General features: G+C 36.8%; 9 protein-coding genes and 1 long non-coding RNA gene across 15 annotated transcripts; 5 read left to right on the forward strand and 5 right to left on the reverse strand.

Moving 5' to 3' along the window:
• Positions 1-13,083: 13,083 nt before the first annotated feature.
• LOC126606367 (probable membrane-associated kinase regulator 1) lies at positions 13,084-14,536 on the reverse strand. Its single transcript, XM_050273742.1, has one exon. It carries the CDS (start codon positions 14,356-14,358, stop codon positions 13,174-13,176), a length of 1,185 nt encoding a protein of 394 aa, XP_050129699.1. The 5' UTR covers positions 14,359-14,536; the 3' UTR covers positions 13,084-13,173.
• A 2,236-nt stretch (positions 14,537-16,772) lies between these two features.
• LOC126606661 (uncharacterized) lies at positions 16,773-17,541 on the forward strand. Its single transcript, XR_007617289.1, has 2 exons — positions 16,773-17,129; positions 17,223-17,541. It is a non-coding gene; the product is annotated as an uncharacterized LOC126606661 (long non-coding RNA).
• A 31,669-nt stretch (positions 17,542-49,210) lies between these two features.
• Positions 49,211-55,461, forward strand: LOC126608016 (cyclin-T1-4-like). Of its 5 annotated transcripts, XM_050275761.1 has the most exons (8): positions 49,231-49,407; positions 50,008-50,350; positions 50,411-50,638; positions 50,837-50,918; positions 51,232-51,366; positions 51,702-51,877; positions 54,922-55,067; positions 55,165-55,461. In XM_050275761.1, the coding sequence occupies exons 2-8, from the start codon at positions 50,013-50,015 to the stop codon at positions 55,194-55,196; spliced, it is 1,137 nt and encodes a 378-aa protein (XP_050131718.1). In that variant the 5' UTR covers positions 49,231-49,407; positions 50,008-50,012; the 3' UTR covers positions 55,197-55,461. The 5 variants fall into 5 exon arrangements, with proteins under 5 accessions (XP_050131716.1, XP_050131713.1, XP_050131717.1 ...); XM_050275759.1 differs by having other exon boundaries at positions 49,211-49,345; positions 50,008-50,638; XM_050275756.1 differs by having other exon boundaries at positions 49,228-49,407; positions 50,008-50,638.
• A 3,857-nt stretch (positions 55,462-59,318) lies between these two features.
• On the forward strand, positions 59,319-73,087 carry LOC126606632 (long chain acyl-CoA synthetase 6, peroxisomal-like). 2 transcript variants are annotated; one of them, XM_050274014.1, is made up of 23 exons: positions 59,319-59,645; positions 65,562-65,622; positions 65,723-65,800; positions 65,952-66,023; positions 66,134-66,215; positions 66,379-66,484; positions 66,564-66,640; positions 67,306-67,350; positions 67,477-67,563; positions 67,996-68,085; positions 68,373-68,452; positions 68,546-68,639; positions 69,161-69,249; positions 69,344-69,432; positions 69,967-70,096; positions 70,231-70,340; positions 71,019-71,142; positions 71,232-71,318; positions 71,853-71,956; positions 72,037-72,122; positions 72,353-72,439; positions 72,542-72,628; positions 72,718-73,087. In XM_050274014.1, exons 1-23 carry the CDS (start codon positions 59,447-59,449, stop codon positions 72,805-72,807), a joined length of 2,154 nt encoding a protein of 717 aa, XP_050129971.1. In that variant the 5' UTR covers positions 59,319-59,446; the 3' UTR covers positions 72,808-73,087. The 2 variants fall into 2 exon arrangements, with proteins under 2 accessions (XP_050129971.1, XP_050129970.1); XM_050274013.1 differs by having other exon boundaries at positions 59,321-59,645; positions 70,222-70,340.
• A 9,507-nt stretch (positions 73,088-82,594) lies between these two features.
• On the forward strand, positions 82,595-89,239 carry LOC126606636 (chloride channel protein CLC-d-like). The gene is made up of 22 exons (XM_050274017.1): positions 82,595-82,976; positions 83,059-83,131; positions 83,272-83,493; positions 83,581-83,627; positions 83,717-83,831; positions 84,094-84,149; positions 84,670-84,758; positions 84,986-85,126; positions 85,233-85,303; positions 85,407-85,486; positions 85,598-85,747; positions 86,299-86,358; positions 86,466-86,540; positions 87,013-87,164; positions 87,275-87,410; positions 87,478-87,606; positions 88,233-88,310; positions 88,433-88,488; positions 88,590-88,664; positions 88,755-88,911; positions 89,005-89,106; positions 89,183-89,239. Exons 1-22 carry the CDS (start codon positions 82,797-82,799, stop codon positions 89,237-89,239), a joined length of 2,301 nt encoding a protein of 766 aa, XP_050129974.1. The 5' UTR covers positions 82,595-82,796.
• Positions 89,240-91,765: 2,526 nt separating this feature from the next.
• LOC126606635 (mavicyanin-like) lies at positions 91,766-94,028 on the reverse strand. Its single transcript, XM_050274016.1, has 2 exons — positions 93,653-94,028; positions 91,766-92,369 (listed from the first exon to the last, which is right to left on the reverse strand). Exons 1-2 carry the CDS (start codon positions 93,822-93,824, stop codon positions 91,990-91,992), a joined length of 552 nt encoding a protein of 183 aa, XP_050129973.1. The 5' UTR covers positions 93,825-94,028; the 3' UTR covers positions 91,766-91,989.
• A 574-nt stretch (positions 94,029-94,602) lies between these two features.
• On the reverse strand, positions 94,603-95,465 carry LOC126609146 (uncharacterized). Its single transcript, XM_050277142.1, has 2 exons — positions 95,437-95,465; positions 94,603-95,338 (listed from the first exon to the last, which is right to left on the reverse strand). The coding sequence occupies exons 1-2, from the start codon at positions 95,463-95,465 to the stop codon at positions 94,735-94,737; spliced, it is 633 nt and encodes a 210-aa protein (XP_050133099.1). The 3' UTR covers positions 94,603-94,734.
• Positions 95,466-112,300: 16,835 nt separating this feature from the next.
• LOC126606633 (sugar transport protein 13-like) lies at positions 112,301-118,051 on the reverse strand. The gene is made up of 5 exons (XM_050274015.1): positions 117,819-118,051; positions 116,689-117,011; positions 114,562-114,686; positions 113,368-113,659; positions 112,301-113,266 (listed from the first exon to the last, which is right to left on the reverse strand). Exons 1-5 carry the CDS (start codon positions 117,949-117,951, stop codon positions 112,553-112,555), a joined length of 1,587 nt encoding a protein of 528 aa, XP_050129972.1. The 5' UTR covers positions 117,952-118,051; the 3' UTR covers positions 112,301-112,552.
• Positions 118,052-133,993: 15,942 nt separating this feature from the next.
• On the forward strand, positions 133,994-136,382 carry LOC126607454 (sugar transport protein 13-like). Its single transcript, XM_050275035.1, has 4 exons — positions 133,994-134,265; positions 134,402-134,724; positions 134,888-135,012; positions 135,137-136,382. Exons 1-4 carry the CDS (start codon positions 134,133-134,135, stop codon positions 136,083-136,085), a joined length of 1,530 nt encoding a protein of 509 aa, XP_050130992.1. The 5' UTR covers positions 133,994-134,132; the 3' UTR covers positions 136,086-136,382.
• Positions 136,383-139,556: 3,174 nt separating this feature from the next.
• Positions 139,557-143,292, reverse strand: LOC126607452 (sugar transport protein 13-like). Its single transcript, XM_050275032.1, has 5 exons — positions 142,901-143,292; positions 142,462-142,784; positions 142,254-142,378; positions 141,688-141,979; positions 139,557-140,396 (listed from the first exon to the last, which is right to left on the reverse strand). The coding sequence occupies exons 1-5, from the start codon at positions 143,028-143,030 to the stop codon at positions 139,734-139,736; spliced, it is 1,533 nt and encodes a 510-aa protein (XP_050130989.1). The 5' UTR covers positions 143,031-143,292; the 3' UTR covers positions 139,557-139,733.
• Positions 143,293-144,179: the final 887 nt, after the last annotated feature.

Raw genomic sequence — 144,179 nt, forward strand, 5'->3', positions numbered from 1 at the left:
CTAAAGCCAATCATGTGATGATACTTTACGGACATTTCACATGTTAAACTAATCTAGTTTTACATATAAAGGGCAAAGATTATTGTTTAAGCCGTCTCATATAAATGTTATATGCTTAAACGATAAAGTCCAAGGAATATGTGATTGGGAGAATGTAATCTAATGAAGTTAGATTCATGAGACCATTCTTTCGTAGACACATCCTAAACGTTCCTGATCATAGGATTGCCAATTGGGCGTTGACAGTCCGTGAAGATCAGTACGTACTATGTCTTCTCTCAGGGAGAGTGATTAGTCTCGAGTCATTGGTGTGTGTGACATCAAGACAAGTACGGTAGGTGCTCAATAGAGAATGAGTTCACTGAACGCGATCAACGAAGAGTTCTCATATTCCATGTCACATGAGAACTCATGGTTGGGATAATGCAAAGTAGTCCTTTGACCTGAGGCATCATAGTTGTCTTGTGGTTAAGACCTTGATCTTTGATTATGTCAAAGTCACTCCATCAGGAGGGTGTCCACGGCATCGTTGGGGTCAAGCCGCTTAGCTATGGAGACAAGTGAATGCGCAACAAGGGATCTCTAACCTTCAAACCGTTTGAGGGAGAATACTCTATGATATGATTTGAATCTCTGGCCAGAGTATGAATGAGATTAGGGAATGCGTTCCTAATCACATTCAAGGTAATCATATAAGCACAAGACACACATTGGATAGTAGACATGAGAAAATAAACTATCAAACCAAACAATGTGGTCAAGAGTATTAGATTAGAGAATGACCGTATTGCATTTGTAATCTCGAACTGAATAGGTTCTCTAACCTCTTCTGATTAGCTTGGGTAACCATGATATGCTGCTAGGTGTCACTCATGGTTTGTGGAAGCCCTAAACGTGTATAATCACTAAAGGGAGAATTGAAAATAGTTTCAATTCACAATCGATGTAGAATGGTTTTAATCGCCCACTACCTCGCTAAAAGGAACCTAATGGATCGCACACCGTGAAAGGTAGAGATTGGAGATTAAACGGAAATGAGTAAGAATGATTAAATGGTTTAATCATTTATTTATGGCAAGGATTAATTAATATGTTAATTAATCAAACGAATAAGTTCGTTAAATGACTTCGGGATAGTTTTGGACCTTAAGGCCCAATGGGCTTCGAACGTCAAGCCCATTAACTTAAGTTGTATGACAATTTAATGAATAAAGATTCATTAAAGCCCAAAAGCCCAAATCTCTCTATATGGCTGGCCATGAAGATGAATTAGGGTTTTTTGGTTGTTTAGGTCACTTAAAGAAGTGACTATATAAATGACTTTATAGCCAAATATTCATTAAGTGAAAAATGGGTTTATTTTTGGGGAAAATAGGTGAGAATTGTCTCTCCATTTTCTCTCTAAAGAGGCCAACACCTTGGAGGGTACATCTAGCAATCCTACTACTCCAAGGTCACTCATTTCTTCTACAATCGAACCTTGGTGTCGAGAATTAGAGGTTCTCAATTTTGGGAACTTGGAGAACCTATTCTTCCATACAAATCCATGGATCTAAGAAGCAAGGAATGAAGGCCCCTATCTCTTTGGGTGATTAGCCTTTGCTTATGCAAAGAGGAATCTACAAAGGTAAATTTCAACTCACTTTGTTTTTGAGTTGATTATTGGTTCACCAATCTACTAGGCTTTGAATTTCATGGGTTAATGTTTTGTATTTGAGTGCATGTAAGCATGATTCCGCCTTTAATTGTTAATTGCATGCTATATGATGTTGCTCAAATGAACATGTTTTTCAAAATAATTCCTTCACAAATCTCTCTTTCTCCTCTCTCGGTCAGTCATACACAGAAACCAAAACAAAAAGAAAACCTCAAAAAGTCTCTCAAACTCTCTCAATTAGTTCCCTAGACGACAAGAGAGTACGCCCAGTAGCTTAACACTCTAAAAAAGTCTCTCAAACTATATTTGATCTCTCCGACTTGTGCAGCTATCTCTCTACTGCTACCTATCTGTGAGACTGTGACCCTCTTCCCTTCCGCTAGACTGCACCCTCCCGCCAAACTCCATCAAGGAAGCCTTCCTCAAAGCAGCAACGGCCGTCAAGTCGCGCGCCACCCCGACCTTCACCTCAGACGAAGACGAAGGAGCCAGATCTGAAGGAGATCGTGAGCAGCTTCTTGTCAGCAGCTTCAGACAGAGACCTCTCTCTCTCAATCCTCGGTCTTGAATCTTCAGGGGAGTTGGTTGTTTTTCAGTCGGTGCTAAATGCGCCGGCGGGGGGTCCATCAACCATCATCAGCGGTAAGTAAACAGGCACCGTGGGTGTTTTTGCACATGAGATGTCGACGGGGTTCTCGATAATACCAGCGACGTTGGTTATAAGAATCCCGTGGTACAAGAAGTCGGTTTAGTACCCAGAAAAACAAGTGAAAAAGATTCGATCTCTCACTCGAACCAGATCGACGACACCCACCAAGATATCGCCCATCTCCATGCCAGGACTCTGGAGCTGGAGAAAACCCAGGATAATTCCATTATCTCACTCTCAACCAAATCGATGATGCCCACCAAGATGCCGTTTTGCAAGGTCGCGTCGCTGCAGAATGCTGCCACGGACGCCAAGCTCAATGCCGGAATATTCTACAGAACGTACGGCCGCGGACCAACCAAGGTCCTCCTCATCATAGGATTGGCAGGGACGCACGACTCGTGGGGTCCACAGATACATAGCCTGACGGGGACCGTTATCCTCAATGATGGCCAGAGAGCGGCAGCCGCCGATTGCTTCGACAATAAGGCTGGTTTCTAGCTTTCTAGCGGAACCACTGCTGCCTCCGTTGACATTTGGGATATGGGTTTTTTGCATAAGACATGGAGAGTTCGAACGAGGAGGTGGTTGCTGTGATCATGGTGGGTGGACCTACTAAAGGAACTAAATGTCGACCATTGTCACTGAATATACCGAAGCCGCTTCTTGATCACGTATATTCTATGATCCATCCCCTTAAAGTTTTCTTTGGAAGATCTACAATGGAACATCCAAAAAGTTTTCTCTCGCGCGCAACAAAATCTGCTCCAAGTGCAAGGGTAAATGGTCAAAGTCAGTGCTTCAATGAAATGTCCTGGCTGCCAAGGTTCTGAAATGAAAGTCTCTATTAAACATCTTGGCCCCTCAATGATCCAGTAAATGCAACATCCTTGCACTGCTAGGTCCCGCAATCGTCGAACCCTTCCAAGCCCAACCTCCTCTTCATCCTCAACTTCGGCGTCAACTCAACATGGCAGTTCGTTGACCTCCTCCGCCATGTCACCCCTCACTACGACGTCTAAGTGCCGGATATCATCGTCTTTGGCGGCTCCTACACGGATGGTGTTTTGTTCTTCAAGCCACCTCCAGTTAGGTTGTCGCCATCCTGCTAGCTCATTACTGGCAGCACTGATCAGACCACCCACATGGATGACTTTTGACCACCCACAAAAAAGCTATGGATATGTTTGCTGTAAAGCAAGTCTGCCAGAGAGGGTGGAGGTGGAAAGACAGAGAGGGAGACGTAGTGGAAAAAGAAAAGAAAGAATTATGCTTTCTTTAGTTGAAAGCTGAAGCAATTCGATAATAGCGGTTAGAGCTTTCTTTATTTTGTCGACCATCCACAGAAAAGCTACAGATAGCAGGCACGCAAATCTACAAAAGCAAGGAATAAAGGGAGCAGATCATACCTGCTGACCAAACCCCACGATGTAAATCTATAATGGGAAGAAAAGGAATATAAAAAAAAAAGAAAAAGATGTCTGGGGAGAAACCACTGGAAGAAGATAAAGAACTCTATTATCTTTATCAGGCAAAATTATGTAATTTATTTTTATTATCTTTCAGAAACATCTGTATAATCCCCATCAGAGGGTAATAATAATAATAATAATAATAATAATAATAATAATAATAAAAAGGCAAGCCCAAAATAATGGGCTACAATGTCATGTGGAGGGCGAAAGCCCATAAGCCCAAAATAGCACCAACCAAGTGACCAAAACTATGTCCAGTACTACAAAACTTATTCGGCACCCTGTCGCTATTATCACCAACCAGGTGATCAAAAGTACGCCGAGTACTTCAAATTATACATGAGCATTACTCATACCAATCATACATAAACATTCATGAGCATTACTCATATCAATCATACATAAACATTCATGAGCATCACTCATGTCAACATTCATGAGCATCACTCATGTCAACATTCATGAGCATCACTCATGTCAACATTCATGAGCATCACTTATGTCAACATCCATGAGCATCACTCATGTCAATCAACATAAACATTCATGAGCATCACTCATGTCAATCAGCTTTAAAAGCTTCATTTACAAAAGCTCTAGCTTCAAAAGCTTCATCTACATAGCTCTAGCTTCAAAAGCTTCATTTACAAAAAACTCTTCAAAAGCTTCATTTACAAAAAAACTCTAGCTTTAAAAGCTTCATTTACAGAGCTTCAGTTTCAAAAGCTTTATTTACAAAAGCTCTAGCTTCAAAAGTTTCATCTACAGAGTTTCAGCTTCAAAAGCTTCATTTACAAAAGCTCTAACTTCAAAAGCTTCATCTACATAGCTCTAGCTTCAAAAGCTTCATTTATAGAGCTCTAGCTTCAAAAGCTTCATTTACAAGAGCTCTAGCTTCAAAAGCTTCATTTACAGAGCTCCAGCTTCAAAAGCTTCATTTACAGAGCTCCAGCTTCAAAGCTTCACTTGCAAAGCTTCACCTACAAAGCTTCAGTGTAGGGTATACAAATACCGCCTCCGAACAACTGCCACTTCGGCCTATACATGAATTCAATTTGAAGTCTCCAGCCAACAGACTTTATTGACTGAAGACTTGGGGGACTACATTATGTACCACATATTGGGCCTCAACTGGGCCTCATGAAAAACACTTGGGGGACTTAGCCCATTATTTATGTATTGAGGAGTGAGCCATTATTCTATAAAAGGGACTCCTTCACTTTTATTAGAGAACACCCATTATTCATGTATTGATGAGCGATCCCTTATTTTATAAAAGGGACTCCCTCACCATCATTAGAGAGTATCGCCACCTGCTGAGCAACCACCTCACCGCAAGCATCAACTCTAACCCATCACTTATGTATTGAGGAATGAGCCCTTATTCTATAAAAGGGACTCCCTCACCTTCAAAGCCAAGCCAACCAAGATAACATAAGCCACAAGCAGAGCAGCCTCGCAACATGTGCTACTTCGAGTTGAACATCATTTCAGATTGGGCACCGCCTCATATCGAGTATCAGTTCAAGACAACATCTAGTTACTTCGGCCCACACATGGACTTAATTTCAAGTCTCCAGCCAAAAGACTCTATTGACTGAAGACTTGGGGGACTACTATTTGTACCATACTTAGGGCCTCCGTATCAATACTCGGGGGACTCAAATGTAATTATGTAATAAAGGAAGAGGCAAATATGTAAAAAGAGGATGAGTCCTTATTCTATAAAAGGGCATCCTCACCCTCACAAACAAAAAGGCTCACAAGCCTCCTCACATCCCCTAATCTCAAAGCTCTCTCAAAGCTCTCACTCTCATATTCAGAGCTCTCTCTCCCCCTCAGAAATACAATATCAGTGTGGACGTAGCCCAAACCTTGGGATGAACCACGATACATCTTGTGTTATTTACTTTCTTGCAGATTTACGGTCGGATTTACGTTGTTCCAAGACCTCTGGTTTTGTGCATCAACAAGTATAAAATAAGATTTTGTGGTATCCACTAGTGTAAATATTTTAAATTGAAGATCAAATTCATTCAATGCATTCTTATAGGGTCGAGGAGTGTAGCTGTAAAAAATCATTAAAATCGGAGCTAAAATAACCATTAAATTGTGATTTTTCGTTTATAACTGTCGAAAACTTTTGTTTTGTTACGTAATCTATGAATGCTTGTTTTTTGTGATTTTTTACGTATGCAATCTCGAAGTGTGTACAAATAAGTTTGACGGTTGGATCATTGAAAAAAGTTTCGTTGGATGCATATCGCGTCAAAACGGTAGATTAAACAAACACTTAAAATTAATATTACAATTCCATTAAGTATAAAATAAGATTTTGTGGTATCCACTAGTGTAAATATTTTAATTTGAAGATTAAATTTATTCATTGCATTCTTATAAGGTTGAGAAGTGTTGCTGTAAAAAAATAATTAAAATCAGAGCTAAAATAACCGTTAAACTGTGATTTTTCATTCGTAACTGTCGAAAACTTTTGTTTTGTTACCTAATCTCTAAATGTTTTTTTTTTTGCGATTTTTTACGTATGCGATCTTGTAGTATCTACAAACAAGTTTGAAGGTTAGATCATGGAAACTAGTTTCGTAGAATGCATATCTCCGTTAAATTTGCCTAAATTTTGAAGTGGGAAAAGTAATTTGTGCTAAATTTTTATTTATATTTTTCAAGTATTGATTGAACAATATTTAGTTTGTGTGATGTCATTTTCATTGTACAATTCTCTTTTTGTTTCTTTATCGCATATTTTACATGGGTTAGTATCTATTAAACCAAAAGTGTAAAAATGATCTATTAAACCAAACAATTATTTATTTAATTTAAAAAAAAATATTCTATTTAAATACATATTATTTATTTATTTATTAAACCAAACAATTATTATTTTATTTTTTAAAACCGTAACAAAATTTTGGGGGGGAATTTTGGAGGGATTTTTGCCGCCATTTTGTTTTTGTCGGTTATAACCGACAATAATGAAACTTTTATGTTCATTTTTATTTTAAAAAAATTTTTATGTCGGTTTTAACCGACAATAATGACAATATTCCAAAATAAACCCCTCCATCTCTTTCCTTGCGCCGGTGCTTCTCCCTTCCCCCTTTTCTCTTCTCCTCATTTCCTTCTCCTTCTCGCTTCAATCACCATGGATGAACAAGGCAGAAGCTATGCAAGCTCTTGAGCACAGAGACAAACAAAGCGCTGTAAGTCCTTTCACATGCTTCCACCTATGATTTAATTCATGTTTTGCATGTTGGTAATGTTATTTCCCCCCCCCCCCCCCACCCTTCACCCACCCACACACACACACACACACACACACACACACACATACGCGCATTTGTAAATTTGTTTGAGTTGGGTTTTCATCCATTGTCCATATATGAAAGAACAAGTTGAAGAAATGAGAATTTCCCCATCTGTTCAAATGCCCAATCAGTGTGGACTTATTCAAAGATCCAGTCACTCTCTGCACATGCCAAACATACGACAAGTCGATTATCGAAAAATGGCTTTCCTCAGGTAATCTCTCATGTCCTGTCATAATGCAGAAGCTTCATGATCCATACATGGTGCCAAATCATACTCTTCGCCATTTCATCAATCAGTGGTCGGAGATGGTTAACCAATTTGATCCTCATTGCTTTGTATTTTTAGGATGAACTGTAGGAAGTGAAGAATATGGTGTACCTTATTAGCTCATTGCTGCAGAATCTGGTTCAAGCATGTTGGGTCATTCCGAGCAGAAGAAGAATGACGAGAAGAAGGAGAATGGATAATGTTGTCATGTCCTTTTTATATATATATTTTTTATTATTCATCTATTTGCTGTCGGTTTTATCCGACAGAGAATGGTCTTATTTATTATTAATATATTCCCTGTCGGTTATAACTGACACAAGTTCTGTCGGTTTTTATATTTTCTGTCGGTTTTATCCGACAGAAAATGGTCTTATTTATTATTAATATATTCCTTGTCGGTTATAACCGACATAAGTTTTGTCGGTTTTTATATTTTCTGTCAGTTTTATCCGACAGAAAATGCTATTATTTATTAATTATTAATTTATTATCTGTCGGTTATATCCGACACAATTTATGTCGGTTTTAGAGTATTTTCTGTCGAAAAATTCATTTCCTGACGCAGGCAATTCTGTCGCTTATTTTATCTGCCACTGCATCCACTTTCTGTCGGATTTTGCTTAAAATCCGACAGTAATATACGTTTTTTGTCGGTTTTTAAACCGCCAGTTATAGATAATTTTGTAGTAGTGAATTGTGACGAGAACACAAGTGGTACACCACGTGGAATAGGAGTGGTGGGAAATTTTATTTTTTAAGTTATTAACTTTTTAGCACACATCCCACCATTAGCATAATGACACGTGGTGTACCACTATGTGTACCGGTCACACTGAAAAATCTCTCATACTTGAGGGAGCCACTTCTTTTGTTCTTTCGATGGAGATAATCGAACTCTGGACGTAATCCAATCTACATCCACATTTACCAACGAGGAAAGATTGGCTCTTTAAATTAAGGAAGGAGTTCTTCCTCAAGACACTTTGTAATCGATTTATGAAACTTTGTGTTTATGACCAGAACCGTTCATATTATAAATCACTCTGTAAGATCATTTCCGCGAAAAAAAAAAAAAATTATAATAAGGTTGTTTAGTCAATCAACTGTAGCAAATAGATAATGGTTTATAATGGTTTTACGATATCCGACTATTTATTTTTATATAGTTTGATAACTAAACGATCTCCTATTTTATTGACTTTTTGCAGAGATGATCATTACATAATGATTTATAATATGAACTAATCTGATCACAAACACAAAGCTTGTGAATCAGTAACATCTTGAGGAGGAACTATTTCTCATCCATTGAGGAGTCAAGTTAATTCTTGTTTTGCCACCTAAGCTATCTCCACTCTCATTTTTAGTAACTTCTGAGTATGGATTTACCGATTGTACGGGGCTTCTAACTCAAGTAATTAAGAACATTTATTTTCGGTTTTTTTTTACTTGAAATTCAATATTTGATTCCCCCCCTAACTATCGATTGTTATAAGAAAAAAAAGGCTTATTAGTTGAAATGTTCTCTGAACTTGCCATTGAGTCTCAGTTTAGCCCCTGAAACTGGTTTTGTCTTACTTTACCCTCTGAAACTGATATTTTCAACTCTTTTGTCTCACTTTACCCAGTTCTGTAATGAAATGTTAAATTTAAGCATATTTTAGACATTTCAGTTTTTACACATTTATTTACCTCTAGCCTACACACTAAAAGGTCTTAATTTTATTTTTGACAACTCTAATTCAAACGCATAAATTTTGGGCATTTTTAAAAATAAATTATTCAATCAATAGAAAAATTCCGAGCAACCAAATCATTGTATCAACCAGAATAATGGTTACATTTGTTCGTAGAGTCATTTCACTTGCAAAACATCCATGTATTGGCTCGAAACTTCGCAATTGAAAAATATTCATTACAACAAAATCATAATACCATTAAGCTATCTGATCCAAAATATTTCCCAAACCAAAAAAAAATCATTTAAAGCAAATGTGCATAGTTTGAACAAGCTTATGCCTAGTGGAATCAGTGCTCAAAATTTTTTTGTTTCAAAGTGTGCACATTTGCTTTAAATGATTTTTTTTTGTTGTAGGTGAAATTACTCTACAAACAAATATAACTCTTATTTTGGTTGATACAATGATTTTGTTGCTTGGAATTTTTCTATTGATTGAATAATTTATTTTAAAAAAATGCCCAAAATATATGCGTTTGAATTAGAGTTGTCAAAAATAAAATTGAGACTTGTTTAGTGTGGAATAAACGTGTAAAAACTGAATTGTCTAAAATACCCTTAAATTTAACAGTCCATTAACGGAAGTCGGTGAAATGAGACAAAAGAGTTGAAAATGTCAGTTTCAAGGGGCAAAGTGAGACAAAACCAGCTCCAGGGGTGAAGTGGTAGTTTCAGGGGGTATTTCGACTAATAAGCCAAAAAAATATGGTATTGATTCACTTATATTATAACATATTATTAACTGATATTATAGCCTAAAGTATAAACTCGTCACTAGCATATAATATAATTTGAGAAAATTAGTAACACAATGTTGGCACGCCATGTGATGCTATGTGCGGTGTTAACCGTTAACAGTCAATTAATACTAAGTTTTGTTGTGACTATCAATCCTACATCAAGGGAAATGATGGACCTTGCATATACTAATGATAAAAGTGTAGGTGTAACAAGAGAGTATGAAGATCACTTCCCTTACTAATCTAGATTGCCTCACTCATCTCTTTCTTTTAATTAAGTATTTTACAAATGCATTCGCACGCAAGATAGGGATATGGTTAACTCAAATGGTGGTGATATATATATATATATATATATATGATCTATTAATTTGTGCATGTCGATTGCAATGTGATTATGTGGTAAACTAATTTAGGCGGTAGTTTAATTTTTATTGTTGTTTTTCTTTTCTACTGTTGAATTAGATCGATTGGTGAATGACTATATTTTTCTTAAATCATGAGTACAGGAGAACGATATTGATATATCGATCTAACTGCATGTGCATGTGCATGCAGCAAGCAACCCCCACAGAACTAGTTATCGTCGTCCTTGGGAGGCTGCTAGCACAACCACTCAAATGCGAGAGCAATGCCGAGGAGCATAATCATGCCAAATTAAGCTGTCCCTCCTGCTTAGCTTTACTGTTCAAGACTACTAGAGTTGTTCAGACATGGCGTTTTCCAATTAGTTCAAGTATCCTATCATTGCATGTAACAAAGTGAAACAACTAGGATATATAAACTATTTATCCTTTTAAACATAAATCATGTTTGCATGGCATTCTCGTCGTTTACCGTAACTAGGATATATAAACTATTTGTCCTTCCAAACATAAACCCTATTGCAATCAAAATATGTGCATATCAGTTTTTTTCTCCTTCATAAAGCTCAACATTTTTACTCAATTTTTTTAACACTCGTCAAATATAAACTCTATATAGTCGAGTGAAATGGTGTGAGTGGCCTTGAAAAAGGTATTGTTTTTGTCTGTACCATTATTTGACGGAAGGGTGAATGGAAGTGGACATATTTGCCAAATTGTAAGATAAATTGAACTCTGGGTGGTTAATGGTGAAGTTGTTTAGTTTGGGATGTTGGACTAAATTGAAAAACTTCATATGTCATTTGTTGAAAGTTTCCTTTCAAAGTTATTGTAAACCACATGTAATTACTCCTCTCTCTATATACATACATATACTTTAGGGCCTCTTAAAATATGGTTTTCCACTTGTCCTGCCAATGAGGCAATCGCACTTTAAGTTCACTATGCACTATGCATTATAACTCTCTCATGTTACAACGTGTGATTAGTTTAAGATACCGATACAAGTGACTTCCTATAAAAAACTTTTGCAACGGTTGATAGATACTATTCAAACTTTACATATATGGCCCCAACCCCCAAATACTGTACTAGTAGTAGTACGTGGTGTGAAAGGGGTGGCTATTGTTCATTGAGGAGGCCATGTATTATTTGCTTAAGGTCCACATGAAACAAGTTAGATTCAGAAGAGTGTCATCGATCTGACAAAAGACAATCTACCAGGTCCGAATTAATGTGATTTTGTCCACCTCCATGATTTTGTTTCTGAAATATTTGCCATAATAATCTATAAACTTGATTTAACTGTAAATGTGTGACATATACAAGCATAGTAATTAATTAAAATGTTGTTCTTGTTCCATATTCGTTTTGAAGAACCTCACCACACAACGAATGAATAAAAAACAAACAAATTTTTTTCTTCTTGTGCTGTTAGTATAAAGAGTTAAGATTTTGATAGGTTCAAATCTTTCATCCTACCGCTAAACAAATTCGCGGAATATCAAAACGCTGGAAAACAAACACAACTTAAAGGAAACGGTAACCTTACCCATCCAATTCCAACAAACATCTAGGGGCCTACTCTGTTATCTGAATTTTTTGTACTACTTAGATTTGAAAAAATGTCCATAAAATTGGAGGCTTGGCAGCTGCTTCCTGTATTAAAATATCCACCGTCTTTATCCAATCACGACCTCTGAAGCTTTACGCACATGGCTGACCTCAAGTCAAGCCTCAACAAACTGAAATGACCATGTGCCTAACTTTCTCCCATTTAATTTAATTTTCTAATTTTTCTTTTAATTATTTTAAAGCCAGAACTTACAAAATATTTTATGTGTACCGGAACACAAAGTATTACATAACGTATTATAATATAAGTAAACGATATAATTGATATGTTATATTTTAGAATATGCTTTCCATGTTACTGTAGTTATATTATGACATATGTTATATCGACTTATATAAACTTGATTCATACAAATAACTTCCAAAGGATTTTTAGCTAAAAATGGTTCCTGAGAATATTTTGGTTATTTCGTGAAATATTTCAGTTAAAATAAGAATAAAATGACAAAAATAACTTAATTTTTGTCTAAACATTTATTAAATTGAAAATATTTTGTCATTTTATTCCTTATTTAACAAAGATTTTTCATGGAAGAGTCAAAATAATTGATGGTGAACAAATTCAAAGTATCTATCATAGAAGAGTTAAAATGATTAACAGTAAACAAATTCAAAGTATCTATCAATTGACGGTGAACAAATTTAAAATTAAAATATAAAATATTATTTTGACTAAAAAGTCAATTTCCAAAATATATAAAAGTTAGAAACAGTCATACACATTTCCAGAAAAAAAGCTGATCCATAAAAGGTTATGACAACTGAAATAATCATCACAAACAAACACGGAAAAAGCAAAAGCCAAAAGCATAACTTCATGCTATAATAATTTACGTTTAAGTACAGTTTTAGTTTTTTGCGGTCAAATAATCGAAAAACCAAAAGCCAACAAACCAAACACAACCCTAGAAAAACAAGATTCAAGTTCCAAGGGCTAACATAACCAATTTTGATCGATTCCTTAATATTTGAGACCAAATCCAAATGAGTGTTTCCAAAATACCACCCATCACATGCATCATCTGAAAGCAACTTGCATGTAAAAATTCACTATTATATGGTGTTTTGATTAAATAATGTAATGATACATGAAGATTAATTTATATATGTTATTATATTATTAAATCAAAGCGTTATGATAAATAAATTTGTTCTCTGTAAGTTTTTTTGAAACCGTCATGTATGCAGCTAATTAGATGACCTCGCTCTCTCTTGGTAACAAACACAGAGATAAAAATACTTATAATTAACTTGGGATCTAATTAGTCATACAAATTAATTAATTAATTATTTTACATTTAATAATTAACTTGGATCTCAAATCTCATGACTGACCATGGTTGTAGTGCTCTTGCCATGAACCAAGGAGTTCTTGCAATGAGCAATTGCGCCTTGAATTGCACTCTGAAGCTCCTCCATCGACGATCTGTCCCCGTACGATGAAGTGCCACTACTAGGGCCACCACCACCCGAGCCCGTTAGACCCCCAGTGCGGGAAAGAATCCCCGAGTGGCTCGGAGATCCCCGCATTGAAGAAGGGCAGCTAGAAACGCACCCTCTCTTTCTAGGGTACCTCAGGTTACCGGAGAAGGAATGGGAAAATAATCCATGATTATTAGAGCCATAATCTTTATTAGTATTCCTTGCCGCCGTCGCCGTGCATTTGTCGGGTGTTTTCGTTGTTGTGGTCGTGACCCCCAGTCCTCCTCCTCCTCCCCCCATTTTTTGTTGTTGTTGTTGTTTTTGGGAGAATTTTTCATACAAGGGCTTCACCTTCTTCAAGTACTTACTAATAACCTCCTTGGCAGTAGTGCTCATGCGTTTAGGTTTCACTGCATTGTTAGATCCGAGCCCCGCCGTGGCGGCGTTGTTGTGAGGATCTAGAGTGTTGTCTTTCTGCACTTTCGGCTCCTTCTTGAACACGGAGGAGAATCTCGATAACGAGAAGTACTTCTTCTTCGAAACGCCGTCGTTGGAGTGGACGCTCACGTACTTATTGTTGTTGTTATAGTTGAAGGCGCGCTTGAACAACGACTCTTCGTTGTTTTCCTCCGTGACGGAGCTGGGGCGGCGGGAGGAGTCGCATGATTGGTCTGCCAAGAGCACGAGGTCGCTGGCAAAAGAGGAGGTAGAATCTCGTGACTCGTTGGAGGAGCTGCCGGTGGAGTCGCGCGACGTGGTGGTGTCGGAGGAGGAAGAGTAGGACGTGGAGGAGGGGAGGAGGAGGGTCCGGACCATGGAGAGGCGAGGGGAGAGGTGGAGAGGGAGGATCTGTCCTTTGTAGAAGAGCTCGTCGGCGGGGCAGACGGCGTTGGAGGATTTGCGAGGGGAGAGAGAGATGGTGAACTCGAAGTCGGAGGAAGAGGAGGAGGAGGAATGGAAGGAGTGGGTGGGTGAGGGCGGTAAGGTTTGAGATTTTTGGTGGAGGTGACGGCGGTGAGGGTGAGGATTGGGCTTGGTCATATTATTGGTCGGATCTTTTGCCGTGCTCAACGTCTCCATTTTTGGTGTGTTGAGCAAATCAAGTTACATGGTAATGATTTTTGTGAGTTTGATGAGGGTTTTTGTGGTCCGTCAATTTTTGGAGAGGTGGTGGGTGGTGTTTTGTACGTTAAAATTTGCGTGGATCTGGGTTTTGAAGCTCACATGGGATGATGGGTCTCCAAGTTTGAATTCTTATTTTTCTCTTCATCTCTTTATGGTTATGAGTAACACAAGTAACATTTTTTTTTCACCCCTTAATTGAATCATATTTTGTAGATTGCATGATACGACGATTAATGATTGTATTTTTTATTTAAATAATTAAATAAAAAATTTAACCATCAACAACTATATCATAAGATTACAAATAGGAGTTAAAAACATAATCTCCCCACTATTTTCCTAATAAGAATTAACAACTTGATTAAAACGTCCCACTTACATCAATAAAAAAAACATATATATATATATATATATATTATAATTTAAGAAAAATAATAAGATGATACAATGGTGTCCTGAATGAATGAAGATCCTCTACATATCCTCTTTGTGAGGATCTCAGGGATTCTTCAATCATGTTCGTTTATCGTAAATTATGCAGTCAATTTTCGTTATATACTATTTATATTCAATTTTAAATAAAAAATTTATAATAATTCCTGACCGTACAATATACAATTAATTGATATGATTGAATGATTCTTGATATCCTTAAAAAAAAAAAAAATCGATAGAGGATCTTATTCGTCCTAAATAAACCGAAAAAATTACTGCCCTTTCTTTTGGCTGACTGCTGTGTATGACGATAGCAGTGGGTACTGATTAGATTGTAAGGTATCACGTGTCTGAAACGTGAAAGGTGGGGTTTACTTCATGTATTTAGGTAAGGTATCTTTGAGTTAATTAGTGCATTAATCGAAGAAGCCAGGGTGCTGAAGGGCGAGCACCACCTACTTAAATAAGGCACGATATGTTTCAAGTTTATTTAAATAAGAAATAGTACGGTCATTCAGTACTACGATTTAGTTGTATTACTTTTTTATTTGTAAATGAGACGTCTTAAATTCGAATCTTGTAGATGATTAATTCGATACCAAATTAGATTGTTTATTGTATAATTTAAGTAAAATTTATCATTGTACTAAAAAAAAAATTAACCCAATAAGTCGTGACAGGATTTGTAAAAAATGGGTGGACCGAGCCTAAGGTATAGACATAATGGACTGACCAGTTCACGGCCCATTGGCCCGTCATAGGCCGAGCACAGCGTGCGGCCCTAACCCATTATGGAAAATCTCATTTATTCATTATTTTTTTCAATTACAAACATACATTTTAAGGTTAGTAAAACTTAATACTAGTTATATTTAGCTTAGTAATATGTCCAGATAATTTTTTAAAATTTTTTAAATAATTAAAAATTTAGTTTTGCTGAAGTCGACCTGTTTAATGACTCAGACAACACGATATAGGTCCTAAAAGGCCAGGATTCGAGGGCTAGGCAGGGTTAAATATTTTATTAATTGATTCGGCCCAAGTACAAATTTTTTATTAAATGAGCCGACTCAAACGCGACCTAAGGTACCGTTTGGTACGGATCGGGATGGAACGGGACGGGACGGAACATGATGGAACGGATGATATAATATTGAAAAAAATAAGGAGAAATTTTGTCATAAAATGTTATAAATTTGTGTTCCACGGATGTGGAACGAGTCGGTCTAGGGGAAGAGGTGGAACGAAAAATCAACCAAATTTCGTCCCATGGGACAACCCATTCCACAGTTTTTAGGCACACCAAACGTGGAACGGAACGGCTAGTCTCTTTCCGTCCCGTCTCGTCCCACGTACCAAACGGTACCTAAGTCCACGTGAGACGACCTTAAATGGGCCTAACCGCGTTTGCACCTCTAACCTGTATTAGTGAGAGCATTGCCACTGTATCAGTATGTTGGACGACGGCAGGCTTGTGTGATCACTATAATCGCTACAATAATACAGTTAATGTGGTTGTGTGTGTGTGTGATTTTAAAACGATTAAAAATGCCAAGTAGGTCGTGTTTGATCCAACAGAATCTTCTCCGGATCATTTTGGTAAGGATCTTTGGAATCCATGAATCGTGTTCGTTCATCATACATCGTGTAATCAATTTTTTTCATGTACTGTTTGTGTTTAATTTTAAATAAAAATATTTAAAATAATTTTTGACCGTACTATATACGATAAACGGACATGATTTATGAATCTTCAGGATCCTCATAAAGAAGATCTGGATTCGTGTTTAACAATAATGGGTTTAAAATGATTAATGCGAGGATCTGGATTCGTGTTTAACAATAATGGGTTTAAAATGATTAATGCGTTTACAAATAACCAAAAGGGTTTATAGCAGCTTTTGACGTGAAAAATTGAAAGTGATTATATCACAAATGCACTTTTCAGGAAGCTTCTTCAAATGATTTAAAAAAGAAAAAAATTGAATGAGTACTGCGACATCATCATATATACTAAAACTGAGTTTCCCCGGCACTGTTTATCATCAGTGTCCGGACAGATTTGCCCTCGGTTTTTCCTGTGCTGAGAGTGTTCTTTCGACTTTTCTACAGTAGAAAGTGTGTTTCGCCCCTTTTCTTAAATTTGCAATTGGCAAGCCAAAACCTCATAGTGTTCGTTTATTTTGCCGTTTGGGGTTTTGCCGTTGTCGTTTGATTTCTACCCAATTTGTGAGTCTGTGTGGGAGCGGCCTATCTTCAAATCATGGTGAAACAAATTTGATCGAACTCAGGTAGATTTTATAATAGTTTTATTTGAGTTTTAATTTTCGATTTTTGTTACTTTAGACCAAACCCTAACCGTTTGGTTTTGGGATCAATTGCAGTTTTTGTTATCTCAATTCATAAATCTCTAATTGAGAGAGGATTGGAACGCTGTTGATAATCTTTTGGGTGTGTTATCTCTGCTTCTATTTATCCCAATTTTAATATGTAATTTTTGGGTGTGTTATCTCTGCTTATGTTTATCCCAATTTTAATATGTATTTGGAAATATTGGATTAAAAGGGGTTTGTGATTTGTGAAAACAGATGAGTCAAATGACTCCAATTTTGTAAAGTTTTCTGGTTTTGGTTTCTATATAGAAAACAGGAAAACTGAGAGGGAAATTATGATATAAAGTATTAAGTTTAATTGTGATTTAAATTTTTTTATGCTGTTGGTGGATGAACCCATGTGTTGGTCGAATTGATGGATGTAAAAAATGAATATGGAAAGGTGTAAATAATTGGAGGTTTATGGTATTTTGCAAGTTTTCTGTTGGTTTGTCAATGTTTGTGTTGTTGTAATTAAGAACTTAAGCAAATAAATCATTTTCGGTTTCTGAATAAATGATAGTTTACAAAATAATCGAATATGCTTAGCAAAACTAATTGCTTACAATAGAGAATCACTATAGATGTTATTGTAATAGGTTAGTATTGCTTTTTGTCGTTAAATCATATTGCTGCCTTGAGCTGTGGTATATTTTTGTTTTTCAAATTTAATTTTTTGTGATTGTCTTTTGATGGATATTTCAGGATTTGAGAGAGTGGGTCTGCTTTTATGAATTATTTCATTGCTTCGTATGATTTTGTTTACATGGATATCTTAGAGCTTAATTAGAAATGTATCTGATTGAAATTTTTTGTTAAAATGGAGAATTCTTAAGGAGGTTTGTGAACTGATTAAATTGGATAAGAAACTATGTTTTTTTTTACATTGTTGTCATAGGTTAGAATATAAATATGTATCTAAATACTTTAAGAAGAGCATAAACAAGAGTTTAAGGTTTCCCTAATGCCAGATGTTAAAAATTGGTTTCATGAGGATCTAGGTCTGAGTGTATTAGAGTGAATGAATGACAGTTGTTTGTAATTGGTTTTATGTTAATGGTTAGGGTCATGTGGTATCTAATTAGATTCAGATTTGAGGATGTAAAATTAAACAGTTTATGAACATTAGAAATCAATTTTTTAAGGCACAGAAAATTAAAGCTATGGATTTTGTGTTTTTTTTTGCTGTTTTTATTACTCTGGGATGTTGATTATTCTTTTTCGATTGGTCAAATTTTTTTTTCGGGTTTTTTGCATTAGGGAATTATAGATGTGTGAAGTGGGATGTTATCATGGTTGACATGAGTTTGCTGAGTTTGTTCATTTTTATGAGTTTCCTCAGTTTTATACAATTTACTCAGTTGATGACAGTTAGTGATATTTTTTTTTACAGGATTTGGAAAACCTTAGTAATTTTGGTTTTCAAAGTATTTTTTTACTAGCTTTGGCCGTGTTTTGTCCTCAAGGTAACTAACTTAAACTTCTGCATTTATTTATTAAAGCTTTAATTGTACTGTTTTGTTTTCGTTTTCTATTATTTGAGTTAATTTAGTTTTATTCTTTGCATTATGTTAAATTAGAATGCAGTTTTAAATTTAAAATTGTGTTTCTGTTTGGTCTTAATGGCATCTGAGTTATTTGTGCATTGATTTTTTTTTCCTTTTTCACAAATTTGTTTTGCAGTTCATTGTTTTCCAAATAGCTAAAATTGTTTGTTTTCATGATGTCTAAAAAATCTCTAAATGATCAAATAAGTGATAGTACAAAATGAAAGCAATGCGTTGATAACAGCCAGTCTAATATAGTTCTCGAATGTGATCACCGATCCAAAAGAATGTGTAGAGCGCATGGTTTGCAAAATTTTGAAGACGTTTTATCCGCACCTAACATGTTTATTTCTCAAAATTTATTGGTTGAACATGTGTTTTTCTCAAGCAGAGTTTCTGTTGATCATTGTGTTGCTAGATCCGTCAACTATAATGAAATTGTGGATTCCACCGTGTTTAGAAAACAAATGTACACGTGTGATCAAAAAGAGAAAAATATTGTTAATTTGTCAAATAATATTGAAAACAGTATTTGAAAAATCTCAAATGGAGAAAACGGTGCACTCATGAACAAGGGCCAAGCCTTTTTTAAAAAAAAAAAAAAATAGAAACGGCATGTTTCTAATTTTGTATAATTATTTTTTATTCTATGTTCTAACATTAGTATTTAGGTAATTGCATATTGTCACTAACTTTTTCTTTTTCTTTTATTTGTTTTTTGTTTTTTTTTCCCTTTGCTCGATGTGATTTTTTACAGGAGTTGCAAAAGATTACATGGACTTGGGTGTTAAAAATTATAAATGTGTCCACTATGGTGCATATTTTTGGTTAAAAGAGTCTCTCAAACAAAGTTGGAAAAAAAAATGAACCCATTTTTACTCTTTGTTGTCAACAAGGAAAAATTATATTTCCACATCTAAAACCAAAACCAACCAACACCAACTTTTTAAAATTGCTTGCTTGATCCAAATGGGGGTCAAAAGAGTTTATCATTTCGAGAAAATATTTGAGCTTATAACTCTATATTTTCGTTTACTTCAATGGGAGCAAAAGTTGATCACTCAATTAATGACATATTAAGTCCTTACATTTTCAAAATTAGTGGTCAAGTTTGTCATTTAATGGGATCTCTTTTACTTGCTGATAACGAGCCTCCAAAGTTTGCTTAGTTATATGTTTATGATACATATAATGAAGTACAAAATCGCCTGAGTGCTTTTAATTTTGAAGGAAACAATCAAAACCTTGATCCAGCAATTGTTCAAGAGTTGATCAGAATGTTTGATGAATGCAATCAGTTGGTTAAACTTTTCCGAACAGTCAAAGATAAATTTGAAACCGATGGTCTAATAAACTTAACAATGACTTTATTAGGTAGACAACTAAATGATAGCAATGATCAACAAACAAGTGATGAAATAGGTGGTTTGATAGTTGATGATATAGGTTTGTCTGACTCTAATAGATACATCATTATAGACTTAAAAACGAAGGATTAAGGCGTGTAACAAAATTGAATCCAAAATTTATGGCTCTTCAGTATCCTATTCTCTTTCCGTGCGGTAAAGATGTGTATATGTCAGATTTAAAATGGAATGAAAATTAAAAAGGCCTCAAAACAAAAAGACAAAGAATACCTTTGAGAGCTTATATAGCATATCAAATTCAAGAAAGAGAAATGTGTTCAACTACATTGTTAAAAGGAGGTAGACTTTTTCAACAATATTTGGTTGATTCTTATGCAACGATTGAAGAAGATAGATTGTATTACATTAGACAAAATTAAAAAAAAATTGAGAAGTGAAATATCCAAAGGAATTTCTGATGCAATGTCAAGAGGTGATAACGATGCCAACAATTTAGGACAAAAAATTGTGTTGCCTGTTTTGTATACAGGAAGTCCTAGATATATGATTAACAATTATTAAGATGCTATGGCAATTTGTAGGGAATATGGTCATTTGATTTGTTCTTAACATTTACCTACAATGTAAAGTGACCAGAAATTATTAGAGAATTTGAAAAAAAAAACCGAGTTTCAAGCCTGAGGACATGTCTGATATAATTTCTAAAATATTTAAAATGAAACTTAATGATATGCTTGATTTCATCAAGTTTGGAGCGCTTTTTGGACAAGTTGAAGCAAATGAGTTCTAAAAACTTATTTTCATTGTTATCTTTATCTTATTCACATTTTTTTTCTACATGAACCTAACTTTTTTTTTGTTCTTTTTTGTTTTGTTTTAATTCTTTTTACAAATAAATGTTTGTACAATTGAATTTCAAAAACAAGGTTTACCTCATTCTCATATGTTAATATGGCTGAACTCAAATTTTAAATGCTATGCCGCATCAAATATAGATTTTATCATTTCAGTCGAGTTGCTAGACAAATTTGTGAATCCTCAGCCTTATGAAATTGTTAATCAATTTATGATTCATGGTCCGTGTGGTTATCTCAATCAAAATTCTTCTTGCATGCGGGAAAATAAATGTTCCAAAAACTTTTCTAAGTCATATAAAAATGAAACTGTTTTTGAACCAAGTGGTTTTCGGGTTTATAGGCGCCGTGATGATGACACAAAATTTGTTATAAAAAATGGAGTCAAAATTGATAACAGTTTTGTGGTTCCTTATAATCTTGAATTGTTTTTTTAGATATAATGCTCATATAAACGTTGAAATTTATTGTCAATCAACGCTTATAAAATATTTGTTCAAATATGTAAATAAAGGTCCAGATAGAGCATGGTTAGTTTTACAACAAAATCCAATGATGAAATATTAACTTACCTAAATTGTAGATATATATCACCTTGTGAAGCTGTTTGGAGATTGTTTCAGTATTCCATACATCATAGAGAACCCTCTGTTGAGCGATTACCAGTGCATTTACCATTAGAGCAAAATATTGTTTTCAGTGTTATCAATCACTGCAATAAATTATCAATCAAAATGCTTCTGACCATACAATGTTAACAAGTTGGTTTGAAACTATCAAAATTTATAACGAAGCATGTTCACTAACTTATGCACAGCTTCCATTAAATTTTTTATATGATACACAGAAAAAAAAAATTTGGAAACCAAGGAAACATAAATGTTCAATAGGTACAATATCATATGTACATCCTACATCTGATGAACTATATTATTTAAGAATACTTTTAAATTTGAAAAAAATGAGCTTTTAACTTTGACGATATCAAAACTATTAATGGTATTGTACATGTTTCATACTAATCTGCGTGTCAATCATCAGGATTGTTAGGTGATGATAAAGAATGGATTGAAGTTTTATCAAATGTTGTCAATGTAACATCATCTGCTTAATTGAGACAATTATTTGTTATAATAATTTTGTTCTGTGATGTAGCAAATCCTCAAATTCTTTTTTATAATTATTGGCAAAACATGTATGATAATATTTTATACAAATTACGAAAAACTTTTGCGATTCCTGATATGATTATACCACAAGATTAATTAAAAAATTATGTCTTGTTTGAACTAGAATTGCTTTTTAACAATGCATCTACTTCTTTGGACAAATATCATTTACCCATGTCTAATGCAAATAGAATGCTATAAATTAAAAATAAACTTTTAAGAGAAGAGTTAAATTGTGATTGTGAAGAATTGTAAAAAAAACACGCCGTTTTAAAATTGCAACTTAATCGAGATCAAAAACATATCTACGATTCTATTATAGACACAATAAATAAAATAAAAACAAGGCCTATTTTTTGTCTATGGCCACAGAGGTACAGGAAAAACCTTTTTATTGGATAGGCTTAGATCTGAAGGAAAAATAGGATCGCTGTTATTAACAGGTGGTAGAACAGCTCATTCCAGATTTAAAATACCTTTGGTTATTACTGATTCTTCAATTTGTCCAATAAAAAAACAAAACACACACATTTTGCAAGATTAATTGAAAAAAAAAAGATTTAATTATATGGGATGAAGCACCTATGAATCATAAACATTGCTTTGAAGCTTTGGATAAATCACCTTTTGATCTTTTATCACATTTACATGGTACAAAAAATAATATCTCCTTTGGTGTCAAACCTCTTTTATTGGGTGGTGATTTTCGACAAATATCACATGTTATACCTGAAAGAACCAAAGAAGATATAATAAATGTTTCTTTAAATAGTTCTTATTTGTGGTCACATTTAAATTTTTTTTTTCATTTAATAGAGAATATGAGATTATCAAGAAATGGAATAAGCATTGAAAAAAAGAAAAAAATCAGTGATTTCGCAAATTGGATTTTACAAATAGGAGATGGAAAAATTAGTGATATAAGTAATGAAATAATTTGAATGATAAAGACACATCTTTGGTTGAAATATCAGAAGATTTAATGATTCATTCTTCTGAAAATCCAATTTCTTCAACTTTTTTCGCAACTTATCCCAATTTTGAATTTTTTTTTTAACAATTGTGATTATTTAAGGGAGCGTGCTATCATAACACCTCGAAACACAACTATTACAGACATAAACAATTATATAATTGATTTGTTACTTGGAGAATAACATGTGTTTCTCAGTTATGATTCTTTATGTTCTTCTAGCGTGAATATTGAAAATTTAGAGACATCATATCATGTTGAATTTTTGAATAAACTAGATTTCAATGGTTTACATGCACATAACTTGATTTTGAAAATAGGAATGTCAGTTATGTTATTATGACATTTGAACCAATCTTTGGGTTTGTGTAATGGAATTAGATGAATTATTACTCAATTATTTCATAGAATTATTGAAGCCAAAATACTTGTTGGACATAATACTGGTTACAAAGTTTTTATACCAAGAATCATTCAGCAACTGAGAGCAAGTGACTTTTTGTTTTTAAAAAGAGACAATTCCCAATTAGACCATGTTATGCAATGATTATTAACAAAAGATAGGGTCAATATTTGAAATAGGTTGGTTTATATCTTCCCGAATTGGTTTTTATTCAAGGTTAGTTATATGTTGTATTATCTAGAGTGACATCGAAAGAAGGTCTCAAAATTTTAATAACGGATGGAGAAAACAATGTAAAAAATTATACTACTAATATAGTATTTAAAGATGTTCTCCAAAATTTGGAATCAAATTGTTAATTTAATTTTTCCATATCCAAAATGGCTATATATTTATTCAGTGCATTCAAACAACTATATAATGATGTTTGACTTTGGTTTTTAAATCACTCTTAACAGTTGTACTTATATGTCTTTTGTACATGCAGGATAAACAACGTCAACAGTAGAAAGACAAAATAGAAAACATCCTTTAACTCAGGTTACTTTTATTGCTACTCTCCATTTTATTTTGCCGATGTTAAAAATTGTTCTGTTTATTCCAATCTGATAAACAAATTCTATTTTGTCTGGTGCAAATATTGTCTTTCTTATTCTTTTAAACAATTTTCATGTTTGTTTTCGTATCATTCAATAAGTTTATTTGTCAATAACACTATAGAACAAAACATTTCTTAGAAAATCATTCAATCCATACTTAAAAAACACTTATACATTTTAAATATTTACAATACTTTTCTGCGTTTATACAACTCATGCATGATAAAAAGTACTGATTTTACCTAATATGTCTCTAACCATTATGTTATAATTTATAAAACACATATATTGATGCACTGTATTTACTGAAAAAATATATTTACCAATTTTCTTTTTTGTGCAAATCAGGTAATCAATCTCTTCAAACATCAATTTTATTTCCTCTTTCCTTTCTTTTACCTTCCCAGCACTCTGGCTCTTCATGCCTCGCTTACCTCCTCAGTCAACCTTCTACTTTGTTTTTTACGGAGGTACATTTGTCTTGACAACCAATGGTATGTTAAAAATTTATAATTTATTGATTTTTTCCATTAATGTTTTACACTTAAATAAAATTTTGACTAACCTTTCTGTTCAGGGGAATTGGTCGTTACCGATATATATATATATATGCACTAATGGGTTAAGCCTGACATCCAAAAGTATTGTCAAAGACGTTATAACCAAAAATGTACCCAAGTCACTAACCTTGATTGAACCAAAGAATAACACAGCAATAAGGAAATTGTTAAATTTGTCTATCTAAACTTCTTATTATTCATTGGATAGATTAAACAATTTTGTTGTTCATATCCTATTCTTTTGTTTGATTAAGGAATGAGGAGACAATGTATCTATGGTTAAAATATCTAGATTCAGACTTCTGGATGTCCATCTTAAACCACTCAGTGAATAATCAAACAATTAATCACATGTTTCCAGTAGGTCAAAAGAAGACAATGTTTGTCTATAAATTGGTAATAATCAATTCCTCTGAAGATGAGTGATGGAAATGATGATAATATTTGAAAGAATGCAAGCTCAAATGATTTAGCAAATTATATATCTGTCTTACACAAAGACACTAAATTATCCTTATCTGATCCATCTTTGCATATCATTTATTGCCATTCTTACAATAAAAACAACACAAAATTATCTTCCACATCTTTTTGCACCATATTGTCACATTTTTATTTCACTATAAATTATAGTATTTAGTTTGCTTCAATTTATCCACAACTTTTCCAAATCATGCACGTTACTACAATAACTTTACTAATGTTTACCCACCAATTCTTACTAATGTTGTGTTTTTTAAAATCTTTTTCCTGTGTTGACACAATCTTCTACCAACATCAAACAAGCTCCAGTCCTCCAAAAAGCAACTTATTGCTCTGTTTTATCAAGCTTGGTATGAACATCTCTCCATTTTTTGCTAGTTTTAGATACACACACATGGTTCAACATAGACAAAATAGTTTTTAGTAAAATACTTTACATTATATAAAATTAAGATGCAAAATAGTAACCACGAAATACAAATAGAACGCACATTGCATAATTAATAAGCTTTTGTGAAAACTTAATGTGCTCACCTTCCTTTTTCCAATTCTTATTCTTTATTGTTTTCTATCGTGTAATTACGCTATCAACTAATTACAAATATTAATATGATTTTTCCAATGTCTTGCCAGAAATTATGTCATTGTTGATATTGCGAGTATCCAATTTGTACAAATTACAAGGTATGTTACCACTCTCCTTAATCTACATATATTCAATGTGCAAAATTACATACGTTCTCAAGCATGAACCTGTTTTGTTCCATCCTTCTGTTATACTCCTATATAAACAAATTAACATAATTCATCCTAGGGCTATATAAATTAGGTTACTAATTTGTGTATGCATTTCTTTGTTGATGGTTTCTATTTTCACCAATTTTCCATCCTTGCCAAGTAGGTTTTTGTGAAGAGTTACTATGATCAACTTCCTTTTTACAATTTCTGTCTTCTATCATTTTCTATTATGTAATTAAAATGTCATATCCTACTGAAAAAATGATGTCACTGTTGATGACCCATAGCATCACGGGGCATTAGTGCTAGTGTATTCACTAAAATCATTGCTGTGGATATGTGTGGAAATCATGGTTTTTGATTAACCTACATATTGCATTATTTTATTAGTAAAGGCCATATACTTTGTGGGAGAAATATATTCTTCTATTTTTTATGAGAGTAATGTTTTTTTAATGTATGTAGATATGTGAGCTGAGTCAACCGGTTCTAGTCGAAGCCTTTAGTAAATCTCATCATTCTTATTTTTTTTTTCAAAGTGGTGTTATCCACACTCTTTTTTGCCTTTTAAACATATTTTTAATTTTTATCCGTCATATTGAATAAATTGAAGAAGATAAAAAGAAGTGTATGAATAGTGCCACCCTTTATTAATAGAGAAACAAACAATTACAAGAAGAAACCTCCTTAGAGCACACAATCGAAACTTCTTGGATACTTCAAATGTTTTAACGAATAGATCTTTATTTAAAAATACAAAATTTAAAATTACTGTTAAAAAGTCTAAAATACACAGGTGCTTCGGAGTCTCAAGAATTTTTTCACACAACCATCTCATTATTTGTATGTTTTCCTTCGTAAATTTGTTATTTATTTATTATCTAGTGACATATGGCCCCTGGTATTAAGTGTAAAATTTGATAATTGCCAGATAGGTAGATTTGACCATTTTAGATCAGTCCGGCAAGTATCAAGGTTTTAACGGGAAATGAGAGTTCATGTATTTAGTGGCAGATCTATCACTCTAACCTTGTGGGGTCTCGTTATAAAAGATTCATGTGCGATGTGCTCCAAAATTGCTTTTTCTTCAATTTTTTTTCACTGAGGCATTTAGTGGAGCACTTGGTGAGCCAGTCGTTATGCCTAAATCTGTCGACAGCTTCACAGGTCTAATGTTAAGGCCTGTCAAGCATCACTTGCCAATGCATGCCAAATTCTGCTAAATAAATATTTCATAGAACTGTTTGTGGGCATTTTCAGGTTCTATATCAGATGGTCATAGGGTCTTTTGGTGACATTTTCCCCATATTTTCCGACTTGCCACATGGTCCCAAAACCTAGGGGACCCCTTGGATCCACCCTATATGTATCAATTTCTGAAAGCTTGCCCGACATAATTTTAACGAGGCCATACTAGTGCATTCTATCCTCTTATACGTATTATTTTTGTTATCAATACAGACAGAGAAATAGAGACTCCAATAAGAAGTACATTATGGTTCTCATATGGTAGTTATATTTCGTAAAAGGTGTAACCTATTTGTACCATATTTAGGGTCTCCGTATTTAGACCTCGTATGAATACTCGAGGGACTCAAATGTAATTATGTAATAAATGAAAAGGCAAATATGTAATAAGTGAGGATTCCTTATTCTATAAAAGGACTCCTCACTCTCCTCATTAGAGGAGGTCAAGGTTTAGGCCATGGGAAGAGAGAAAACATCTCAGAGAGGGTAAACATAGAAAATAGGCTAGAGAGCACACTATCTCTAGCCTTCTTGTTTATTCACCATTCAGAGTGAAACAATATTAACATCAGTGTGGACGTAGCCCAAACATTGGGGTAAATCACGATACATCTTGTGTTCTTTACTTTCTTGTAGATTCACGGTCAGATTTATGTTGTTCCAAGACCCCTTCGATTTTGTGCATCAACATTTGGCACCGTCTGTGGGAAACGACATGAAACGTTATGTCAGTTCTTTCCCATTTTTTCATCATAACCACTGTCCACCGTGGATCCGTAAAAAATCCAAAACACCTACGGATCTCCATTTTCATCTACCAAACAAATCAAAACACTCAAATCTCATTTCAGATATATCACAGTTTTCCAATCACTTCCTAGAAAAATCCAAACAAACGGTTACAAAAACCCAGAAAATACCCCCAAATATCTGCACACTCATTTTCCTTCTGGCGACCCCCGTCTCCACCTACGGATCCATTAGCATGAACTGGGGTATGACGGCGTCACACCCACTACCGCCGACCAAGGTGATGAAGCAGCAGATGCAACCTCTTCCACTGTAGAGACATTCATGAAGGTCCATTTCCTATCCCATTTTCACGCCACTGTTGAACCCAAGCTTGGCCCATAACCCGGCCCAGCACCGCCCGCCATTGGAGATCCGACACACTTAGCACAACGCCCACCATGAGCTACCACCATCTGGGTTGCTTAAAGTTGAAAGACACCATAGCAGGAAACACCGAAGCTCTCTGAGATCATCTACCTTCTCTTCTACTCTTGTCAAGCCCAAAAGCTCGGTCTCAAATGGCCTCAGATGAAGTGCCGGGGGTCGTCACCAAGTTGTGGACCAAACCAAAACTCTCTCTCTATGCAGTTGGTCACTGTATATCCACCAATCTATCCATGGCTAATTCAGATTTGTCCACAGTTTTGCCTTGGGTTCTTATCGTCTCCCGACGAACTGTCCGCAAGAACAAGTTTGTAGATTTCATGGGAGAATATCATCTATACCTAATAGTAAGCTGTTGAGCAGTACCTGTCATCATCCCAAGAGTCATTGGAGTCCACATGCTACTCCAAAACTTCGAGCTAATCCACGGAGTCCTTCTTTGCGAAGGCGAAGACATCGATCCGTCCCATTATGATGTGCAGCTCTCCGGTTTCTCTCCCGGAAAACTAGAAGAGATCGGAAAGCTCCATGCAAACGCTGCTATCCACCCACAGAGCCGCTGCCGTGTCCACAGTTTCCCCGCCACCTCTAACTCGGCAGACGGTCCACTCACTGCCGCCTGAAGAAGTTGAGTTTGAATTTTTCAGTGGTGAAGATCAGAGCTGGGGTCGTGCAGAAACCAATGACTTGCAGAAACTATGAAGGAACCAAACAACTGTCTCCCCCGACTCATCCCGCCACCACATCTACAGAACCGCTAGCGAGTGCACCCCTGGTTGTCAGAAAGGTCTTCTTCTCTGCCATTTTGATCTTTCTCATTTGAAGCTCAAGGCCATGGCAATTCCTCACGACCGTCGTTGTCGTGTCACTGCCCGTGACATATCGCCAGACCCTCCCTTCGCCAAGTTCGATCCCGACACTTTCTTCGACTGCAATCTCACCCCAGTAAAGGACGTAGTCTTCGCCATGATCATCTCGACCCGACCCTTGCTGTAAAGATATTTGAAAACCAAGCATAATGGAGAAAATGATGAGGTTTGTTATAGGGGAGGCCATAGTCCACCACTATCAAGTCTGCCACACTCAATCATTCATTCGCACTCATGGAAAACAACCACAAAGATAAGACTCTTATCTTTACAGCCCATACCCACTGTCATTGATGAATATTTTATTAAGTTGTTTTTTGCAAACTGGAGCAATTATTATATAGTTATACTGATGTGTAAAGCTGGGGTATGACATCGACATTTGGCACAATGCTAATAATGATGACAGCTTACAGGACCTAAAATGGCTCACTCAAGTAAAAAATATGCGTTTGTGGTGGGGACTACCTTCTCAAGGTCGGTCCTTGCTTCAGGCAATCGACTGATCGGCCACAAGAAATGGATTACTGGAATCTCTTGGGAACCAGTCCATCTTAGCTCTCCGTGTCGACGCTTTGTAAGTGCTAGCGAAGATGGTGATGCACGTATATGGGATGTTACATTGAGGAAATTTGTTATATGTCTTAGTGGCCACACACTTACAGTAACTTGTGTAAAATGGGGTGGAAATGGTGTCATATATATAGGCTCCCAGGATTGTACTATCAAAGTGTGCCTGCTGACCAAACCTGCCTCCACGTGAAAGTTTCCTCCAACAGCTGGACCATTGAGGTTGATGTGAATGGAGAAATCTTGTTGTTGCCAACTCCCAGCAGCTTTTTTGAATGATGTGATTTACTTTTCTTATCTTTTGGAGACATATGTATAACCCCACCAGAAGGTAATCATAAATAAAGAAAGAAGGCAGCATGCCAAAAAAAAAGGGCAAAATGTCGGCAAGCCCAAAATAGTGGGCTAGAATGTGATGTGGAGGGCGAAGGCCCATATGCCCAAAAGAGCCAGGCCCTATGGCTTCAAACTCCAACCTCCATCCCTCCACTTAAGGTTCACCCTCTATTATCACCAACCAAGTGATCAAAAGTACATCTAGTACTCTAAAATTATTCGGCAGCCTGCCGCTATTATCACCAACTAGGTGATCAAAAGTACGTCCAGTACTCCAAAATTATTCAGCAGCCTGCCGCTATTATCACAAACCAGGTGATCAAAAGTACAACCCGTCCTTCAAAAAATCATACATGAGCATCACTCATGACAATCACCATCATACATAAGCATCACTCATGTCAATCATACATAAACATTCATGAGCATCACTCATGTCAACATCCATGAGCATCACTCATGTCAATTAACATAAACATTCATGAGCATCACTCATGTCAATCAGCTTCGAAAACTTCATTTACAGAGCTCCATCTTTGAAAGCTTCATTTATAGAGCTCTAGCTTTGAAAGTTTCATTTACATAGCTCTAGCTTCGAAAGCTTTATTTATAAAGCTCCATCTTTGAAAGCTTCATTTACAGAGCTCTAGCTTTGAAAACTTCATTTACAGAGCTCAAGCTTCGAAAACTTCATTTACAGAGCTCCAGCTTCGAAAGCTTCATTTATAATAACTCCAGCTTCGAAAGCTTCATTTACAGAGCTCCAGCTTCGAAAGCTTCATTTACAAAAGCTCCAGCTTCGAAAGCTTCATTTACAAAGCTCCGACTTCAAAGCTTCATTTACAAAAGCTTCAGCTTCAAAGCTTCACTTTCAAAGCCTCACCTATAAAACTTCACTTTCAAAGCTTCACCTACAAAGCTTCAGTGCATAGTATACAAAGACCGCCTCCGAACAACCGCCGCTTCGGCCCATACATGGATTGAATTTGAAGTTTCTAGCCAACAGACTCTATTGACTGAAGACTTGGGGGACTACACTATGTACCATATATTGGGCTTTCGCAACTGGGCCTCATGAAAAATACTTGGGGGACTTAACCCATTATTTATGTACTGAGAAGCAAACCCTTATTCTATAAAAGGGACTCCCTCACTTTCATTAGAAAGCACCTATTATTCATGTATTGAGGAGCGAACCCTTATTTCATAAAAGGGACTCTCTCACCTTCATTAGAGAGAGACTTTTAGCCCATCACTTATGTATTGAGGAATGAACCCTTATTTTATAAAAGGGACTCCCTCACCTTCATTAGAGAGCATTGCCGCCAGCTGAGCAACCACCTCGCCGTGAGCATCACTCCTAACCCATCACTTATGTATTGAGGAGCGAGCCCTTATTCTATAAAAGGACTCCCTCACCATCATTAGAGAGCATCGCCGCCTGCTGAGCAACCGCCTCACCGAAGCATCAACTCTAGCCCATCATTTATGTATTGAGGAGCGAGCCCTTATTCTATAAAAGGGACTCCCTCACCTTTAACGCCACAATCTGAGCCAACCAAGGCAACATAAGCCACAAGTCGAGCAGCCTCGCAACATGTGCTAGTTCTAGTTAAGCATCATTTCACATTGAGCACCGCCTCATATCGAGTATCAGTTCTAGACGACATCTAGTTACTTCGGCCCACACATGGACTGAATTTCAAGTCTCCAACCAAAAGACTCTCTTGACTGAAGACTTGGGGGACTACTGTTTGTACCATATTTAGGGCCTCCGTATTTAGACCTCGTATAAATACTTGAGGGACTAAAATGTAATTATGTAATAAATGAAGGGGTAAATATGTAATAAGTGAGGAGCCCTTATTCTATAAAAGGACTCATCACTCTTCTCATTAGAAGAGGTCAAGGTTTAGGCCATGGGAAGAGAGAAAACATCTCAGAGAGGGCAAACACAGAAAATAGGCTAGAGAGCACACTGCCTCTAGCCTTCTTGTATATTCACCATTCAGAGTGAAACAATATCAACATTAGTGTGAATGTAGCCCAAACATTGAGGTGACCCACGATACATCTTGTGTTCTTTACTTTCTTGCAGATTTACGGTCGGATTTATGTTGTTCTAAGATCCCTCCGATTTTGTGCATCAACATAACTCTTGAGGAAAACTAGTAGGTGTTATTGATATAGAGAAAGTCGTAGCTCCTTAAACACAGTTTATCAACTGTGGAAGAGTACAGTAATAGAGGTGCAAGTGCAAACTAGATTCGATCAAGATAATGCATGCTGCATGCATAATAGAGAGAGCTTTCCGAGGCATGAAAAGGCATGTTAAACCAAAAACAAATTAATTTACAAGTAAATTAACTTGCCAGCTATAAGTAAACTAAACCCACTTATAATATTCAAAAGGAAAAAAATATTAACGAAGATTAGAGCCATGAATTCGATACGAAACAATTGATATGTACCTTACCAGACATACATACATATATATATATATGTATGTATATCTCAACATCATCATTGATTCATTGAATACTTGTCACGTGTTAAAAAATGATCTTATTATCCAATATATGTTTGTCATGTGACATCATCGTTTACATGAGAGCATCTCTCTATCTAAACAAGATTCAAGAAGCTTAGGATATAACAAGTTGTTGATATGTAATTTTATATTTAAAGACAGAGCCATAAATTTTCTTTAGCGGATAATAAGAAGATAAAATGCAGTTTGAAGAATAAAGTGAAACCAAAAAGAAAGAGTAAGGTTACGTGGACTATGTTTATACCATATTTAGATCTCGTACAAATACTCGGAGGACTTAAATGTAATTATGTGATAAAGGAATGGGTAAATATGTAATAAGTGAGGAGTCCTTATTCTATAAAAGGACCCCTCACCCTCACAATTAGAGGATGCCAATTCCTAGGCCCTCTCACTCCCCTTGACCTCGTCAAGTGCAATATGCAGATTGATCCCGCAAAGGGATGGATGCCTACCCTCATTGGTTACAGTGCTCAGGGTGCCTGCAAGTTTGGATTCTATCGGCAGGGAAGGAGAATGGTGAGTGACGAATGTTGGGGCGGGGAAGAAGAAGCTGCAGGCAGGTATAGACGGCGGACTGCCATCAGATCCAGCCAGGGTCTGTGTGTTACGACCCTAACACCTTCGAGGCCCACGCCTCATACAGCTTCAACAGTCACTACCAGAAGAAGGCACGTTGGGTCGGTCTACGTGGTCTCTCAACCACCCATCCAGATATCCAGAAGGCATACCTTTGGTTACTACATCTGTTCACCCCTCAATGATTAAGATGTTTGATGCTGCTATAAAAGATGCTCTCGAACATGATAGGTGGAGCCATTCAGAAAGGCATCAAGTTCTGAAAAAAAAAGATAAGGACTCTCATCATGAAGGAATGCATGTTCCCACTCTTCGCAGACGACACCATGATGTAAAGGGAAAAGAGAAAGCAAAAACAAAAGCAGAAAGCAAAAGTGAGGAATAAACATCCCACCAGAATGATGTAATTTATTTTATCTTTCGGAAACATCTGTATAAATCCCATCAGAGGGTAATATGTATAAACACCATCAGAGGGTAATGAAAAAAAAAACGGCAAAGCCCAAAATAAATGGGCTGGCATGTTGTGTGGAGGGCGAAGGCCCATAAGCCCAAAATAGCACCAACAAAGTGATCAAAAGTAAGCCCAGTACTTCCAAAATTATTCGACAACCCGCCGCTATTATCACCAACCAGGTGACCAAAAGTACGCCCAGTACTCCAAAATTATTCGGCAACCTACCGCCATTACCACCAACCAGGTGATGAAATGTACAACCTGTACTCTAATATCATTTGGCAACTAGCCATTCATGCCACCAACCAGATGATGAAATGTACAACCCGTACTCTCATTCATGCCACCAACCAGGTGATCAAAAGTACGCCAGTACTCCAAATTATACATGAGCATTACTCATGTCATTCATACATAAACATTCATAAGCATCACTTATGACAATCATACATAAACATTCATAACCATCATTCATGTCAACATTCATGAGCATAACTCATGTTAACATTCATGAGCATCACTCATGACAACATCTATAAGCATCACTCATGTCAATCAACATAAACATTCATGAGCATCACTCATGTCAATCAGCTTCAAAAGCTTCATTTACAGAACTCTAGCTTCAAAAGCTTCATTTACAAAAGCTCCAGCTTCGAAAGCTTCATTTACAGAGCTCTAGCTTCAAAGCTTCACTTGCAAAGCTTCACCTACAAAGCTTCAGTGCAGGGTATACAAATACTGCCTTCGAACAACTGCCACTTCAGCCCATACATAGATTCAATTTGAAGTCTTCAGCCAACAAACTCTATTGACCGAAGACTTGGGGGACTACATTATGTACCATATATTGGGCCTCAAGTGGGCCTCATAAAAAATACTTGGGGGACTTAGCCCATTATTTATGTACTGAGGAGCGAGCCCTTATTCTATAAAAGGGACTCCCTCACTTTCATTAGAGAGCACCCATTATTCATGTATTGAGGAGCGAGCCCTTATTTTATAAAAGGGACTCCCTCACCTTCATTAGAGAGCAACATCGCCAGCTAAGCAACCGCCTCGCTGCGAACATCACTCCTAGCCCATCACTTATGTATTGAAGAGTGAGCCCTTATTCTATAAAAGGGACTCCATCACCACCATTAGAGAGCATCGCTGCCTACTGAGCAACAGCCTCGCTGCGAGCATCAACTCTAGCCCATCATTTATGTATTGAGGAGCAAGCCCTTATTCTATAAAAGGGACTCCCTCACACCGTTAAAGAGCATTGCCGCTTACTGAGCAACCGCCTCGCCGCGAGCATCAACTCTAGCCCATCATTTATGTATTGAGGAGCGAGCCCTTATTCTATAAAATGGACTCCCTCACCTTCAACGCCACAAGCTGAGCCAACCAAGGAAACATAAGCCACGAGCCTCGCAGCCTCGCAACATGTGCTACTTCTAGTTGAGCATCATTTCAGATTGAGCACCGCCTCATATCGAACATTATTTCAAGACAACATCTAGTTACTTCGGCCCACACATGGACTGAATTTCAAGTTTTCAGCCAAAAGACTCTCTTGACTGAAGACTTGGGGGACTACTATTTATGCCATATTTAGGGCCTCGTATTTAGATCTCGTACAAATACTCGGGGGACTTAAATGTAATTATGTGATAAATGAAGGGGCAAATATGTAATAAGTGAGGAATCCTTATTCTATAAAATGACCCCTCACCTTCACAATCAGAGGAAGCCAATTCCTAGACCCTTTCACCCCCTCTCAAAGCTCTCACTCTCAGAGCTCTCTCTCCCTTAGAAATACAATATCAGTGTGGACGTAGCCCAAACCTTGGGGTGAACCACGATACATCTTCTGTTATTTACATTTCTTGCAGATTCACGGTCGGATTTACGTTGTTCCAAGACCTCCGGTTTTGTGCATCAACAGATTACATACCAACAATGACCCCATTATGGCAAGTATAGTATGCACATGACGCAGAATTGGTCAAGAAATTGGTTTCTATATTTTTGTTTTGGAAATAAGAAAATTCAGTTTTTAACTCCTCTCTTTCTCTCTCTCTAATTCTACACACATATTAAATAAACTATTGAGAAGCATTTACATAGTTACAGAAATAAGGTTGATTGATATATACTAGTTTCTACACATGCGCTCTCTTGAAATTAAAGAGAAGTATTTTCTGGAACTTGCCTCCTCTTGAAATTAAGTAAGTTAAAAGCCACACACGCATCCTTAAGCATTATGTGCATGATCCAATTCAGAAAACCCCAATAAGGTGAGGAAGAAAAGTGATGTTGCGTATGGTTCAATGGGATAAGAAAACTAAAAAGCAAAATGAATTTCTCTGATGACTAAACGCAAAATGAATTTGCTAAGCAATCATGGAGTTAGTGTCCCTATTGTTAACGCTCAAAATTTACAGGTTTACAAATTAAAATACTAAACTCCTGGTAGGCTTGAAATATGGGCTACAATGAAATGGACACAAAGATTCAAGTGGTTCATTCCCTAAAATTAGGCTACATCCATTGTGTTACTCGGATTTTATTAATTGCAAGACTAAAAACAGAGCTCAACTAATACATGAATTCTTTCTCCTCAGTCGTCCAACCCTAATACAGGAGGTTCTCACCCCTTTATATAGGCTTTCAATGAACCCCTCAACCTTGGGTCTTCCCCACTTGACAATGATTGGGTCACCTATGTAGACTAGCATAATGACACTTTTTCACTTATCAACCAGACATTCAGCAATGATGTGACATGTGGTCAGCCGAAATGGCACGTTCTGTCAGAATGATGTGGGCCGAGTGTTTACTCAGCCTTGGTTATCCAACCTTACATCTTCGAGCACCGTTTTGACTACCTTTATGCCTTATCCTAGGTTTCTACCACTGATTGGGGGTTGCCATGTGGCCTGATTGACATTTGGGTAGGCCTGTTCTGGAAGACTTGTGCTTCAAAAATGTCAGTCTGCCTACATTCCCCTAACGGTCGGAAAGTTCTTTACATATACCAGTCGAACTAAGCTCATAGGCTGTCGGCCATAGCGCTTGGGAGTGTTCTTTTTAGTTCCCTCCTTTGTTATTTGAACCTTGCTTTGATTGTTGATTCAGATACGCTTGCCTTCACTTCATTGTTCAAAGTGTATGTAATCGAATATTGAATATCATTTGAACATGTGGTTGATTTAGTTCTTATGAATCATAGTATTTGCTTTGTTTCAGAAGAGTCAAGGCCTCTTATCAGTTAGTAATAAGGCCCATGTAACCATAATGGGAATAAGGCCTCATTTGAGTTACTAATGAGGATACCGAAGCTATTTGTATTATTTTTTATTTATCGAGTTCTTGAGTTTGAATGTATTACATCTCTTGAATTCAACACCTCTGAATATGCATTCGTTTCAGTTCATTATAGATATTGTTGCTTAGTGAGCCTTGTAGCCTACGTTTTTTCTCTTCTCTATCAGATCAGCTTGGGTGAGAAGTTAACTTGTTTTAGATGTATTTGAAGAGCTATTACGTTTTGGAAGACCTTAGATGTTTTGTAGTTGTTTTGTTAACATTGTAGTTCATATTTTGATGTTTATACTTGAAATGGTAATGATTTTGTTTATGTTCAGATTTGAGATTTTTGGTAGTTACTTTTTGGTCCTAAAAGGGACGTGAAAATTCACATGCCCGAGTTTAGTTGGGGCCAAATCCGTGGTGTGACATGAGTCCTCTACAACAAGTCCCACAACGAACAAATTAACGAAAACATCCTGCAAAGTCGTCACAATTTGGAGTGAATCATACTCAAGAATCAAGTTGTGTAAACCTGTTTCCACCGTATGTCCCACAGTGGCCATATCTTTTTCACCATACGAAAGAGAGATACCACATACTAAACTAAGAACCAGTTGATTCCGAAGTAGTAGGTTATAAATGGCATTATTGTCACCGAACTATGGACATCCACTCACTAGCTAAACTTGCTAGAGTATTGTTAGTTCCATTTATGCATTCACTAACTAGTTAGGGCTCATTTGAAAAGTATTTTTAAATGACTGAAATCACTTTTAAAAAATATTTTAAAAAATATTTTTTAAACTAATTGTCATGCCCTAACTCAAGAATTAACGTAAGCCTTGATTTAGAATGTGATTCAACTATAAAGCTTAGCTAATATAAATAAATGCGAAATGAAATAGAAAATAAGAACATGAATAATTCACTTAGAATAAATTCAATGGAGCTACATATCATTCATTGTAAATTACAACCAACTTACAACTTAGAAACTACTCAAATTTCACGCATGAGTAGCTCTTTATTCAAACAAGAGAGCAAAAACTAGAAAGCTCATTTTTTTTTTGGTATAATTAAGACATCAAATCAAGGAAACTTCTAGTTTTTTTTGTTCCATACCTGCAAAAGGTGAGCTCGAAAAGCTCAGTAGGAACCTATACCTTCATCATAAAATAATAAACTTTTATTAATATAGCAGAAACAAAACCATATTTAAAATGATTTGTAAGGAAGCAATGCAAACACCTTAACTATATCCGTTAAATTATATAACTAAACACCCTAACCTCGTACTTCCCATTCCGTATTTATACCAATTGATCATGAACACTTAATTATATGAACTAGTCCCCAGCCAAAACATCTCTAATATTTCAACACCTTGAAAATCATTCACATTAAGAAATAACAAAACACAGTCTAGTCACTTTTTATATGTTTCTCTCTTTCTAGCAAATTACTTTTTCTTTCTTAAGTAAATTTGTAATATCATAAATAACTTACACCCTCACACCCCACAATTCCATCACATTGTGGTTGTTTCTACGAAGATAGGCTCTTTTATCCAAATTTGCTCTTCTAGGGTTGTCATGGATAAAGCCTCACTTTTTTAAGTTTGTAAAATAAAATTCCAATGTTAAAATTGAAAAAAAAAAAAACCAACTATAGAAAAAAAAATAGTGTTTGTATGTAATTTATTTAAGTTTGTAAGTGAAAGTCTCATGTTTGACTATATGAATGATGATGACGCATTATATTTGTTTTGATTTGATACCTATTTAGTGACTAACTCATTGTGCGGCCTAACTCATTTTCGCTTCCTTTATAGTAGAATATCCCCTTCCTTAGAGTTCAATTGTATCAAGAAATTTGGTTTGGGCTTGTTGTCAAATGAGATTTTTTATTTGTTTATAAAGACTGGGTTGTAAAGTCTTTAAAAAAATTGTATAAATATGAAGGGCATAATTATGAATATCTTATATTATTACATATTTTGGTATAAACTACTATTAAAATGTGTTGCAACTCGCAAGTTGCTAATTTTACTACAAGAGCAAACGTACGTATCATGGTAAATTGCCTGAAACAACTTGAGTAAAGTATGGAGTTTCAATTTTTCAAACTTGCTCAAGTTCGGCTCGTATAAAAAGCAAGAGTACTCAATCACTTCTTCTTTGGTTATTCCATTCCTTCCCCCATAACGCTTTCTCTAAATTTTTTCATTTTCTTTAACTTTATTTCTACATTTGAGTAAAAGGACTCCATTGCAATATACTCATGTGCTTCTGACCAACATTGTATGATGACGACGACTCTTATTAGTTATCATGCGACTTTATTTGCTTTTATACCTACTTGGATCATTGGAGATGAATTCTTCTTAGATTAACTCACTTGTGTGGATGCAAATGTTTGCCTTCTCCTTGGATAATGTTGTCGCGGGATAGCCGTCGGGGTGGTGCGGCACGTTAGCTTGGCATGGGCCGATGAGTGTTGTGGCATGGACCACTGCTTGGGCTGCTCAGCTTGGCTAAAGCCAAGGGCAGCTGTACGGCTGGGGCCACGGATTAAAGCACTGGGGCGCAGTGCTAAGCGAGCCACATGGCCCATGTCCTTTGGGCTCTTGGACCTGATGCGGGCCAGGCTGGCGATTGAGAGAAATGAAGAGGTCATGGACCTCATGGGCTGCTGAAATGTTGGGTATGCAGACATTCTACCTGCTGGTTTGAGAGAAAAAATGAGGGAAAAGCCAGCATGTGTTGAGCTTCCCTGTTGAGTACCGTGAAATGACATTGACTGCTTAGTCCTCTTTGCTGGGAGAAATGTGGGCTGCTCCCGAGAGAGGAGATAAAGAGGATCAAGACGGATGCTTTGGCTCGTCTGATCGCTGTCGTGGAGCCTACTATGAATGAAGGTGGAAAGAAAAGATCTTCCCTGCCTGTTCAAGAGAAGCCGGTTGAGAAAAAACTGAAGATTTCCTCTGCTGTTCGTGAGGGTCTACCTGCTGCCATGAGGCTTGTGATTGACTTGACTTCTTCCAATGTGAAGAAAAATAAGGCTACTAGATTTAAGTCTGTGACGCCTGGCATGCCAAAAATGGCTAGTACGATTACTGATAAGATTGCTTAGCACAGAGGTTCTGTCATGCCCCAGTGCCGAAGTCTGTACCAAGATGTTCATTGGAAGCTAAGTCCAGTTCACATTTAAAGAGGCCTGCTATTATGAAGAGCGATAAGGTGGACTTTTCTGCTAAAGTGGCGCCAAAGCTTATTTCTCTTACTGCTCAGACTGGATCGCTTGCTGAGAAATATGAGACTGCTTACATGGGCAATTACGAGAAATCCACCAAGCCTGTTTCTAGAGAGGTTGTTGAGATCTGTGCACTTTTGAAACCAATCTGCTTAAAGACATGGACGCTTATGCCAAGCTTATTGATCGCGTTAGAGAGGTTATTTTCCCAAGTTCCTTTGCGAAGCGTACGACCCAATATAAAAGGATTGCTCTGCTTGCTATGATGCAAAAAATAGCGATTTTGGCCACCGAGTCTATACTCTTTGACCAAGAGGATACCAAGGATGCCAAAGAGGTAGCCAAGACTATGGCAGCTGAAGCTTATTCCTCTGCTGAGAAGATCAAGAGGTTGGATTCTAAGCTTGTTGCTTTGAAGGGGTCTAATATCTCTGCCCCCACTTTTCTGCAGCTTGAGACCACTGGCCAAGAGATCATTGACTTGAAGGCTAGGCTTGACACAATCCAAGTTAAGTATGAAAGTGTAGAAAAGGAGATTGAATGTTATATACCTCATATTCAAGCTCTTGAGCGTGACGTTTTTTAGCTTCGTTTCGCTGTTTACGTAAAGGATGAAGAGCTGATTGCTGCTTATAATCAAGTGATCCACTTCAAGAAGATCATTGATAAGCTTGAACCTTAAGTTTTGGAACTCCAAGGTACACTCAAAATCAACGAAAGTCTAAAGAAAGAAGTGGATGAGCTGTAACGCGTCCGTGTTGGTCTACTCGAGGAAAACGAGCAACTGAAGGGCTTGAGGCTGGGCTCGAGGCTTTGCTTGTTTCGAGTCAGGCTGATTTCTATAAGCTGGGTTATGTATATCATCTATTTGGTAGGCCGTCTGACTTTGAGTTCGTTGGGAAAGGCTTCGAAACCTTTTCTATTTCTCTGGAAGACTTACTTGTCTTTACTTTTGAGGCTTTCATTGGTGAAGTAGTTAGAGAAGTTGGTGCTCAAGTTGGGGCAGCTGGGAGTGAAACGGTGAATGATGCTGCTGCTGAAGGTGTGGCAACCAAGTAGTTATGGGATGTCCGAGCTACTGAAGAGTAGTCTTCTAGGTAGCCTTTAGGATTTTCTTTGTTTTCCTTGTTGCTTTTTGCTTTTCTTGAACTCCTTCGGCCTTTGCTATTTGTTTATTAATTTTTCTAGAAAATCTAATAAACTTGCTTCATTCGCTTTTCTTAATCTTCACTTCTTTTGGTTATGCCTAACCTTTGACCTTTAGGCCAGTGGTATATGTGTTGCTTTTCTATAAGTAAACAGGCTCGCGTAGCCTATGCAGTCATAGGTGTTGGTATAGAACTTTTGCAAAGTTGTTAGCCATAGGGTCAACAGCCGGACACCTTACTTATAGAAGCAGACGAGTCTGTGTGACTACTTGGCTGTTAAATTTGGCTTTCTTCAATCCTTTAAGCTGTGTGGCCTGCATCACAACATTTGGGTCATGAAATTCACTAACCCTTGTTATCAAAAGTGCACAGTTGTATGGAATTTTGTAACCAAAGGTCCTAGAGAACTCTTTGCTTTTATGTAACCAATTTTGTGGGTTGCATAGCAAGTATCACAACACTTTAGGAATTAGTGTAGATCTAAACGATCATTCCATGCTTGGCAGAGGTGAAGCTTATCAACTGCGTAGCATGTTGGCAGTGGATAAAGCTTAGTATATGCACGCTAACTTGTTTAACCTTTCATAAAAAATGTGTGGTTGTATAAGTTTAGCGCGGCATATTGTTCAAAGGGCAAGCCGTAGGCAATTTTCTGGAAACCGTAGGCTACCTTAGTGCACACGGTAGCAGCTTTAGGGTTCGAAGGCAGCCGTCCATAAGGCGTACTGTATAATGTGCCTCATCTATCTCTGAGGCCCGATTCCCCATAAATTAGTCCAAGAGACCCAAAATCCTTTAGTTAGTTAAGCCTTGAAAAAAACCATTGTGGCTATTTCTAAGAATCCCGACACAAGTTATAATGCACCTAGTTATACCAGGGTAGCCCAACTTATCGACGTCTGGATATTCGGAGTGTAAAGTTTATCCTCCCACATTGGAGAGCAAACCTATGTGGGTGTTGGGGAATTAGTTTACCCTTTCACACTAGAGAACATTGTGGGTCCCTAGGGGGCACAATTCATACGATAAGTCCTTATGAAGGGTGCGATCTTCTTTTGAATTGCATGAGTGATTAGTTGTTGTAAGTATGCAGCAGAGCCAAGTTGTAGATTACTTCTAAATTCCTCATTGAAAAATGAGTAAAACGAACGAAACTTAGTTGTAAGGTAGGGATTGCATAACAACTGGATAGTCATCGGCTTGCAAGGTGGTGCCTGTCGAGCTGCTTGAGTCTTCGTACTTTGATGTAGCAGGATGTCACGCATGGTACTTCTTCATATTGTAGGTGTTCCATATTTTTGGAGCCTTCTCTGCGGGCAATGATGAAGGTTTTTCTTAGGACTATATCTTCAGGCTGGAACTACTGGATCTTAGCCCTTTTATTGTAATTGAAGATGAGTTGCTACTGGTAGGCTACAATGTGGTGATGACCTTCTCGTATTTTTCCTCTACTAGATCTAAGTTAGTGGCCATCTCATTTCTGTTCTGCTCAATGCTTGGCAATAGAGTGTTGATACTTGACACGATGACATTGAGATGAATGATTGCTTCAGAACCAAATGTCAAAAAGAAAGGTGCTTCACCGGTTGCTCATCGTTTGGTTGTGTGATACGCTTATAGAGATCTTGGAAGTTGTCTGGCCATTTTCCTTTATTGTCAGATAGGGATTTCTTGAGTCAGTTGAGAATCGTGTTGTTGGATGCTTTAGTTTGCCCATTGCTACCATATTTCTGGAAAAACTTTGCCAAATCTTTGCTTATGAATTGTGAGCTGTTGTCTGGGACAATTGATTGAAGGATGCCAAATCGACAAATGATGTTCTTCCCTACGAAACGCTCTATGTTCGTCTAAGTTGTGGTTGTTATGGGTTCTACTTCCACCTACTTGGTGAAATAGCGAGTTGCCACGATCATCATGCATCTGCCCCCAGTAGCGAATGACATTGGCCCTACCAAATTGATTGTCCACTGCATGAATGGCCAATGACTCGTCTGTGGGTGTAGTTTACTTGCAAGCAGTGCTAGTACCAACTTATAGTGTTGGCAGTGGTCACACTTTTATACTAACTCCTTAGAGTCTTGATGCATAATATGCTAATAGTAGCCTACGTTTAGAGCTTTCTATGCTAAGGATCAGCCTTCAAAATGATTTCCATAAAAGTCTTCGTAGATTGAGCTTAAAACCTTTAAGTTGTCGGGAGACGCTAGGCAGTGGAGATGTGGTCCAATGTAAGATCTTCACACGAGAATGTCGTTTCATATGTAGCAGCGTGTTGCCTTTGTTTGTAGATTTCTAGACTCCAATCTTTCCATAGGGAGTGTGCCATTGACCAAGTAATCTATAATGAAATCTTGCCAGTTTGGAGTTGTACTGACCTGTGACACCTCGGCTGCTAGCTCCGTCTCTATACTTGGTTTGTCTATATACTCCACCAAAATAAAGCATTTGAGTTGGTGGTCGACGACGAAGCCTAGGCCAGCTAGCACGTCTGCGTGGGTGTTGTCTGCCTGCAGAACTTGAGTGAAAGTGTAAGTCTGAAACGCCTCAAGTTGTTTTCGTACATTCTCTCGGTACTACGCCATTAGATGTTTTACCGTGTACTCCCAAGTAGTATTGGCTGGTGATTAGCTAGGAATCAGAATGAATTGCAAGTTTTTTTATCGCCAAGTTTTTTGCCATTTGGAGGCCTGTTAGTAGGGTTTCGTACTCTACTTCGTTGTTGGATGCTTTCAAGCCTAGAGTGATTGCTAGCTCGAGCATGGAACCGTCTAAGGTGACAAGGACTATGCCTGCTCCTGAGCCCTTGTAGTTGGGTGCGCCGTTGATGTGCAAATGCTAGAAGTCTCTATCGGGTGAAGCAGACGTGGCTAGGGCATGCTCGATTGCCTTCGAGTCATCGTTTGGTCACTCTGTTGTGTCGCCTAGGCTAAGCGTGAAGAGCCGTGAGGCTAGGGCTACGTTACATGTAGCAGGAGATGATTAACTGTCGGTACTGGGCCACTCTAGAGCTAAATTATGGAGCAAGGGCCGGCTGGGGCCATGTGACGCGCAACAGGAGGTGGTGCTCAAATGTCGGTACATGTTGCTCATATGTAGAATCTTTTAGGGCGACGATGATAAAATTTGCTTCCAAGTATGTCCTTCTAGTGTTTGTCTGCCCTTGGCATGCCTTTTGGGCTAAGTTGTTACGTTCGTCAGAAAACTTTGCATCCGCCAGTGTTTGCGCCTTTATCGTCCCGCGTCTGGATTAAGCGGAATAATGCATCATGAGGATGACTGCTTAAGTTTGAAGGTATAACTTGAGCTTCTAAGTTGCAACAACTGTCACCAAAGTTAGCTTTTGAATTTCTGGTAGCTGGTTTCCACATCGAGAAGAGCTTTTGAACTATAGAATATAGGTAGTCGAGCCCCTAGCTCTTCTAGTATGAGGGGTAAAGCTTATTGCTGCTTCAGATACCGTCAAACATATAAATAAGTCCTCTACTGCTTATGGTTTGGATAGTAGGGATGTGATGTCAGGTACTTCTTTAGGTCTTTGAATGCTTTCTCACACTTGTCGTTCTATTCGTCTTGTTACTCTTTTTTGATTGAGTTGAAAAATGGCTTACGTTGATCGGTGGACCGCAATGGTAAACGGTTGAGTACGGCTGCTCGTCTGATCAAACCTTGAATCTTCTTCAGAGTAATGGGGGACTTCATATTCAAGATCACACAGATTTGCCTTTAATGTGGATCGGCGAGCCTCACCCCAAAGTGCATGTTTTTTTGCCAGAGCGAAAGAGTATGTTAGAGTTAGATCTTCTTTTTTGATCAATTCCCCGAACAACGGGTAGTCTGCTGTGAGTCCTTTTTGGAAGGCTGCACTAGCTATCAAGTCATTGTATCCGACTATCTTTGCCTTCTCTGCTTTGAACATCTTCACATAGTCACTGAGCGACTTCTTTGGGTTCTTCTTCATGTTAAACAAATGGTCGAATTTCTTTTTAATCCAGCGATAGAATGAATACTCCTTGGTGAAAACCAAACAAAGCTAATTAAAACTCCTAATGGATTGTGGTGGCATGGTGTGGAACCAATCTTACGCCTCGCCTTGTAAAGTGGGGGTGAATATTTTGCACATGAGAGCATCATTCCAATAAAGGATCATTGCACTATGGTAGTGCTTTAGGTGACTCTCCAGGTTTCCATTTCCTTTGAAAGATGTGAAATGTGGCATGCTGAACTTGTGTGAAGGCTCTGCCTACTCGATCTCGTCTGTGAAAGGTGACCTGTTTATGTTGGTCATGTCCCGTCGTAGTGCCTCATCAATGATCTCGTTTCGTTGGAAATCGCACAATTTCTCGATCATGAGCCTTTTTACTTCTTCCTGAATATGCCTTTGTTGGGAGTAGTGGAGCTCTTAGCTGCCCTCTAGTCATGACCTACTGGTCTAGGTTGTTCTTCCATGTGTTCGACTCGTCTATGCGGCAGCTGCTGTGCATGTGGTACATTCATAGCAGGGGGGCGAATTACTCGTAGGCTGTTGCTTGAACTTGAGCCGGCTTGTGTGACTGTTTATCTCCCTTCATCGTGCTATCTACTTAAATGTGAGGTGGATGATTCTCTTTGTGGGCCTAGCCGCGAATGAACACTTCGCTTAGAAGGTTGCTCATGTTGATTATCGGAGTGTGGCCCCAACCGTAAATGTATCCTCGTTTGTAAGCCTAACCGAGAATGCACGTTCATTCACGCACTAAGACAGAAGTATATGCTATCTTGAAGGCCTAATCGGGAGTGTACCTACCCGAACGATCGGTTCATGGCTGGTCAAGGGGCTGCTTGCTGGGATGCTGTTGGAGAGATTCGTCGGCTACCCTTGTCCTACTTCAGGACACCTCGTTTAGGGCACGCTGCATCTCGGTTCGCTACAAGAGTTGATTCACTAAGGTCGTCTACTGCGCGAGGGCGATTGTCAACTCTATGACTTGTCGAGATAAGTGTTGTTCGTCATTTGGGTTGGAATGGCTTGGACGGTATGCGTCTCCTTGTGTAATGGAAGTGTAATGGACTTTGGGCGTGAGATTTAAGTTGGGATATATCAAATCTGTGAAAAAATGAAGTGAAAATACCCAGGTTCAATCATCGGTCCAGAAATCTGAAGCTGGGACGGTTAAATCGATCTTATATCAGTTTGGATTGCTTGAAAGGCCAAGGAAGTAGGCCGAACCTCGAGTTGAACCACATGAGCGGGTCAAGTAGCAAACACAAGCTGGGCCGCTGGAGCGCATGGGCACTAGGTTCTCCTTGGCGAGGCTTGGGCATGCAACTCTTGGGCTTGGCTTTGGAGCGTGCTAGGCTCGTGCTGGCCTTGAGCCCCCGAGCGTTGGGCTGTTTCTCTTATTGCAGTTGCTTGGGCTTGCGCTGTTGAGGTAGTGACTCGGGCCGACTTGCGCTGGGCTTGGCTCAGCTGCCTTGCATCATGGGCTACAGATTGGGTCGTGCGCCAAGTGGACGAGACTTGGGCCTGCGCTACTCAAGCAACGGTTTGGGCTGCTTCTAGCGCCTGGGCTTGCTATTGCAAAGTGGCGTAGGCCTAGGCTATTTGCTGCCTCGCTGCTCCCTGTTCACTATGGGCTTGCTGCCATAGAGTCGGCCCACTCTCCACTTCCACGGTGGCCCCTGTGGCTGCCATGGTGGTGGTGCTCCTTGGTGACAAAGTTGCTCCTCTTGCCATCGTATTGAGCCTCGTGGATCGTCGTGGTGGGGCTACATCTCATTCTCCATCATTTGATCCGGATCTTTGAACGTAAGAAGTTCTGTTCGTCGTGGTTTCCGAATTTCTCGTCACTATATTTTTTCCTCACCTCTATTCAAAGAATTAAAAAAAATTTAGGAATAAGAAAGTATGAAAAATTCATGAACGAACGAGAAACGAGAAACTTTGAATGCGAAAGTCTTCTTCAAGTGTGTGAATCAAGACTTTCAATGAAAGCACCAATTTATGGATACAAATTTCCACCGTCTTCTTATTTAACAACAATGCACCTGCAAAATAATAACACCTAAGATCAAGGCCAAGCACCTCACGCACCCACGATTAATAGGGGGTTTGGCCGAAGAATCTCCAATGCCAAAGTTAGAATTTGAGAGAGAATGTGTTTGGGAATTTTTGGGAGAGAATGAACTTAGCATTTTGGTGTGAGAATGAGGCTATATATAGGGGTGTGGTTGATCCTATTTGGAGAATAGAGACCGGCCACTTATACTGGTATTATAATATCTTACAATTAATTTAGTAATTAATCCTAAATTGAATAGGAAAATTGAGAGTTACTTTTTTAGTGAGGATTTGATGAGAAATGATGAGAGAGATTTGAATAAATACCATTTTGATCACCTTTGACTCTTCCTTGATTGAGCCGTCATTGTCCGTTTGCATGAGCGTGTGAATCCCGGTGTGCCTTGAGGGTAATTTTGTCATTTTAACCCAAAAGTCTATGTGCCGCCTCCATAATTTTCTTGAATATTTTTGGCTCTACGATTTGCTCTACAAGTTTCCTCTAGTTAGAACTTAGAAGTCGTGAGTTTTATGGCGACGCGGCTTCAGTTTATGGTGTTAGTTATGATTTTGGTTGTTCTGAGCTATATGTGAGATTGAAATGGGTTACACTGGAGTTTTATGTTGTGGATTTTTACTACCCGTTCAGATTTTTTTTAATTTATAATTACATATTAAAAATATTGTTTTTATAATTACATATTAAAATTCATGTCTTATGCACATTTTTAATGTACGGTTTAATTTTTTTCAATGAATATTGTTGTTTCTTAAGGTACCGTTTGGTACGCAGACGGGACGGAACGGGACGGGACGGGACGGAACAAAGATTTCGTGTCATGTTTGGTACTAGCAAGATGGAACGGAACAGAACATGATTAAATGACTAACTTGCCCTTTTTATTTGACTCTCCCTCTCTCTCCCGTTTTTCTGCTTTCTCTTCTTCAATCCGTTTCGTGTTCTTCGCATGCCCAGATTGATCCCAGTAAAAATCAATCTCAGTAAATCAAACTCATACTTTCTCTTCATTTCATTTTCTTTCTCTTCAATTCAAACCCATTTTCGTTCCGTGGGACAGGCGTTCCACACAATTTAAGCGCACCAAACGTGGGACGGAACGCGTCCGTCCCACTCTGTTCCGTCCCGTCCCACGTACCAAACGCACCCTAAAGGTTGGTATAAGATGAAAGTTGTTAAAAAAATGGTAATAAAATGAAATTAAAATTAAGGAAGTTTTAAGGAAACACTCCTGATATTGTTTACTTTTAACGAAAAACCACTTCTTTACCTTTTCTTGGTACTGTTCACTACACATTTATTTATCATTTTTCATTAAAACTAAAGGTTTTGTGGACTTTTCGTTACTTTTTCTTAAAATTAAATCTGATCACTTAGTACTACGATCTAGTGATATTCCTCTTCACTTGTAAGGGAAATGTCTTAAGTTCAATTCTCGTCAAAGAAGAATTTGAACCACATTATTACTAACCAATTAGTATAAATAATATTGTTTGTAGTTAAAAAAAAAAAATTAAATCTAGAGAGATACAAGTTTCCTAAGCGGGTTACAGCATGGATTGGATTGTTTGTTGCTGACCTTGCATTACCTCACCAAATTACAAAATATAAAAAGGAAAACTAATGAAAATGACTTGAAAACTTTGAGTTTTAATGATAAGGACAAAATAAAGGGTAAAATGAATAGTACTATGATTGACTTTTTAGTGTAAAAAATGTGGTTTTTCGTTAAAGTGAACAGTACGGGTGGTTTCGTTAAAGTTCCAATATAAAATGCTCCTTGCTTTCGGTTTGGGGTTAAACTTGGCATCCTCCTTACGCTTTCTTCCTCCCAAACCCTAATCACCTCGCGTACGATCGCATCCAACCGTGTGATCAGATCGCCATCGCTGCCGATCAGGTAATCGCTCTTATATTTCACGATTGCGATTGTTCTTGACGTCGCCGTTTTGTAGTTGTAAGGTTTTCATCGTTTCAATCTGCCAATTTCTGTGCAATCGGACATCCATAGACTATAGTTGGTCAATTATTCGGTTTTAGGTTCAAATTACTTTACTTTCTGCAATGATCTGCTTTCATTTATCGTTTTTTTTTTTAAATTGAATTTGTTTAATTTTAAGGGCAGAGCCATAGGAGGATCTGAAATTTATAGGTTATTCAATTTTGTATTTATTTCACGTATCTATGGTTACATGCATGTGTGAAAGATAATTTGGAAGTAGGCGAATCGTAAATTCTGTTTGCTGGATGTCAGAGATTTAATTGAGGTTTCAAAATTTGAAATTGGTTGAATTTAGAAGCAGGTTGGTTCTTGTGATAATTTAGAGGTTCTTATGTTTTTGAGTTGTTGATTATATGAATTTAGATCGAGTAGAACCATCGAAAATGCATTACGATAACATACTTTTCCTTGTGATTTTGTTAAAGAAATGTTTAACCAGTGTATATTTTTCGTAATCTTCCATGCGTTGTTTGGTTTTTGTTAAATTTAGTTTTGCAGTTTCTCAGGACTTTTCTCTGTTGGTTTGTTCACTTTTTTATTTGTTGTTTTTAACTTGGCAGGAGTAATGTCTTTTGCACGTAACTATCGCTCACAAGGGGGCACCACTGGTGAAGAGTATTGGCCCACCCTTGGTAGAAATGACTTCAAAAACTTCCACAACTTCAACCACAGGAACAACAACAACTGGAACAGGAGCCGGACCAGTAGCTTTGCTAAGAATTATAACAATTTCCCCAATTTCCAGAATTACATGGGTGGTTATAAGGAGCATGCTGATAATTCTAATTATTTCAAGCCTGACAGTGCACCATCGTTTAAGAGGAGAAAATTTTCAGATTCTACTTGGGGTGATGGTGGGAGACATTATCTGCCACCCAACACATATGAGTTTGTCTCGTCTACCTGCAATAATTATCTTCCTTATGCAAGATCACCCAACACATATGAGTTTGTCTCGTCTACCTGCAATAATTATCTTCCTTATGCAAGATCCAACGGTGATGCCTCTGCATCTACTACTGGTAAACGTGACCGCTCAAAATTAGATGAGGATGAACTGCCCTTTATGTCAAGGGATGAGATAGAGAGATGCTCCCCGTCTAGAAAAGATGGTATAGATTCAGTACGTGAAGCACACTTGCGCTACTCATATTGTTCTTACCTTCAGAATCTTGGATTGCGGCTTGACTTGTAAGCTTCTTTCTTTTCTAGGTGTATCTTTGTTATGTTTTCATTTTACATTTGTTTCCTTGCATTGTTGAACTGGTTTTGTCCAGAACTAGTTGTTATGGTATTTTTAACACTTTGCTAGTTGACTTTCAGTTTCAATGTTTTCTTCTCTTTTTTTAAGAATTATGTAATTTATGAACTGAATCATGTCTCTTCCAGGCCCCAGACTACTATCGCTACAGCAATGGTTCTCTGCCATCGGTTTTTTTCCCGGCGATCACACGCTTGCCATGATAGATTTGTGAGTATTGTACTTATTTTTAAATTCATAGCATCTTTTGATGTTATTAAGGTGTCCTTTATCTTAGATACCATAAATTATATTTCTCATATGATCAGTATTTTAGCATTTAAGGTAATCAATCATTTGTTGTGTTCAAAGTCTTTTCCCTTTTATTTTTATGTTTTCTTAATATAACTCATTAACCTATGTTTCTTTTCTCCATAACGTGCTGTTTTAAATTTCCTACAGCTTTATGTATTATGTGTGTTGTTGGTTTACTGTGTCACTCCATCTGGTAATAATATTTATGACTATTTCGTTTCTTTTCCAGTTGATTGCTACTGCCGCTCTTTTCCTAGCTGCAAAGTCCGAGGAGACACCACGCCCTTTGAATACTGTGTTGAGAATGTCTTCTGAGATTTCCCATAAGCAGGATATCAGTTTCTTGTCCTATATGCTCCCCATTGTGAGTGTCTTTGCTGTTCTTCTGACCCTCTATGATATGATCTGTTCTCTTGAAAACATTCAGAATTAAAACAATCTTCATACAGTTTATCTGTCAATATAAACATTATTACATAAACAAATGCCATAACATTTTTCTTTTCGTTTACATGAAAAAAACCATTGCTTGGCTTTTCCTTTTTTTTTTTTTAAATTCAGATGACTTTTCCTGCATCCGATATTTTTTCCTATTTCATGCTATTCAGTACATCATGTAGAGCATGAAACAAACTTTTTAAGATTTTTCCATTCACTGGACACTTTCTAGCATTCTGACATCTGTTGGTTGTTAAACAGGACTGGTTTGAGCAGTATCGGGAACGGGTGACTGAGGCTGAGCAAATGATACTGACCACTCTAAATTTTGAACTTGGTGTGCAGCATCCATATGCACCACTTACGTCTATTCTTAACAAATTAGGTCTCTCACAAACTGTTCTGGTGAATCTGTCCTTAAGCTTGGTCAGTGAAGGGTAAGCTCATCAATCAGAGGGTTCAGCATTTTGCCTACATTTCACTGAATGTTTGTACTTGATCATTATTGACATGTTTGTCTTGCTTTTTTCTACTCAGTTTACCTTGCATGCCTTCCTGAAAATTGTGTTATTAAGATTCACTGTGGTTGTTAAAGGGAAGGGAGGGGGGGGGGGGGGGGGGGGTATCATCAGAATTTCAGATTTTGTTGATGTTTGGGCGTGGCTATGGCTGCGGCAGAGGATAAACACTGGTTTTCTTCCTCTTCTCCAAAACTCTGATGCTTGATGCCTGTCTTTGTAATTTTCTTGTTTACAGCATCTACTCTAGTAGTATTTTGAAATATTAATTCTTTTGGCATGCATATAATTGCAGGATCTACACAAGATTAGAGTTGATCGCCTGTATGATATTCTTAGCTGGCGGATTGATTTGCTGTTCATGGAACTTTTGTTTTACTTCTGAAGTTGAACTGCCGATATTTTGTGGATGAATTTACCATAATATTCCTCCATCATCTTGGTCATTGGCTATTGAATATAGCCAATTAGCCTCCATAGCCATTTTCACATCTTCAACTTACTGGTGGGGAATTTATTAAGAAAGAGTCATGTCTTGCTTGCAAAAATACAGTTTGTAAGACAGGCTTTTTGTGTGCTTGGTTTTGGAGGAAAACCATTGACTAGGCTAGGATTTTCATATTGTGATTGGTAGTCCTTCCCGTCCCCATTGCCGTTTTATGAATCCTCCAATTACTTTTTCTAGTTCCTGATAACAACGAGGGGTTAACCTGATATCTAGGGGTTGCTTTAGGTTTAAAAGTATGATATATCAGTTTTGAGTATCAGGGCTTGCAGTCTGATTTCAGTTTCTACCAAACTCTTTCTGATGGAAGTTTAAACCCTGGCCCAAAAAGTTGCAAATTGTCATAGAACTGTGGTCACTGATGCATGAGTCTCAGGAACTTGTGTAGGTATTTGCCTGACGTAGATGTCTTGAAAGTTTTCAATGTTGTATCCGTTTTTCCATCACAGAATGGAATGGGCGACATTAGCATTTTGTATAGTACCTGCCATTCATCTACCCCGTCTCCCTAAAGAATAAAAGGAGAGAGATTTAATGCAACACGTGTGAAATGAAAATGAGGGAAATTGGCACTGACAGTTTTCCTCATTAATTGGCATTGAGATGCAACTTATTTTCCAAGATTGGGAATAGGAGCTCAGGAAATATAACAAAATTTTGAAAGTCATTTGAATGCCATATCATTTTACATGATTTTCGTATCATAATCTTTTTGGTTTAACATATATTTCTCAGGTAATGATTTGTCTGGATCTGGAACCTGCCCAGATATTTATCTGGGTCAAAACCTTGACTCAGAACTATTTGCTTCCATATACTTGGTATCAGATAATGTCAATTTTCTAGTCCCAACTCCCGTGTAATTGTTTTTACAGTTTTTAATAAATTTGAGGCCACTTCACAGTTAGTGTGCGCTATTTTTGCTTTAAAAATGTATTTTATCTTCTTTGAGTTTTCTCAATTTTAAACTTTGTTTGAACGTTTGTTCAAGCGATGGATTTTGTTAGTTATTTGTTCTGGAAAAAAAAGGAAAAAAAGGTTTTCTTGAATATTCTTTGTCAAAATTTGTTATTTTTGTGAAATATGTTTTATATATTGTAACCGTATCTTCATTTATTTGTAAAGATCAGTTTGATCTTAATGCCACTATTGTTGTTATTTGTGATGAATAATTTATTATTTTTATTACTGGCACTATGGACTCCTGGTCCTTCTGTTAGACGACTTTGTTTTACACAGAAGTACACAGCGGAATATTGCCTCACCAGCTAATTGAAAAAAAATCATATATTAGTGAAGAAGATATTGGCATAGACTTTTTATATCTCTCTTGGTTACATCCAGGGATGTTTTTGGTGTGGGGGAAAGGCTACCCAAATCATGGTACAAGTGTTGTAAGATTATGTTGCTAACTACAACCCGGAAATCTTTTGAAAAGAGTAGAGGAGTCCTAATAACTTAAGATACATGTACTTATGTTTTGAACGTGCTTTTCTGTTCTCCGTCTCATTATTTATTTATTCTGAAACCTTAATGTTGATATAACTTCCTGCTAGGTGATTAAAAAGGTAAAATCACAGTGAGACTAGACTCTGGAGGAAACATCTTTTTCTCTATAAAGTACCCCAGAAGAATTGATGGCATCCATCCCTGTAGTTGCTTGAAAATTCCTACCATTGTTAGAATCCCGAGTTGTTGTAGGGGGCATTCACCATTTTTTGTATTCCAAGGTCTCACCAAAGTTTTGCTTCAGTAGTTGATGATATGAGAAAAGTATACGTATTATAACTCAGATGTACATATGTATACTATCTGGAACAGACTATAGATGGCAATTCAGCTTCATATCATGCCTGCAACATGGGTGTGGTCGATGATTCTCGTCGGGAACTTAGTAGTTGGGTTATTGTGCATGCTCAATGAGCATCAATGCATGTGTTGGCAAGTCTGTCCAGATCCAGCCATTGATCAGAAGATTGTGGATTTGCTTTCAGAAGTTTAATTGTTTGCAATGTCCTGCTTTTGCTTTCTAATATGAATCATGTATTCGAGTAAAATAGCCGTGCAGCAGATTGGGGCCTGGGAATTTTGGTGTCTCTAGATGGGGTGTATCATATTTGCTATAGTTTTGGTACTCTTATCAGCCATCCTGCAGACATTGTGGAAAATATTCTACCTGACTTGCTGCTTTTGTAGTTGGTAAGAAATTGACTTGTTATTTCATGCCTGATTTGATGTCGTTTTGCTACCAATTTTTTATGCTATATGTTGCTGACGTACGTTCTATCAATGTGATGTGAAAAATATGCTACATTGCACTGAGAATTGCCTGGTCTTTCTACTGTTGCCCCAGATGGTTTGGTTTGATGATGTGCCTTTCTGCCTCTCCTATCCCATGGTGGTGGCTCGGTCTCATACTTTCAGGAACTGATTTTGTTTTTTTCATTTTATTTTTCAGGCTTCGGAGTTCTCTGTGGCTCCAGTTCAAACCGCATCATATTGCGGCAGGAGCTGCCTACCTTGCTGCAAAGTTTCTAAATTTGGATCTTGATTCTTATAAAAATATATGGCAGGAATTCCAAGCTACACCAGATATTCTTCAAGGTACGCATACATGCTTTTGTCATCGCAGCCGAGGCCTACCGAGCTGCATTTTCAATTGCGTATATATAGTTTTAATTTGTGTTAATTGTTGATGCAGCCGTTGCTCAGCAGTTGATGGAACTCTTCTAGATGGATGGAGCATGTTGCTACGCTAGTTTCTGTGTATAAAATTCGGATCGGGGAAAACATACACGACTTTTACAGAGGTATGGTGTGAGGAGACGAGGAGAAGCGCCAAGATATGATACTTATCGTGTCTCGCGACTGCTATCCTCTTGAACCTCTTGAAGGCTTAAAAATATTAGTTTTGAATGTTTTGTAACTTAACTAGGAGTACGCATTTCGGAGTGGTAACGTACATATTAATGACAAAATGGCTACAACGTTTTTCTTATATCCTGTGCTCTATGTTCGTATTTTATCTGTCTATTGTTGAAGGAGATTTTAGACAACATAATGATATAACGGTTTGGGCCTCCTAATCCATCGGCCTCGCACAATGGTGAATGGAGAGATGCTCTCTTGTCACAATTTCAGTCCGTGGACACGAGAATATTTCCAAGCATGACAAGAGTTACCCACCGACTACATGTGGTGAAAACGTGAATGTTGGTAGGTTAGGGGATGCTAGGATCTTGCTTTCAAGCACTCTCCATATTCTTTTCATTTATTATGCTCCATCGTTTGACATGTACCGAATGAATAAAACTCAAAACGTGCCACGAAGAATTTAGCTTGCCAAAAATATCAGCGCACACTAAACACTGATGCGTACTATATCATTTTGTATCGGTCTCTCTTTTAAAATACATGCTACACAAGAATTCATATAGTGTAGTTGAAGCATACTAAAATTCAGAAGGAATCCAACTTTAAATTTGTGGGGTCCCAACATATGACCGCTATCATGAAGCCATCCGGCAACGTAGAAGGCATAAAAAATCAGAACGGCCGACGGCCGGCGCAAAATAAAAAGACATTTCAAAATTCGTATTTTTTCAACACAAAATTCAACATATTATTTAGACTTGGCATTCGTGTCGTGTTTTTCGTGTTTGTGTCATTTTTGTGACATACTCGATATCGTAACGGGTTGTGTCATGTAACATCCATTAAAGTCAAAGAGTAATATGACCCGACCCGAAATCGACTCCGTTAATATTATCAGGTAATATGACCCGACCGCTTACCTGTTAAAGAAAATATATTTTAAATCAATAAATAATGAAAATGAAAAATATAATTTGACCCAAAAAATTTGAAAAACATAATACTAAATTTGTATATGTATAAGACATTGTCACATAAATATTACTTCAAAAGTTAAAAACAACATTTATCTTTTAAGTATTACATACCCCAAAATAAGAGTCTAATAAAAAAACGTTGGTACATTACTACAAAATACAAATGTTCAAGGATATGCAAAATGAAAGGAGTTGCGTTTTAAGGTTGAGGAAACCTTGCACTTTTTTTTAAAGTAAAACCCTTCAAATTTCATCAATCAGAAAGAGAAATGATATTAGTTTATTTTGAACTCTCTTAAAAAGACTATTCATGAGGGTTTGTATGGTTCTAAAAAGGCTAAATAGCCAAAATAGTCTCTGAGATTTGCATAACTCATCACTTTAGTCCTTAACATTTCAAATCGATAAAAGTGGTCTTTGAGATTGTCCATCATCCATCATTTTGGTCTTTCCGTTAAAAACTCCGTTAAGTGTCCCGGAGCTCTTGGCCGGAAGTTTGGGTAATTTTCAAAGCTTCATAACTCAATCGTTTCTTAACCAAATTCGACCTATAATATATCAAAATGAAGATAGAAAAGTTTAGAATAAGATTATACAACTTGGAAGCACAATGGATGCCGGAGATGGTTAGAAAATAGCCTCAAAGTTGACTGGTCGAAGGGAAAACTAGAAAACTCGCCGGAAACTGGTAAACTTTAAATGTTCATAACTTCTTCAATACTCAACGAAATCAAGTGATTCAAAAACAAAAATCATACTTCTCGATGAGATGAAGAGAATGGTATCTTTGTAAAAGGCTAAATTGACATGGTTTGGCTGGAAAATGGCTAACTTGAGACTAAGATAGTCACTTTCGAGCCATTTTCCAGTCAAACCACGGCGAGTTAGCCATCTAAAAAGGTACCATTCTCTTTATTTCGTCGAGAAGTATGATTTTCATTTTGAATCACTTGATTTCGTTGAGTATTGAAGAAGTTATGAACGTTTAAAGTTTACTTAGTTTCCGGCAAGTTTTCCAGTTTTCCTTCGGAGCAGTCAACTTTAAGACTATTTTCCGGCTATCTCTGGCAGCCATTGGGCTTCTAAATAGGAATAATCTTATTCTACACTTTCCTATCTTCATTTTGATATATTATGGGTCGAATTTAGTTAAGAAATGATTGAGTTACGAAGTTTTGAAAATTGTCTAAACTTCAGGCCAAGAACTCCAGAGTTTTTAACGGAATGACCAAAATGATGGATGGGGGACAATCTCAAGGACCATTTTATCGATTTGAAATGTTAGGGACCAAAGTGATGAGTTATGCAAATCTCAGGGACCATTTTGGCTATTTAGCCTTCTAAAAATTCAAACGAAGATGTACCCATCCTCAAAGTGTACAAAATGTAATCACGAGCACTTGCATATTTTTTCATATTTTTACACTTGTAAGTTAATTATTATATTTTTAATGTGTTTGGTATTTTTAAATTACTTGATAATTTTTTTGACGTGTTTTATAATTTTTTTAATCTCACTGTTTGCCTATATATAGTATACTATAAAAATAAATAAAACTTAAAATTTATAAATTTATAAAGAATAATAATATGATAATACATATTTTAATATACTATATGGCTATTGTATTTTATAGTATTTTTTTAAGTAGTTTAAAAAAATTAAAATCATCAAAATAATATTTTTCTTAACATGTTGAAATAGTTTACTCGCATGTCATTCTCGTGTAAATTTGTTAAGGACTCTTTATTAACGGGTTATTATCATGTGACTTGATAACTATTCGATTAGTTATCGGTCGATCCGAAACCAGTAATTTTTGTGTCGTTTACGTGTCAAGTATGAAATTGCTAGGTTTAATATTAGAGGTATTCATCAATTTCCCCCCTGAACTTGTGACTATTGGCTAATTTCCCCCATCAACTTTAATTTTGGCCAATTTCCCCCCTCAACTCTCATAATTAGTCAATTTCCCCCCTCAACTTTAATTTGGCCAATTTTCTCCCTCAACTCTCATAATTAGTCAATTTGCACCCTATTGTTAATTTTTTAATTTGATCATAATTAAACAAGTGTGTGTAAGAAACTAAATAAGATGTATGTTAATCATTTTCCTATGTCTTTATCCTATTACAGACAGATTAAAATTTAGAATTTTATAATTTATCATAGATAGTATTATTAGTCATAATAAATCAGTATGGAGTAATTTTATTTGATTTTTTACTATACAAAATTGATAACGAAAAGGATTGATGTGTACATTTTTGTATGTGAATACAATTTTCTTTATAAAAGTGAAAGCTAAGTTCAAGTAAATTGCGGAGAATCGAACTTTAGTACAAAAATGACTAGTCAATTCATAACTTTCGACTCCTTATTAAGAATAACCCATTTGATTGAAATAGGTCTGATCCATGAGTTTATGATTATTATTTCTTCTTCTACATGCTTTAAACCCGATTCATAACTTGTTCTTATAATCAACCCATATCACATACTAATTGTATTATGTTTTTGTACATTTTACCCTATATTATGCAGGTGAGTTTATGTTAATTTTAGTACTTTGTTGGAAGTTATTAGAAAGATTGAAAGAAAAAAAAAAAGAATAGATGGAAAATTAAAAAAAAATTAACAGTAGGGTGCAAATTGACTAATTATGAGAGTTGATGAGGGAAATTGGCCAAATTAAAGTTGAGGGGGGAAATTGACTAATTATGAAAGTTGATGAGGGAAATTGGCCAAAATTAAAGTTGAGGGGGGAAATTGGCCAATGGTCACAAGTTCAAGGAGGGAATTGATGAATACCTCATCTCATTTTGTACTATAAACTTTCTATAATTAGAAATAAAATTACACTTGTAAGGAGTGTAGAATAAAAAATTTGAAATGCTAATAACAATTGCCTTTATTATTAATCATTTTCCTTGCATTATTTCTAATTTCTGTCCGTACTCATGTCATTGTCACTCGCACACCTCGATCTCTTCCTGATCGCGATGGTTGGGAGCCGTGCCCTTGTTGTTTCGAATCCCGGGGTAATATTCTCGAGAAACAAATAGAAAGTTAAGTGCTCACGAAAAGCTGACCTCACTGGATAAAAACACAAGAAGCAGCTAAAAGATTTAATGGCTCACGACGCCAATCCACTTTCTTCTGCTCTGATCTGCTCATTGGAAGCTAAGACGAACGTCCCAACGCTCCTTCCGATGGATCCAGCGGCAGCTCAGCGTCGCCTTAAAGCAATCAACCGCCACCTCGCCACCGGCGTCGACTCCGAGTCCCCTCTCCGGCCCAATCCCACCACCGCCGGCGAGTTCTTTTCCGGTGCGCCCTCTCTCTGGGCTTATTATTTTTCCAGCTCAATTTTGGTTTTGAATTTTGATCGCGTAGTATGCACGCGAAGCTCGAAGCTTTGTTGTGAAGGAAGTTATTGCAAAGGAAAAAGCTATGGAATAATTTAAGGTGGCATTAATGCCCCTAGATTTTGTGGTGTCTTGATTTTGGGGGACTTTTGAGCTTCCAAGAGCTGGATACAGTTAAAGAAAAGAAGCAAAATTACATATTTCGGGCATTGAGAATCAGATAAGAGTTTTGATACCTCTGGTTTTAGATTGTTTGATCATACGTTTCGACTTCAGTTGAGGATCATACAGTTTCGAATTGTTTTTTCAGTAAAGGGTGATTCTTTGTATGATTTCAGCAGTTCCAATTCATTGATTTAGAAACCCGTTAGACAGTTAATGTTGCGTCTCGATTTAGAGATTTGGATTTGAATTCTTTTTTGTTAATGGGTTTCTTTGTTTTTAAAAGTACTAGTTTTTGTGCTCTTAAGGTCTTATGTTTCTTTTCCTTTCTGTCGAAATTTGCATGTGAAATTGATCATTTTGAAACGGGGTGCAATTCAAATGCTCAAGAATCCCTCTTTCAAATCATAAATGTCAAATGCAAGTGTGCTGCTGGATTGCAATTCGTGTTTTTTGTTCGCTAATAATTTTTGGACTTTGAAGGTTACTTTTTGTCATAAGGATTCGACGTAACTGTGGAGTGCCGGCTGTCGACTACCTGACGCCCTCCCCCTCCTCCTTTATCCGGGCTTGGGACCGGCAATGTAAGATAAACTTGAAACAAAACTTATTTATTGATATCTCTAAGAAGTTACAAATATGTACATATACACGAGTCAAAATAAACAAACATGAGGAAGCCTTCACAAAGGTTGCTTAGGAGCAGTCTCAGCAGTCGGCAGAGCCCCAGAAAGACAACGCACCGGAGGGGGATCATTCGGAGCCTCAGTACTGGACATCACCCTAGAAGGAGGAGGCATCGGAGGTTGATCATTTGGAGCTTCATTACGCGGTACAGCCCCAGAAGACGAAGGCAATAAATGCCTTTGGAACAAACCCACAAACCTCTGATGATCATGTAAAATCTGACCATCAGATTTCTTCATCTGGTCAAGCTTCCTCTTCATGTTTGTAGCATAGTCATGAGCGAGCCGGTGCAACTGTTTATTCTCATGCTTGAGCCCTCTAATCTCCTGTTTAAGACTCATCACTTCAGCCGCCAATGATTCAACTTGGCGGGTTCGAGCAAATAGGCGTTGGGCCATATTAGACACAGAACCTGCACACTGAACACTAAGAGCCAGAGAATCCTTAACAGCCAACTCATCAGACCGTTTGAAAAGTAGTCTGTTATCTTTGGGAGTGAGAAGGTTCCTGGCCACCACCGCAGCGGTCATATCATTCTTTATCACGGAATCCCCAACGGTAAGAGGACCAGTAGGGGATAAGAAGGATGGGTGCCATATGTTGTCTGGAGAAGGCGTGACTGCCTCTTCAACAAGGTTCAAGTCAAAACGACGGTCGGAGGGGCCAGACATTTTCAAAGGTGTTGAAGAGAAAAAAGGTCGGACAAATCAAGATCTTAGAAATGCAAGAAGTGAGCTTCTACTGGTGGAGATTCAAGTGTGCTTTGGAACTTAATACCAGCCTCTATAAAAATCCGCACTCGATAGAGCTTCAGAAATCGAAGAGGCGCCTACTCAGAAATCGAAAAGGCGTTTGCTTTCTCAAAAGCTGGGCTGCTCAGAGACCACGAGGGCTGATCTCAGGAATCGAAGAGGCGTTTACTTTCTCAAAAGCTGGGTTGCTCAAAGACCACGAAGGTCGATCGCAGAAATCGAAGAGGCGCTTGCTTTCTCAAAAGCTGGGCTGCTCAGAGACCATGAGGGCCGATATCAGAAATCGAAGAGGCACCTGCTTTTTCAGCCTTGTCAGCACCTGTCACATGCACACTTAACTTTGCGGAAATTACGGGCATTCTGTCGAAGAGTTCTAGTGAAGTAGAAAGCACGTGAATGTTACTGTTCAATCATTCACTTTGCACACGCAACATCAGCTCACGGGTACCACAGATAACTTTGCCAAAAATCTTTGACAAACTTTAGACACGCGAAGCTTGCAGCTCCCATTACATCGCTATGACCAAGAAGGGTAAAAAAATAGCAAAGAAATAGCACTAACAAAGTTTAGACACATAAATTTTGAAGGTCTAGCTACCATATTATTACCCACAAGGGTAAAGGAACAGGACCATTGCTGGATAATTGGAAAGTCCCTGTGGATCAACCTCTGTGCTCCGTGACAAGGTACACTAGCAAACAGGCCTAACCTTTACTCACATTCGAGAAAACACTCCCAACAAGATTGCTTGCTTCAAGATCGAAGAGGCACCGTCCTCCGAATCTCGAGAGCCAGACTCCCAACATGATTACTTTCTCAAAAAGCGACGAGACACCGCTCTTCGAATCTCGAGAGCCAGACTCCTAGCAGGATTGCTTTCTCAAAAATCGAAGAGGCACCGTTCTCCGAATCTCGAGAGACAAATCCACGACAGGATTGCTTGTTCGAAAACCGAAGAGGCACCGCTTTCTCAACTTCGAGAGCCCCTTAGATAAAGCTTGTCTGTAATCCTCACACCGCTTTCTCAACTTCGAGAGCCAGATCTCCTTGGATAAAGCTTGTCTGTAATCTTCACACGTAACATCAGCTTTCCAGATACCACAGACCACTTTTTCAAAGTGCTCTGACAGAGTTAAAACACGTGAAGCTGGCAGCTCCCACTACCGTGCTATAACCAAGCAGGGTAAAAGAATAGTATTACTCCTTGTTAGGGAGACTCCTATATATGTCGACCTCCATCCTCAACGGACAGGCAGACCTGCAAAAATGCTCAACCCTTCCTCATATCTGAGAGGGCACTCCCAACGAAGCCTCTCGAAATACTCAGCTTTCTTTCCTCCCGAGAATACCTCTGCAAACAAGCTACACTAGAGCAAGAATATCTCATATCATCAGGGTTAAAAGCAAGAGTATCCCATATCATGCTTTTTCCTGTCTTTTCCTTTGGCCTTGTTCTTACCTGCAAGACAAAGAGAAAGAGAGCAATCAGTCAGCACTTGGAATCAAGCTTCCAGTCCGGAACTGACTGCCTGGAACCCCATTGCTCTCGAGTACTCATCTTCAACATCTTATGCTTCCCGAGAATATACCACATCTGCCTGAGGAACAAATAGGGCAAGTGAGAAGGATACAAGGAAGCATGTGGAGACAAGCGCAACAGAACACGTGCCGATACATCCACTACTTTGTCAACAGCAAAAGTATCCCATATCAGCAGGGTCGAACGTACTCTAGATTTGATGGACTTGTTTTGACCCTCAAATTCTTCAGTCGGCCTTATACTCTGGCGGAAACAAGAAAACCCTCCAGCCCAGTTCAAGAATAAGCCTGTGGAAAGTTACTTCTTCAAAAGCAAAAATATCTCATATCACATTTTCTCCTTTTCTTCTCTTTATCCTTCATGCTACCTGCAAGATAAGGAGAAGGATAACAATTAGCCGGAACTCGAAATCAAACTTCTGATCTGGGACTGATTGCTTGGAGCTCTGATTGCTTACCTTGTCTGTCACCTTTTTCAGCACATCCCCTAGCTCGGCGACTTGGGGGACTCCTACTACATGGTTTGTATCGCGCTTGACCAAGCCTGAAACTACAAGCGTCAAGTGAAAATTGATACATTACCTTGTGCATCTCCACCAGTTAAAGATACCACCCCTGGAGGGAGGAAGAGTACTTCCAAAGAAGATGCCACATCTACCTATGAGACAGATAAGGCAAGTGAAGACGATACCACACTTCGGTACTTAAAAGTTTCGTGATTATGAGATCATTCTTCCATAATATTTCCTAATGTCATTTGTACTAAATCATTCACTTGTACTTACTAAAGGAGAGCTTGAACCTATATACTGTGTAAACCCTTCACAATTAATGAGAACTCCTTTACTCCGTGGACGTAGCCAATCTGGGTGAACCACGTACATCTTGTGTTTGCTTCCTGTCTCTATCCATTTACATACTTATCCACACTAATGACCGGAGCAATCTAGCGAAGATCACAAACTTAATATTTAAGATGATATTCTTTGGTGTATGCTTTTCGCAAACGATATAGTGTTGATAGATGAAACGCAGGAAGGGGTAAACGCGAAGCTTAACCTTTGGAGAGAAGTGTTGGAATCTAAAGGTCCTCGCCTAAGCCGACCAAAGACAGAATATATGGAGTGCAAGTTCAGTGCAAACGGAGGCCAAAATGAGTTAGGGGTGAGGATCGGAGATCAGGAAATACCAAAGAGCAACCGTTTTCGCTACCTAGGATCTATCTTGCAAAAGAACGGAGAATTTGATGGAGATCTCACCCATAGAATACAAGCTGGATGGATGAAGTGGAAGAGTGCATCCGGCGTGTTGTGTGACCGTCGTAGGCCACTGAAGCTCAAGGGAAAATTTTATAGGACGGCAATAAGGCCGGCAATGCTATATGGCATAGAATGTTGGGCGGTGAAGCATCAACACATAGGTGTAGTGGAGATGAGGATGCTTCGTTGGATGTGTGGGCACACAAGAAAGGATAAGATTAGGAATGAGGATATCCGAGGTAAAGTAGGAGTAGCCGAAATTGAAGGAAAGAGGAGAGAAAATCGGTTACGGTGGTTTGGACATGTGCAAAGAAGGCCTACTGACGCTCCGGTTCGAAGATGTGACCACGGGACAGAGGTTCAGGGCCGAAGGGGTAGAGGAAGACCTAGGAAAACTTTGGAAGAGACCCTAAGAAAAGACTTAGAGTACTTGGATCTAACGAAGGACATGACACAAAACCGAGCGCAATGGCGTTCTAGGATTCATATAGCCAACCCCACTTAGTGGGAAAAGGCTTTGTTGTTGTTGTTGTTGTTGTTGTTGAAGGTTACTTTTGCTTTTCTTTTGTCCTTTTCAGTTAGACATTAATACTTGTTCAGATGTCGTCATGTTTTGTTTTTGTGGGGATTTTGGTCCATGGGATCCAGGAGACCATTTTGAGTGGACTTTTGATTCGAGGGAGGTATGGCAGTGCTTTATGGGAAATATTGAAAGGACCGTTGTATGACAGTTAGGAAAATATACTTGGGAGTTCATCATTTTGTCCTTCCATTGGTCTGATTTCTGTGAAACTTCACTTTCTATCTCCCACATCCAAGCACATATAGGCATTTGACAATGATCTTTGTTCTCTCTCTAATGGGAAAAATGGACTGATCTAGCTGATGAAGAGCACTGAAGATTTGGATACGAACTTATATAAAAACTTGGATCAGTAAAATGAAGAGGACTACCATGACAAAGAAGCTGGACTATATGAAAAATAGGAGTTTGACTTAGTACTTACAGGGCAAATCCTTTCTACAATTGGTAGCATTGTTTTCTCTTCGATTGATTACCTTATGTTTTGTTTTGTATCTCTTGCTTTTTTTTTTATTTTTTTTATTTTTTTTATCTTAGTTCTCTTGTTTAGTTCTTTTGCATTATGTGTTTCATAATGAAAAACTTTGGCCGTTTACATTAGCATGTATGGGATATGTCACTGCATAAATCTTGCTTTGTGGGATATTGTGAAAGCGATAATGGATAAGTTTGTTGCTCAAAAGATAAATTTCTGAGGGGTATCGAGGGCTTTCAAGTGGGATTGGAAATGAAAATTTGATTCTTTGAAAGGTTTGGTTTCTTTGTTTTGTGGTGGACTATAGAATAAGTGGGAACAGGCTGGTAAAGGTGGTTAGCAATTTGTTCTGGAAACGTGTCTAGGATGTTTAACTTATTGGCTCAAATACATATATTAATATCATTAAATTCTTAACAGAGCATGGGTACAGTGTGGTGCTTCCAGAGAAATTAGACACAGGAAAGTGGAATGTATACAGGTGGGCATATTCCCTTTTTTCGTTTGTGCTGCCCCAACAAGGTCCTTGGCTTTTCATGTCATGTGAGAACAATATTTTTGTTTTGTTGTTGTGGTGACAGATCTGCACGCTCCCCAATGAAGCTTGTTAGTAGATTCCCCGATCATCCTGAAATTGGTACACTGCATGATAATTTTGTGTGAGTCAGCTACTTTTTGCCAAATTACACAAGTACATTTAAGCTCAATAATTTCCTACAATTATCTGCCCTATATTTGTATGTCTAACCACTGTTATTTAGTTCCCTTGGAATTTGCTAAATGACTTCATCTAACTTTTGTCAATATTAGGCATTCAGTTGAAACTTTCCGAGATTACAAATATTTGGGCACACGAATTCGCGTTGATGGAACAGTTGGAGAGTGAGTGTCTTTTTATATAATTAACGTCTCAGTTCCTGTGAATTACAATTGTTTGGGCTCATGCATCCAGTGAAGCCTCACCCATTTTCATTTGTTTTTCTGCCTTCAAGTTACAAGTGGATGACATACGGAGAAGCAGGTACTGCTCGGTCAGGAATAGGTTCTGGCCTAATTTATAATGGAATACCAAAGGTGTAATTTCATTAATAATTCCATGGTTCCAATATACTTTCGTTTATTGGTCATTGAACTTTATCTCTGTAATTAGTTCCTTGAAACATGAAACTACTGAGTGGATTTCCCTGATGTTACATTACATCAAATCCTCTTTAAACTTTTATGTCTTTAACTACAGGGATCTTCAATTGGATTGTATTTTATTAACAGACCTGAGTGGCTCATTGTTGATCATGCCTGCTCTGCGTATTCGTATATATCAGTTCCTTTGTATGACACTCTAGGTTTGTGCTACTTTGCTTGTATTTTTCCAATCTTGGTCTATGGTTCAGATGTTACAATTGAATATGATATTCTTTGCAGGTCCAGATGCTGTCAAGTACATTGTAAATCATGCTGTTATGCAAGTTATCTTTTGTGTGCCTCAAACATTGAATAGTGTGAGTTTAAGTTATTATCACCCTCTATAACTTCACAATATTTTCATGAGTTGTAAAAACTTTATCTTGTTACCTTCTTTCTTCCTCAGTTTTATATATTTAGGTATTAAATGACAACTAAATGTTTGTTTTTATATTTTTGGAAGTGTCCATATGATAGTATATACATCTTTGTGTAAATGCCATCACAAAATGTTTTGAGCAAGTGTTTATCAGGTTGAATTGCTGTATGGAATATAGACCAGATACTAATTTAGATATCATCGTAAGTATCCAAAAAAGAAAAAGAATAGATAACAAGAGCAGGAAAAGCTCAACAAAAGGCGAAAATCCTTAACAGTCACAATATAAACCTAGCTTGGAAACTGTTTCTTCTGAACTATGTGGTGTCGACTTCTTTCACCTTGGCATTTAACTCATGTTTGGCCAAAATTACTGTCAAAGTATGGTTTAGTGTCATTTCTCACTGTTTCAATTTTATCTTAAGGCGTATTTTTCCTTGCAGTGTATACAATCTATATAACTTGTAGACTGAAATTGTTCATGTTGTTAGTAATAAATCATAAATGAGTGCATAATTATTGGAAAATTGCGGATTAGATTCCATATTGTTATATTACATGGCTCTGAATTTCTCAATTGATTCTTGTCATTTGGAACTGCAGTTATTGAGCTTCTTGGCGGATATTCCAACCGTACGCCTGATTGTGGTATGAGAATACAACTCATAGTATTAAATTAATCTTTGTACTAGTGAAAGTTGAATGTGATGTTGACTTTGCACAGTTTATATATCTTTTAAAATAATGTCTTCATTTGCCCTCGATATTATTCAGGTTGTTGGGGGGATGGATGATCAAATGCCATCTCTTCCGTCATCGGCTGGAGTGAAGGTTGTAACATATTCAAAATTGCTGTCTCAGGTAATTCCTTTATTCCCTATGAATCCACCAAATCATTGAAACGTCTGAGGATATCTGTCAAAGATCTTCTCATGGATGCATAAATGATATACATCCAAGCATTATATGCGTTTTTCTGTGTAAACATTAGCACAAAGAATGCGTTGAGCAGTGCTAAAATCAACTCACAGACATAAACCCGTAGCATAAACACTCCTGAAATAGCCATTTCGTCATAGCTGCATATTGGATATTTTCTGTGTCCTAAACCACACATTGTCTTCTTCTCACATATTTTAATGCATAGTCTGTTCACACACTTAATGAACATTAGGTGTTTTTTATCTGCTCATGTTGCCACTTGGATATTATGACTCTTATCATAGTTAAACTCCTTAGTAACTGATGATATAACTTTGATTGATGTGCTTCTTATCCATTGTATTATTTCAGGGCTCTAGTAGTCTTCAGCCTTTTTGCCCACCAAAACCAGAGGATGTTGCAACAATATGCTACACAAGTGGTACAACAGGCACTCCGAAGGTACGATTGAAAGAACTATTAACTTTTAGCTTTTTTCGATAAAAAATGTATATTACAACTTTTAGCTTTCTGATGAAGTAAGTGTGTTCCGCAATAAATGGTTTAGCTACTATGTTTTCATATATTGTTCTGAGTTCTCCTTTTATAACTGTTGGATATTGTGGAAGAAACAAGAATTCTAGGGCTGCCTCCTCCTCAAATACGACTATGTTAAATACTTTCCATATCTTATTTATACCCCATATATTGTAAGAATTGCACTATAACCAACAATAACATTTGGCCAGGGAGCTGTATTGACTCATGGAAACTTGATTGCAAATGTTGCTGGGACCACGATTGCTATCAAATTCTACCCGTCCGACATGTGAGTATCTGTAGTTTTGTGTGCTTCTTAGAAAACAGTAGTGTTTTTTTTATCAGATTTTTTATTTCATACACATTACCTTGTACTTTACAGCTACATATCATATCTTCCTTTGGCACACATTTATGAGCGGGTTAACCAGGTCATGACGGCATACTTTGGAGTTGCTGTTGGATTCTACCAAGGGGTATGAAACTTGTTTAAACATTTCCCTTTTTAATAGTTTCCCATCATATCTTGAATCTGCGGTATTGTCTCCCCACCAAAACAAAAACCTGTCCATTTGTCATAGAGGTTTACTTCTTCGTAAAGGCTTTTTCTATATCTGTTTTCTTGAAATGCAATAAAAACTGTGCCAGAATCAATCTGCCTGTTAAAAATTAGTCTGCATTTTACTGAAGGGTAGATGCATGTTGCCGTATTAAATTATTCTCAATTATACTGGATTCAAGCATGTAAGACTTTACTAGAAGTGATGAATTTCCTAAAGCAATCTGATGCAATTGTAATATTGATTTATAAACATCAACATCTATCTAAACCTATTGGAACCTATTGACAAATCGCTGACCAACACGTTGTAATATGTGCTATATGTTAGAGTCGTTAGGCTAGCTGGTTTATTTATATTTTTGTATTTTTTATTTTGGTTTAATTACGTATCTTTAGAGACAAGCCTTACAGCGTTTATTTAACTGTCCTATGCAGGATAATTTAAAATTAATGGACGATATGGCAGCTCTAAGACCTACCATCTTCAGCAGTGTTCCTAGGCTGTATAACAGAATATATGCGGGGTAAAAAAAAAAATTCAATTGCTTATGTGATTGTTCACCAATAAGAAACTAATACAGTTAAACAGTCATTAACTCGGATCTTCTAGTTGTTCAGTATTACAAATGCGGTCAAGACATCCGGTGTACTGAGGGAGAGACTATTTAATGCTGCTTACAATGCCAAGAAGCAGGCACTATTAAGTGGTAAAGCATATTGCCACTAAATTTTTTTTGCACTATAACATGAGAATCTACGTCTCACACAATTGTTTATGCTTAAACTGTTAAACTTCTTTTTGCAGACGTAATAAAATGTATGATCTTATGGAAATGGTTTAAGGTGTAAAATCTAGGTGCCAACGTTCAAGTAGAAAATATATCATGTTTAACTTTGAAATAATAGAAAACTAGAATTGTGGAAATATAGAAACAAAACTACAAGTGAATCAGGTGATATTCTTTACTTAAAGTAGAAATGTAGCAGCTTTAAGGAACTAGTTGTGGAAAATTAGAAACAAAACTACAAGTGAATCAGGTGATATTCTATAAATGTAGAAATATAGCAGCTTGAAAATGAGATTGACAAAAAATGTTTTCTTGACCCTGCCTCGTGGTTTTCTTGAACATTCTGTTAGCCACAGCTGACAAGTGATGAGTCTAAACTGTTTTGGTGCCAATTATTTCCTTGTATTGTGTACTTTTCGCTATTTCTTATTGTATCACGATGTCATGTTATAGGAAAAAATCCATCCCCCATGTGGGATAGATTGGTATTCAATAAGATAAAGGCTAAGCTAGGAGGACGAGTTCGTTTTATGACGTCAGGTGCTTCACCCTTGTCACCTGATGTAATGCAGTTTTTGAAGATGTAAGTCTTTTACATTTCTAGGCATATCGAATGCCAAAAGGAGTCACATGTGGTTGGTTTTTATTTCATAGTTTTTATTCTTTTGCATTTACCGGGCTTATAAACTAATGATGATTTATTCCCAGATGCTTTAGTGGTGAAGTGGCTGAAGGGTATGGAATGACTGAGACTTCTTGTGTTATTAGTGCTATGGATGGGGATGACAAAGTATGTGGGCATGTTGGCTCTCCTAATCCAGCTTGTGGTGAGTTATTGTCCACTGACTCTGAGTTTAACGCACCTAATTGATGGCATCATTTAGGTTCTTTTCGAATAATGCGGACCAAAAATTTGAACTTTTTATTCTTTGACCCTTCTACTGTCCTGAGAGTCGGACTTAAGTTAGCTGGCAAAAATGTGATTGTGGAAACTTGTGCTATTCAAGCGTCAATTTCTTCTCCTCCAATGATTGTTAAGCACTCGCATGATCTCATACTTCTCGATAGCATATATCTTCACAGATGGAGGGATTATGCCTGAACCAGTTCAATGATGTATAATTTTCGTCACAGTTATTCAGATGTGATAAGCTGGTTGTGCAGAACTATTGGAATGATTGGTTCCATTATATGTTCGCATGTAGGCTGTTGACAAAACAAACTAGTGCAGTCCAACCTAAGTTGGCTTGGTCAGGTTATTGTAACATTAATCTGGCAAAGGGGACCTGATCTGACCTTTTAATAATGCATTAATAATCATATTTCCCCTAATGGTGTGTTGAACATGTAGTTTCGATTGCATGCATTCCTATCCACATGTTTGATTCAATATGAATGCATGCAATAAATGAGCTATACATCTGAAGATGGTGCTTGAATTCGTGGTGAAATCTGTGTCAGATTAATAATGCCTTAAAAATTTGTTTTCATATTTTTGATTCCAGAAATAAAGCTTGTTGATGTTCCAGAAATGAACTATACATCTGATGATCAACCATATCCTCGTGGTGAAATCTGTGTGAGGGGTCCTATTATATTCCAAGGATATCACAAAGATGAAGTGCAGACGTACTCAACTTACCTGTTATCACTTGTTTTAAATGTTATTCATTCAGTCAGATATTAAATTAGTCTGATAATATAATTGTACTGGATAGGAGGGAAGTGGTCGACGAAGATGGATGGCTTCATACTGGAGACATTGGGTTGTGGTTACCTGGAGGTCGTCTGAAAATTATTGATAGGTGAGAGCATGCCATCCTAAATGATAGCTTCTAATATATTTACACTGATTTTGCTCAAATCAGGACAGTGTCATGCTTTATATTTTGAAACTGTGCTACGCATATGGTAACCTTGTCAAATTCAAATTGGTAATAGTGTGAAGTAATATATATGCTAGGGCTCATAAGATTTCCCAGGCAATTGCTGACAATCATATAAAGCAAAAGACGCACAGCATACTTTGGACAATTAGAATCAGACATGCCCTAGCATGGGTTTATAATGCATGGTCTACGAATGATGTTCACTGAGCATTTGCAATTAAAATGCCTATATGTTGGATGCTAAGGGTTAAACGAACTGTGATGGTTCTACTTTCCCCATCCCCCGCCCCCAAATCCTGCCTATTTTTCTTGAGAAAGTTAATTTGACCGACACCACGTATGGAGAGAATCTATTGAAATGAAATGACAGGATTTATTGTGCTTAGAGCATATTGGTCCTCTTTTAGCATGCGGACAGCTTATAACTGGAGGTTTTGTATACCCTTGTAGGAAGAAGAACATTTTCAAGTTGGCACAGGGAGAGTATATAGCTCCAGAGAAAATCGAGAATGTCTATGCCAAGTGCAAGTTTATTGCCCAGTGCTTTGTTTATGGTATGAATTTAGAATCTGCTAAGTCTCTCTCTCTCTCTCATATGATGGGTTGCTGACTGCTTATTTGCTGCTATTCGTAGGCGACAGCTTTAATTCTTCTTTGGTAGCGATTGTCGCAGTCGACCCGGATGCATTGAAAGCATGGGCTGATTCTGAAGGCATTAAGGTGAAAGTATCACAATTCAGTTGTACAACAAAATGAAGATGATAAGTATCATGCTTGAGGAGCTAGTAACGTTTGGTTGACCTTTTTGCTCATGCACATAAATAAGTGTTTGGCCTTTCAATATTTCCTACAACTAATTGATAATCTTCATTCAGTTACTTCTCAAAAAGTCAGAACAATTGGAAACAGTTTAACTTCTGAATAACTTCTCTGGTGATGTTTGGGTGCAGTTTGAAGATGTAGGGAAACTATGCAATGACCCAAGAGCAAGAGCAGCTGTATTGGCCGATATGGATGCTGCTGGCAGGGAAGCTCAGGCAAGTTATTTAATAAAATTACCCAAATGCTATCTGTTTCTTGCACGCTGTTCAAAATAAATGTTGGATGTTTTCATAAATAATTCGATAATATTTCTCCAGTTGAGAGGTTTCGAATTTGTAAAAGCCGTGACACTGGTGCTTGAACCGTTCACAATGGAGAATGGATTGCTCACTCCGACATTTAAGGCAAGTATTCAGTTTCAAACAATTGATAGCAAATGGATGGACGAATTAACGTGACTCACATTCTCTCATTGCATACTTGACCTCTTCAGATCAAGAGACCTCAAGCAAAGGAGTACTATGCAAAAGCAATATCGGCCATGTATTCAGAGCTCGTCGCTTCTGAATCCTCCCCTCGATAGCTTTAAGTGATGCAATGAGGAGCAGCCAAATTGATGCTCTCAACCAGCCACGGAAAAACCGAAAAAAAAAAGGAAAAAGGGAGTAGCATGCTGCTCACTGTGTAATAGAATTAAAAATGTAGTCAATACTGTTACCAGTATTACCCAAATTATATATATAGAATTTTATATATGTATTTGTCAATAAGGTATAAGCATTGACAGATAAAATAAAATTAAGATTTTGTAAAAGAAGTGATCATACTAATTGAAATTAATCGCAATGTTTGACAACAACAAACTAGACAATTTTATAGAATGATGAGTTGTGAAATATTTTGCACAAAATAATATAATGAAAGAATCAGATGATTGTAAAATTTAAATTTATATGTACATGCGAAGAAAATTTCACAAAAGCACAAATATACAATTTCATTTGTATGTAATGAATGTAAAAATTCACAAAAGCACAAGTATACAATTGCATTTGTATTTCATAAATGCATAATGCATTGATAAAGCTAAGCACTTGATTTTAAATTTTGTAGCACATCTTTGAATAATATGTTTATAGTATAGTTATTTAAATTATTTTCTCCGTTTTCTAGCAAAATTTTTCGACCTTCTCCAGGTGTGATTCTAGATAACGCAACATACAATTGACCATGAGTAAAAACTAGTTCAGGAAGATATAACCCAACTTGCTTCATAGATTGTCTTCGGCTTTTATTAATTGTCATTGCATAACATGGTTTCACTGGAAATTGACATCTTTTAAAAATAAAAGGCCATTTATTTTCAATTGCTGCAAGAGAGATTTTTGGTATGAAATTTTTTTGACCAATATTGGTTCCAGCAAGTATTTTAGCTTCTATAATTCTTTTGAATAATTGTGTAACAACTAATCTAGTCCCATTACACAAACCAAAAGATCGATTCAAATTTCGTAATAACATAATTGGCATTCCTATTTTTAAATTGAGGTTATGTGCAGGCAAACCATTGAAGTCAAGTTTATTTAAAAACTCTGTAGGATACATTGTTTAAAGATTTTCAACATTTCCATTTGAAGAACACAAAGAATCATAACTTAAAAACGAATGTTGTTCTCCAAGTAGCAAATTAATTATATAATTATTCACATCTGTTACAATTGTGTTTTGAGGGGTGACAATAACTCCTTCTCTCAAATATACAAAATTGTCAAAAGAATTTTCAAAATCAGGGTAAGTGACAAAAAAATTGAAGCAATTAGATTTCCAGAAAAACGAATTATTAAATCTTCAGGTATTTGAATTAAAAATGTGTCTGTATCATTTGAATCATTTAGATCATCCCTATCATGAATTTATCCATCACCAACTTGTAAAATTTTCTCTTAATGATAAACTTTTATAACCATTATTTGGATCAAGCAAAGATTCTAAAAAAGGTGGTGTTGGCTTTGGAGTTGGCAATTCAATTTTTCCTTGTTGACAACAAAGAGTAAAATATGTTCATTTTTCTTTGATCTTTGTTTGAGAGACTCTTTTAACAAAAATAAGCACCATAGAAAGTGCATTTATAATTTTTATCCCCAAAGTCCATATAATCTTCGACAATTCCTGGATAAAAAGACACACAAAAAACGAAAGAAAATAAAACTTAAGCACAACATACGATTAAGCAAATGCAAAGGATATATATCAACAAAACAAAAAATTACATAAAATAAAAAACATACCACTTCTATTCTTTTGGAAAAATGCTTGACCCTTACTTATAAGATTGCGATTCTCACGATCAAAGATTTTTTCAGTTGTGTTATCAAGATTATTTGAGAAGTCAACCACCTTTTTTCCCTTTTCATCAGAGTCGTGAACAATTTTTTCAATAGGTGTAATATGCTGTGGTTTATCATAATTAACATCTTTGATAGGACATTGCAAAACAGTTGGTTTGCTACTACTACACTGATGTTTAAATTGTGAAGTTCGATAAAGATATTATATTCATTGTCGTAATTGTTTTTCCTGCTCTACAGGATCGCTTGTTGATGCGTTTATACATCTTTTAGACATATTGAAAACAAATTGTTATAGCCAATTTAACGATAAACAACTGCAAAAAAGGATTGGGAAAAAAAAATCAATAAAAACATAACAGGTAAATCAATATACATAACATTAAATATAAACAAAGCATCAAAAATTTGAAACTAACAATTCCAAAAGTTTAAATTGTCACATCCCGCCCTTGACTCCAACGTAGCACGATGTTGTCCGCTTTGGGCCCCGACCACGCCCTCACGGTTTTGTTTCTGGGAACTCACACGAGAACTTCCCTGCGGATCACCCATCCTGAGATTACTCTCGCACGAAATCGCTTAACTTCGGAATTCCGATGGAACCCGAAGCTAGTGTGCTTCCAAAAAGCCTCGTACTAGGAAGAGGTGGGCATGTACATATAAGGTACACCACCCCCTCTCAGTTGGTCGATGTGGAATGATGTTACAATCCACCCCCTTAGGAGCCCGACATCCTCGTCGTCACACTCGCACCACATGACATAGTGGCTTTGATACCAAATTGTCACATCCCGACCCGGGCTCCACCACATTCTAGTTTCGACTCCGTTGTAGAACGATATTGTCCGATTTGGACCTCGACCACGCCCTGACGGTTTTGTTTCTGGGAACTCACACAAGAACTTCCCAGTAGGTCACCCATCTTGGGATTGCTCTCGCACGAACTCGCTTAACTTCGGAGTTCCGATGGAACCCGAAGTCAGTAAGCTCCCCAAAGGCCTTGTGCCAGGAAGAGGTGGGCATGTACATATAAGGCACATCACCCTTTCTCCGTTGATCAATGTGAGATGTTACATAAACTGCTTACCTTAGTGTACAGAGCCTTGCAACACAAATACAACCAACTTAAAATAAAAAAACACCAGTTTCTTAAACCCTGCAAAAAATCAATCTAAATATTATTCAGAAGCAAAATTATTAAACTATGAAATAACAAAATTGTTAACCATCATCAAATATGCCTTCATCTTTGTTTCTAATTTCTGATCTCCATTCAATTCAAAAATTGATACAATCACATATAAGAAGTTTGCTTGACAATATTGCAGAATTATAATTACATAAACTCAATTAATTTTGTACCTAATTAGAATAATTTATAAACCAACCGATACATAAAGAATTACAAAAGGTGATAAAAGCCCATAAACACAAAAACAAAAAAAGTTTCAAGTAGGTAACCTAATGGAACATACAATGATATAATCTAAGTAATTTATATCGTTTCACAAAAAGAAACCACATCATAAAACACATAAATGCAAATATAGCTGTAACATGCAATGAGACTTTATCTGCGAGAAAATTTTAAACGATGACACAAATACCAGCACATATGTGCAAAAAAAATTATTATTACGATTAACAAAGATTTGTAAATTAAAAATTTCAAACTATTTAACAGTCTAACTCACCCTTGTTTTTTTTTCCTCTCTTTCAACAACAGTACTTCGTAGCTTATATAAACTGCTTTGACAATAATCTGTAGCAGAAAATGAAGTTAGAAATTAAATATACAAAATAGTGAAGCTCAATATTTTTTTTTTCATTCAAAGCAATGCATAATTTAAAAAAGCACAACTCTAAGAAAGGTTAAAGCATTTTTACAAAGCATACTCTGCATTTTTTGTTCAAATTTTGTTTGCTTTACGCACTTAAATTTAATTTAATTTTTTCCTCTGTTTTTTAAAGCTTGACAAAATTATCAACACACAGACAACAACATTGAACTGTTTTTTCAACCCTGTAACCATTTACATAAATACGAATGTAGCATTTCTATTCAGGGCTATAACTCTCGTCCCCCCTTGATTCTCCCATTCCTCTGTGTCATTGAATAAAAACCCCAAATTTGTGTACTGCAAAAACTTAACTGAAAACACCATGTACCAAAATGTACAAAAAAACCTATACAAAATTTATGAAAGCAAAGAAATAGAAACGAAAACTGTTCTGTTAGCTTCTTCCCATTAGATTTTCAATTTGTTCGGATATACTACTCTCTCTCAAAAAAAAGTGTTGGTAGCTTTCCAAATGAATTCAAAAAAAAAAATATTAGAACAAAAGAACCCCAAACCTAAACAAAATCTCAAACCAGTTAAAAAAAAAATTAGGCCAAAACAGGCCAACCCATGTCTCTCACATCTTTCCCTTCATCCCAAATCAATCCATAAAAAAAATTTAGGGCAAAATAGCCCAACTTGTGTCTCTCATATTTTATCTTCCTTTACTCTGTCTTCCCACCACTTGGTCTCAGTGTATGCTCCCTATGTCTGTCGAATTCAAAATTGCCAAAACCAATTGAATCCCTCATGAAAACCATAAGATTATGTAATTAAATATTTTACCAAAAAAACTAAAATCTAATGATACAAACAAAATACCTAAAATTATAAAAGCAAAATTAATATACAAAAACCATCCAAAATTCATATACAAAAGCCATCTAAACATCGAAAACAACCAAAACAAATTTAAAACAGCCATACCAACGAAGTAAAAAAAACTCATGGAGAAACCGTAGACTTCACTACGAAGTGGGTTCCAAGGCTACAAACAAACCCCCAAAATCACAATAATAAAATTAGAACTGAAAACCCATTTATAAATCCAAATACTGAAAACCCATTTATAAATCCAAATTCACACTTCTAAACACATAATATTCAAAGTAGAGAATTACTCACCCCAAATCGGCACCAGGAAACGCTACCTTTTCTGGGCTTCAATTTTTTTTCGAATTGCACCAAATTCACTATTTTTCAGCAACAGGGGGTTGTGGTTTGTAGTTTTTGATAGAGAGAACTAAATAAATTTTTACTGGGTTGGTTGTCACATCTCGGCTCGGACCCATCACATCTCAGGCTCGACTTCACCGTAGCACGATATTGTCTGCTTTGGATCCCGACTAGTTCCTCACGGTTTTGTTTCTGGGAACTCACGCAAGCAGAACTTCTCAGACGGTCACCCATCCTGAGAATGCTCTGGCCTCTTTCTCGCTTAACTTCGGAGTTCTTACAGAACCCGAAGCCGGTGAGTTCCCAAAAGGTCTCGTGCTAAATAGAGGTGGGAATGTACATATAAGTCTTAGAGGATCCAATCCTCTAGACGATGTGGGATGTTACATTGGTTGTTTTCAACAAGAAAGTGAGAGAGAAGTCGATTTTGCACAAATAATTTGGGAGAAAAAGATGAGAAAGATGAAAAGATGAGAAAGTAGCTTGAGGTACGTGGAAAGTGGATGAGAACAACGAGAGAGACAAAGCAAAACCAAAAGAAGTAAAAGCAAAAAACACAATGACAGAAGCGTGGCCTAGAAGGGCAAACACGTCTTTTCCATGTAGCAAAGTTGGAAAAATTGGCCAATAACAAAGGAATTTAGGGGTATTTTCGGTTATTCACTGCTGGTGAACAATGATTTTTACTTGAGTTTTAGTATATGTATAATGTTGTGTTTGGACGAGAAATTACCAAGTATCAATGGACATATGCTAACGTAGTACGAAATGCATCACAAAACGTTAGAAATTTGAAATGACTATTAACACAGTATATTGAGCAGAATTTGTAAATGACTATTTGAAATGGCACAATTTCATATGTAACCACACAGGAACAATCGCTATTAGTCATGACTCATGAGTTTCAGACTAGGAAATGCACTTTAATCCCTCATTGACTTCGCCTCACTATCAAGTAGAAATAGTGGAATTTCAGCGTGGCCCATTAAAAGTGGAAAGGGATCGTCTTCGGATCCCTTCTTTCTAATCCACCAAATTAGGGAATCCATTCCATTGAAATTTGATCCAAGGCTACAAACAGGGGTCTACTTTAAAAGTTATAATAACTTCAGCCGTTGGATCAAATTTCAATGGCACGGATTCCCTGATTTGGTGGATTTGGAGGAAGTGATATGGAGAGGATCCCTTTCCATTAAAAGTGGTATGGATGAGACGTAAGTGGAAAAGTACATTGTGTACGAGAGATTCTCTTCTCTCGTAGTTTTCTCTAAAGGATGATATAAACCAATTGACGACGACGATAATTCAGTGATATTTCTCTTTTGTCATTCAAACGAATCTAGCTCTTCTATGTCTATGAGCATTAATCGAGAACAATGTTCTAAAAAATGTCCTAGGCGGTGCCTAGGCGCTAGGTGTTGTTGTCCCGTGGCAATTTGGGGTAAAACTTTTGATGAAATTGGTGGGCTGCCTAGACAACTGCTAGGCAGGTTAAGTGGCAGTAGGTGGCGCTAGGCGGTGCAACCTAGACTTGATTCGACAAACCTAGACGCCACAAACACAGACGATGCAACCCCGACAAGCTACAAACCCAGAAGGCAGAAGCTTTCGCAATTTCCTAATCCTGATTTGAGATTGCCAAGAAGAATAAAGAGAAAAAAAATTGCAGAGAGAAAAAAAGAAGGGTGACGGCCGACACAACTTCCATCACCTTTTGCTAGAGTGTTTTTTTGTTTGTTTTGTTTTTACAAAACTAGAGTGTTCTTTGTAAATATCGAAGCATGGATGGCCTTTTTGGTCCTGTGCTAGTTGAATTAGATACATTGGGGGCTGTGAGCTACAATGGCTTTTGGAATTATTTTTACAATCTCTAGGGCTTATTTTATAGATTTGTACAAAATAATTTGTTGCATAATTAAATCCAACAACTTCCCTTATAATTAGAAGCCAGTTTCCCATAAGCATTGGAAATAGATAATATCCAAGCAATAAAGCCTTTCAAACCCCTTCAGATTACAAAAACAATTTGTATTCTGCACATGTTATTTTTTTTCTTCCAAATCTCTAATACATTTAGGTTTAAATAAATACTTGTTTATAGTATATATAATAAATTTTATTCAAATCTGCCTAGTCTGCCTAGGCGCTAAGCCTCATGCCGCCGCCTGACTAGTGCTTATCGTTTTTTAGAACCTTGATCGAGATAGTCAATAATCTAACATTCCAAACAAATTTCATCTAACTTCAATTATTGCACCTCTCCTACTTCTAGTATTTTCATTTTGCAAATAAGCAAATAATCGAACTAGATACTTAAACTCAAACTCGAGACCTCAAACGCAAAACTAAATCTTCCTAACCTACTCAACATGTGAGTCCTAGGTTTTTGGACTACAAAGGACACCGTGGACTACTAAGAGCAGTTCTAGTGTGTAAAGATCCCTTTGGGCAATAGGCATTCAATCCTCGCAAGTGAATAGTAACTATTTTTAATGAATAGTAATTGTCTATTGCATCTCCATCCCTAAACTGAATAGCTCAAGCAATTCGTATTAAAATATTAGTATTTTTTATTTTATAAAATAATAAAAATAATTTAATTTTTAATTTCGGATATATTCTAACCGATCTCATCAAGTCATGTGTCATTATCCAAAAGTACTATCTGTGTGGATAGATTTTCGTTAAGATTTTAATCAATTCTATCAAGCCACATGTCACTGTCTGTTTAGAATCGTTGATGATAGATTTTGATAAGATTTTTAACGAATCATGGCGTGTCACGTGACATTATCTACAACCTAATTTTTTTTTTCTCTATATAACCCACCATCCATCTTAAGAAATCACACACCAAAAACAATCTTTTAGAATTCTTCTTCATAATTTATAAATCTTGAGTTCTTATGATGTCTTCTTCAAGGATCTTGTGGGAAATCGATGAACAAGAGAAATAATTGTTTAAGCAAGATGAAGAAACGTTCGATCTCTAGGAGGGAGAAAATGAGGTGGAATAAAAGGAAGAGGATGAAGATGAGAAACGTAGAAGGAGAGATGATGAAGCAAGAAGCGAGAGAGCCTCACATTCCCGTTATGTCATGCAAGATGTGGCTGAGATCTCTAGGCCCAAGTATTTCGCAAACATCAATAGAAGGAAGCAACAATGAGGTAAGGATCTTGTGGATGATTATTTGCCCGTAACAGTGCATTCCTTGATGCATACTTTAGACGTCGTTTTAGAATACAACGACATTTACTCAGCAAAATCATGATTGTTGTTTGCAATATGATTCTTACTTTGTGCAAAAGAATAATGTTTTTAATGTTATGGGTCTCATTCCTGAGCAAAAAATTATTGTTGCCTTGTAGATGCTTGCACATGGAGTATCTACAGACCAAGTGGATGAGATATCGAGAATGAGAAAATCAACATTTCTTGAGTCCCTGATAAGGTTTTGCTCCACAATTGAAGCTAATTGTAAGGTATTTGAAAATATTGAAATGTGGTGTAAGGTGGAAGATAATGGTAAAGTATTTATAGGAAAAAATATATATAATTTTATAAAAAAAATTCTAATTTTTTTAATTTGTATTAACTTAATTAATCTGGACCGTTGGATTACAAAAAATTTGAAGGCCAACAGTCTAGATTGTGACATGTGGCCCAGTGGTAACATTTCTGATTGTTTTCTAATTATTATTATTATTTTTAATTTTTTACAGCTGAAAAACGTGGACTGTTGATTTGGAAATCAAACGGTTCAAGTTGTGCCACGTCATCTAGCCGTTTTGGGAGGTTTGAATTTTTTTGTACTGTTAAAAATCCAACGGCCTAGAAAAAATAGTCATTGGAAATCCAACGACCTAGAAGCAACCACGTTGCTCCAAGCAACAGTAACTGACTGGGGGTATCACGTGGGCCCACCATCTGAAAAGTTGTCATTGACATGCCTCCATGCACGCGTGTTGTCCACACGCCTAATGCAAAATTGTTTAGTAATATGGTTGACGTCAGCCTTGCGTCATATCCCTCAAGCACTCAGGCTTTGGACTTCCAGTTGACTTCTTCCTCGGGCTCCCCTTCAGCCCAATGGCCAAAGTGGGCTGGCATGACTTGGGGGGAGGCAATGGATTTCTTGCCAATCAACAGGACAATTGCCACTTAGTACTACGGTCCAGTGGTATTCCTCTTTACTTGTACGAGAGGTCTTAGGTTCGATTTTTGACAAATGAGAATTTGAATCACATTATTACTAGCCAGTTTTGAGGCTAAGTTTACTCCCTTCCCTTGATGCAGACAATTTCATTTGTTCAAAAAAAAAAAGAAAAGGGAAAATTAGAATGCCCCATTCTTTTTTACATAATTTTTATTAAACATTTGTTTCTTTTAAAAATTTGATTAAGACGCTTTAATTAGTGTCCACCTAATCATTTTTAAATTTATTTTATTTACATGTCATTAGTTTATTTTTTAAAATAAAAATGCTATATGTTGATTTCCCACTTTATCCTTTTAGTTGATAAGGGGAATTTTTTTGGCTTGTCAGGATTTATACTTTTTTTAGGGATATTATTAATGGCTATTAACTAAATCACCAATATTATCTACAAACTTTGAATTTTGAATTTTTCTTTGGCTTGTCAGGATTTATACCTTTTTTTGGCTATTCTAATTTTCCCAAAATAAAATTCAAAATTCAAAGTTTATAGATAATATTGGTGATTTAGTTAATAGCCATTAATAATATCCCTAAAAAAAAGGTATAAATCCTGACAAGCAAAAAAAATTCCCCTTATCAACTAAAAGGATAAAGTGGGAAATCAACATATAGCATTTTTATTTTAAAAAATAAACTAATGACATGTAAATAAAATAAATTTAAAAATGATTAAATGGACACTAATTAAAGCGTCTAAATCAAATTTTTAAAGGAAACAAATGTTTAATAAAAATTATGTAAAAAAGGAATGGAGGATTCTAATTTTCCCCACTCACGGTTTTCAACTTTTTACCGCCAAAGTCATCTCTCTCTTCGCACCACTTCCCAAAAGCACTTTTCCAATTCCGATTACACAATTCTGCTTTTCCGGAATTCAATTCGCTTCTCTCTTCAATAGCTCCGATCGGTTATGCGGTGCGCGGACTCCGATTTCGAAATTTCTAGGTTTTGATCAGAAGCCCGAATTTGGAGCGAGCAATCATGCTGTCGAATCATTTGCAGAACGGGATCGAGGCGCCGAAGATCTCCTGGTCCCGCCTCCCGAGCTCGGAGGGCGGCGTCGAGCCCGACGCCGTCGGCCTCATGAAGAAGAGCGACGATGGCGGCGTCGAGAGCCTTGATTATGAAGTTATTGAAAATTACGCTTATTGGGATGAGCAGGTTGCAAGTTGAGCTTAATTAAACTTGAAGTTTGTAGAAATGTTCGTTTTTGGGGGCTTAAATGTTGTGTGGAAATCTACAGGCACAAAGAGGGAAGCTCTATGTTGGGTATCACGTGATAGTGAAGTGGTTCTTTGCTTTGCTCATTGGTATCGGTAAGCACTTTTCGGCTTTTGCACTGAATGTGTAGCTTTTCTACTGTCACTTGAAAAGATGCAAATTTTAGTAGAGTTCAGTATTAACATTTTCATTTGGTGTTTTATTTTCTTAATTCTTTGGTTTTGATTGCCTTCAGGGACTGGATTAGCTGCTGTTTTCATTAATATTGCGGTCGAGAACTTTGCAGGCTGGAAGTTTGCATTGACATTTGCAATAATCCAAAAATCATATGTGGCTGGTTTTGTAGTATACATATTGATCAACTTAATTTTGGTTTTTTCGTCTGTATATATCGTTACACAATTTGCACCCGCAGCAGCTGGGTCCGGTATTCCAGAAATCAAGGGATATTTGAATGGTAAGGTGGACTGATAATTTATTTTTCCTGTTGAGTATTGCTAATTTTATCAACGAAGTGCCCGCTAATTGTTATTCAACTGTGCAGGGGTTGATATACACGGTGTACTTCTTTTCAGAACCTTGGTTAGAAAGGTATGGTGACCTGCTCTGGTGTTCTAAGTTGTTTGTTGAGATTTAAACAATGTACTTTGCAGTATAGTTTTCTTCTGCCAATTGCACAGATATTTGGGAGCATTGGCTCCGTGGGAGGTGGTCTAGCTTTAGGCAAGGAGGGTCCTCTTGTTCATACCGGTGCTTGTATTGCTTCTTTGCTTGGACAAGTAAGCACTTACTGCCCTTTTTCAAGCCTCTAATTATATAATCTAGGCCACAAAACAACATATTGTTTCTTAAAGTTTTTGTTCTCTTTCTTTCGGCTTCTGGAGTGTGCAGGCAATTGTTTGCACATTCTTGTTACTATTATTTTCGTATCATTTTTAAAGTATATCCTAATGATCAGGCGTAAGTACCAAAAAAAACATATATTTTTATGTTCATATCAAATATCTTTCTATTGTATGTTAGTTGCTTGCTGTTTTTTGAAGATTATTTTGGTCATATCTTAATACAGGGTGGATACAAATTTTTAATAGTGACCGGGATCGTCGGGATCTGGTGAGAGATTTATGTCTTTCATATTTTTGTCTGAACTTTGAAGATTTGACATGTGTACAACTGGACTTTATACCTTACCTTCGTTCACTTTTGTAGTCTATATTTGGTAGTTGTCAAATTCTTTTGCAAATTTAATCATATTTATAGTTCTCTCCTTTGAGTAATTTTCTCTTCACTACTAACATATGCTAGTCATCAAGTTTACGAGTTTGTTGTAGTTGTACTGCTGTTCTTCTTTATCCCTAGATTCCCTACTGATATAACAAATCCAGTTCATATATGGCGTTCTGTTTTTTTGAAAGAAATATCTAGTGTGCACACTATAACAGAGCAGAATCCTCTATGTATTGGATGTCTGGTTTTTTTTATCCAAGTAAAATAAAATAAAAAATTATCCAAGCACTGCTTTTATCATCTTCCTATGTTCTTTGATATGGCCAAATCTGGTCTTTCTTCTATTTAAAAATAGCTATGCTGAACCTCAAAATTGTACTCATTTTGCATTTATGTGATTGAAAAGGTAACCTGTGGGTGTGCAGCTGGAGTGTCTGCTGCTTTTAGAGCTCCCGTTGGTGGTGTTCTATTTGCACTGGAAGAAGTTACATCGTGGTAATGTAATATCATTCTTGATCACGCAGTTATTGTCTCAATATGCCTTTTTATTATAGTTAGTTCTTTATGTGCACATCTCTTGTAGATTCAGACATAGAATTATAATTATATATGTCAGTATTTGTGGAGTTAAAAGTTAAAACTCTTTTAAGTATTAAAAACTCAGTTCCTTACCTCTTTTTTAGGGATTTTATTTACCTTTATGTTTTCCCCCCTTTCTAAAGGTGGAAGAGTCAACTTATGTGGCGTGTATTTTTTACTTCTGCTGTCGTGGCTGTCGTGGTGCGTACTGCAATGGGATGGTGTAAGAGTGGAAAGTGTGGACATTTTGGCTCAGGTGGCTTTATAATATGGGACTTATCAGAGTTAAGATCAAATCTTGTTTTTCAAGAAAAATATCTTAAAATCTCTTTAGTTCTATATTTTTCCTTAGTTTTAAGCCTTTTCTAACTTCCTAACTGATGTCATTCGTGGTCAAGAGGACTACTCTTTTGAGGAGTTCTTGCCGATGGCAGTTATTGGGGTCATTGGTGGTGTACTGGGTATGGTGTTCATTGTCTTAGCTATGTATGTATACATGCTTCTTCTGTGTTTTTCTTTCCTCGTAGTATTTCACTTTATTTTGAGTTCATTTTCTTTTTCCAGGAGCCTTATTTAACCAGCTTACATTTTATATTGCGTACTGGCGCCGAAATTATTTGCACAAGAATGGGAATCGAGTAAAGGTGGGTATTTTACTGTAGTCAGTAATGTGTATATTTTTTTATAGTGCCTTGTAATTCTACAATTGACTTCAACTCCCTTCTTTCCCCTTCACACCAAACACTAAAATGCAGATAATTGAAGCGTGCCTCATCTCGCTGATAACATCAATTATTTCCTTTGGTCTACCACTTTTAAGAAAATGCAGTCCATGCCCTGAAGCAGATGCAGATTCTGGTATTGAATGCCCAAGGCCTCCGGGAACGTATGGGAATTATGTAAATGTAAGATGTCAACTGATAATTACTTTCTCAGTTATTCTGGGGTTTTCTCTTTCTTCTTGCCATTCAATTTCAGTTTTTTATGTGGTGTTTCTGTTATATTTAGCATGAATTGAGTAATCCTTAATTTTTATTTTCCCCTAATAGTCATATCATGGTATGGAAATTGAACGGGCAACCTATACCTGAAGGTGCAGATGTCTACTATTTAGATAAAGGGAAAGGTTAACTAGTATACCATGCACATCTCTATGAAATTTGTAGGTTAACTGGAAAATATCTGGAGTTTCTCAATACATTTGGAAGCTACAAGGGTTTCATGGTTAAAAAAAAATAGCACATATAGATATTGGGAAAGCTCAACAGTTATTTTTTAAACTTCAAGTTATTAAAGTCTCTTATTTGACCTTAAGTGATAAGTTACACTTTCATTACTAAGATTCAGCTTCATTTGGGTGTGAAGCATATACATTGGGTCTATAACTCTTTACACTTAATTCCGAGAATTCTGAAGCAGCTTCAGAATATTCATACCTAATCTACGCTATGTCCAGTTTTATTGCAGTAAGGACAAGGAGTACAATGATCTTGCAACTATTTTCTTCAATACTCAGGTTTTTAGATTTTCTGAAATCATTTGCTTCATCCTTTACATATTAGTTTGCAGGTTGCCTCGCTGGTCTTATTACGAATTCCTTTTTTTATCTTCTTATGATTGCAGGATGATGCAATTAGGAATTTGTTTAGTGCAAAAACATTTCACGAGTACAGTGCCCAAAGTTTATTGACTTTCTTGGTATTGCATTTGTTTACTTCGCTCAACGCTTGCTTTTTGTGCACATATACTGCTCAGACACTAACATACCTCTCTCTCTCTCTCTGTCTCAAAGCATTGTATTTAGTCTTTAGAAGTTAGTTGGCAAGGCTCCTCTATTTTGTATGTAATTTTAGCGCGCGCACAGAGACTCCCACTGGCAGTATAAAAATAATATATAGAATGTTTTAAGGTCTTGGCAGCAGAGCTTGCCTTCCCCTAAGAAAGATCTCAAAGGACAAAAGCTAACATACAAAAGAAAGTATATATGCTCTTGGAAAATGAATCTAATCTCTAAAATAAGGGGCTTGGAATTTAAGGGCTTGGCCAACATTGATTCTTTTCAATAAAAATGTAATTTGACCATGAGTGTTCTCAGAAAGAAGTTAGTTTTTCTTTTCCTCGTTAGTCCCTTGTGGATTATTTGTGTAATTTCTTTCCTAATGCATTCCAGGTGATGTTTTATTCATTAGCGGTTGTGACATTTGGTACTGCCGTTCCAGCTGGTCAATTTGTTCCTGGGATAATGATAGGATCTACATATGGGCGTCTTGTGGGCATGTTTGTGGTTAACTTTTACAAGAAGCTCAGCATCGAAGAGGGAACGTTAGTCTCGTTTATATTTATTAACTGAGGATTAGAACTAAATGTTTTTTTTTTTTTAAATGCATGTAATGTATTCATGAACTTTGCTCTCATGCTTACTGGTTCTGCAGATATGCACTACTGGGAGCAGCTTCTTTTCTTGGAGGTTCAATGCGGATGACAGTGTCTCTTTGTGTCATTATGGTTGAAATCACAAATAATTTGAAACTTTTGCCTCTTATCATGCTTGTTCTTCTTATTTCAAAGGTACACTTCTGAAACTTTTACAATAACAATAGATGCGGAGAAATACTTACACCTTTTACCTTAGCAGGCTGTTGGTGATGCTTTCAACGAAGGCCTGTACGAAGAACAGGTGCGATTAAAGAGCATTCCATTACTGGAATCAAGACCCAAGTACCAAATGAGGAAGATGCCTGCAAAGGAGGCCTCTGGAAAAAGGGTGAATGTCACTATTATCTTCACCTCTCTTAATAATGATTATAGACAAGGGCATGTGTTTGATGCTGACATGGACATTAGATATTTTGCACGACTGACCCCTTATATGTAAACATTAGTATTGACTCATATGCTCAAATGTGTCGAGATGTTCACTTGTCCAGAACTTCCATACCCTGATCCATGTAATTTCTAAGATGCCTATCTCATGTATGAGCCTCCTTAAACTCCAAAGGTTATGTCCAAATTGGTTTGTCAGGATCCTTTGGAAAAAGGGGCTATGCTTCATATCACAATAGGTGACTGAATTGGAAGTTAGGGAGCCTTTTGTTCAGTTCTCACTTCTCACCCAAAAGAGGAAACATCCAAACGAAGGCAGAAAAGAAAAAAAGTTGAAGGAGACCTTCTATTATTACTTGAAAGGGGATGCCCATTCCCCAATAACATCAAACGGCACTATTTCTGGTATCAAACGCCTTTTTTTGGCAGGGATTGCACTTTCCATTTTGATTATACGTGGTTCTAGTGCCCTGTGCTTCAGTGATTTCACAATGCACCAACTTCTTTGTTCTTTTACTTTTATTCATTTTAGTACTACGCTGACTGCTCAATTTTCTTTCTGTGTAGGTGATTTCCTTCCCTCGTGTTGTTAAGGTTGCAGATTTGGTTTCTATTTTGCGGAGCAACAATCATAATGGCTTCCCTGTATGCTTCACTTATGTTTTTTCTTCTGTTAACCTCTCTCCTTCTCTCTCTCTCTCTCTCTCTCTCTCTCTTTCTTTTTTGCTTGATATATAAGTGTGTGTTGCATGTTATATTCCTTCCAGGTGATTGATCATGCAAGAAGTGGAGAAACACTTGTAATTGGACTAATGCTTCGCAGGTGATATAACTAATTTGTACATTTAAACATGATTTCTTTGTTTTAAGCAAAGAATGTAAGTGTTTGAAAACATTAACGTGAGTATTTGGATTGTGATGCAGTCACTTGTTGGTACTTCTGCAGTCCAAAGTGGATTTCCAGCATAGTCCTCTACCCTGTGATCCAAGAGGAGCCAGGTCTATCAGCCAAGTAGAAGCTTGGAGTTGGTTTGTAGTCTTGCCCTTCCCTTTTACTATAAGATGTTTGACAGTTCCTTTGTATTCCAGGCACACTATCAGTGAATTCGTAAAACCTGCTTCCAGTAAAGGCTTATTGATAAGTGATATACATCTGAGTTCAGATGACTTGGAAATGTACATAGATCTTGCGCCCTTTTTGAACCCATCTCCTTACATTGTCCCTGAAGATATGTCTTTGCCAAAGGTGAGAGTTTCGCTGCCATTCTTTCAACACTTTTCTTTCATGGAATGTTGTTCTAACTTTATCAAGTTTATATTGTTCTTGATGATGATGCAGGTATATAATCTTTTCCGTCAACTAGGTTTAAGACATATATTTGTTACTCCTCGTCCATCTTGTGTGATTGGCTTGATTACCAGGAAGGATTTATTACTCGGGGTATTGTCATCCATCCTCTTAATGCATTCTACCAATACTAGACCGCAATTATTGATTTCTGATGTTTTTCTTGCAGGAGAATGAGGATTCAGCATCGATGGAGCTCCAATTGACTAGTGTAAGGTCTCTATGATGCTTTACTCATGTGAAATCTATCAAAACAGTTAGATGTGTGCATTTGTCAATCCTCATTTTGATAGGCCAGGCATGTATGGTCTTAGTTTGGATGCGATGTATAAAGTGATCATGTTGCCAATGTCGCCTTTCTTTTTCTCCTTTTTTGGTGTCTGGGTAGCTACCAATTTTTATTAGAAAGACACCAGTGTACATCCAAGGGAGAAGCTCTATACGAGTGATCAAGTTTGTGAGATTCAAATTTCTCACACATCTATCATGCCTTCCAGAAAGTGAACTGATTGAGCTCCAAATGACTGCTTCAAGTCCTAGGTTTTTGTTTGGCACCTAGAATACAATGATACATAGATGTATATGCTTGAGAAATATGTGTTGTGCAGACCAGATAAATAAAGAAATTTGTTAATGTGGGAGACTACACATCACATTGAATATGTTTGATCCTATACTGGGGTTACACACTTACGATATTTAGATTTTAGGCCATGGATTATGCATGAATTACATTTTTCTGGTTCAAATGTGATTATCTTTTCCTTGAGGCTTATGTCAGTGAGATGATTCATTTTCTACATATTTCCATTTCACTGACGGCCTCTTTTGCTAGAGGTTTTGACCGTACAGCACTTGCTTTCGCATAGATTGGATAGAAAGTAAGCCAATGAACACTTCCACAGTTGCTTATCAATGGGTGGAGTGTGCTTAATGCACTGACTAGCTGAATACTTGTTTCTCAAATGTGCTTAGCCCTTTAAATATATGGTTATTTGTTCCTTTGTCTGTTTTTAACTTGGATTGAGTCATATTTGTAGTGATTTAGTTTGATATATTCCATCCAATTCTAGGATGCGGTTGGCAAATCATCCGGATTGTAAACTTACTGATGAGTTTGTATGTTCATTAAACCATAACGAGGATAGTCATTTTTCAGTTCATGTTGTAACTGTTACATATGGTCTTCTGAATGCATTTGATTGGCAGTGAGGCTGTCTGTCTTATTTAGCGTTTATATGGGTGATTTCTGAGCTTTACATGTCAAAACGTGTTATTCTTTTTTGTTTCAAACAGCTCAGAAAGATCCTTTCTCTAGTGCAATACTTTGTTGCTTGTTCTCGTTCTAAACAACTTTGTTACTAATACTTACCAAATTTAGCACCTGTGATGTGAATACAAGTCTCTTGCCCGAACGTGCATTTTACCTTATCTATTGACAACTTTTTAATCCTCTTCATAATTCTCTGGTGGCAGAACTCGACATCGAGATAGGAGAGAGGTTGGACGGAATGGAGATATGGAGCGCCCACTTCTCACTAGTCTTCTGGTCTAACAGCATGTGTCCGGCTGATAGTAAGGTCCGATCATCCTAGAAGACTTGATTCTTTTACTGCTTCCTCCATTCTTTGAACCTAAAATCTTGATTCTCTCTCTAAGTTTACCTTGGATCTAGGACTTTATAGTTCATCAATTGTTTCCCCTCGCAACGGAGGGGTAAACGGACCACACGCATCTGAATTTTGTAACATGTTTATCTGGATGATAACTCACGGCAGATCAACGCAGACATAGAGGTTAAGTCTGGGACACTGAATATATGACGGGTTACTTGTACTGATTTTAGTGTTTTCGAAAAAAACGATATGGTGAGATAAATTCATCAACATTAGTTTTGTTACAGATGAGTTTTAGTGAAAAGAATTTCTCATCTTTTAGTGTTTGTGATGCGTCCTTGTAGACGCGACAGCTTATTTGCATGTGCGACTTTTGAATGATATTTCAGTTGGCACGAATAGAGTGGAACGGAATGTGTTTTAGTTTACCATATAATTGCTATTACGCGAGAATCAGAATACAAATCAATATCTTCAGCGTTCCTCTGCTCTGCACAAGGGCACAATATATAAACTGTTGCAGGCCTAAAGATCAAGCTAACTTCCTACCAACTATTACACATGGACCAAACAAAACAAAAAACAAAGGTTAATAGCATTCTAACACCTTTACATTGTGTGGTTTAGACATAAGAATGGGTCCATTCTCCCAAAAATAATGGACCAAATTAAAATGTTGGAGTGCCCATTCCATTCTTGCAATTACTTGCAATCCAAGTTAGTCGAGATTTGCCACTTAGTACTACGATCAAGTAGTATCCCTTTTTACTTGTAAGTGAGAGGTCTTAGGTTTGATTTTTGCCAAAGGCGAATTTGAACCACATTATTACTAGCCTATTGTGAGACTAAACCCACCCTCTCCCTTTTAGTGTAGATATTATCCTTTGTTCTAAAAAAGTTGAGTCGAGATTTGGGAATTGGTACCCCTGACTTGGAACCCTAGATTCAGGACTCAGAACCTAAACTTGAATTCTTGGACTGGGTCATGAATCGGGATTTTTTTGGATTTTTAACCTCACCTTAAGAACTCACCCACGTAACCTCATTTAGTTACGGAGTGATGCGGTAAGTTTATTAACAGCTTTTTATTGTTAAAAAAATAACTGTGAACTAATATACCATCCGAAAAAAGATGATAACAGAAAGCCAGTTGTATAATTGATCTTTCCAAAAAATTTGATGAATGTTTATGCAAATCTTCAACAGTTTGATGATATCAGAAATTTATTTGAAGGTTGAGTAACCTGTATATGTAATGTCTGTATATCAAGCACGAAAATTACTACTAGCCCACCTCAAAAAAGTCCGTAAAGAGACCCAAATTACTGCCCATATATATAGAACCAATAAACTAGAGTGACTAAGCAAGACCAGAAACAAGAAGTGCGAGTGCTGCAAGTGTTAATCCCAGCAAAGCAAAATGTCCCACCAGAGATTGTAACGGAGCAGCCGAGCTTGGACCTGGCACTGGTGCATGCGGAGCAGGAACTATTGGAGAGGCCAACGCGGAAGGGGTTGGAGCAGCCGACGAAGGATGGCGAATGACGTTTATGTCGACCTTCTGACCGGCCTTGCAGTGACCGGGGACCCCGCACATGTAGAAGTGGTGGCCTTTGGTGGTGATTGTGATTGAGTCGTTTCCAGTGGAGTAGGAGTCTAAGGGCACTGAGGCGTTGCATGACTGGTACATGGCGTGCGTGACGCGAATCACGTTGTGGAATTGAGAGTTGTATTCGAATTCTGATTGATCCCACATAAAACGAGACATTCAAATTACAAGTTTTAAATGGATCAAGAAGCTAAACTTTTCTTCTTACTAATTTTTGTAATTAATGGGTAATTTGCAACAGCAATGACGACATGGAATAAAAAACCAATGCACATGATTAGACAGACACGGGACTCAATGATGTTGAGGATTTGAAGGTAAAAGAGTCACATCGGTGAAAGGAGAAACTTGCAATGACTTATAATAGATTGGACTACTTACCGTATTGTCAATTGATTTTATAGCAAAACCTCAATTTTCTTCAATGAAAACATACAATAACAGAGGATCGCTCATTGATGATGTTAAAGTCTTTATTACGAGTTCTATTTGAAGTGTTTTTTTTTCTTTCTTTCTCAATAAGCACATAACAAGAAACACTTCAAGTACTCATAGAATCCAAAAATATTTTCTCGAAAAGTATTTTCTATCATTTAAAAGCACTTCTCAAACCAACGTTTCATCTTTCATAAAACCATACCAATCGATCACATTGACGGATGGATTCTAATGCCAAACATCCATAGTGGACAATAATTAAAGCGTTTCATCTTCTCATAAAACCATCGCAATCGATCGGACTGACAGATGAATTCTAATACCAAACATCCATAGTGGACAAATAATTAAATATATAATGAAAATACACAGGATAAAAAATCAAAATCATAATAAAGTAGAATGTAAGATACATATAGGTAGTGGGGGTGGTTTGAAGTTAGATCTAATGCATCAGAGACCACGCGTGCGTTAGAAAGAGATGCATCCCCCTTACCCTTTTCACCTTTTCCGAACAAAGAATGGCCACCATAGTCATCATGATTCATGGAGAACATTTCGAATTAATCACCAAATTCACCTTTTCAAAATGTTGTATATAACTATTTGCCTAAGATCCAGAGAAGTTTGAACATTATAGTATATTTGGTGACACTTAAGAATATGAGTATTCATTAACAAGAGACTTACGAAAAATTAAAAAAAAAAATAAGGTTTTCGTATTCGCGTTTTTTCTTCATGCATACACCTGTTTAGTTTTAGCTTTTGAATTGAATAAATTAAAATAAAATTAAGAATCCCTTGTTGTTTACCGAAAAAAAAAATAATAATAATAATAAATATGTTACAGATGAAGAAATGAGTGTGCAGAAATGATATCTTAAAATTAAAACCTACAAAAGCAGAAATTTTTTTAAAAGGACAATATGCTGAAGAGAGAAATTAACCAAGAGAAAACTTGGAGAGAACAACTCACTGATAACATCACCAAGTTGGAAATTCTTAGTGGCAGACCATTGTTTGTAGTCGACATTGCCGATGGTGGTCCACCCGGCAGAGTCACCGACCTTGTACACAGCTGCACTGGACATCTCCAAAACAGCCATCACCGCCACTACTAAAGCCAAGACTCTAACCACCAAAGCCATGCCTCTGCTAGCTAGAAAATATGAACTCTTTGAGACTCTGAGATCCTAATAAGCTTGTAGATTTTGGATTGTGCAGAATGGAATTATGGAATGCAGTGAGAGACTCAAAGGGGACTTCCCCTCGTTGGTATTTATAAGGCTTTTGGATGGGGTGGCAGGTTGGCGGTTGGAAACCTTAAAAGGATAATTAATTATTTGTCAAGCTTCTGGGCTGCTGTGCTTCGTTTGTCCCTTGTGGTTTAATTGAAGTCAGAAGAGTGGGGGAGTAAACGATTGTGACTCAATTAAAAAGGGTTGGTTGCAATTAAGTGCACTGTCGTCGAATCGGGTTGTTTAAGAATGTAATTTTAAATGTCGGTAAATTCAATTTAATACTAAAGATTTAGAGTTCACAAGGTTTAGAGAATGCAGCCATAATTGGACGGTAAATTTTGTCTTAAGACAACATAAGAAACTTAAATATTACAACGATTCCCTCTTTGTTTTGATTTTTTTCTTTTCCTTTCTATTTTATGTATTATTTGGAGGTGGTGCTTGCTGACATCTGAGGCCATCTCTAACCGAGAGTTGGCCAGATGGCTCGTTTTAGCCATTTGGCTATCCAAGATATTAATATTTTAATGAACAATACATGACCTTATTTGCATTCATCTCAAACTGAGGGCTAAAGGGTCATAGGGCTTGTTTTAGCACTGTCACAAAAAACTGTTTCCAACCGAGAGGGTCAAAGGATCATAGAGCCAAACATAATTTATTATTTAAATTTAAAAATTACAACTTATATTTAAAAACTACAACTTATATTTAAAAACTACAACTTAAATTTAAAAACGACAAATTAAATTTAAAAACTACAAATTATATTTAAAAACAACATTAACTTAAATTTAAAAACAACAACAACTTAAATTTAATATCCATAATCAACATCATCTTCATCATCCGCCATTGTAGGAGCATAGTCAGAGGTAAACAACTGCCACCGAGTCATAATTTCTTTTTTTTTCCTATCAAAATAGGCCTTACTCATTGGAGTGTAATTCGAAGTGTTCATTTCCATATTCTTATCATCCATCTCTTCTTGTATTTGTTTGGCCCGTTCTTCATGCCTACACTTCCTTTCTTCCGCCTCAAGGGCATTTTGCTCCGCCATTAATCGCAATGAGGCCACCACTTCATGTTGAGCGGCGTAGTCATCATTTGCTTTACCCTTTTCCTTCAACCTTCGTGCCTTGTTTCGTCCAATAGCCCTAGGTATGGAACCTTCACCCGAAGATGGATTTTCTACCCTTGTTTGTTGAATGGTAGGAGATCCATCTTCATCCATATCTACAGCTGAGGATGCAGTTCCGAACACCGGCATAGGAGCTCTATGTTGAGGTGGATCTTCAAATAACACCCACCCTTTACAAATTTCCCAACAACTGTGAAACTGAAAGGGTTTCGAGCTGCTCTCTATATACAATTCTTCCACTTGGCTTACATAGAAAATATAATTACAAAAATTAAAGAAAATTAATTTATGAAATTAAATTTAATATAATTAAATATTTAAAATAAATTGTGAAAACACTTACTTCGTCGTAGTAATTAGCGCCGTTTTCATGTTTACTTGCGGCTGCTAACAATGCTTGATGCCATTTGTTCAAACTTGGCTGAAGATGTTTCTTCCATCTTGAAGAACAACTCTCGTAGTTTTGGATATTCAGTCGAGTGGTGCCTTCATAGAACTCTAAGTATTTTTTGGACACACGAGTCCAAACACCTTCATTTGTTTGATAATTCTCCCTCACACTATCTTCCGACACCCATCTATAAGCCTTGCAAAGAGCTTCATCTTCTTTTTGGGTTCAAGCCCTACCTTTCATTGCAGACGAGGCCATTTGAAAATTATTGAAAAAATTGAAGGATAGATTTTTGAAAGAGGAAAGAAAATATGAGAATTGAAATGGTATAGGAATGGTGAATGAATGGTTCAGGTATTTATAGGAAAAAAATTAGAATTTTTAAGAATTAAAAAAAAAAAAATTGGCCCAAAAAACAAAAAAAAAAAAAAAAAAAAAATTGAATCCAACGATAACTGGCGTTAGCTAGCCATTGGATTCAAAATTTTGTTTAAGCATTCCTATCGGTTATATCCGACATGATTGTTGGAATTTATGGCTAGCCCTGGGCTGGCTGCATGCGGCCAGCCCTTTGGCCATTTAGCCCTTTCAGATTCCTTGGGGCCCACAAGCCCTCTGGCCTAGCCCTCGGTTGGAGATGGTTTTTGGACTATTTTCGGTCCTCTAGCCCTCTGGACCCTTCGGTTGGAGATGACCTGAAGGACGAAGACGGAAATTTTTAAGCAGTAAATCAGAATTAGGGATTTCTGATTAAATTATTTTGGGTTTTGGATATTGGTTTGGTAGTGGCTTTGAGTATTGGTTTTGGGAAGGAATATTCCTTCTCTGCCTGCTAGCTAGGTGAACGTTAAAACAACTATGGTAGGATATAAGTACGATGAATGGCCTTGATTTGCTGCAAAAAGGGAGTTGTAATTTTTGGTTTTGGTATAATTAACCTTTCAACTAAAACGAGAAGCTTAGTAGCGTGGACTTGTAACTAAAGAGGGCATTAAACTAATTTGTTGTATAATGGTTGACTCAAGTGGATGAGTGATTCATTGTCATCTCATGTTGAGATCAAATTAAACATGCCTTAAGCTCTCGGGTTAATATAGAGCCCTACGTCCTCAGGTTAGTAGGGCATGCCCTACCCCCAATAGTTGGGTAGCAAATCCTCTTATGAAATGACATTTCAACTAAAAGATGAGTAACTTATTATCGTAATCGCATGCATACGTGGTATTCTTATTCAATGGCAGAGTAGAAAATTAAACTAGTAAGATCAAATATTTAGCTCTTAATCAATTTTCTAATAACATGAAATGCCTTAATCTGATTTTCATTTAACATGAAATGCTACAATTACAACTCACTAAGAAAAGTTTGCAAACTAAAGCATGTTTTAAGCCATTAAATAATCCTATTAAAAACAAAACAAAAAATGTTTGCAAACTATAATTCCTAGTTGTTTATGAAAAAGATAGAAAAGTCCCCTTAAAGAATCAAGGGACCTTGTACGTGCTTATAAGAAGCTTGGTCATATTCACCATATTGTCATTTGGTTATATAGTGGAACTTCAACTTTTTTTATAGTATTAAAGCAAGTTTATAAACGTGTTGAGCCCACAGCCTATGTGCTCTCACGTTACATAATTTGTAATGTCCACGTGTTAGACTTAAATGATGCCTCACGTGAGGGGTCATGTTGAAAGTATGAATCTCCATCGGAGAATTATGAACCTTGTATATCCTTATAAGGAGTTAGACTATTCTACATATTGACAATTGATTTTATGTGGAACTTTAATTCCCTTTAGTTTCATTTTATTGAAGTATTGAATGCGTAGTGGAAATGTAAAAATAAAATTTTTGTTAATCTAATTTTTTTAATAAAGAAAGAATATCATATTTTAGGTTGTTTTATTCACACCTTACATATTGTTGGGTACACTTTACTTACTTAATACACCCTACATATACTTTTAAATTACAATTTACCTTAAGATACCTCGATTATTTTCCAATACTACCCTCACACTCCAAACTCTCCAATCTCCACCCCACATCAAACTCTATGTTGTTTAAAAAAATTAAAAAATAATTGTGTGTTCGTCCCACAAACTCGTTTTCTTTGTTCCCCGACCTCCAACTAAATATATAACAATTTGAGTTTAGTTCAATGTAATCTCTTGCTATGTATAAATGTAAAAAATAGAACTTTACATTTTCTTGTTTTTCAATTACCCTACTTCATAAGTTTATTGCATTATCAGTTTCTCGACCCGTTCTAAAAAGAAGCAAGCGTCTTGAAATCAAAAGGGATTTTTCGCTCATATGATTTGATTAATAAGATTCTCAAACGGGTTAAGTTGTCCCATGGAAACCCTATACAAGGTTTGGGATTGTTCAATGTAATAGGAATATAAGGTAATTTTATCACAGTAAATTTTGGGTGCATTCAGAAAATATATATTTTTAAAAATAATCATATGGGCCCTAAATAGCCGTTTAATATTTTACATTTTTTCAGGGGTATTTAATATTATGGTAAGTGGCGGCGTAGTCAGGATTTTCAAATAATAAGATCATAATAGCGACCAAAAAGCTTTATTGGTCTAGTTCGTCAAACTCCTAGTAGGCATCTGCCTACCATTGTTTGAATATCTTTGCAATAGACTTGTGTGCCTAGATAAATTAATGAGCATTGATTTCTTATAAAAATGGTATGAGATTTAATCTTGAGATACCTTGTTATTGTACCCTACATCTTTGACTCACTTCTGCTACAGGGTACCTACTACATACTATTATTATAATATTTTTAGGAAACCATATACTTATTTTACAGCGAGAGGTTACACTTTTCGAAAATGTTTTACAAAACTTTATTTCCAGGCCCACTCACCCCTGTTTTTCGCCCCTCCAGGATTTTAGTCGGCAGAAGTTTCGTGATGACGAGGATTGCTGGTAAAAGCTGTCATGTAGGAGACTTCTCCTTTCGGTATAAATGTCTGTACTCTTCTTTTACTGCAATTTATTTATGCTCTGACATCACTTGTGCAATATGGGTTCAATCTCGCTCACATGCGCACTCTAAATTAGTCACTTTTAGGTTTTAATTTATTCATATTTTTCACATCACTACACTTTATGGCTTCGTCACCTTCCAGGTGTCAACATATGTTAAAAGTTCATGCCACTTGTCGAGGGTGGATGCAATATACTGTGGAGCAATGTTAAAGACTGCTAAGGCTTTTCAACTAAAGTATTTCATTGAGTATGTGATGCACAGAGAGTCGCACATAAGAAGAGAGAAAAAAAGGAAACAAATATGATAGATGAAAATAAAAGAAGTAGGAGGATGATGTAATTTAGTTTGTTTTAGCTGTTTACAAGGGTCAAATACAATACACAAACAAATATAAATGAGATTTTGAAGTTGTTGAGGTCAAGGATAACCAATGACCCTATGCTGGCTCCCTCCTGATTATGGTGCCAATAAAAAAAAAAAAAAAAAAACTAACGAAAAGTTCTAAAAAACTTTAGTTTTAATGAAAAATGACAAATAAATGTGTAAGTGAATAGTACCAGGAAAGGTAAAAATATGATTTTTTGTTAAAAGTGAACAGTACCATGAGTGTTTTGTTAAAACTCCCATAAAAAAACCCTTATACTTTTGCAAAAAAATTTGAAACATTCAAGTGGGTACAAGAAGAAAATTGTACATGTTAGGCGAGCCGAACACCATCTAAGTGTGATTATTCCAGCGGGCAGGAGAACATGATGTACACACCTGGGTTTTTTTTTATTTTATTTTTTTTTTACCAAATTTGCTCGTCCAGTCTAGATACCAATCTCCAATTTGTCTAATTTGTAGATACAAGTAGATCACATAACCTCATTTGCAATTTTTTCGTCTAATTTGCACGTCCATTCTTGTCAAATAGTTTTAATTAAAGCAGCTTAAAATAACTTTAGTCATATATATGTATATATACACACGGATGATACTAATGATATTAAATTTGCAAATTAAATGATGGGTCACCAATAAAAATGATCACGCTTAAAAACGGTTAAGTAATATATCAATCATCAAATTCTATATCATTTAGTCTTCAAAATTTTATCTACAAATTTAATTTCAGTAGCATTACCCTATACATACATGTGTATTCATAAACATGCATGGCAGTTGACCAACCAATCCATGTTATTAAACCCACTGAGATTGAAGGACTTGAAAGGAAAGAAAGGCGGGTTTCTTTGGTTAACTTAACGTAGACAGAGGATATAAACTTGGGTGTATGCTATGATTACAGTTTGTTTGTGTATTTTTGTAGACAAGTTTTGTTCTGTTTGGTGAGTGCCATCATGAATTTACAGCCCACCCCTCCAAACTTTTGCGGTTGATATTATTATTTTAAGATTTTACGTACAAAAGCAAATTTTGTTGCGAATGCCGTTATTTTTACAGAGCATCACTGCAAAATCGCTTTAATGTGTGATGGTTGTATTCGAAAACAAGCTGCGAATGCTATTTTGTATGACTTAGAGGCATTGGGTGCCCCGGAGTTTCTCTTTAATTTAATTCAAGCTTTTTTATTCCTCGAAAAAATATATCCTTTATGATTCTATATATTTTCTTGCAATAAGTTAGTATTGTCTTTACGACTTTGGTCTTTAGTCCTATTGTTATAAAAAGCAGTAACTAATCCCACTTTGTTCTGATTTTGCTCCTAAAGAATGCTAAGGAGACGTGGTCTGAAAAAATGATTTGACTAGCTTAATTTTGGTTTATATAGCTTAATTTTGGTCTGACTAGCTTAATTTTTTCTCTTTTCGAATGTTGCTTGGTTTATGCATGTTTGTGGTTTAATGAAGTATGTGGTCGGGCTAGATCTATGTGTTCGGGTTAGATTTGTCCCTCACATAACTCTTCTAGTCTTGCATGTCGGGTAAAGTTTGTTGCTTGGTCTTTTGCAATATATGTTTGTTATTAGTTTGAATTGTGCCTTTGTGGGGCCTTTGTTAGGCCTTGAGATTCACAATCAAAACTAATCTAAGTCTGAGCGTGTCATTGTCCTTCTTGTTTAACATATTGTTTTCTTGGTTGTTTAGTTAATTGTTTACTTGTGCCGCAAGTCACTTGTACTTCTTGGTTTAACAGGATTGGGTCATAGATGGGTTAAGTCTGTACTAAGTTCTTTTCATGCCTTTTGATCAAGGACTTTCATTTATAATATCATATGTTTGTTTATAAAGGAGTTCAAGGTCATTCAAGTTAATTTCTTAGTCTCAGTTTAGGCTGACAACAAGGAAACATGAGTAATTAGTTTGACAGGATTAATCATAACTAAAACTTGAACGAAAGTAGTTGGAAATGATATAAGGTTTAAAGGAGGATGCAGAAACTACATATCTACTTTATGCAAGTACAAATAAAGGAGATTTGGGCAAGATTACAACCTTGGTGGGCAATGTTCATCTTCTTGTAGACACCTCTCCTTGTATTTTACAAAGATTGAAGTCTTGGAAAATGAAATATAAACGAGGTTTACTAAAGGGATTCGATACTACAACAAAGGGAGTAGTAGCAGAGCTTATCAAAATGGACAAAAGAAAGCTTTCTTTGTGGACCTGCGACTTGAAAATGACAAGGGGTGAACAAACTAAAATTTTTTTAGTTTCGTTGTTGAGTGTACTAGAAGTTGCTTGATTGATTAGTTGAGAGAGTCTTTATGCTTGTGCCCTTTGCTGCTTTTATAGATTTCTTAGCTCGAGTGTCCAAGACTTCCCATTTTGGTGATGGCTTCCAGAGCACGGTGAGTTATCATCTTCTTTGTTAATTACCTACCCATGTCATAGAAAAGTGATTTTTGCTGAGGATGAGTTGTCTTTTGTCACTTGGCACTTCTCACATACGCTTCTTGCCTATTAATTGCTTAAAAAGGGTTTTAAATTCATCATGGGCTGCCACATGTCCCAGCCTAATTATTTTCTCATTTTTACACGCCTAGGCCTTTAATTGCATTAACCCTAATGTTAAATATCCACCCAAATGGTATGAACGGTGAAATCAATTAACAATTGTATCTAACTAAACTGATTTTTTGGTTGTAGAATTTTGAAAAATGTTGCTTTTTAAGAGGCTTAAAATATTGCTTCCATCTTTTTAAAATTTTCAAGGTCCCTTTTTTTTTTGGGAACTTTAACGAAAAGTTCCTAGTACTATTCATTTTATCCTTTGTTTGTACCATACTTGACTAATCCCGAAACTACTGAGCACCGGTCAACGTTATACCGTCAAGGACCCAAAAGAATTTCCCTCTAACCAGGAGGCCAATCACAGCGCGACACGTGTCGACATCAGAAGCCAATCATAGCGTGACATGTGTTAACATCAGAAGCCAATCACAACACGACACGTGTCAATGTCAGAATGAAACTAGAAACTCTCTTCTATAAATAGAGATCATTCTCTCACAATATTTCCAAATGTCATTTGTACTAAATCATTCACTAGTACTCACTAAAGGAGAGCTTGAACCTATGTACTTGTGTAAACCCTTCACAATTAATGAGAACTCCTCTATTTCGTGGACGTAACCAATCTGGGTGAACCACGTAGATCTTGTGTTTGCTTCCCAATCCCTATCCATTTACATACTTATCCACACTAGTGACTGGAGCAATCTAGCAAAGGTCACAAACTTAACACTTTCTGTTGTACCAAAGTCCTCACTGATTTTGTGCATCAACATTTGGCGCCGTCTGTGGGAATGACACTTATTCCCACTCTCTTCAGCTTTGTTAAGCTGGTTTCCACCATTTGTACACTCTCTTTTGACCAGGCATCCCTCTCCAACATGGGGAGCAAAGGAAGCCACAGCACACAGAATGACACCCCTCATGCACCTAGTGCGAAGCAACGAAAGAATGAAGGAAAGATGGTTGCTCTTCAAGCTAAAGTCGATGAGCTAGAAGCTCAAAACAACAAGATAGCAATGAAGAATGAGGTCATCCAGGAGCAGTATGAGAAGCTCTTTGAGACGCTCCATAAAACTATGCGTACTCAAACACGCGAGCTTGTTGCCCCTGTAGACATCAACCATCATCTGGGTGCCCCCCAACACGGAGGGTCACCTTCCTTCGACATGGGTATCCTTGATGAGGAGCGAGCTAATCATCAAAACATTGATCAACATGAGACTTCTCTCAACCCAGCTGCTTCGACCCGAAGCAGGAGAAGTGGAGGAAGACACCTCCTTGCAGAAGGGTTGAAATGATCGAAAGCCGTTTATCGTGACTGCCAAGACTTCCTAAAGCAACGTCGAGAGAATCCCCTCCACATATGCTCGAAGATCAATGACCCAAGGGTTTCTGAAAGACTTGGTCCCCTCCAACAACCCAGGCCAGCTGCCAATCTAGGGAATGAACGACATGTCCTAGAGGAACATAAAGGTATAGGGGACTCTGAGGTATTCCGACAAACTGGCCCTAGAAGTCAGTACGACGAGTCCAAGGAAAAATCACACGCCTTTGCTCAAACTTTCCTACTTCAAAGAGGCGATGAAGACTTACGAAAGAAAATCCCAGTGGTACATGACTCCACTCAAGACCCCCTTGTCCTACAGCTCATTGAGGAAGTAAACAAGTTGAAGGCCAAACGTCAGATTGAGATACCTGACTGGAACCAACCCAGGCCTGGCCCTCTCACATGGAGGATCCTTGACACCCCTCTTCAAGCAAAGACAAAAAAAAAACTTGGTTTACAACTCTATACTGGAAGGGAGGACCAATTGAACACATTAACCTCTTTGAGTCCACCATGGCATATTGGATGCACACCGACGAAGAGCGATGTCTTCTCTTCCCTTCCACCCTCTCTAGCGGAGCTCTAAACTGGTATTGCCGTCTTCCACCTGAGACAGTAGGCTCATTTGAGGAATTGAGGAAACTGTTTCTCTCTCAACACATCTTTCAGACCGATCACTTACATTCTGCAGATGACTTGTACACTATTCGCCAGAAGCCGGACGAGTCACTACGAGAGTATCCGGTCGCTTCAGCCATGAGTATTCTCACTGCGCTAAGGCAGATGACAAGACCGCCCTCAAGGCCTTCACGGTAGGCCTACGTGATTGTTTCTTTAAGTACATGATCAATGCCAACACTTGGAAGATTTACTCTGAGGTGATGACACATGCTTACAACCACGCCTCCTCCGAAGCAAGGACATACCAAGGGAACCCCCATATGGTTAACCCCTATCAACAAATGGGAAGTGGAAGTCAAGTTCTACCAAGTGAGGAGATATTGGCCATTTAGACACTCATTGCATCATCTCCTGCCTCATTTAGCTACTCACTAAGTCACCAAACGTATGTCTCTTGGTAAGAGGAAGGATTTTTACTCTCAGCAAGCCAATTACAACAAGAGGGATAAAAGTTCGTATCAAGACAACCAGGGGTGAACGTACCGTCGACTATTATGACTATGGGGCTAAGCCTCACTCTTTCAAAGTGGAGGACTAGGTATTGAAGGAAATGCTATTATAAGAAGGCATACATATTACAAATGTTTTAACTCTCAACGCTTGAGATCTTTTGTCACACAAGCCATTCGGCAAATATTTAAAGAATAGGGAATTCAGACAACTTCTTCTGAGTCTTTTGCGTTCCTAGCACTGGAACACTTGGTCTACGCTGACCTACCTTTATACTCCAACTCAGAGCTTCAACATGCATACTTTGACACAAAGTATGTGATACTAAGGGTTACAACCAACATGGTTCACATATCAAAAGCATGGATCCCTTCATGTATAGCAAAACATTCATAAGCATCACTCATATCAATCAACATAAACATTATGCATTCCAACACATTCATACATAAACATCATACATTCCAACACATTCATACATAAACATCATACATTCCAACACATCCATACATAAGCCAACTGTGCTTCGAAAGGGTTCAACATATTTTGTGTCTTCGACACTTGCTACAATATGCCTCGACACCTTGCCCTTATTCCCACAAACCAGATGATGAAATATGAAGAAGGAACTCATCTTCATGCCACCAACCAGGTGATGAAATGTACAACTCGTACTCTAATATCATTTGGCAACTTGCCATTCATGCCACCAACCATGTGATGAAATGTACAACCTGTACTCTAATATCATTTGGCAACTTGCCATTCATGCCACCAACTAGGTGATGAAATGTACAACCCGTACTCTCTTTCATGCCACTAACCAGGTGATGAAATGTACAACCCGTACTCTAATATCATTTGGCAACTTGCCACTCATGTTACCAACCAGGTGAAGAAGGAACCCATCTTCATGCCACTAACCAGGTGATGAAATGTACAACCCGTACTATCCTTCATGCCACCAACCAAGTGATGAAATGTACAATCCGTACTCTAATATCATTTGGCAACTTGCCATTCATGCCACCAACTAGGTGATGAAATGTACAACCTGTACTCTCTTTCATGCCACTAACCAGGTGATGAAATGTACAACCCGTACTCTAATATCATTTGGCAACTTGCCACTCATGTTACCAACCAGGTGAAGAAGGAACCCATCTTCATGCCACTAACCAGGTGATGAAATGTACAACCTGTACTCTCTTTCATGCCACAAACCAGGTGAAGAAATGTACAACCCGTACTCTAATATCATTTGGCAACTTGCCATTCATGCCACCAACCAGGGGAAGAAGGAACTCATCATCGTGCCACCAATCAGGTGATGAAATGTGATGAAAGGTTATGAAGGAACTCACATTCGTACCAACAATCAAGTGATGAAAGCAACTCACCATTCATTCCACTTACCAGAAGACGAGTTTTACAACTTGTACATGTGAACTCCTAGCATTCACAAATAATAAAAAACCCTCAAGCTTGACAACTCAACTAGGGGAGCACTTATGCCCAAAAAGAGTTATAGTCACCAACATGGTCTTATTGCAAGCCAACAACAACTTCAGTGCATGGCATATGAAGATCAAGTTATTCAGCCATTTTGCATTTGCTTCAAACATTTCCCCTCTGTAATAATGCAAACACTACAATTCTCGAAAGCTTCACACACTCTTGATCAAGACAGTGTGAAGCAAAACCAATTTATGATGCCAACAAAAGCTTCATCAATGAAGGGCAACTACAATTCTCAAAAGATTCACACACTCTTGATCAAGATAGTGTGAAGCAAAACCAATGTATGGTGCCAACAAGAGCTTCATCAATGGAGGACAAGCACAACTCTCAAAAGCTTCACACACTTTTGATCAAGACAGTGTGAAGCAAAACCAATTTATGGTGCCAACAAGAGCTTCATCAATGGAGGACAAGCACAACTCTCAAAAGCTTCACATATTATTGATCAAGACAGTGTGAAGCAAAACCAATTTATGGTGCTAACAAGAGCTTCATCAATGGAGGGTAACCACAATTCTCAAAAGCTTCACACACTCTTGATCAAGACAGTGTGAAGCAAAACCAATTTATGGTGCCAACAAGAGCTTCATCAAAGGAGTTCAACCACAACTCTCAAAAGCTTCACACTATCTTGATCAAGATAGTGTGAAGCAAAATCAATTCATGGTGCCCAACAAAGCTTCAACCTTAAAGCTTCACCTACAAAGCTTCAACACAAAAGCTTCACCAACAAAAGCTTCATCAATGGAGGACAACTACAAATTCTCAAAAGCTTCACACTATTTTGATCAAGATAGTGTGAAGCAAAATCAATTCATGGTACCCAACAAAAGATTTAACTCCAAAGTTTCACCTACAAAGCTTCAACTCCAAAGCTTCACCTACAAAAGCTTCAACACAAAAGCTTCATCCACAAAAGCTTCATCAATGGAGGACAACTACAAATTCTCAAAAGCTTTACACTATCTTGATCAAGATAGTGTGAAGCAAAATCAATTCATGGTACCCAACAAAAACTTCAACTCCAAAGCTTCACCTACAAAGCTTCAACTCCAAAGCTTCACCTACAAAAGCTTTAACACAAAAGCTTCACCCATAAAAGCTTCAACACAAAAGCTTCACCCATAAAAGCTTGACCCACAAAAGCTTGACCCACAAAAGCTTGACTTATAAAAGCTTGACCCACAAAAGCTTGACCTATAAAAGCTTGACCCACGAAAGCTCGACCCATAAAAGCTTCACCTACAAAAGCTTCACCTACAAAAGCTTCACCCACAAAAGCTTAACCCACAAAAGCTTGACCCACAAAAACTTCGCCCACAAAAGCTTCACCTACAAAAGCTTGACCCACAAAAGCTTTACCCATAAAAACTTGACCCACAAAAGCTTCATCTACAAAAGCTTGACCCACAAAAGCTTGACCCACAAAAGCTTCACCTACAAAAGCTTGACCCACAAAAGCTTGACCCACAAAAGCTTGACCTACAAAAGCTTGACCCACAAAAGGGTGACCCGCAAAAGCTTCACCTACAAAGCTTCAACATAAAAGCTTCACCTACAACAACTTCACACTATCTTGATTAAGATAGTGTGAAGCAAAATCAATTCATGGTGCCCAACAAAGCTTCAACCTCAAAGCTTCACCTACAAAGCTTTAACACCAAAGCTTCACCTACAAAGCTTTGAAATATATATATATATATATATATATATATATTATTTTTTTTTTCGGAAATTCAAAAATTCAAAAATTCAAAAATTCGAAAATTCGAAAATTTGAAAAGAAAAAAAATTCAAAAAAAAAAATTTGAAAAAAAATAAATTGCCTAGGCCTCCTCTTCTTTGGGCCTAACAACTTTCATAACAAATATATATGAAGAAAGAGTTTTGGGCTACCACTTAGAAAGGAAATGCCTCATTCGTCAACTCTCTCGACCGGAGACTTGGGGGACTCCTACCATATGCTACTGCACCTTGATACTCGGAAGTCTCACGACCACTCAGTGACTTGGATTTTTCAAGTCTCCAAACGAGAAGTTTTCCTCACTCGGGAAATTAAGGGAGCACTACCTCAACCTACGTGCTTCACTCATAAAGCTTCAACATACAAGCTTCAACAAAAGGAAAAATTCAAAGAACTTAGTGAAGAAGGCCTTGATGTATTTAACACAATACGTTGAAATGAAGCAAAGCTTGTTTATTGATATCTCCGATAAGTTACAAATATGTACATATACATGAATCAAAATAAATAAACAAGAGGGAGCCTTCACAAAGGTTGCTCAGGAGAAGTCTCAGCAGTCGGCATAGCCCCAGAAATAGGAGGCACCAGAAGGTGATTATTCGGAGCCTCAGTACTAGGCAGAACCTCAGACGGAGGAGGCACCGAAGGTTGATAATTTGGAGCTTCATTACGCGGTATAGCCCCAGAAGACGAAGGCAATAAATGCCTTTGGAACAAACCCACAAACCTCTGATGATCAAGTAAAATTTGACCATCAGATTCCTGCAGTTGGTCGAGCTTCCTCTTCATGTTTGTAGCATAGTCATGGCGAGCATGTGCAACTGTTTATTCTCATGCTTGAGGACTCTTATCTCCTGTTTGAGACTTATCACTTCAGTCGCCAATGATTCAACTTGGCGGGTTCGAGCAAATAGACGTTGAGCCATATTAGACACAGAACCTGCATACTGAACACTGAGAGCCAGAGAATCCTTAACAGCCAACTCATCAGACCGTTTGGAAAGTAGTCTGTTATCTTTGGGAATGTGAAGGTTCCTGGCCACCAGCGCAGCGGTCATATCATTCTTCATCACAGAATCCCTAACGGTAAGAGGACCAGTAGGGGATAAGAATGATGGGTGCCATATGTTGTCTTGAGAAGGCATGGCTGCCTCTTCACCAAAGTTCAAGTCAAAACGACAGTCGAATGGGCCAGACATTCTCAGAAATGATGAAGGAGAAATGAGGTGCAATAAATCTCTGAAGTAAAGGGAAAATTCCTACAAGCAATAATTCTCTGAATGTATTTCTTGCACACAATTGGTGCCCTTATAAAAGAAAGGGCAACAGGGCCGTTGGTTCAAAAATCGAAGAGGCACCACTTTCCACACGCAACATCAGCTCCTCAGATACCACATATAACTTTGCCAAAGATCTCTGACAAAGTTTAGACACATAAATTTTAAAGGTCCAGCTACCCTACTATTACCCACAAAGGTAAAGGAACAGCACTTCTGCTTGATAACTAGAAAGTCCTAATGTGTGTCAACCTCCATACTCCGTGGCAAGGCAGACTGGCAAAAATGCCCAACCTTTACTCACATTCGAGAAAACACTCCTAACAAGATTGCTTGCTCAAAAATCGAAGAGGAACCATCATCCAAATCTCGAGAGCCAGACTCCCAATAGGATTACTTTCTCAAAAATTGAAGAGACACTGCTTTCCGAATCTCAAGAGTCAGACTACCAACATGATTGCTTTCTCAAAAATCGAAGAGGCACCGTTCTCTGAATCTCGAGAGCCAGATCCCTGACATGATTGCTTGTTCGAAAACCGAAGAGGCACCGCTCTCCAAACTTCGAGAACCAGATTTCCTTGGATAAAGCTTGTCTGCAATTTTCACACGCAACATCAGCTTTTCAGATACCACAGACCATTTTTTCAAAACGCTTTGAGAAAGTTAAAACATGTGAAGCTTGCAGCTCCCACTATATTGCTATGACCAAGAAGGGTAAAGGAATAACATTATTACTTGCTCAAAAATCGAAGATGACCGAATCTCGAGAGCCAGACTCCCAACAGGATTACTTTTTAAAAAATCAAAGAGGCACCGCTATCTGAATCTCAAGAGCCAGACTCCCAACAGGATTGCTTTCTCAAAAATCGAAGAGGCACCGCTCTTCGAATCTCGAGAGCCAGATCTCCGACAAGATTGCTTGTTCGAAAATCGAAGAGGCATCGCTCTCCGAACTTCCAGAGCCAGATTTCCTTGGATAAAGCTTGTCTGCAATCTTCACACGCAACATCAGCTTTCCAGATACCATATACCACTTTTTCAAAGTGCTCTGACAAAGTTAAAACACGTGAAGCTTGCGGCTCCCACTACATTGCTACGACCAAGAAGGGTAAAGGAATATCATTACTACTTGTTGTTAGGGAGACTCCTATATATGTCGACCTCCATCCTCCACGGACAGGCAGACCTGCAAAAATGCTCAACCCTTCCTCATATCTGAGAGGGCACTCCCAACGAAGTTTCTTAAAATACTCAGCTTCTTTTCCTCTCAATAATACCTCTGCAAACAAGCCACCCCAGAGCAAGAGTATCTCATATCATCAAGGTTAAAAGCAAGAGTATCCCATATCATGCTTTTTCCCTGTCTTTTCCTTTGGCCTTATTCTTACTTGCAAGACAAAGAGAAAGAGAACAATCAGTCAGCACTTGGAATCAAGCTTCTAGTCAGGAACTGACTGCCTGGAACCCCTTGCCTGATTACTTACCTGACATTGCTCTCGAGTACTCATCTTCAACATCATATGCTTCCAGAGAATATACCACATCTGCCTGAGGAACAGATAGGGCAAGTGAGAAGGATACAAGGAAGCATGTGGAGACAAGCATAACAGAACACGTGCCGATACATCCACTACTTTGTCAACAGCAAAAGTATCCCATATCATCAGGGTCGAACGTACTCTAGATTTGATGGACTTGTTTTGACCCTCAAATTCTTAAGTCGGCCTTATACTCTGGAGGAAACCAGAAAACCCTCCAGCCCAGTTCAAGAATAAGTCTGTGGAAAGTTACTTCTTCAAAAGCAAAAGTATCTCATATCATATCTTCTCCATTTGCTTCTCCTTATCCTTGGTGCTATTTACGACACAAGGAGAAGGAGAACAACCAACCGGAAGCCGAGGTCGAACTTCCGATCCAGGTTGCTTGCTTGGAAGTGTGATTGCTTACCTTATTTGTTACCTCTTTCGGCAAATCTCCTAGCTCGGCGACTTAAGGGACTCATACTATAGGGTTTTGTATCGCACTTGACCAAGCCTGAAACTACAAGTAAGCTTCAAGTGAAATTGATACATTACCTTGTGCATCTTCATCGGTTAAAGATACCACCGCTGGATGGAGGAAAAGTACTTCCAGAGAAGATGCCACATCTACGTATGAGACAGATAAGGCAAGTGAAAATGATACCACACTTCGGTACTTAGAAGTTTCATGATTACTCAATGGCTTGGATCTTGCAAGTTCCCAACTGAGGAGCTTCCCTCACTTGGGAACTTAGGGGAGCACTGTTTGTACCATACTTGACCAATCCCGAAACTACTGAGTACCGGTCAATGTTATACCGTCAAGGACCCAGAAGAATTTCCCTCTAACTAGGAGGCCAATCACAGCGCGACACGTGTCGACATCAGAAGCCAATCATAGCGCGACACGTGTCAACATCATAAGCCAATCACAACACGACACGTGTCAATGTCAGAATGAAACTAGAAACTCTCTTCTATAAATAGAGATCATTCTCTCACAATATTTCCAAATGTCATTTGTACTAAATCATTCACTAGTACTCACTAAAGGAGAGCTTGAACCTATGTACTTGTGTAAACCCTTCATAATTAATGAGAACTCCTCTACTCTGTGGACGTAGCCAATCTGGGTGAACCACGTACATCTTGTGTTTGCTTCCATGTCCCTATCCATTTACATACTTATCCACACTAGTGACCGGAGCAATCTAGCGAAGGTCACAAACTTAACACTTTCTGTTGTACCAAAGTCCTCACTGATTTTGTGCATCAACATCCTTTATTTTGTCCTTATCGTTAAAACAAAAATTTTTCAAACCCTTTTCATTAGTTTTCATTTTATTTATTTATTTATTTTTATGAGAAGCGATATCGATTTTTCATTCAACAACAAGAATAGTTACAAGGTTGTCATATGGATACATTCTTCAGTGACTAATTCGTTGATCTGAAAATAATCCGCACAAACAAGCATTAACAGTAAACCCCTAAATAATTACCACAAGTACATGCACACTAGCACAAGCATCACCGGTGCATATCTACTACAAAGACGGTAGACACAACAGACCTATACCAGAGCACACGTAAAGTCCGCTACAAATTTTTAGGCTCTGCTTGGTATAGAGGATTGGAATTTATAACCTCTAAATTCATGGCATATTTAAGGTAGCAGAGAATAATTTTGATAAAACGCCAACATTACTAGGCGTGAAGTTTTATCATAAACTAGGGGTGAAATATTTCATATATAAGTTGTACATTATTTTGTTATAGTTTCAAATGTGGGACTTTATTCTCCATAAATTTTTCATTTTGATGGGACCATAAGAGAATTAGACATGAAGAAAACTTCTCCTTTCTAATATTATCATTGAGAAATGAATGAATTTGATAAGTTTTCTTCTTGAGTAATCCATCACCTACCTCAAGTTAATCACAAAATTTTCATTTTTTCCTTCAAACATACCTTCATCCTAGTATTTATACATGCAAATTTCCAATCCTATCCTTTATACCAAACAAGGCCTAAGAGTTTTGCCCCTTTTAACGTGAGAAAAGACTTAATTAACTAACCATATAGTTTTAATTGTATTCAAACTTTTTACCTAGTTCCCATTGCTTGACACGCCCTTGAGAACAAGTCGAGCCCATCTCGACACCCCTCCAATAACTTATGACAGTAAATAAATATATTACTTGTGACAAGAGAGATGGCTTGGCGAGCACTCAAGGTGGGCTTTAGGCGTATCCTCTGAGACCCCCTTAGCAATGAGAAGTAGGCAGAAAAAAGTGTCTTTGGGTGAATGTCATCGAGAAAACTTATAACAGTCACCTTGAAAGAAAATCGAAAACTAAAACAAATAGGAATGTAGATTTTCAAGTTTCAAGTACATTAATCTTGTATTAAAACAAATGCTACTTATCCACAATGTTCTGTACTAATTAATCAACTTCACATACACAAATGCACCCAAATAAGTTTTGCAATACATGTCCCCAGTGAACCAGAGAGGTTGATTTCTGGCACTGGAAAAATCTATTAAATGCTTAGATACTAAATACTGTATTAACTATTTAGAGGGGACACAAACCCTGAAACTTGATTTACAACTGAGAAACACCATCAAATCCATTAGCGTGCCCATTTTTCTTTAAGCCATCTCCATTATTTCCTTCAATGTGGTAGTCATCGTCATCCATAAACCTCTTCCACAACCAATGTTGCTTCCACACCCTCTCTGTCATCTCTTCAATCGGAATGTTCTTCGTCTCTGGGAGTAGGAACAACACGAAGAAAGACATGATCAAGACCCACCCGGAGAAGAAGAGGAAGATGCCGTACTTGAAGTGGCAGAGCATCGAGAGGAAGCCCTGCGCTATAATGAAAGTAAAGAGCAAGTTGGTGCAGACAGTCACACTTTGCCCCGCTGAGCGAGTCTCGAGTGGGAATGTCTCACTTGGTATCAACCAACCTAGAGGCCCCCAAGACCAAGCAAACGCAGCAACGTAAGTGCAAATCAGAACCACCACAAAGATTGCGAAGCCTTTGTGGAGGTCATCGGAGTGGTCCTTAACCTTGATCCCTAGTATTATGGCAATAGCCACTTGAGAGATGAACATTTGAAAACCAGCTTGAAGTAAGAGCATGCGGCGGCCTACTTTGTCAACTGAGTAGATGGATACAACGGTGGAGAGAACATTGACGGCTCCTGTGATAACAGCTGAGTAGAGGGAAGCATCGTTTCCAAACCCTAAAGTGTCGAACAGGACTGGCGCGTAAAACATTATGGCATTGATCCCAGTAAATTGTTGAAAGATCTGTAGAAAAAATCAGAAAAAGAACACCATAAGCATACTAGTACTAATTGTAAATATAATATTTGGCATACTACAAAAAAAGCGTTGTTTCGATTGCTAACCTGCAAGGCTACTGCAATGATTAGTTGGGGACGATTCCTGCGCTTTATGAGATTTCTAAAGGGGTGCTTCACTTCTTTTGCTATGCGACTTGCCTCGACAAGATCCAAGAACTCTGGTTCAACATTTTCTGTGCCGCGGATCCTTTTAAGTACGGATTTTCCTTGGTCTAAGAGACCACGTTCTACGAGACTGTTAGGAGTTTCGACCACCAAGAGAGCTCCCACGGTTAGGAGACCGGCAGGTAAAGCAGCCAGCCCCAATGACACCCTCCAACCCCATCCTCCTGTGATCCTGTTATTCAAGCAATTCATCAACGGTCAGCAAATACAGCCAGAAAATTGTTAGGAGGCTAGCACAAAACGTTATTTTACTAAATTAAGCAGACAAAGCAAACCATTAACTAGACAGTTCAAGCCACGTTAGTAGATTTTTTTTGTAACATCAGTGTGCATCCTATGAGATTGATATGAATTTGTAACCGAAAAAGAAGAGATTGGTGGATTCATCATTTGTAGTGAAATAAATATATAATAAATTAATTTCTACTCTTTTGCACCTTCTACACTTTTATTTATTTCTGATCCATAATTCTCCTTCAATTTATTTAGTCTCAAATTAAAATTAAACATGACTGCTTAGGAGAAAAAAAAAAATATGCGAAAATCAAATTCCTTTTATCATGTTAAACTTAATTACCTTTCAATTTCTACCTTATGAATGTTCCTATGTCTCCTCAAGACATCATAAGTTTGAAACTGAGCCATGTGAATATGAATAAAAAAAGGCAATCAAGATGAAACAATTTGGAAGCTGAGAAGCTGATCCACGTCTATTGTTCAAATTCATTGTTTAATAGAATAAACCATCCCTCAAATAGGCATATGCTTATCTATCAATAGTTTTACCAGTCAATTAATTTATCAGTCACATATGATGGCCCAAATTGTTGACTTTGAGTGCTCGAAGCTAAATACTAAATTGTAAAACAGTCCTTTGGAAATATGCCACAGAAAATTCATAAACCCTGAAAAATGCGAAAGAATCATAAACATCAAGCATACAAGAGATTTTTCAATGTGTCCGAAAAATCTCTTTATGCATACATGTTATGCATACATGTAACTTAAGGGGTACGGGTAATGTTAAGGGTGGACCAGAAAAAAAAAAGAACAAATTGGGAGCAGCTGACTTACTTGTTGGTGCCATAATTAACGAGGTTTGCAAATAGAATGCCTATTGTGATATTAAGCTGGAACAATATGTTTAGCCCTCCGCGGATTCTTGTCGGTGCAATCTCCGAAAGAAACAATGGTACAGCCTGCAAAATAACATCAAGGTTAAGTTAAAGAATGTTGAACAAGAGAAACAGAAGTATATTTTCAGTAATTTATTTAGATAAAAACTTATTTGCAGCTAGACAATGTACACCAACATAGTTGTTCTCTATTTTGTCAATCAATAGTAAAGTTATTTAGTTGTGTTGACATAACAATTGAAACAAGGAGATGGCTTAGTCTTTTTTTGCATAGAGTAGGACCAAAAATAATACATAGTTTATAATCATCTCAAAGTATTTAGTTTCTTAAGTCAAGTTTTGAGATACATTGATATTGTGGGTGAGAATTGGTAAAGTCACGAACCAGATTAATAATGTATTATCACTCATTATCTAAAATATTAAAACTTAAAACTTCATATTAACAAGTAGAAATACATACCACAAAAGTACTGTAAAGTTAATCAAATCTTAAATCGAAGTTTGAACATAGAACTTTTTATCATATGCATTGTGCTTTAAAAGGTACATTTTTATATCCTTTTGGACCAACCTTTTGACCCAAGAGCTTGAAATTAAGGTCCTAGTAACTACAAAAGGATAAGATAAACAATTCGGACATGCACACCACATAATAATCATGTACAAGTTTTGAATAACATTGGAGTTCCACGGCTTCACATTATTTCACAAACCAACATACAAAAAAGATTCACGACTTTTTTGGAAAGAAAAAAAAAATTCGAAAAGCGACTAGAAGAAGTTGCAAAGAAATTGGGGTGAGGATCCAGTGGCCTCATCTGTTAGCAAAGAGAGGTCTCACCACATGTAGAAACGTCAAAACACAACAATATATTTAAGACTTTTTAATTAAAATGGTCTTTGAGATTTGAAATCAATAGAAATGGTTCCTGAGATTGTCCATCATCAATTATTTTGGTCATTCCGTGCAAAATTATGTTAAATAAGAATCAAAATGATAAATATACCCTCAATTTAATAAACTATAGACCAAAATGATTTGACAAAAAACCTAAGGGTATTTTGATTATTTTATTCTTATTTAATGGAGATTTTTCACAGAATGACCAAAATGATTGATGGTGGATAAACTCAATGATCAAAGCCTATATTTTAACTAAAAAGCCTAGATTTAAAGCACAAAAGAGTTGGAAAAAACTGGATAATTATGACTTTACGAGAAAACGACTTAAAACAAACAAAAAGAAGCTTCAAATTATTTAGACGCACAAAATATATACAGCCTCTAATACAATTAAGTAAAGTTTACTGCAAAGAAAAGTTAACTTTATTACAAAAAAAGAAAAAAGAAAAAGAAGAAACTCGTGGACTCTAAATTGATCATAGGCATAACCTCTCTTCCAATCCAAGCGTTTAGAGACCAAAAGTGCCCCACAGGACGTCGGTGCATGACATTTTTTATAAGGCAACAAAAGAATATTATGATATGAGATATTTTGATAAAAGTAAATGAATTGAACAATTCATCTGTTGTGATTCATAAGTAACAAGATGTGGTGTCCAAGTCACTAGTCCGCACACCTATAAAATTGTTATGATCATACTTCAAAATGATAGTAATTGGGATGGGACCCAAATACGCTTTGGTGTCGGTATTGCGAGAGAAAGCGCCAAAGAACGCGTTTTAGTTTACACCACTCTTATCTCCCGCAGAAAGTATGAACCCTACAAAAGTTTAATTATATTTTGACATATTCGGTAACATTATAATCGTGGAGAATCTAGTTTTGGACATAAATATGTTAGCTAGATTAGTATGTTGTATTTTTTTCACTCTTCTTTATTTAGATAAATTTAATGTAAATAATCGCTTGAATGAAAAAGCAACACATAATCCTACATTTTTTAACAAGGACTATTCTATGATATCCTAATGATATCCAAATTTACGATACTAGAACGCATGCACACTGCCCAAGTTAAACTGGCCCAGCTCGGTCCGCAACAAGTTATTATGTAAAAGAGCATGAAATAAAAAAGAAGAAATTAGAATTGAACTGACCTGATTTGCGAACCCAACTCCACAACCAAGTGAGATCCTGCCAATGATGAGCATAGCGAGGTCTTGTGCTGCAGCATTGAGAATTGTGCCGACAATGAAGAAAATCCCAGCAATCAGCATAGACGGCCTCCGCCCGAACTTCCTGGTGGTGTAGGAAGCGGCGAATGTGGCAGTTAAGCCGGCCAGGTACAGCGACGACGTGAATAACTGCAGGCCCTGGTTGTCGTATTTGCAGTAGTTGCTTTTGATCCCCTGTTCTAGAGTCCTCCTGTATACAACCGGGAAAAACTTTTTCAAGAATGGGGGCATCGATGTAACTCCACCTGCATCAAATTAAATTAAGTTCACCATTAGTTCAAATTTTTGTTTTTTTTTTTAATATATATTTTTTTTGGGTAGGTAGTAGAAACTCCTCCTTATGCTAAAAAAATGAATCAAAATTTCGCTTTTAAATTATTTTTCCTAAAATTCAAGTAGAAAGTAACCACTTTCTCATTTGTCCGTAAAATTCGTAAACAAATAAATAATTCCAAAATCATATGAAATTTGATAATTTTTTTGGATAGCAAATGACGCTTTACTTCCGTGACAAAAAACAAAGATGCCTATATACCTTGATACAGTTAAATTTTTCTGTTTCCTAAAAACTAACAATTTAAATCCACGGAGGCTATCATTTATTAAAAAAAAATTGGGGTAAGTTTTAGATTTTAAAAAGGGAAAAAGTTCATTTAAATAGAAACTTTCTTCTGTGTTTTCAAAAGCATTGACTAAAGAACATTTGTTTACTAAGAGAAAGAAACAAACATGGATAATTAAATAAATTAATTAAGTAGAATATCAACATTGAACATGTTGATTGAGGAATTTTCTGGCATACTCCAAAGTATCTTGTATTCCGGAATTTTAGCCGTTGGATCATGGTGAAATAAACAATGACCAAGATCTAATGGATGAAACCTTCGGAATATAGAATCTTTCATTGAAGCATCTAAAAGGTTTTCCCAGAACCCTAACCAAACAATGCCCACAGAGTTCATCTAGCGGAGCAGCTGAACCAACAAATCTAAGGCTCTAACAGTACGAAGCTCAAATAGTGTACGTCTGTGTGAGTAGAGAGAGACGATTACCTGAAACACCGACATCGTAACCAAACATGAGTCCACCAGTAGCAGCCATTATACACGAGATGATGACGATGGGCGTGATCTTTGCCTCGAACTCACGCCCGTCCGGACCCGCCGAGAACCCTCCGCCGGCCATGAGCGATATCGAACAACACTTAATTCTAGTTCCTCACAATTTCTCAAAGCAACAAGAAGGAGAGACGTTAGGTGGTAATGGGAATTGAATTTTTGAGTAGCGAGAGGGTGTTTATATAGAGGAGGCGGCATGGACGTAGCACGAGATTCGAATTCGATCGTGTAGTGGGAACCACCGTTGAGATTTTGAGATTTTGAGATTTTTCCACGTGTGCTTCAGTTTTGAAATGGACGGGTGGCCTTTACTGTTTTCTCACAGACGGCTGGCTCTGCTCTCTGGAAAAGTCTGTGGTCAACACAGACAATATTTTGTAATAAGTAGTCAAGCCTCCTGGATTAGGATAAATTTTTATTTGTAACGCGAACATAAATGATACATCACGTATTTTTATGTAAGTGGTAAAAATTTTTAATTTTAAGTTATTAATCTTTTAACAAATATAACTCACCATTTATATAAGGACATGTGATGTACCACTTTGTGTGACAGTCACACAGAAAAATCTTTCCTGGATTAGGAGTGGGAATTAATTACTTTGCAACTCTAATTTAAATGTTAATGGGGTTTGGTGAGCTAATTAATTCAATCCAGTTTAGGACTGGCGATCAAATAGGAAATTAATTTTGCACAATAATTGAATGTATAGTGAAGATGTCACATGCATAATTATGCTTTTTTAGGTCTATGGGTTGCACGTATTTCTTTGCTTTAGGGCAGGTGAAAATTTCAATTACGCTTTTTAAAAATGAGAGAACAAATAAAAATTGACATAACCACCCGTTTAACGTTTTAAATTCTTACATCATTAACCTCTTAATGAGTCTAACCGTCCAATTAATTTTTATTTTTTTAGTTGTACTTAGCTGATCCATTTTTATGCTTACACAAATATTATATCGATGACGTGTAGATTAAGAGATGGTGTATGGGCAAAATATAAGAACTTTTAAGAAGATTCATTTCAACCTTCAAAATACGGGGACGGAGGGAGGGAGCACCATATAGTGGCATCAATTTGCTTCTACGTGTGTAAGCAACAAAAATGGACCACCCAATGTCATGTAAAAAGATTATTGTTAGTTTGATAATTTAAAGAGCAAATGATGATATTACAATCTTTAACTTTCAAGTTGCATTTATTTTGCCTTAAACAACAAAGGTACTAATTATATTCTACCATTGAATTATCCACTCGAATTTATTTTGCCCAAACAAAAAAATAATATAATGGTAGTATGCATCTGTTGGAAATGTGCCCTAAAGCCAATCATGTGATGATACTTTACGGACATTTCACATGTTAAACTAATCTAGTTTTACATATAAAGGGCATACATTATTGTTTGAGCCGTCTCATATAAATGTTATATGCTTAAACGATAAAGTCCAAGGAATATGTGATTGGGAGAATGTAATCTAATGAAGTTAGATTCTTGAGACCATTCTTTCGTAGACACATCCTAAATGTTCCTGATCATAGGATTGCCAATTGGGCGTTGACAGTCCGTTAAGATCAGTACGTACTATGTCTTCTCTCAGGGAGAGTGATTAGTCTCGAATCATTGGTGTGTGTGACATCAAGACAAGTGCGGTAGGTGCTCAATAGAGAATGAGTTCACTGAACGCGATCAACGAAGAGTTCTCATATTCCATGTCACATGAGAACTCATGGTTGGGATAATGCAAAGTAGTCCTTAGACCTGAGGCATCATAGTTGTCTTGTGGTTAAGACCTTGATCTTTGATTATGTCAAAGTCATCCCATCAGGAGGGTGTCCACGGCATCGTTGGGGTCAAGCCGCTTAGCTATGGAGACAAGTGAATGCGCAACAAGGGATCTCTAACCTTCAAACCGTTTGAGGGAGAATACTCTTTGATATGATTTGAATCTCTGGCCAGAGTATGAATGAGATTTGGGAATGCGTTCCTAATCACATTCAAGGTAATCATATAAGCACAAGACACACATTGGATAGTAGACATGAGAAATAAACTATCAAACCAAACAATGTGGTCAAGAGTATTAGATTAGAGAAAGACCGTATTGCATTTGTAATCCCGAACTGAATAGGTTCTCTAAACCTCTTCTGATTAGCTTGGGTAGCCATGATATGCTGCTAGGTGTCACTCATGGTTTGTGGAAGCCCTAAACGTGTATAATCACTAAAGGGAGAATTGAAAATAGTTTCAATTCACAATCGATGTAAAATGGTTTTAATCGCCCACTACCTCGCTAAGAGGAACCTAATGGATCGCACACCGTGAAAGGTGGAGATTGGAGATTAAACGGAAATGAGTAAGAATGATTAAATGGTTTAATCATTTATTTATGGCAAGGATTAATTAATATGTTAATTAATCAAACGAATAAGTTCGTTAAAGACTTCGGGATAGTTTTGGACCTTAAGGCCCAATGGGTTTCGAACGTCAAGCCCATTAACTTAAGTTGTATGACAATTTAATGAATGAAGATTCATTAAAGCCCAAAAGCCCAAAATCCCCTAAATGGCCAGCCATGATGAAATGAATTAGGGTTTTGGTTGTTTAGGTCACTTAAAGAAGTGACTATATAAATGATTTTATAGCCAAATATTCATTAAGTGTTAAAAGGGTTTATTTTGGGGGAAAATTGGTGAGAATTGTCTCTCCATTTTCTCTCTAAAGAGGCCAACACCTTGGAGGGTACATCTAGCAATCCTACTACTCCAAGGTCACTCATTTCTTCTTCAATCTAACCTTGGTGTCGAGAATTAGAGGTTCTCAATTTTGGGAACTTGGAGAACCTATTCTTCCATCCAAATCCATGGATCTAAGAAGCAAGGAATGAAGGCCCTTATCTCTTTGGGTGATTAGCCTTTGCTTATGCAAAGAGGAATCTACAAAGGTATTAATTTCAACTCACTTATGTTTTGAGTTGATTATTGGTTCACCAATCTACTAGGCTTTGAATTTCATGGGTAAATGTTTTGTTTTTGAGTGCATGTAAGCATGATTCCGCCTTTAATTGTTAATTGCATGCTATATGATGTTGCTCAAATGAACATGTTTTACAAAATAATTCCTTCAAGTGGTATCAGAGCCTAGGTCTAGTAGTTGGTGAATCCTTTTGTGTTTTGTAGTTCATAAGTTTGTGATCTAAAAGTTGTAATTGTTACAAGCTTTATTCTTGCTTCTTTGAAAGTAAATTTTGTTGGAAAATTTGCTATCTCAAATGTTGTAGATGTTGTTCATATGAGCATGAATATTGGAGCTAAAATTTGGTGCCATGCTTTTGGGAAAATTCGGCCAAAATCAAAGGGTGAATTTTTGGGTTCTTGTTTGACTTGTTAAAAGTGTTTTAATGTGTTCTTTGGAACCCCTAAGTACCCTAGTTTGGTTAGATGTTATTTCCCTTAAGTAAGAATGGTTTTGGAATGTTTTTGGGTGGAAAAAGTTCATGGAAAAATTTGGGTTTTTCATGGATGTTCTTCATTGTTCTTGATGTTCTTGCCAAGAACAAAAAGGTTTGGTGTTTTGATTCAAAGTTTTGATTTATTTCATAAAGTTTATGTGATATGTTTTTTAAATGATTTATCATGTATTTAAAGTGTTAAATATTTGATTAAATGATGATAGAAATATCTATCATCAAAACATATATTATTTTTATGAAAGGTGATAGAAATAATGGTGATAAGAAGTTCTTATCTTACACCACTTGATTGTTTTTGACAAAACTCACAAATCAACACACACACCAATCTTATCCCTCCCCAAAACCAGCCACTCCCTCAAAGGGAGTACTTTTGGGGCTTTTATGCAATTACATAAAGTTTTGATACTTTTGTGTATTTGCACTTTGGCCCAAAAATTTACGTTTTTACGTTTAGGTCCAAAAACGCTAAAGGACAAATTGTTTTGATCCTTTAATGAAGTTTTTGCATTGATTAAAGTTTGGGTTCTAGTTGTATTTACATGAAGTAGTGACTTTTGTGTATTGTACAAAGTGACCCCAAAAGTTTTTGTTATTGCAATATGGCCCAAAAGTTGAGGTTAATTGCATGATGGCCCAAATAGGATGAGAACAAAATTGTTTTGTCTCTTTAAATGAGAATTGGATTTTCATTTTGTTTAGCTCCATTTAAATCAATTTTATGGATACAAAAACCAAATGAAAATGTTGCATTCATTTAATTAGTTAAAGTGTTAATTAATTAAAGGGTGATTATGAACCTAAGCCTAATATAATTGAGCTATGTGAAAGGCCGTTTCAAATTTGTTTGAACCATGGGAATGTGTAGATTAGATTTTGGTTGTAATTTGATCTGATCAAATGTTGTAAAAGGGCTTAAGCTCTTCTTTACTTTAAAGTAATTTGTTATATGCAAATGTTGTAATGAGCATAAGCTCACATTTACTTTGAAGTACTTCTTTCTTGCTTTATATGATATGCATGAAAATGAAGTAGTTGGGTCCAACGCCCCTAAGACAACACGCCTTAATGTGATTAAACGTGTAACTAAAATCAATCTTCATTCCTAGACCGAGGTTCAACACAAGGCTCGTGTTGAATCTAAACAAAGGTTCATAATCATCCTTAGGCCCTAAGGCAACTATATAGTCCATCAAATGAATGCAAAGTTTATGTTAGTAGTATCATATACTCTTGCTTTAAAAATCGTTTTAAAAGCATAGTGGGAGTATTATGTACAACTAAAACAATGAGATGGACCAATAGTTGTAATAGGACCAAAATAGTTTTAATAGAGATTAAAATGTATGTTTATATGTGATGAGACCTAAAACCCTCAACCAAACCAATATTAAGTTGATAAGCGAGAGATATTTAGAATATCTCTTCGTGGCCTTCCACCGTGGTGGGATCCAATCGTTTATGACTTGTACACCGGCTTCACCCTATCATGGGGGAGTACACAGTGCATGCTTATACTCAGGAGGAATCCATATACATATGATGAGGTGAGTGTAGGCAACGAGGATAGCTATATATCGTATCATCGTGAGGCTATTCTTGAACCCCTTCACACACTAAGCATGGTGGGAAGAACTTAACTAAGTGCAATGGAACCAATATCATATCATTGTGAGGTTACATTCTCTAGAGGCCAAATAAGATGGGTACTTGCATGAGTTGCAAATGAGTAAGCGTACTCTCTCATTATTATTGTTGCTAGCCATATATCGTATCATCGTGAGGTGGGCTTGGTAATAGTGAGCCTCCCATAACCTACTAGGAGTTTCATCCAAAACTCTCGAATTCCTATGAGGGATATGGAATTTGCCAAAAATAGTGGGTGGTGCTATTTGATTTAAAGACCCAAATCAAATGGCTTAAAATCAATCAATCTATATTCGTTAAGTATTTGATTACCAATATATTTGCAAACGCTATCCAACACTTGACAAAACCGAACGTTTAGTTTACGGACTTGGTACTACAAAACCATAGATTGTCTTTAATGGCTTGTAAAAGTACCAAAGTAGTCTCATCCTCACAATCTTACTATTGATAATGTATCATTAGAAGAATATGTTAGAAAAGGTCTATCATAAAGAGGACAACACTTTTAATGTCATAATTCTTCAATTACAATTTGTTGTATGAAGAAATAGGAGTTGCTTTGAACAACTCTTAGTCAATGCAAACACTAGTGCTTATTTCTTTGTTAAATGAACAAAGAACTTGAGAAGAAAGCACAAAGGCATGAAAACTTTATGTGCCATGTTTCTTCACTTACAAATTGTTGTATGAAGAAATGAGAGTTGCCTTGTACAACTCTTGAAGGTTTGTAATTATGTTTAGAACATAATGGTTGGTTGACAAAAATAGTCCATTAACATGGACTTATGATGATTTTGAATCATTGAATGTTGAAGTGATAAACCACTTAACGAGACGGAAACTAGGCAAGGACTTCACCTTTGTTTCCCTATCCTAATCGTTCACTAAGTTTATTATAAACTATGTAGTGAAAAATAACCACATGCTCTCCAAAATGTTTGATGTGTATAACACAATTGAAAAAGGTTTCAAGAGAGATAGTGGGAGTTTAGGGACCATGACTAATGTAGTCAAAGGTGAAAGTCAAATAAAGAAGATAAATAACTCAAAGGGAACAAACTTTCTTTATGAAAGGATGGATATTGGAAGGGGTATTTGCAAGAAATGTCTTGCAAGTGTCAAGGACACACCTTTCGAAGGTGTTGTAAATTGTTCTTGAATAGTTCAAAACAGTTGGTTCTTCTACTTGAATGCATGATTCCGTATTAGTAACAAAGTTTTACAATCGTTGTAAAAGTGTGACTAATAAGAAGTAGAAGATATATGAGAGAAGAGAAGGTGCTTCACATTCGGAAACGTGAATCAAATGTAGATCTCTGCGAAAGCAGATGGTACTTACTTCCTCATATGAACTACCAAAGAAATTGGAAAAACATAGATTGTCTTTGTATTCCAATTTTAAGGAACTAAATTCCGTCACTATGTGAAATGGATAAATGTTTTGTTTGACAAAACAAAGTTCTTTATTAATCAATGATTGGATTATGGTAATCTAATTAATTATCTCTATAGTAGAGATAATATGGTAGTGTTAACTGTTTAGAAAATAATGATGCTTAAATCCAAAAAGATTGCAAGGTAGTGACTAATCCCAACTAAAGTTGTGATACCTCTAAAACATAAATTACGAGTTGGTCATGGATGGACGCTTTGGATCGTTAGATCCGGATCCAATACCTTCTTGTTAAAATTGTATGGAGGCGAAATGTTCGAATCTTTATTCTTTTGGAAAGAAGAAAGAATCACAAAGTTGTTGAGGTTAATTCACTTAGATGTTAGTGGCACTTGTCCACAAACATATTACTACTCATGTTGGATAACATTCACCGAAGATCACTCTCGGTTGGACTATAGTTTATTTTGAATAAACACAAGTCCGAATACTTTGCAAAATGTTTCAAAGAATTCAAGTAATGTAAGTTGATGAGTAAGACATCTAAAGTATTTACCTCCTTAGATTTGATCCAAGGAAAGGTAACACTTTAGATGAGTTTCCTTGAAAGATATCAAGGAAAATAGCATCATAAGATAATATATTTCTCCATTAGGAGAAGAACGAACTCGAATAAGATTTAGTTCGTTAGATGTTATCTATTACCCATATATAGGATATATACTTCTAAAACAATATGATTGTCAATGAGAAGATCTTCCAGTATTTTCATGACTCCATAAGATGTAGTTGGAAAGAAAGACAAATCTTAAGCATGTTAAAGATTTGGGGTTGTGTGCTAACAAGCAATATTTGTTTGATAACAATCTTGTAGGATATCCTTAAAATAACTTTTGGATATCGCTTCTATAAACCAACTAACAAATGTTGTTTTGTTGGGTAGTTCATTGTAATTCTACAATGTGATTTGCCTAAAAGCAAATGAACGAGAGATAGAACTCAAAGAATGGGTTCTTTGAGAGACAAGAAAGTAATCAACAAATATAACAACCTAGTTCCTATACCTCAAGCTCCAAGGTAGTCGATAAGGATTTATAAACCGTCTCAGTTGAATGGTTTTGAACTTTATGACTACATTGAGTGCATATACGATATATACTCAAGGAAATGGTAAAGTACCATTTGACTCGAAATAATGAAACCTTCATAGCTAATTGGTAGCTTAAGGTGACTACAATCAAAGCGAATGGTTGACTTTGAAGAAACCATCTTTGAGATAGTCTTAGTTTCAATAAATTCGAAGATTGCTAGCTACAACTAAATGGTGATTCAATGTTTTGACATAATATGGGTTTTCGAAACCATTATTAAGATAGTCTTGATAATATATGTCTAAAACTATAAATCACAAGACATGTAAGTTGTAGAGATCCATCCATCATGGATCTTAGCAAGTTAGTGGGAGCTATTTGCATTTTATGAGAAAATGATCAAATCGTTTGATTTCTCATAAAGATGTAAATGAATCTTTTGTTTACTAGTTTTACAAAAGATTAGTGGGAGTTAATCATGTTCCTAAAATCTAAGTATATATGATATATTAATTTTGGAAATGAAAAGAATACTTCTTCGTTAAAGTTATGACTTTAATACATTATATGAAGATAGAATGTATATGGGAGATATAGTCTATATACATGGGATGGAAATCTATAATGATAGATTTCATGATATAATTGGATTATATCAATCCCTAATAATAGACAATGGATGCTAGGAAGTTTCTCATATGATGATAAACTTCAATAAGAAGGACGATTCTAGTAAGACTAGCAAGTTGCCCTTCTCAAAGGGAATGTACCCCTTTGACTCCCAAAGAAATAATGCGTAAATTGAATCCTTTATGCATAAGCAGAAAGGTGATTTATGTATTTCATATTGTATGAAAAACATTGATATGAGTTGTACCTAGAACGGTACAAGACGATATCAGTGCAAGCCCAGGATCAGAACCATGGCAACTGTCAAGTGAGTCCTTAAGTATTTAAGAAATACTAAAGGATAGATTCCTCAAAGAATGAGGAAGAATTAGAGTAACGTAAAGGAAGCGTAAATGTATTAGATTATGAATCTAATCCATCATTGGATGTTTCTTCATTACGAATGAAGAGATAAACGAATATCTCTTTATTATGACTAAAGAGATATTTGGATGGAAACATTAAAGTAATGACTTTAGTGTGTTCCATTATGAATGCAAGATATATTGCCATATAGAAGTTTACAACAATGTTGTTTGGATGGGAAAGTTCATTTATGAACTCTCTATTCGGTTCCAACCAGAAAGTGTTTGACACTAATGGGGCGATAGCTCAAGCCTGGGGAATCAAGGTCTCATCAAGATCCGAACACAAATGAGAGACTGAACCACATGATTGAGAATCATGTATAATGGTGACGTTGTTATTCTCAAGGTTGCTTCTGTGGATAACACATATAGATATCCACTGCCTAGGCCTACTATTCAGCCATTTATGAAATGACTACAGAAGAGATATCATCATTGATGATCAAGCTGATTGGCTCTAGTGCAAGTGGGAGATTGTTGGAAATGTGCCCTAAAGCCAATCATGTGATGATACTTTACGGACATTTCACATGTTAAACTAATCTAGTTTTACATATAAAGGGCATACATTATTGTTTGAGCCGTCTCATATAAATGTTATATGCTTAAACGATAAAGTCCAAGGAATATGTGATTGGGAGAATGTAATCTAATGAAGTTAGATTCTTGAGACCATTCTTTCGTAGACACATCCTAAATGTTCCTGATCATAGGATTGCCAATTGGGCGTTGACAGTCCGTTAAGATCAGTACGTACTATGTCTTCTCTCAGGGAGAGTGATTAGTCTCGAATCATTGGTGTGTGTGACATCAAGACAAGTGCGGTAGGTGCTCAATAGAGAATGAGTTCACTGAACGCGATCAACGAAGAGTTCTCATATTCCATGTCACATGAGAACTCATGGTTGGGATAATGCAAAGTAGTCCTTAGACCTGAGGCATCATAGTTGTCTTGTGGTTAAGACCTTGATCTTTGATTATGTCAAAGTCATCCCATCAGGAGGGTGTCCACGGCATCGTTGGGGTCAAGCCGCTTAGCTATGGAGACAAGTGAATGCGCAACAAGGGATCTCTAACCTTCAAACCGTTTGAGGGAGAATACTCTTTGATATGATTTGAATCTCTGGCCAGAGTATGAATGAGATTTGGGAATGCGTTCCTAATCACATTCAAGGTAATCATATAAGCACAAGACACACATTGGATAGTAGACATGAGAAATAAACTATCAAACCAAACAATGTGGTCAAGAGTATTAGATTAGAGAAAGACCGTATTGCATTTGTAATCCCGAACTGAATAGGTTCTCTAAACCTCTTCTGATTAGCTTGGGTAGCCATGATATGCTGCTAGGTGTCACTCATGGTTTGTGGAAGCCCTAAACGTGTATAATCACTAAAGGGAGAATTGAAAATAGTTTCAATTCACAATCGATGTAAAATGGTTTTAATCGCCCACTACCTCGCTAAGAGGAACCTAATGGATCGCACACCGTGAAAGGTGGAGATTGGAGATTAAACGGAAATGAGTAAGAATGATTAAATGGTTTAATCATTTATTTATGGCAAGGATTAATTAATATGTTAATTAATCAAACGAATAAGTTCGTTAAAGACTTCGGGATAGTTTTGGACCTTAAGGCCCAATGGGTTTCGAACGTCAAGCCTATTAACTTAAGTTGTATGACAATTTAATGAATGAAGATTCATTAAAGCCCAAAAGCCCAAAATCCCCTAAATGGCCAGCCATGATGAAATGAATTAGGGTTTTGGTTGTTTAGGTCACTTAAAGAAGTGACTATATAAATGATTTTATAGCCAAATATTCATTAAGTGTTAAAAGGGTTTATTTTGGGGGAAAATTGGTGAGAATTGTCTCTCCATTTTCTCTCTAAAGAGGCCAACACCTTGGAGGGTACATCTAGCAATCCTACTACTCCAAGGTCACTCATTTCTTCTTCAATCTAACCTTGGTGTCGAGAATTAGAGGTTCTCAATTTTGGGAACTTGGAGAACCTATTCTTCCATCCAAATCCATGGATCTAAGAAGCAAGGAATGAAGGCCCTTATCTCTTTGGGTGATTAGCCTTTGCTTATGCAAAGAGGAATCTACAAAGGTATTAATTTCAACTCACTTATGTTTTGAGTTGATTATTGGTTCACCAATCTACTAGGCTTTGAATTTCATGGGTAAATGTTTTGTTTTTGAGTGCATGTAAGCATGATTCCGCCTTTAATTGTTAATTGCATGCTATATGATGTTGCTCAAATGAACATGTTTTACAAAATAATTCCTTCAAGTGCATCAACATAGAATCTTTTTTATTTTTGGTTGGCAAAAATTTTCTTATCTAGATATACTTTTCAAATTTGTATTTCTTGATAAATAAAAGGATTGAATTGAAGTGTGAAAAGAAGTTGGTTCTGCAAGCAAGTTCTAATTTTACTTCTTTTCTATTTTAAATGATTCTTTTGGTCAACTATCATAAAGTTAGTTAATTAATTAAAAAATTGTCATTAATTTAGGTTATACATGAAGGAGCATTACCATAAAATCTAAAATCAAGAGGTCGACATGCCATCGTAATCCATCATAATCTTTCAAGGAATAGTTGGTCCACATCAATATGTTGTCAATACCACATGCGTTCAAAAACTAAGGGAACATAAATCTTGTATCATTGTGCTATTCAAGTTAGAACCCAAGTTGGAAGTGACACATGAACCTTTACCTAGAGGACATAAGATAAGATACGCATACCGGACAACTTGTGGTCCGACAGATTAATGAACTTTATTCTGTCACAGACTTAAGGTGCACTACATACGTGTTAATAACACGGTCTTATTCCTCGTACTCAAATTGCAAATCAATTGAACATGTTGAGTACATGTATATAATCTAAACAGGGCCGGATCTGGCTTACTAGGAGCTGTAGGGCAAAAACTAAATTAGGCCTTGGCACTGTAAAATTTTCATAATACCCAAATGTGATGCAGTCATCATTTTCAATGTGTCAGTTCTTTTTGTTTCAACTCTCACCTTCACATCCGAAGATGGTTATTTTTCGACTGCCAAGATCGGTGGGCAATCATGCAATAGACGGAAAGGAGGCTATTATCATCTAATAGGATTGGATTATTGATTACTCAGTGCTCCATAAGAAGTAGAACCCGAGAGCACTTGACACAAATTACTAGTTCTAACACTAAACTGCTCATACATTAATGTTAATCATCTTTCTTTTTTATTTGTAGGAACTCTATCTAAGATAAATTTTTGTGAGAACCAAAAGCTTTATCTATCTTCTAAGTATTACCTTAACCAAATTAAGCATTTAAACAATGAAGTATGCAAAGCACGTGCAAGTGACTTATAACTTAGTTGGTTAAAAGTATTTGTCCATCTACTCGAGGTTTTGTCTATCATTGATTAAAAAAAATGGTATGCTAAGTACGTAAATTATTAAGTAATGAGCGTCCTACTTAAGCCATTCCAAATTGCATGGCAATCAACAATGAAGGAGATTATTTGGCTTCTTGTTGAAGGTATTCATAATTTCTTGTCCGCTTTTAAGTTAATAAATTCATAATATCTAATAAGAAGAAAGATTGAACTTAAGCAACAATAGCGCACTTAAACAAACTAATAAGCAATTATGCTTATGAATTTTAATCGAGTTTGATTCTCACCAATCTTTTCTTCTTTTACAATTAACAATTCAATCCACTATTGGTTGTAGCAGAAAAATAATCATCCAATATACAACTATTTGCTCATTAATCCATAAAGTATTCCCACTGAAAGCTTTAGTGTACATATAGGACCCCAAAATGACATCTCTAAATAATAATTTTATTTGGTATCTAGTCATCTTTAAATGTCATATAGTTTTTTCTATTAATAAATTTCAGCAACCCGAGTAGAAGAAACGAAATCATTCTGATCTTGCGATGACGCAACATAGATGCATCCAGGACTAACATGTGCAACCATTCACAACTAATATATATTAAGCCCCTCAAGGAAGAGATTCCCGTTAAAAAATGAGAATTAGTTATGGGATCCGTTCCGCATTGAGTTTTAACGATCCGAATTGTTTATTTTGTAAGTTTAGATTCATGGATCATCTTTGTAAAAATTCAATTCAATACGAAACTATTTGTCTATTTAATTAACACAAAAATTTCAATGTTTGTCTTAGCACAAAGTGTTCGTCAAAATTTTGAACTCAATTAGATGCTTCAAATATTTTTAATTTGACTACTATTTTGCAATGATGATCTATGAAGTACAACTTGAAAAATAGACTTTTTTTTTCCTTCAATGCCCAATAGAAGACTTGTATTATCCACTTCCTCAATTTCTTTAAAAAAATTAAACTACAAAAAGAAATTCGAAATATATATATCCCCAATAATTATTGGCGTGTTTAGAATATTTTTCTATCCCCTCTCTCCATGGAAAATTAGATAATCATATCCTACTGATAAATCAAACTCAATTAGCCGATGTGCAGCTGTTATTTCCGATGCTCGTGTGATGACATTCACATTTATCATCTAAAACATGTGATGGTACGTAGTTTGAGAAAAACAGAGCTACAACGGAAGAAGGTCTCTAACCAAGAAAGAAAAACAAGACAATTGAAGAACAACATTTAACCTCCAGGTGACTCTGGTCATAGTCACCTGTTTTTGTTTGTTTTCTTTGTTAATTATTTAGCCATCTCATGCTTGAAAACTCTCATTCCAACACTTGCTCTATAACAAACTCACTAACCAACCTATTGAGCTTGACCAATCCAAATCACTTATAAGCTAACCACTCACAAGTTAACGCCTGTCATTAGATTTCTTCCTTTAGAAAGGGAAGATAGCTACTACTTTCTCTAGGTTTACAAATTTGGTTAAAGTCAAAAAATAGATACTCAAGGCTTAATTAGCTAATATAGAAGTCAAATGCTTTTCTTTGACTAAACCTTTGCAACCCGCCTCTGCACTAATTTTTTTTCCTTCAGATTTTCCATATGGATAATGTTTGTTCTTGATAACATTACATTTTAGAGAAAATATATTAAACACAATAGTTTAGAAAGAAAATTCAACTGACTCTAACAAGGTTAGGATTTCACAACCAAGAATCAATTAATACATGATAAGTTAATGGATTAATTTTTTTTTTTTTTTGTTTCATTAGCGCTCTTTAAGGCATGATAAGTTAGTTATGGTAATTTCATTTTGTTCTCTAAACAAAAAACGTCCATCAAAGTTTCAAAAGAAGGCCAAAAAATGACGTGGAACGATGACCTCTGCAAAAACGCGTAAAGGCTGATGTGTACTTGGGAGACGCCAAAGTGGACCGTCTCTATTAATTGGATGCCCAAAACCATGCAAATCTCAAGCATTTGGGTTTCGGATTTGGAGTCAAAGACTTTTGTTTTGGTTTTGGATAAGGATAAGGATAAAAACAAACAAATACATGACATTATTCACGAGACAATCATCAAAGTTAAGAAGGCTTTGTACGGATGCATGTCGGCAGCCCAAAGTTTGGGAAATATATATGCATGACTTTCTTACTTTCACAAAGCTAATTAAAAGCGGTGCAAGTTGAACAAAAAAGTGGATAGACGTAATAGGAGTCTTCAGGTAGAACGGTAGAACAAATATTAGGCAGTTTTTTGTGGTGTTACAACTGCCGCTCGTGTTCCTAATCAATTACAGCAAGCCTGGAATTATGACTTTGTTATTCAAAAGCAACAATATTCTTCCATGTCACTGCACCATCCGCTTCAAGTTACCATCGTCTTTTCAATTTTTTCCTATAAAAGTGTCAGCATTATACAACAAACAGCTTTATTGGTTATAATTATCTTGTAGAAATTAGTTGAAATTCAGTTGGTGATGTCGTTATACTCAATGATACATATATCTCACAAATGTGGACTCATCAGGGTATTAAGTTTTCTTTTATTTTTTTTCAAACGACAGAAGATTTAAAGCAGATTCAAAATAGTACATCGTGAGCTAAGACTTTAATGAAATCCTAACCCATCAGAAGAAAACTCAACTGAAAAAAAAAAAAAAATTCTAAAAAGATTGACACAAACAGCAGTAATGATAATGTGATATAAAAAATAACAATTGAACACAAGCTTTCTACACCAACTAGAAACCAAGCAAACATCTGAAAATCAACCAACACTTCCGAGTCCCTATCAAACTTGAAAATGTTGGTAACCCGCGGCTAATGCATGAACTTGGGTCCCACCTCTAGTTAAGTTTCTTTTATTCAGGACAAGTTAAAGAAGACATGGCATTAGCCAAGTTCGATAGAGCAATGTGCTCTTCACTCTGTATCCAAATTCGCATCTTCCTCTCGCTGGAGTTTAAATTGATTTAGTGGTAGATTATCATTTGAATTAAGAAAGAATTATGGCAGTTATTGACCCCCAGAAATTTATTAATGGGTTGGTATTAGCGAACTAATGAACATCCGTGGTGAATAGCCATGAGACAAGATTGTGAGGGGAGAATAGAGGATGCAAGCTTGCAGCATTTTTTTGTTTTGTTTTTGTTTTAGAAAACTTTGACAGTACGAGAGAAATTTATTGATATGAAAAAAGAAGTTACACCTAGTCAAGGGGGGACATAAACCTTACCCCTCATAGAGCAAGAAAAATAAAATACAAGAAAAGATGAGGGGACAGACACCTTCCTCGTTTTGGAAAAGAAAATACAAGAAAAAGAGGGGACATAGATCTTACCTCTCTTAAAAAAGAAAATACAAGAAAAAGATTGGGTGGACATAGGCCCAAACCCCTCTATGAACCTAAAAGGTAAGAACATGTAAGACAAGCTATAAAACGAAATGTTTGTGGCATATATACATGAAAAGTTTGGAAAGATAAGATACTATGACAAGCTTGTATATATTCTTTTATCTCGCGCCGGATATTGTTTGTGTTGCTTTTCACTTAAAACTCATAGTTTTGATTGTGTACTTGATTGTCACCTTTGTTTAATTCATGCAAGTTTAACTACATTAACCTTATTATAGAAAGTGTGGTAACAACTTAACAACTTAATGTACTCCCGAAGAGATTAATTACTGCGTGTGCTTAATAATTTTAATGTAATAAAAGTAGTCTTCGGACATATCTATTTCCGGACATATATATCCCTTTTCCCGGCATTATAGGCATGCTGTAACAGTTGACGGCTTTAACCCTCGGATCATCATATTGCTAGGAAATATGGCCCTTCTAACAATACACCGGAAAGACTCGATCAACTTTCAATGCAACAAACCTGCTGTGCGTTATAACCAAGTATTCAAGACCAATATCAACCATGTATAATGCCCTGGCACTGACTAAATCATCCGTTTTCTCCGTAGTTCACTTCTTGTTGCCTTGAGGTCATCTAGTATATAAACCTTTCTCTAGGACAAACTTTTCATATATTTTACCGAGCTATTGAAAACCTTTTCCATGAGGTCGTTGAGTAATTAAAAGTCTTCACTTCAATCAAATCGGATACTGATAATTAAGGTTCAGCAAATAAGTTTTAAGTAATTAATTGTGAAGCCGAAGCCATGGCCGGCGGTGGATTTGGAGCCTCATCAGGAGGCGAAAACTTCGAAGCGAAGATCACGCCCCTTGTGATCATTTCGTGCATAATGGCTGCTAGCGGAGGCCTCATGTTCGGTTATGATGTTGGCATTTCAGGTACACATACGTGACTCAAGAGTTCCATCTAATGCATACTTGCACAATTAACTATTAACGTGTATTCTTAAAAAATGATTAGAGTTTATTGATAATTAATTTTGTTGAATTCGATATATATGGTCATATAATGCAGGGGGTGTTACATCCATGCCCCATTTCCAAAAGAAATTCTTCCCGGTTGTGTATAGGAAGACTCAAGAATCTGGACTAGAGAGCAACTACTGCAAATATGATAATCAAGGCTTGCAGTTGTTCACATCTTCATTGTACCTGGCTGCTTTAATATCAACCTTTTTTGCGTCGTACACTACCAGATCGCTAGGTCGAAAGCTAACTATGTTGATTGCCGGGATATTTTTCATAGCCGGAACAGTTTTTAATGCTGCAGCTATTAACCTTCTCATGCTTATCATTGGGAGGATCTTGCTTGGTTGTGGAGTTGGTTTTGCTAACCAGGTGCAAAACATAAAATCTTAATCTCATCTTTTTTTTATTTTTAAATTTTTTTAAATTTTTTTGTTTATAACCTGCCTACTTTGTCTGATTATGATGTATATCTACCCTTTCCTATTACATGTCTTGAACACTATAATTATTGATCAATGTAATATATTTACAGGCAGTTCCGCTTTTCCTTTCGGAAATTGCGCCGGCAAGAATTCGAGGGGCACTTAACATCCTCTTCCAACTCAATATCACCATTGGCATTCTTTTTGCAAACCTTATCAATTATGGAACTAACAAGTAAGCCAGCCCAATCTTGCCTAGCTAATTCAAAAGACAATACCTGAACCAACAAATTTTAGTGTAGTACTATTTTCCAATCATTTGAATATAATTATTATTTTGGGTTACCATACATGCACAGAATTACAGGAGGATATGGGTGGAGAGTGTCATTGGGTTTGGCTGGGATTCCAGCAGGTTTGCTAACCTTGGGGTCTCTCATTGTGGTAGATACTCCTAACAGTTTGATTGAACGAGGTAAGTTGGAGGAAGGAAAAGCAGTTCTTAAAAGGATTCGTGGTGTTGACAATGTGGATCCAGAATTCTTAGAGATTGTTGAGGCAAGTCGGGTGGCTAAAGAAGTGAAGAATCCCTTCCAAAATCTCCTTAAGCGTAGGAACAGGCCACAACTGGTCATTGCAGTTATGATGCAGGTGTTCCAACAATTCACTGGCATCAATGCTGTCATGTTCTACGCCCCGGTTTTATTCCAGACCTTGGGTTTTAAAAGTGATGCTTCCCTCTACTCAGCGGTCATAACAGGAGCTGTCAACGTGCTATCAACCGTTGTATCAATCTACTTTGTTGACAAAGCTGGTCGCCGCATTCTCTTATTAGAAGCCGGTGTCCAGATGTTCCTTTCTCAATTGGTGGTTGCAATAGTTATGGGACTCAGAGTCCAGGAACACTCTAACAACCTTACTCCAGGCTTGGCAATCCTTGTAGTGGTTATGGTTTGTAGCTTTGTGTCTTCCTTTGCCTGGTCTTGGGGACCTCTTGGGTGGTTGATCCCTAGTGAGACATTCCCGCTGGAGGCTCGCTCAGCCGGCCAGAGTGTGACTGTGTGCATCAACATGCTCTTCACCTTTATTATAGCACAAGCCTTCCTCTCAATGCTTTGCCATATGAAGTTTGGCATTTTCTTGTTCTTCTGTGCTTGGGTCCTTGTCATGACAATCTTTGTCGTGTTCTTAATTCCTGAGACCAAGGGGGTCCCGATCGAAGAGATGTCTGAAAGAGTCTGGAAACAACATTGGTTCTGGAAGGGATTCATGGATGACTTTGAAGATGGTGCCAAGGCATATGCTTAAACTATGTTAATTACCTCCTATATTGATCTGCCTGGAGCTATATGAGATTTTACAAGATTCCGGACTCTGAGGCTTCCAAGTTCTTCTTTTAGTTCTACCAGCTTCCCAACACGAGCTCTCTCTGCATGCCAAATGTTTGTTTAATTAATTTTTTGAGAGGTCTTATTTGAGCTTTATAAAATGTATTGTTGGAATTCCCCTTTGGATTGTATTCTTTCAATCTCTTTTCAAAAGTACTTTTCTTTTGCATTTTTCGTTTATCAATTCAATAGTCAGGTGGAACCCTTTTTCCCTTTAGTTTAGGTGTTCTTCTTACTTTTTAATTTTGTATGTAATGAATGGTTTAGAGGTCGCACTTGGTGCGATGGCAAGTGCCTTCGCCCATGAGCGGTAGGTCTCGGGTTCGAGACTTGGGAGCAGCCTCTTCATAAATGGGGGTAAGGCTAGCCGACATTCACCTCTTCCAGACCCTGCGTAAAGCGGGAGCCTTGTGCACTGGGTACGACCTTTATGTAATGAATGGTTTGAAACCAAACTGAAACTGTTGAAACCGCACCGCATTGAACCAAACCTAACTAAACGGTTTGGTTTCATTTCGGTTTTGGCTTCAAAACTACATCAAACCAAACTGCAAAAAATTTCAGTTTCGGTCTCACTCTAAACTGCACCGAGCCAAACTGTGCCCACCCCTAATGTTGCTTGGAAGAGTGGTTCCGGTCGTGCTGGCTATGGTAGTGTGTTTCGGAATTTCAAAGACCGATTCCTTGGAGCTTTTGATTCTAACTTGGAAATTCCTAGCTCTGTTGTGGCATAGGTAATAGCAGTAATTCAAGCTATTGAATCAGCTTCAGTTCGTTATTGAACTTTTATTTGGTTCGAAATTGATTCTGCTTTGGTTCTTTATTTCTTGTGCTCTTCTTAATTGGTCTTAACAATTGAGAGTTGAGTGAAGGAATTGCTTGTAACAAAAAAAAAAAAAAGTTGGACATAACATAAAAAGTAGGATGAAGTGTTAATTTAGTTCCTGAACTATCATCTCATTGAAAATTAGGTTCTAAACTATTTTTTGGGTAAAATAAGTCCCTAAATTGATTAAAATTTGCTAATTTCATCCATACTGTTATTATTTTTTTGGACAAATTCATCCCTACTTTTATATTCAAAGCTATTTTATCCAATTTTCGTCAACTTAAGTTACTTGACACACTTTAGAGTGTAATATCGTCATTTTCTCACCTATAAGCCCTTAGCATTTCATATAGATTGCGAATCTAACGTCTAATTTACCCTCCAAAGTTAACACCACACACTATTTTTTTATGGAAATTATCAACCTTTCAATGTGTATCACATGCAAGTAATGTGACTTAAATTGACGAAAAATGAATATAGTAGATTTGAATCTAATATTAGGGATGTAATTGGCAGATTTGTATAATTCAATGACCGATTTTTCTGAAAAAATAGTTTAGGGACCTAATTTTCACTCAAGTGGTAATTTAGGGACTAAATTGACAGTTCATCATAAAAAGTAAAAGACAGTCATAAATGTAACATTTTGATAGCATATATGTAGTATGATATAAAATCACGTGATTTATCTGATTAGGGAGCTTTAATGAAAAGTGTTTGGGCCAACAAATATTTAACAAAAAACCATCCCAAAATGTTATTTAACCAAAATAACTCAAAATTTAATAAAAAACCATCTAAAACTATTGTCCACGAGTCAAACTTACAAGCCCAACTCATTACAAATCTACACTTCCGTAAATACCCCTAAATGATTTGATATTGTCTTGACTCTTCATCAACCTCAACCCAGCACGAAATAGCCATGATAACTCCCTATCTTCCTATCAAATCGAATTCCCCCAATTTCAAAAACAACCAAATCAAAGTTGAAAAAGGAAACATTCATCGGAACAAAGTCGCTGAAACAAGTTCAAAGAAGTTTAATGGTAGAAATCAGCGAAAAAGTGTCTGGAAAAAAAGAAGAACAAAAACATAAAACTGTTTCTAGATAACCCAAAATATAACACTGTTTTTGGAAAAAAAAAATCAGATACAGTGTTTGTTTTGTTTGTGCACAAACAAACACTGTATCTGAAAAGAAAAGAACCAAAATCCAGAAACAATTACTTAAATTCTAGAAACAATTACTTAAATTTCAGAAACAGTGACTTAGATTCCAGAAATAATGACTTAGTTCCAGAAACAGTCTATGTTTTAACCTTTGACTGTTTCTTTTCTTTCATGCATCATTTGATTATATTTAAGAAACATTGTGCTTATTTTGCTTTGAATCCAAATACAGTGAATATTGCTATTTCTTTTCTAGCTTACATTTAAGAAATAGTGTGTTTATTTTACTTGGATCCAGAAACAGTGACTTAGATTCCAAAAACAGTAACTTAGATTTCAGAAACAGTGACTTGGATTCTAGAAACAGTGACTTAGATCTCAGAAACAGTGTTACTTAAAATCCAGAAACAGTTTATTTTTACAGTAAAAAAACAGTGACATGTCGTTATTATTGAATAACATGTAGATCTCAAATTTATTTTCTGGAGAAACAAACGATGAACTCCACTGATGATGAAAAATTGAAAAACAGTACCTCGAATACACTGAATAATACATTATATTTTTGTTTCAAAGAAAAAGAAGAAAGTCTGCAAAACAACGATGAACTCCATTAACGACGAAAATCTGGAACTCAACCTAAAACAGTTAGGGGTAAAATCGATAAATCATAATTTATTATAGTTGGACTATTTTTAGTTGGACTACTTTAATATGAGTCTTGTACTAATCATTAAACAAAACTTATAACATAGTTTTTTTTATTAAAACTAAAACTTTTCAAGCCTTTTTTATTTGTTTTCTTTATATATTAATCCTAACGTCCAAAGATCAAATCTTGAAGTTCAAACTACCTTCCCTTTTCATCACAAAAGTGTTTCTAATCACCAAGAAAACCTCTAGCTAGGTTTAGAACTAGAGTTTAAAATGCTCCCTCTATGTAGTTAGATGGTGTTTCGAGTTTTGAATTTCCCTTTTGTGCCAAAAAACTAAAGCTAAGAAAAAAACAACTGACTAAAACTGTCACGCATCCTTATATTCTACAGGACTGGCTCGGGTACAACCATACAAGAGAGATTAGCAAATAGGGTCTGAGTTGTTCAATCAATTACAGGACATGCATGTGCCAACCTTTTTAATATTTTTTCTACCAAAAAAATACTAGGGAGATCACATTTTCTTCTGCCACATTATACCATTTCACTAATAGAGATGAGACTTTATTTTATTAGCGAGCCTTGCCTCTATTAAACTGTATAATATAGTGCACTAAAATATGATCACCCTAGCATTACTCTTTTCTACCAAGGTTGTTGCTTATTATGTTTATTCTTGTAGTGCAGACTTAATAGTACAGAAGCAGATTAAGCGCAATAGAGAATGAAATTATTTGAAGGGATACTGGAAATTAAACTGATAAAAAAAAAGTTACTGTTTAAACTGTAAAAACATTGAAATGTATGCATGCACAATTGGCATGTGACCTACAATTGAGGAAATTAAGCAACAAAAAAATTGATTGGAAAACCGCCATTCGGAGGCTGTTTGAATGAGGGCAATGCTTCAAGCATGTCCCTTCTCCTTAGGATCATCTTCGCAGTCATCCATATATCTCTTCCAATACCAATGCTCCCTCCACACTACGTCTACCATTTCTTCGATAGGGACACCTTTAGTCTCCGGAAGTAAAAAGAAGACGAAGACTGTCATGAGGAAGACCCACGCTGCGAAGAATAAGAAAATAGCAAACTTCATGTGACAAAGCATTGAGAGGAAGGCCTGTGCTATAACAAATGTGAACAACATGTTTACAGACACAGTCACACTCTGCCCGGCGGAGCGAGCCTCTAGAGGGAATATCTCACTGGCAACCAACCAACAAAGAGGCCCCCAAGACCATCCAAAGGAACCCACAAAAGAACAGACTACAATAACCACAAGAATTCCCAACCCGTGGTCGAGGTCGTTGGATTGATCCTTAAGTTTCATCCCAAGTATGATTGCAACGACCACATGAGAGAGGAACATTTGGATGCCACCTTCAATCAAGAGCACGCGGCGACCAGCTTTGTCGACAAAGTAAATTGAAATAATGGCTCCGAGGACCATGATTACGCCTGTTATAACTGATGAGTAAAGGGAAGCATCATTCTTAAATCCCAAGGTCTGGAACAAAACTGGAGCGTAAAAATTGATTGAGTTAATGCCTGTGAATTGCTGGAAGAACTGCAGAAAACATTACCACATATAGGATTCAGACTACCAAAATTTGAGAAAATTTTCTTCTGACGAGTTGATTAGCCATTAAAACTAGGGATATATGTCATGTTGTCCTGTTTTTTTGGGGAACTTTAACGAAAAACTTCTGGTACTGTTCATTTTAACGAAAAATCATATTTTTACACTAAAAGTCAATCCTGGTACTATTCATTTTACCATTTATTTTGTTCTTATCGTTAAAACTCAAAAGTTTTAAACCTTTTTTCATTAGTTTTTTTTTTTTGGTAAATATAGGTACAACATATCTACTTGCACATATGAACATCACATCTTTCAAAATGTGAACAACCAATTTAAAATGACTTAAACTTTCAAAGTAAAGCTTTCTTTTTCATTTTGTAGGGGAAAATTTATTATTGTGCTTAGAACACGAGATGATATACTACATGTTATTTATATAAGTAGAGTGAAGTTTATTTACAAGTGTCCCTCCACTTGTATAATGATATGTGGTGTACCACCCATGTTTCAGGCACACTCTACAATCTTGTGGGACAAACGAAATTTTTTCAATGTGCTGCGTATACAGTCAGGTACACTAAGTGTCATAATATAATTAGTTAACAATTTTTTTTTCAAGTTTTCAACTAATTGTATTTTTACACTTGATATGCTGGGTCATGTTCCTAGTAAATAAAATCTCGTGGGGCAACTCTCAACAATGTCTACGTGTATAATTCTAATAATATATGGAAAATGATCCTTGTCGGATTTTTTTCCTAGGGATCCTGTGATCATGTCCGTTCATTATACATCATGCGGTCAGAAATCATTTCAAATTTTAAATTTATAATTAAATATAAATAGTACCTAACAAAAAATAACCGTACGATATACGATGAACATACATGATCACAGGATCCTTGGGATCCGCATGAAAAGGATCTAGTGAGGATCCTATTCCATAATATACCAAGCCGATGGACCAAGGTCAAAATGTACTTTAAAACCAGAGTTTAATAGAAAGAAAAGAACTTGGCTGCTGAAAAAATCAATAGCAGCTCCTGCTGCTAGCAAATCATAGATGGACATATGTCCAATCTATAATTAAAAAATCAATTACTTGGACACATGTTCATCTGTGATTGGTCAGCAGTAGGAGCTGCTAGCTAGTGATTTTTCACCAGCCAAATTCTGTTCTAATAGAAATTCAATTTTCCCAGGATGACAATATAATATTCAATTAAAGTACTTAGTACGATATAAAATTAACCAATGCAATGAAATGCTTAATGACCTGCAAGAAAATTGTAATGATCAGTTGAGGTCTGTTTTTACGCTTAAGGAGATTTCTGAAGGGATGCTTCACTTCTTTAGCAGCGCGACTTGCCTCGAGAATCTCAAGGAATTCCGGATCGACATTCTCAATACCCCGGATCCTCTTTAGAACTTTTTTTCCTTGCTCCAACTTACCTCGTTGGATCAAACTGTTTGGAGTGTCTGTTACAATGACAGCCCCCAGTGTTAGCAAGAGTGATGGAATGCCAGCCAAACCGAGTGATATCCTCCATCCATATCCCCCTTTAATCCTGCATGTGGTAGCACAAAACATTGTAGTTGGGAACTTGGAGAGAAACCGAAATACAAAAATTATAGCCCCCCCAACATACACATCTAATTCATATTAGTTTTTTCGGTGTGACCATAATACTGGTAGTTCACCACTGTTATATCGCGTGAAGGTTAATTAATACTATAGAATATAGGTATAAACTTGTTTTCCACCTTCATGGACTAATAATACCATGTAATGGCAATAGAATTACAAACAAAAGTTTCTTAGGGAGGATAACGCTGCCTTACTTCGCAGTTCCATAATTGATAAGTTGTGCTACAAGAATGCCAATGGTGACCATGAGCTGGAAGAGCAAGTTAAGTGCTCCACGAATTCTTGTGGGTGCAATCTCCGAAAGGAAAAGTGGTACGGCCTGTTATCATTAAAAAAAAAAAAACAATCGCTACATGATCAAATTATGTATTCATGAATAACCAATCATTAATTAGTATTTACCTGGTTAGCAAAACCAACTCCGCAACCAAGTAAGAGCCTCCCAATAATGAGCATGGCAAGGTTCTTAGCTGCAGCATTAAAAATAGTTCCGACTATGAAGAAAACCCCGGCGATCAACATGGTCATCCTTCTGCCTAGAACTCTGGTTGTGTATGATGCAAAGAAGGTTGCTGTCAATGCAGCGAGGTATAATGAAGATGTGAACAATTGCAGGCCTTGATTGTCATATTTACAGTAATTGCTCTCAAGTCCTGGAATTTGTTGCTTCCTATATACAACCGGGAAGAATTCCTTTAGGAAGTCGGGCATGGATGTAACACCACCTGCATCAGACGGTACATCAAATTCAAATTAAAATGTACAACAGATTTAATTTTGATTCATGAAACAAAGCAAAATGTTGTGCATATATAACATATAGAAGGTTTTATACAAGTACCTGAAATGCCAATATCATAACCAAACATGAGGCCTCCGCTAGCGGCCAATATGCACGAAATGACCACAATAGCCGTGATCTTTCCTTCAAAATCTTCGCCGCCTGTCGGGCCCCCGAATCCCCCTGCCATGATTCCTACCCTTTCTTTCTTCTTCTCAAGCTTGCTTAGTTATACCTGATTAATTCTTGAACCTACGTTACAAGACCACGCCGGCCAGCTGGAGTAGAGAGACAGGAGAGAGTAGCTCGGTGGAAATGAGGGGTGTGTGTGCGTGAGGGGTTTATATATTAGACGACATCAAGGCAACAGATCGGGATTGAAAGACGTAGAAAATGGATTAATTAGGAAGTGCCATGGTCAACAGCTTTTCCCATGGCGCGACCTGCGGTTGGTGTTCATCCTTGTTGCTTGGTTATCGTGAAGGGTACGAGAAGGTAGTTAAACCACAGTTGATCAAGCCGTTAAGAGTAATGTTAGAAGGACCACGTTTTCTAACCAGATTCTTTAGCAAACTGAACACACTATGTGGCCTTCAATTTATCAATTAACAGCTTGTCATATAATAATTAAATTAATATATAGGAATATATAATTCTCCACGACAAGGGTTACATTATGCATGTGTAAGTAGTCAGAAAATGCATCTGATTCCTTTTTAATTAAACTAATTAATTGAATATGCAACTTAAAATACAAGTGTATTTTTATAAGAGTATTGTTAGAGGATCACATTCTTGTAACAAGTGATGCCAGTAGTTGTTTCTTGGACTGTGTTATGTTATTGACCCTATATCTTATTATTTTGTAGTCTCGTTATAGGCGAGGATTGAAGATTGGTTCATAAATTGAATAATTAATGTTTTATTTTAAGTTAACATTTGAAACGATACTGACATAGGTTTTCATTTTTTGGTAAATAAAATTAGAAAATAAATCTGACATAGGTATTTTGGCTGAAGTGTAGCATGCACTGAAGACTGCATTTAATACTTTTTCTGGTTGGGTAACAAAATATTTTTGAGAATGAATATTACATTAATGGGAGAAAAAAACTTGCATGAGCTTATAGTAAGTTACGCTGCTTCTCATATTGCTAAATTGGTTTTATAGTAGAACCTCAACTATCTTAAAATATGTATTTTCATACTATCAACTTTTGATGTCTTACATATAGCAGAGTTTATTTGTGAAAATGAGTCTTAATTTTACAAGTCCATCAGAAAGTGATGTAAAATTTTGTCTTGGTAAGCGTTATTTTTCTACTTAGTTAGGCGTTGA

Source organism: Malus sylvestris, chromosome 16, assembly GCF_916048215.2.
Source record: "Malus sylvestris chromosome 16, drMalSylv7.2, whole genome shotgun sequence".
NCBI classification, from domain to species: Eukaryota; Viridiplantae; Streptophyta; class Magnoliopsida; order Rosales; family Rosaceae; genus Malus; species Malus sylvestris.

Coding starts and splice junctions, on each gene's coding strand:
- LOC126606367 (XM_050273742.1), bottom strand. CDS start 14,358: ATGGAGACGTTGAGCACGGCAAAAGATCCGACCAATAATATGACCAAG.
- LOC126608016 (XM_050275759.1), top strand. CDS start 50,013: ATGTCTTTTGCACGTAACTATCGCTCACAAGGGGGCACCACTGGTGAA. Junction 50,639..50,836: donor CTTGGATTGCGGCTTGACTT/GTAAGCTTCTTT, acceptor TGTCTCTTCCAG/GCCCCAGACTACTATCGCTA. Junction 51,878..54,921: donor TTAAGCTTGGTCAGTGAAGG/GTAAGCTCATCA, acceptor TTTATTTTTCAG/GCTTCGGAGTTCTCTGTGGC.
- LOC126606632 (XM_050274013.1), top strand. CDS start 59,447: ATGGCTCACGACGCCAATCCACTTTCTTCTGCTCTGATCTGCTCATTG. Junction 67,564..67,995: donor ATTCAAAATTGCTGTCTCAG/GTAATTCCTTTA, acceptor GTATTATTTCAG/GGCTCTAGTAGTCTTCAGCC. Junction 70,341..71,018: donor CTCTCCTAATCCAGCTTGTG/GTGAGTTATTGT, acceptor TTTTGATTCCAG/AAATAAAGCTTGTTGATGTT.
- LOC126606636 (XM_050274017.1), top strand. CDS start 82,797: ATGCTGTCGAATCATTTGCAGAACGGGATCGAGGCGCCGAAGATCTCC. Junction 87,411..87,477: donor TTGTTCTTCTTATTTCAAAG/GTACACTTCTGA, acceptor TTACCTTAGCAG/GCTGTTGGTGATGCTTTCAA. Junction 88,912..89,004: donor AAGATATGTCTTTGCCAAAG/GTGAGAGTTTCG, acceptor ATGATGATGCAG/GTATATAATCTTTTCCGTCA.
- LOC126606635 (XM_050274016.1), bottom strand. CDS start 93,824: ATGGCTTTGGTGGTTAGAGTCTTGGCTTTAGTAGTGGCGGTGATGGCT. Junction 92,370..93,652: donor CCAACTTGGTGATGTTATCA/GTGAGTTGTTCT, acceptor GGGATCAATCAG/AATTCGAATACAACTCTCAA.
- LOC126609146 (XM_050277142.1), bottom strand. CDS start 95,465: ATGGCATCAAGCATTGTTAGCAGCCGCAA. Junction 95,339..95,436: donor AGCATTGTTAGCAGCCGCAA/GTAAACATGAAA, acceptor TCATAAATTAAT/TTTCTTTAATTTTTGTAATT.
- LOC126606633 (XM_050274015.1), bottom strand. CDS start 117,951: ATGGCCGGCGGAGGGTTCTCGGCGGGTCCGGACGGGCGTGAGTTCGAG. Junction 114,687..116,688: donor GAGTTGGGTTCGCAAATCAG/GTCAGTTCAATT, acceptor GTTATTTTGCAG/GCTGTACCATTGTTTCTTTC. Junction 113,660..114,561: donor GTTAATTATGGCACCAACAA/GTAAGTCAGCTG, acceptor CTTGAATAACAG/GATCACAGGAGGATGGGGTT.
- LOC126607454 (XM_050275035.1), top strand. CDS start 134,133: ATGGCCGGCGGTGGATTTGGAGCCTCATCAGGAGGCGAAAACTTCGAA. Junction 134,266..134,401: donor TTATGATGTTGGCATTTCAG/GTACACATACGT, acceptor CATATAATGCAG/GGGGTGTTACATCCATGCCC. Junction 134,725..134,887: donor GAGTTGGTTTTGCTAACCAG/GTGCAAAACATA, acceptor ATATATTTACAG/GCAGTTCCGCTTTTCCTTTC.
- LOC126607452 (XM_050275032.1), bottom strand. CDS start 143,030: ATGGCAGGGGGATTCGGGGGCCCGACAGGCGGCGAAGATTTTGAAGGA. Junction 142,379..142,461: donor GAGTTGGTTTTGCTAACCAG/GTAAATACTAAT, acceptor TAATGATAACAG/GCCGTACCACTTTTCCTTTC. Junction 140,397..141,687: donor TCATTACAATTTTCTTGCAG/GTCATTAAGCAT, acceptor TGTTTTCTGCAG/TTCTTCCAGCAATTCACAGG.